At 38.1% G+C, this 144,179-nt stretch overlaps 4 protein-coding genes and 1 long non-coding RNA gene across 6 annotated transcripts; 2 read left to right on the top strand and 3 right to left on the bottom strand.

Moving 5' to 3' along the window:
- LOC102191009 lies at positions 11,996 to 19,830 on the bottom strand. Of its 2 annotated transcripts, XR_309899.3 has the most exons (5): positions 19,722 to 19,830; positions 18,094 to 18,252; positions 16,856 to 16,951; positions 13,179 to 13,257; positions 11,996 to 12,039 (listed from the first exon to the last, which is right to left on the bottom strand). It is a non-coding gene; the product is annotated as an uncharacterized LOC102191009 (long non-coding RNA). The 2 variants fall into 2 exon arrangements; XR_001295497.2 differs by lacking the exon at positions 18,094 to 18,252 and having other exon boundaries at positions 19,722 to 19,822.
- RPF1 (ribosome production factor 1 homolog) lies at positions 19,328 to 36,197 on the top strand. The gene is made up of 9 exons (XM_005678164.3): positions 19,328 to 19,950; positions 21,373 to 21,429; positions 23,451 to 23,531; positions 29,969 to 30,064; positions 30,638 to 30,791; positions 34,272 to 34,354; positions 34,788 to 34,969; positions 35,146 to 35,272; positions 35,846 to 36,197. The coding sequence occupies exons 1-9, from the start codon at positions 19,723 to 19,725 to the stop codon at positions 35,885 to 35,887; spliced, it is 1,050 nt and encodes a 349-aa protein (XP_005678221.1). The 5' UTR covers positions 19,328 to 19,722; the 3' UTR covers positions 35,888 to 36,197.
- On the bottom strand, positions 36,567 to 45,604 carry GNG5 (G protein subunit gamma 5). Its single transcript, XM_018045676.1, has 3 exons — positions 44,911 to 45,604; positions 40,674 to 40,818; positions 36,567 to 37,036 (listed from the first exon to the last, which is right to left on the bottom strand). The coding sequence occupies exons 1-2, from the start codon at positions 44,989 to 44,991 to the stop codon at positions 40,693 to 40,695; spliced, it is 207 nt and encodes a 68-aa protein (XP_017901165.1). The 5' UTR covers positions 44,992 to 45,604; the 3' UTR covers positions 36,567 to 37,036; positions 40,674 to 40,692.
- On the top strand, positions 51,064 to 104,983 carry SPATA1 (spermatogenesis associated 1; the record flags this gene model as incomplete). Its single annotated transcript, XM_018046502.1, is given in 13 exon segments — positions 51,064 to 51,150; positions 57,154 to 57,260; positions 60,167 to 60,284; positions 68,453 to 68,506; positions 68,599 to 68,830; positions 78,629 to 78,743; positions 79,593 to 79,653; positions 90,120 to 90,231; positions 91,411 to 91,536; positions 98,893 to 99,071; positions 102,396 to 102,494; positions 104,816 to 104,874; positions 104,876 to 104,983. Coding segments are annotated over 13 exon segments (1,377 nt in total), but the record flags the coding sequence as incomplete, so codon positions are not given.
- On the bottom strand, positions 106,135 to 118,064 carry CTBS (chitobiase). The gene is made up of 7 exons (XM_018046573.1): positions 117,850 to 118,064; positions 116,834 to 116,972; positions 116,141 to 116,349; positions 113,534 to 113,705; positions 111,176 to 111,273; positions 110,666 to 110,812; positions 106,135 to 106,811 (listed from the first exon to the last, which is right to left on the bottom strand). Exons 1-7 carry the CDS (start codon positions 118,024 to 118,026, stop codon positions 106,620 to 106,622), a joined length of 1,134 nt encoding a protein of 377 aa, XP_017902062.1. The 5' UTR covers positions 118,027 to 118,064; the 3' UTR covers positions 106,135 to 106,619.

Here is a 144,179-nt window from a genome sequence, read left to right on the forward strand (position 1 = left end):
CTTAAAAAAAAACCCAAAATATAAACATGAACAAGAATATAAAACAACTTGATGAGGTCCAGAGTACAAGCTGCTTCCATCCTGAGGAGAGAATTAAGAGGCAGTCTCAAATCCGGATTTGCTCTCTCGATCATCCTCTCAGGCGGAAGGACAACTTCATTACCAGTAATGATAAAGCAGTTAGAAGCAGTTCTTAATTAGAGGAACCCAAGTAATGATGAGCAGTAGATAAAATACATGTACTGAAAGAACATGTACAAAACCAGTATTATTTTTGTGAAGTATCTCGTATCAGAAAGACTTGGGGAGGGGGAGATAGATGCGGTGGGGGTGGGGGCAGGAAGCAGATGTAAATTGAGGAGAGGAAGCATAAGCAACACTTGTAAAAATGGTTAACTAATTCTAATCTTTTGCTTTTTAAAACTTTCAAAATATTTGGAGTATAGGTTCTCTTCTTCTCTTTCAAGTTCTCATTCTTTTTTCCAGTTTCCTTTAATGGCTTTTTCTCCCTTTGGGGCCTTTTCCTTTTTCTTTGTCTCCACCTCCTCCATACTGCTAAGCTCCGAGGTTCTGTGGTTAAGAAAGGGATGATATGAGAAGAGAGAATGAGAGTGTGACCAGAATTAGAGACTGAAGCATTTACCTCCCTTAAGCCCTAGTTCTACAAGGATGTCTATATATAACCTGGTAAACATGATCACAGAACATGGCAGAAATGAAGACTTAGGAAAGAAAGTCCACCATTATAAAGTCCAGTCATGAAACATGTTCAAACATGCACAGTCATCTGCTGCACTTCCATATATTCCACCATCTGGATTTGATATTACACAAAAGCATAATAGGAAGCGCTGACTGCCAGAAGGTGTGCATGAAAGAGATGACTAAGAACAACACCTCACCAGTGACCGAAGTCCAGTGTTTAAGATGGACAGGTTGTTGTCCATACATTCTTGGAAAGCCAAGAAGTGTGGCTTTCCAGAGCTGTTTCAGATGATTTCGTACGTCAAAATGCATGAAAATTGCTCATCTTGTGAAATAGGCATAATCATTGCTGGCATTACAGGGACTTAAAAGGGCCACTATGTACCCAGAAAAACAACCCAAATACATCTAATAATAAATGTATACCCTCCTTCCACGAGTAAAGTATAAAATGAAACAAAATACACAAACAGAAAAAATAAAGAATGCTAATGAAGGTATCTTGAAAGGTAACCACCAGGGGCTTCCCAGGTAGGGCTACTGGTAAAGAACCCATCTGCTAATGCAGGAGACATGAGACTCGGGTTCGATCCCTGGGTTGGGAAGATCCCCTGGAGGAGGGCATGGCAACTCACTCCAGTATTCTTGCTTGGAGAATCCCATGGAGAGGAGCCTGGTGGGCTACAGTCCATAGTGTCACAAAGAGTTGGACACAACTGAAGCGACATTATTTTTATTATTAAGCTACTGGAATATTTTGAAGTGTTAATTGCCTTTCTTTTCCTCCTCTGTGTCTTTTTATTTTTCTTCCACTTTCAACTTGCTTCCCAATTCAGGCACATAGAAATGATACATTTATTGCCTCCAAGTAGTTTTGAGACAAGACAGAAAGTGGAAAATGGCAGCAAATCATTTTCATCATTCTTCCAGGATCTTAAGAGAATACAGTGGTTTTGTGAAGGGGACATATGTTTCTTGCTGAAGATTGAAAAAGTGTCTTGGCTAAAAATAAAAAGGGAAGAAGACTGTCATAAATAGATTTCCTCTGATCTAGGTTGGCGGCTGAGGGGAGGAGAGAGAGAGGCAGAGGCTTGCAATTCTGAGAGCAAAGTAGACCTGAGCCCATGTCCTACCAGAATACTAGTGCACCAGCAAGACCCAGAGAGAAAAGGCTGCCTGCTGTGTCTGGGCTGGGAGAGCACAACAACCTAAGTACAAAATTTTCAGCTAAAGTCCGCAGATAAAGGTAAAGCAGATCATTCCCACAGGTGATGTATAAATTAGGGCTTTTAGCTTGGCAGCATATTGCACCTGGTTTGAGCAAGAAAAGAATGTATTACCTTAAAAGTGGGATTTATTGGAAGGTGATAAGGAAGTTCAGGCTTTCCAGATGGTGCTAGTGGTAAAGAACCTGCCTACCAATGCAGGAGAATGAGAGATGTGGGTTCAATTTCTGGTTTGGGAAGATCTGGAGGAGGGCATGGCAACCCACTCCAGTATTCTTGCCTGGAGAATCCCATGGACAGAGGAGTCTGGCAGGCCACAGTCCATAGGGTCACAAACAGTCTGACACAACTGAACTGACTTAGCACGCATGAATGCACAGAGGGAAGTTCAAGGAACCAAAGGCAATTTGGGAAGATCTAGCTTCAGAAGAGGAAGATTGAAGTAATTTTGATGACCTGAGTAACAGGAAGTACAGCCTTCCTTCAGGGTGCTGACACCAAGTTCATCAGCTACAATTTTTTCCCATCCTGAGTCACTCCTCACAAATTTTAAATTCCAGGAAGAGCTGGATGAAACTTACTTAGATCCCTTTTCAGCTAAGGAGGGTAGAATAATTTGTCTGATACTTGCAGGAGCTGGTAGGTATTGGAAGGGTTAACTCCTGAAAGGAAAATTTAACTGCTATTACAAAAAATGACAGAAAGAATGGATGCTGGGCAGGCATAAATAATATATGCCAACTATAGGTGCCAACTTTATATATACATAAATCTCATATGGTTGATCACTTTTTTTAAAAAAAGTATTTATTTATTTGATTGTACTGGGTCTTAGACTGGGCATGAAGGATCTAGTTCCCTGACCAGGGATGGAACCTGGGCCCCCTGTGTTGGGATTATGGAGTCTCAGCCACTGGACCACCAGTGAAGTCCCCATGTTGATTACTTTTTGATACACTGTTCATGTGTAATAATCAATTGGAAAAAGCTGAGGTTCAATTTTTTTGAGTATTCATCATGTCACTCTCCTGTTTACAACTATTTACTGATCCTTCATTCTCTTCAATTCCTTTATATTCTGCCAGTGCTTGCCTATCCCTCCAGCTTCATCCTCAGTCCCCCTCCTTAATACTAAGGGACATGCAGTTCCTTGAATACATTATCTTATTTCATATTCACAAGTTTTTACACATGCTACTGCCATTTCTTGGAATGATCATCCCTATTCCTTGTCTGCCTGCAGAATCCTCTCACCCAAATCAAACATTTCCTCTTTAGGGATATCTTTTTCTCCCTAATATTCTTTCTCCATCACTTCTCTTTATCATGTTATCCCCAAATAAAGTCATTTTTCTATTGCAATTATTTGCTCATATATTTGCCTCACCTATAGATACATGAGCTTTTAGGAGTAGTTTCTGAATAAATAGTTGTTGAATTGGGACTTCCTTGGTGGTCCAGTGGTTAAGACTTTGCCTTCCAATGCAGGGGACTTGGGTTCAATACCTGGCTAGGGAGCTAAGATCCTACATGCTTCAAGGTCAAAAAACCACAACACAAAACAGAAGCAATATTGTAACAAATTCAACAAAGGCTTAAAAAAAATGATCCACACACACACAAAAAAAAATCTTAAAAAAAAAACTTGTTGAATATATTAGTGAATTTGCAATCATATACCAATATTCACCCAGGGCTCACACTGCTTGGAGTTATATACAGGAGATATAGTAGGGATTCATACAGAATGTTTACTACCACATTAATTCCCTGTTAGGGGTATGCAGTGGGGAAGGAAAAGTGTTCTAGGCAAGACATAGGTTTTCATTAGAATCTCTGAATATTCACTATTCCTTAATTCCCATGTCTACTTGCAAGCACAATGCACCATTTCCTGCCTATTTTATTTGCTGATACTAATTTTGCAAATTTTATTTGTCTTCATTTCATTTCTGTAATGGTAAAGTTCATACTCAAATTATTTATAAATTACTAATGAAATACTGGTTTTACATTTCACTGCACAGCACTGTCCCCTAAGAGCAAGGCTGCAGGAGCCAGATTGCCTGGGTGTGCATCCTGGCACTGGTCAGGTGACTCTGGGCCAGAATATTTGAACTCTGTGCCTCAGGCACCTAATCGATAAAAAGTAAGGTCCGTAATAGTACCCAACCCATTGAATCATTGAGAGGGTTAAATAGGTCACAGATGTAAAGCACTTAGAACACTGGTTGACAGGTAAAAAGTGCTAAATGTTAGCCACCATTCTTATTGAAACAAAATGTATACCCTACCACAGTATCATTTTTCATCATTAAAATAATACAGTACATGAAAAGTATAATTACAGAAAGCATTCAGAAAACATGAATTTGTTTCTATCACAGTAGGATTCAGGTTCTTTGTAATAATCAGGATACAAGAAACAGTTCAAAACCACTGCAATTCAAAACCACCCTTAGTTCCTATTTGCAATTTTTTAAGGAATCTCCACACTGATCTCCATAGTGGCTGTACTAGTTTGCATTCCCACCAACAGTGTAAGAGGGTTCCCTTTTCTCCACACCCTCTCCAGCATTTATTGCTTGTAGTCTTTTGGATCGCAGCCATTCTGACTGGTGTGAAGTGGTACTTCATTGTGGTCTTGATTTGCATTTCTCTAATAATGAGTGATGTTGAGCATCTTTTCATGTGTTTGTTAGCCATCCGTATGTCTTCTTTGGAGAAATGTCTATTTAGTTCTTTGGCCCATTTTTTGATTGGGTCGTTTATTTTTCTGGAATTGAGCTGCATACGTTGCTTGTATATTTTTGAGATTAGTTGTTTGTCAGTTGCTTCATTTGCTATTATTTTCTCCCATTCAGAAGGCTGTCTTTTCACCTTGCTTATATTTTCCTTTGTTGTGCAGAAGCTTTTAATTTTAATTAGATCCCATTTGTTTATTTTTGCTTTTATTTCCAGAATTCTGGGAGGTGGGTCATAGAGGATCCTGCTGTGATTTATGTCAGAGAGTGTTTTGCCTATATTCTCCTCTAGGAGTTTTATAGTTTCTGGTCTTACATTTAGATCTTTAATCCATTTTGAGTTTATTTTTGTGTGGTGTTAGAAAGTGATCTAGTTTCATTCTTTTACAAGTGGTTGACCAGTTTTCCCAGCACCACTTGTTAAAGAGATTGTCTTTACTCCATTGTATATTCTTGCCTCCTTTGTCAAAGATAAGGTGTCCATATGTGTGTGGATTTATCTCTGGGCTTTCCGCCTTATGACCCAGCAGTCCCACTGCTGGGCATACACACCAAGGAAACCAGAATAGAAAGAGACACATGTACCCCAATGTTCATCGCAGCACTGTTTATAATAGCCAGGACATGGAAACAACCTCGATGTCCATCAGCAGATGAATGGATGAGAAAGCTGTGGTACATATACACAATGGAGTATCACTCAGCCATTAAAAAGAATACATTTGAATCAGTTCTAATGAGATGAATGAAACTGGAGCCGATTATACAGAGTGAAGTAAGCCAGAAAGAAAAACACCAATACAGTATACTAACACATATATATGGAATTTAGAAAGATGGTAATGATGACCCTGTATGCGAGACAGCAAAAGAGACACAGATGTGTAGAGCGGACTTTTGGACTCTGAGGGAGAGGGTGGGATGATTTGGGAGAATGGCATTGAAACATGTATACTATCATGTAAGAAAAGAATCGCCAGTCTATGTTTGATGCAGGATACAGGATGCTTGGGGTTGTTGCGCGGGGATGATCCAGAGAGATGATATGGGGTGGGAGGTGGGAGGGGGGTTGATGTTTGGGAACTCATGTACACCCGTGGTGGATTCATATCAATATATGGCAAAACCAATACAGTATTGTAAAGTAAAAGTAAAAAAACAAACAAACAAACAAACAAACAAAAAAAACCCACCCTTACGAGCTAATGAATGAATGGGGGAAATAGTGTAATATGTGGGTGTGCTAATTCACCTCAGCCGTGTCTGATTCTTTGTTGATCCCATGGGTTGTAGCCTGCCAGGCTCCTCTGTCCATGGGATTCTCCAGGCATGAATATTGAAGTGAATTACCATGCCCTCCTTCAGGGGATCTTCCCGACGCAGGAATTTAACCCGCGTCTCCTGTGGTTCTTAACATTGGCAGGCAGGTTCTTTACCACTAGCGCCATCTGGGAAGCCCAAAATAGAGTAAACAGAAATCCAAACCCACTCAGGGATGCTTCCTCACACAAGAACTTAGTGACTGGGAAATAACCAAATAGGAGTCCAATGAGATTACTTAATCTGAAGTGGCTAAGAGAGGAAGGGGATTGTCTCTAGTTGGGAGAATTGCCTCTAATGACCTTTGTTAAGGGAAATTTAAATAACTTATTTACTCACTTTAAGTCCAGTTGAAATGAAGTTGGTACCATATAAAACCGGCTTTCCTAGTTTTCTAAACATGTTGGTCACTCAGTAAGATTTATGTAATAAAATATGTTATCATCTTGTTCAGGAGTTTCCAAATTGTCACACTATTTATATGACAAGATGCTTGGAAAGCCAAACATTTCTGTAGTTTGTGCTTACTACATATTAAGGACACTGTATCTTTTCATAGTTATGAAAATAAGCATTGGCTCTAATGTCCTGGATTAAAAGCCAATTTATTTTTAAGGACAGTCAAGCTTTAAGACAACTTAAATCACTAAAATGCCTCCCCTCCTCCCTAATCTCTCAGAGTTTATCTTTTGATGGGATGTGTATTAATGAGTAAAATCAGATTACTGGCTAGGGAAAAATAACTGGCTATTTTGGCATGTCTGGAATAACATGTGAGGATGCCTTACTGGTGAGTAAGATACCTTACTCTGGAAAGTATAGTATAGAATGAATAGTATTCTCTAGTATATCTATAGTATTCTGTATTATTTATAGAATGAATGAATAAATGAGTACTAGAACAATCTTACTTAATAGTTTATATGGACTAAATGTGCTATATTCATTAAATACATTTCTAAGTTTAGGAAGACTTCCATTTTTAATAAAGATGCCTAAGAATCAATGCCATGACTCCTATTTAAGTGTTTGATATGACAATACAATCATCCTCTGGAAAAGATAACACACTGTATTTTCTTATCTAGAACATCAAATCTGAGCAATCTATGTTAGATGTTAGTTTCAAAACAATTGTAGCAATGTTTCTGTTAATTTGAAAGTGAAAGTGTGAAAGCATTAGTCGATCAGTCACGTCCAACTCTGCAATCCCGTGGATTGTAGCCTGCCAGGCTCCTCTGTCCATAGAATTCTCCAGGCAAGAATACTGGAGTGGGTTGCCATTTCCTCCTCCAGGGGATCTTCCTGACCCAGGGATTGAACTTGCGTCTCCTGCACTGGCAGACGGATTCTTTACCACCAGGAAAGCCATGTTAATTTGAAATACAATATTAAATAGATGACATCTTTTATTAGCTATGTACAGTACATTAGGTGCATCTTCATTTTGTACAATGCAAGAAGGCACTAAATCTCCCCATGAATGGTATGAAAGTAAAATCTTATTCAGGCATTTAAAAAAATAATTTTATTTATTTGTTTACTTTTGGCTACACTGAGTCTTCGATGCTGCACTTTTTTCTAGTTGCGAAGTGTGGGAGCTACTGTCTAGTTGTGGAACTCCATGGGTTTCTCTTTGTGGTGGCTTCTCTTGTTGTGCAGCACGGGCTCCAGGGCACGTGGGTTTCAGTAGGTGCTGCACGTTAACTCAGTAGTTGTGGCTCCCAGGTTCCATAGCTGTGGTGCGTGGGCTTAGTTGCTCTACTGCTACGTGGGATCTTCCCAGACCAGAAACCGAAACTGTGTCTCCTTCACTGGCAGGCAGGTTCCTCACCACTGAGCCACCAGAGAAGCCCCTTATTCAGGTCTTTGAAAACTATTTTGTTCCTGAGGAAGAAATCTGGAAGAGAAATTTTCCTGGCTTCTGACCAATAATTTTGTTATTATGTCACCCAAATAATTTTCAATTTATTATGCCAGGAAAGCATAAAGATAATTCTTTCCCACTTTTTACAACTGGGAACCCCTGAGGTTAAATCTCTTTTTAGTTACAAATATGGGAAAGTGAAAATGAAATGTGTCGGACTCTTTGAGACCCCATGGCCTGTAGCCTACCAGTCTTCTCAGTCTATGGAATTTTTCAGGCAAGAATACTGGAGTGGGTTGCCATTTCCTTCTCCAGGGGATCTTCCCGACCCAGGGATGGAACCCGGGTCTCCCGCATTGCAGGCAGACACTTTACCGTCTCAGCCATCAGGGAAGATATGGGAAACAATACATCAAATATATATAATATATATATATATGATATATATATATTTGATATATATATATGTAAAATCTTGCTCAAATTCATTTTGCCAAAATTCTATCAAGCTCTATCATCTCCACAAGAGAAAACATGGTTTGAAATAATTAAATGAAAAACAAATATTGCTTTCACATTCACTGTTTCAAACTTCATGCATCTGCCTCTATTACAGGATCCACATTTGACTTCATCAGGGGCTTTGTTCCTGAGAATTCACTGCAGAGTTAAGAAAAGAAAATGAGTTATTTGCAGCTGTATGGGGTTGTGTTCAGTTAATCATTTACTCTAAGTCATATGGACCGAAAGGCATGACCCATGGTAAATTAAAAGAGCAATGGACTAATAATTCATAGCTTAATCTGCATGCTGTTTTAAATCTCTTTGAATTTCCATTTTCCCACTGGAAAAATGGTGAAAATGCCTGCCTTGCATCTACTTATAGGAATTTTAGGAGGACTGAGATGCTCTATCAGAAATACTTTGAAACTATCTAAGGTTAGTTGTATCATAATTCCTAGTATTTTAAAACAGCTTTGGTTTTTTATTTTACATAGATACTAGTAAGGAAGACTGGGGAGGTAATGGTTCCTTCTATTACAAGCCTTTTTTAGAATTTCTTAACACATATCAACGACCAGAACAAGATATTTGTGATCCTTGATTACTTTAAAAAACAAAACACAATTTTCAAAAAGCACAAAAGTTAAGACTGATAACTTTCCGTTCAGCTCAAAATTTATTTTAGAAATGATAACTTCGCAACGAACTATTCACCTTCAGTCTTAAGCGTATTTCATAGGGATGATTTAAATTTCTGATATTCTGGTTCCTACTGATGAATTCTCCATTTTGACAAGTTTTGATGAAGTCTATTCACTCTAGACAATTTATGCAAACCTAACTTGAATAGCTGATTTTTACTTTATCCCCTTGAGTTCCTAGAACTGCCCTGATTAAATTTTAAAATATAATTACAGGTAGCACACTGAGTCAGTCAGTTAGTCAGAGAAATCTGAGCTCTGAAAGCCTACTTCCTGCACCACACTGCCTTAAGTGCTCTGGAGGAGGGCGGGGGTGGATGGGAACAGTCATCATGAAATGATTTAAGGATTATTATTAACACAACAGATCACCAAGTACTCAAGTGGAAACTCTATACACAGAAGTTCAAGAAATGGAGAATAAAAGAAGCACCTTTCCGGCTTTAACTGCCTGTCCTATATATTTAGTAAATGTGTTTTGTGGCTGCTAGTAGCTTTACTGGCATCCCAACAAAATAAATTAAACAACGTTGGTCTACTTAACAAATGGGCAGTCTGGGTTGGTAGAGAGCAGTTCTTTAATTTATTTTACCTGGTAATACTGCTACAGCTTTACTAAGTGAAGGGTCAGGGAGACATTTAAAAAAAAAAAAACTTTTTATTCTGGAATAATGTTAGATTTACAGAATGTTGCAAAAATAATACAGAGTGTTCCAATATAACATTACCCAGTTTCCCTAAATGTTAATATTTTACATTGCCATAGTACATTTTTCAAAACTAAGAACCAACATTGGAATATCACTATTGACTAAACTGTGGAATTTATTCTAATTTCATTTATTTACACTAATACCTTTTTATGTTTCAGGATTCAATCCTTATACCCTACATTGCATTTAATAGGAGTGTCTAATGTCTTACTGCTGAGATTTAAAAAATCAACTGTTTCTGGGCAATGAGGCTAGTCAGTCAAAATATTAATGTGGAGCAGTAATAAAAACAAATTGAGTGTTCAAGAGCCACCTGGGCACACCATAGTGTCAAATTCTTAACCTTAGCAAAATGTATGATTTTGTAGGTAGCCATTAACCTCTTTTATTTACCTAAAGATGACTGTATCAAGAAAAGCTCTACCATCATTTCTAGAGGGCTCTTGGTCATTGTTATTTGGTTTTTGTTTTGGGGTCTTTTTTTTCTTGTATATCCATGAGAACGTTTTGATAAGATTATTCTTTTGCTATCACTTAGTGTAGACACCTAGATTTTCCAAACGAAGACATGAGAAGGGGCTCACTTGGGTCCCAGTTAAGGAAACTTACCTTAGATACTGGAGAAATAAAACCTTAAGTAGTCTGCTAAACATGTATTGGGGGCTTCCCTGATGGCTCAGTGGTAAAGAATTCCCTTGCCAATGCAAGAGACATGGGTTTGATCCCTGGGTAGGGAAGATCCCCTAGAGGAGGATCCCTTGGAGGTGGTTGCCACCCACTCCAGTATTCTTGCCTGGGAGAATCCAATAGACAGAGGAGCCTAGCAGGCTACAGTCCAGGAAACCTCAAAGAGTTGTACACAACTTAGCAACTGAACAAAAACAGAACATGTATTAGAAGATAATTATGAGTCAAGACCAATGGGTCTCTAACTTGGGCATGCACAAGGATTACCAGAGGGCTTGTTAAAATACAGATTTCTGAGTTCCATCCCCAGAGCATCCAACTCAGAGGGTCTGGGCTAGCCCAGGTATTTGCATACTAACAAGTTCACAGGTGATGTGGATGCTGCTGGTCCTGGAAATATACTTTGGGAATTACTTTTGTTGATAGTTGCATGAAAGAAAAATAAAGCCATTTTGTTCTGATGAGGTAAGTATAATCATAGGTCCTTGGATTTATCTGCTGCCTACCAGTTCGATAAGGGATCTGTTAAATTTCATTTCATGTCTGTGCAAGGACTAAGTTAGAAAAATAACACAAAGATATGAGCTTTCCACAGCAGTTCTCACAAGTCTATCTTCCCTTCAATCAATTCAATCATTTTTAAAATATTTGTTGACAATAATAAATTATTATAAACCCACCATAAGTTTTTGACCTGAAACAAGGCCTCTGATTGATCAATGAAACTTAATAGGGTTGGGGGATGAAACACATCTTCAGCAGTGTTTCTGAAACTTTGCTGTGTTTATGGATCACCTAAGGATCTTTCAGGTGGTCTAGGTGTGGACCCTGAGATTCTGCATTTCTATCAAGCTTCCAGATGATGCATTGCTGCAGGGCCATGGATCATACTTCAGGTTAGGTATATGCCTTTTGATGATTTTAGCAAATACAAGAATCTTGGAACTTCCTAGCAATGCTCTGTCATAGAAATAGTTCTTTGGGTGCCTGATTCACTTTGCTGTACACCAGAAAGTAATACAACAATGTAAAGCACCTATCAGTTCAGTTCAGTTCAGTCACTCAGTCGACTCTTTGCAACCCCATGAACTGCAGCAAGCCAGACCTCCCTGTCCATCACCAACCCCCAGAGTACACTCAAACTCACGTCCATCGAGTCGGTGATGCCATCCAGCCATCTCATCCTCTGTCGTCCCCTTCTCCTCCTGCCCCCAATCCCTCCTAGCATCAGAGTCTTTTCCAATGAGTCAACTCTTTGCATCAGGTGGCCAAAGTACTGGAGTTTCAGCTTTAGCATCATTCCTTCCAAAGAACACCCAGAACTGATCTCCTTTGGAATGGACTGGTTGGATCTCCTTGCAGTCCAAGGGACTCTCAAGTCTTCTCCAACACCTCAGTTCAAAAGCATCAATTCTTCGGTGCTCAGCTTTCTTCACAGTCCAACTCTCACATCCATACATGACCACTGGAAAAACCATAGCCTTGACTAGACAGACCTTTGTTGGCAAAGTAATGTCTCTGCTTTTGAATATGCTGTCGAGGTTGGTCATAACTTTCCTTCCAAGGAGTACTCTAATTTAAAAAGAAAGAAAGAAAAAACAAACAAAAAAAGAAATAATGCCTTTGACTAAGGCACGTTTTGAAATACACAAATCTACATCCTGAACCCAAGTCTTTAGAATAAAGGGATAATTGTAGGGAAACTAAGTCAACAAAATCTCCCTGGAGTGCACTGGTACACGGTGGAAACTTCTTGAATCTGGTCACTTACTGAGGGGTCTTTTATCTTTAATCTATACTTTTTTACCCTAATCTAGTAAGTAGGAGTGACCTAGGGAAAAAATACAGAGGAGTATAATCCAGTTCTGCAGTTTCTGCCTAGGTCACTGCCATGAATGCTCATCTCATGAACATGTCTTCAGTTCCTGAGACCGTTCTTCCATCTCCTTAACTCTCAGTGTCTCAGAGGTCCTCCTGGCTCTTATGATGGAATTTCCAGGAAAACTACTGACTTTTGTTATTTCCCCTAAATGAAGTTTTAGCCAATGGCCAACAATATATAAGACCTTATCAGACCTTATCATCCCTTTTAGAATATAAAGGGATAAAGGATAAGAAGTCTTTTATATCTATTTCATCTGGTTGCTATAGAGAAAAAAAAAGGAAGCTTCAGAAAAATTGAAAGGTTTGCTGATTGCCTCAAGAAGAGGAGGACTGGCTAGGAGAACGTATTCTTTTCCATACTGGGTTGGAAGAGAAACCTTAGTCAGAATCAACTAATACTATAAACTGTGGCTCTCCCAAGATGCTGCCTGAGGCTCCATCACAGCTGGGATGGTAGCATGCCTCCTGAACAAGTGAATAGGGTAGAAGGACCCCTACAAAGCCCCCCTCAGACTGCATCTATAAGTAGACTCCCAGAATATATTCAGGTGAATGAAAAGGTGTCTCTAGCTAACTAACAGTGGCAGTGGTATAGTCAGGCAACCTTCAGGGGTCCACAGATGAAAAAAGGTAACAGTGAGGTGGCCTAGCCCTGGGTAGTATACATCAACAAAAGGCCCTCACTACTCACAAGTCTCCTAATTCAGTTTCTATCCCTGCATTGCATTATGGGCACTACCATCAGTAACCTGGAGCCAAAAGAAACCCCTATTCAACAAAAGCAGAACTTCAGAAAACTGTTCACTACTGTAAGCTTGACAACTTACTAGCACCAGAAGACTTCTCTGATGAGACCAGTAGTGATTTCAACATTGTGACTTTTTTGATACTGTGTAGTGTGTCAACCTATAGAAGAAATGCATAACTCAGTGAACCAATATTTTTCAGATGACCAATGAATGCATGATGTTACAAAATCATGCATCAGTAAAAGATCCATTCAAAATGCAAAACAGACCAATAGATTTTAAGGTAATAGAACATAAAGAGCTTGTTGACATGATTTTAGATTATACAGTACAATTAATCTTTAAAATTAAGGGTTTTCCTGATAGCTCAGTTGGTAAAGAATCCTCCTGCAATGCAGGAGACCCTGGTTCCATTCCTGGGTTGGGAAGACTGCTGGAGAAGGGATAGGCTACCCACACTGGTATTCTTGGGCTTCCCTGTGGCTCAGCTGGTACAGAATCCACCTGCAATGCGGGAGACCTGGGTTTGATCCTTGGGTTGGGAAGATCCTCTGGAGAAGGGAAAGGCTATCCGCTCTAGTACTCTGGCCTGGAAAATTTCATGGACTACACAGTCCATGGGGTTGCAAAGAGCTGGACACAACTGAGCGACTTTCATTTACTTTCAATCTTTAAAAAACTTACTAGTCAAATATTAATGTAATATCAAAAAGAACATTCTTGGTTATCTGCTAAAGTTCTTAAACAATCCTCCCTTTTCCAATCACAGACCTGTTTGAGGCCAGATTTTTCATTATATTCTTTAACCAAAATGGTATGTCACAATATGTTAAACACAGACATTAGATACAAATGTAGTACCTCCCATTAAGTCAGACATAAAAGAGATTTGCAAAGCATGTAAAATGTCACTTCTCATTGGCCTTTTTGTTTGGAAAAATATATTTATTTTCATAAAGTGTGTATATTACACATAATTGGTTTATTGTCATTACTTTTAAATAAATTTTTCCTAAGAAAACTAAAGAAATTAAAGTTTTCTACATGGTAAATATTGATAGATATAAAGCATATAAACAAATGTTCTTTGGAGTCCCCAATAGTTCTTTTTAAGCTTTTTATTTAAAAAAATTTTTCCCAATAATTTTTGAAGGATAAAAGCTTGAAAATTGCTACCCTAAGCTATGGGTTTCCTTTGTGGCTCAGCTGGTAAAGAATCCGCCCACAATGTGAGAGACCTGGGTTTGATTCCTGGGTTGGGAAGATCCCCTGGAGAAGGAAAAGGCTAACCACTTCAGTATTCTGGCCTGAAGAATTCCATGGACTATACAGGTAGCAAGGAGTCAGACATGACAGTGACTTTCACTCCATTTCACTTCAGCCTAAGCTAAGGGCTATGCTTCCATCAACTTTTTTTAATATTGTGTCTGATAATTATACAGAATGCTTGCTATATTTTGTTTGTGAAATGGTAACAGTAGAAAATATTTTACGTCACATTGTAATTCTATAATGGAAAATTAGAACATAAAGGTGGGGGAAAATGAACAGTATTGGTTGTAAACAACTGATATTTGTATCTCTGGTTTGGGTGATCTAATCACAACACATGGGTTAACATCTATGGAAAATATATTCTGAGCTACCACAAGTGACTTGCAAATACACCTAATCTGGTTCTTTGAAGAAGATGTGAGAAGAAATTTGGTCTTGATTATAAAACATGGTAATGGTCATAGAACCTCTCATACTCTGGGGATTTGATTCTGTACTTGGGCTCTCCCCACTGGAGTTCTTTGAGGACAAGGAGTTGCTTTTTGTTTTTTAATTCTACAAATACATATATTTTTAAAAAAGCCAGAGGATCTGGCATTAAGTATGACTTAATAAATATTTGTTGAATGAATCAATCAACAGAATACTAAATACTTAGATATACAAAAGTCATGCCAGGATGATTTTTAAATTATATTTATGCTTGCTCCACAGTCAGAAATATCATCCAGAGGCATTGAATGCATTACAAAAATATAAATAAAAGCTTTTGTGATGAACTCAAACAATAAGAAATCACTTTAGGAGATGATATTTTAGTGAAACTGGATTTTTATTGTGGTATTTTCCTGGTAAGGATCAGAAACATTTCTGATATGATGGAACTACATGTACTCTGCAAAATTAGCACGCAGAAAAAAGAAAAAAAAAACCCTGTTTACGCCAACAGCCCATCTTAATGCTAAGGATAAGACTACTCAGAAAATAAAGTGAGGACTGTCCTTCCATCCAACACTATCATGGCTGAGTTTAGTGTCTACTGAAAAAACGTTAAAAGTCTCAAGGAAATTATTACAACCTATAAAGACTTACTTCTGGAAGAAAACTGTTGGTTTTCTAATATATTTCTGGTTTCTGGAAAGGCCAGGATATGCATTATGCCTATTTCATAGTGTGGAGTACATAGAGATGACAGTATTAACCATACAATTAATCTCCAGGTTTTCAGTATTTCAGAAGTTCTCATATTTGAGTACTCTAATTCAGTTTTGGGTAGGAGTGTGTGTGGCTCTAATATCGCCTCACAAAGTTGTATTCATTCTACTCATTGACCTTTTTAACTTCTTTCAAAGGAGAGCTGACATCCTGAGAGTTGTACTGACACTGTGAATTCTTGTAATAACTTCTCTACCATCTTCATTAGTCACTAAGACAATTTAAGGTATACAATAAACAAAAAAGAGGCTTCTCAAACTTCTATGAGATAAGTAATTTAATTGCCAAAAACAGGTCTTGGATACCAGGGAAATATTCACAGATGAAAAACTAGCTCTGTAATAGTTCTATTGTCCTGTCAAAAGAAAATCTGGAGAGCTTTACTTGATATAAGCATTTTATTAAGCAAGAAACACTGCTCAAAACAGGGAAATTTTGAGCTGAAACGTGGTTAGAAGCTCAGCATGCAGCAGTGACAGCTGAGTTTAAAAAGCATGAATGAGGAAGCGTGTGTGTGTGTGTGCTGTGTGTGTGACTGGTTACTAGAAACTTAGTCTTTATATGGTAGCAGCACTGTGTAAGCTTAACTGTCTATAGCAATTTGCTGGGAAGCTTTAAGGTCATACTGACCTGAAAAAAGCTGTTTTAGTTTTAGGTCAGAGTTAGACTTTGGGCAAATCTGGACAGTTTAAAAGTTTTAGTTATATAATTATGAGTGTTTGGTCCAGCAGTATATTCAAAATGAGGCTTCTATTTTGGTTTTTCTTTAACCGATAACAAACTGAATGGCATAATTCAAGCTCAGAGAGCATTAATTTATTACTTTGTGTTTCTTAAAGAGTTATAGCACATTGTAAACAAAAAATTTTTTATCCCTAAACCTGGTATTTCTTTTTCTTCATGCAATAGACTAATATTTTGTACTTTTGGAATGGTTTATATTATGTAAAGAGCTTAAGTCATATTGTAAACATAGATCAAATTTTCTCAGCAGAATCTTAGGTTATATTTGTTTGGATCACTGAACTCATCTGGGTGTCCATGTGTTGTATTCCAGAATATCATGTATATTTTTATTCTCATATATCAAGTAAAAAAAGTTATTTACTATCAAAATTAAATGTGTTATTTTAAAATAATATATACTCTATTAGGAGTAGGCCTTGCAAATAATAAACAATAAAGCAGTTACTGAAAAGAAGTGCATGGAAGAAATGGACCTCAAACTAAGAAGCATTGAACATCGAACACTACTGAATACTTACACTAGAATTCTGTTTTATCTTCTTCCAAACTGTAAGCTACCTGAGGGCAAGCATGATGTCTTTTTTCCTCAACAATGTTTAGTTTAGCATCTAGATCTAGAAGTAATAAAAATAACTAGTTAGTATTTATTGCACATGTATGTTTCTTTAATGTACGTTATCCGAAGAAACTACTACTAAGTCACTTCAGTCGTGTCCAACTCTGTGCAACCCCATAGATGGCAGACCACCAGGCTCCCCCGTCCCTGGGGTTCTCCGAAGAAACTATGTGGTAATATTAGCCCAGTTAACAGATGAAGAAAATGAGGCTCAGAGAGATTATTGATTTAACTGAGATTTTATAGCACCTATGTGACTGAATCAAAATCTAAACACAGATCTGAACACAGAGCCCACTGTTTCCATCATACTTGCTGTCCCTATTCATTTGAGTAGTATTAAACACACTTTTGCTGAATTGGTCAACACTTCTGTGATTTCTTCCAGATAAGAATTCTATTCTGATCATATAAATCATTTTATTCAACTCATACAACTATCACTACCAACAAGCAAGGAAGGCAACAAACAATGAAGGCAGCCTCTATAAACAGCCCTTGTATGGCACCTCTAAATAAATAAAGACAGTTATTAACTTCAGGATTATTTTATTTTTACAAGGAAAGAATGTACTATATGTAGAGAGACAGAAAATATTAAGACTAGAAGAGACTTCCAAAATATTTCAGTCTGTTTTTTAGATAAAGGTTGGTCTATCTCCTCCTGCTGCCCCCCCCACCTCAATTACAATCTGATTATTCCTCTTTACATAAGCCAAGTAATATTTTTATGACTGCTTGAAGCCAAACCTGTAGGCTAGTGACTTTTTAGCTCCACACTATTTTTTCCTTTTTATTGTATTGTATAATTCAAATCCAGTTTTGGATCTAAGCAGACAGGTTTTGTTTTCTAATCACAATTCTGGACTTGTAGCTTGGTAGAAGGTTTTGGTGGGGTTTGTATTCTAAACTACAGTTTTGATATCTTTAACATCCAGTTGAAAAGAAATTGAAAAGGTGAAAATGAAGGATGGAAACCAAAATATTAGATTATCAAAACACCCAATGTCAATATTGAAACATATAACTTGAAATTAAGGTAATTTCTGGAAAATCAACTGCTGACAGTAAACCAAAAAGAACTGTTTGGAGGTCATTTTCCTAAAAATTAGAATGAGGAATAGAGCAAAATTTACTCACTGGGAAAACATGTTCGCTTTCATGACACTCTACTCTCTTGATTTTCCATTCTCATTCTCCTTTACTAGGTCCTCCTTTTCTTTCTAGCTCTTCATGTGAGACTGCTTCAGGGTTCAGTTCATCATTCTCTTCTCAATTTCAGTTCTTTATCTACACTCCCTATAATAGTTCGAATTACCATCCATTAGCTGATAACTCCCCAATTCTGATCTCCAGCCCATACCTCTCTCCAACCTTCCAGTCATTCAGTCAAAATCTTGGAGTCATCTGTGACTCTTCTCTTTCTCTTATGCCTTTCATTCAATTGTCAGGAATTCTACCTCCCAAAATAATCTGTTCACTTCTTACCACCTCCACTAGTACCACCGGTTCAAAACATTCATTTCTCCCCTCCTGTCACTTTCTCTCCCCTACAGTCTTCTCTTAGAAGAATCTGAGTGATGCTTTTAAAATATGTCATCACACCATTCCTTTACTCAAAATCTTCCAAGAAATCTGCATCTCACATAAAAGCCAAAGTCCTTACAAAATCTTACACAATCTGTCACCCTAACCTCCCACGCCCACTCCCACCACCTTGACTCTCCTCTCTCATTGACCTCTGGCTTCACTGAGGTTTTCTGAACAAGCCAGGCTCGCTACTGACTGAAGCCTTGGAGCTGAACGTTTCCTTGTCCTGAACAGCTTTTCTCCTAGATAAAAAGCTTTGCTTTTCTCATATTAACAGCTCTTCCCCCAGATAACTGCACTGTATGCTCCATTTGTTGTTACTGTTCAGTCACTAAGTGGTGTTCCACTCTTTTCCGATCGCATGGACTGTAACGCCCCAAGCTCCTCTGTCCATTTGAATTCTGGGGCAAGAATACTGGAGTGGGTTGCCATTTCCTTCTCCAGAGTATCTTCCGGACTCACGGATGGAACCCCGGTCTCCTGCATTGCAGCCAGGTTCGTTACCCCTGAACCACCAGGGAAACCCATATGCCCTTCAATCTCTGCTCAATAATTAAGACCACTCTCAGAATCCTATTTAAGAGCTGTAACCCATCCCTTTATTCCCTCTTCTTTTATCCTGTCCTATTTTTACAACACCATGCATATTTAATAGCTTACCACAGTAATTATTTGGGAGATCATTTTAGTTTCTAGTAGAATGTAAACTCTATATTGTTTTGTACTTAGGCCATAGTGGCCCAGAAGATTCCGCCTGCACTGCAGGAGACCCAGGTTCTATCCCTGGGTGGGGAAGATCGCCTGGAGAAGGAAATAATCCACTCAGGTATTCTTGCCTGGAGAATTCCATGAATAGGGGAGCCTGGCAGGCTACATACAGTCCATAAGGTCGCAAAGAGGCCGACAGGACTGAGCAACTAACACTTAGGTTTGAAGGGCTCTCGCATGGATAATAGTCAATAATGGATTTCAGCAACTCAATTCACAGTTCACACGGCTGGACAAGCTCCGTATACTCTTCTCAAGCCTAAATTTCAGCACCTCCTTAAACTGATAAAACTCAGCAAACATACACTTTCCTTTAAGACTTTCCCGACCCCGGAAATAAAAGCTTAAGGACGGGGGTGGGACGAGGAAGCTACTTCCGTTTCCGTACAGACCACAAGGAGCAAAAATACCATGGCGAAGGCCGGAGACAAGAGCGGCGGCAGCGGAAAGAAAGGCCTGAAACGCAAAGCCGCTACTGAAGAAGCTCAGGAGGCTGCAGTCGGTGAGGATGGGACGACGGAAAGCGGGGTACAACCCCCAAAGACGGCTGCCTTTCCTCCAGGATTCAGCATTTCGGAAATTAAGAACAAACAGCGGCGACACTTAATGTTCACGCGGTGGAAACAGCAGCAGCGGAAGGTATGAGGCGGCGGAGTCGCCAGGGCGCGTGCGCGGTGTCGCTCTAGAGCCAGTGGGGTGGGGCGGGCTGGACGATGCACATGCGCGGGCACCCCTGCCCGGGTCGCAGGTGGCGCTTATTAATCCGGAAGGGGTAGGGGCCAAGCAGCCCTGCCCTGGTTCCTGCACCGTCGTTTGTACCACACTCTCGGCTCAGCTTTCCGTCTGAGTAGCAAGGATTGCTTTCCTTGCCAGCTCTGTTGTCCTTGGTTGCGAAAGAAAGCAAGAACTCTTGCTCTCCTAATATTAAAAATTACTTTCCTACCCGGCTCCTCTGCCCCCTCCACCCCCGCCAGACTTAGAAGGCAAGAATTTTCGTCTCCTATTTCCCCAGTCAACCTAACGTTGGTTAATGCCTAAAATCTGCAATACAGGCAGTACAAATATCCAGAAGGATCCTTCTCTGATTACTGTAGCCGCTCTTACCGAAGTTAGACTGTAAAGTTTCTAGAAATTGGATTTACTCTTTCCCGCACTGTCCTTATACCAATCTAGGAGGTGTACACATAAAGCCCAAAGTCACGGTGCTCATTTGTGGTTAAATTACGCTTGCTTGGAACCAAGTTGCTTATTGCATATCGCGAAAATTCATACACAATATTCTTTTTACTTGCCTGCTGCCTCTTGCTAGACTTGTTAAGGCCCTACACGTCTTATTTGTCGTAGGTGACAAAAGTGCTATTGGAGTACCTGGAAGGGACAAAAAACCCATTTTGGTGCGCACGTATGGGGGAAGGGTGTCCTAGATTTCTTGGGTCTGTAATTTCTAATCGGAGACCTGGTGGATTGAGGATCAACAGGCGCTAGGGAAAAGAAATTTTTTTATTTTATACTGTGTGTCAAGCATCCTGTTCAGAAGTCCCCAGAAGTTACAGATTTACAGTACACCCTGCAGATTCTGAATAATAAAAGCATATTTTGATTATAAAATGTTTGAATAGTGATGGATTTATTGTAAACAATGTGAAAACTCATTATTTTTAGCGCTTTTCAAAAGAGGCCACCAGAATAGCCGTAAATTTTCTTTAGTTTGCAACTTGTTAGGAATGCAAAATAACAAAAGCTTGTTAACTTGTTTAGTATACATTTTGCACTTTCACTTTATTTGAGGCTTTAGAGTAAAAGATAAAGCTAATGAAATTTTAAATATTCAAACTTGTCAATTTAGATTATTTTGAGGGAGCAAGATCATCTGGTTTACAATAACTTGGGTGTGAAAATCTAAGTCTGGATGTTTATTTTATTTTATTTTTTGGATGTTTATTTTAATACAGTTCTAAGGCTGGTCAGTTTAAATATTCATAGCATTAGTAATTTCATTATGTGTTTGCTATGTAACTACTAGTTGCTCAATATTGTTCTTTTCTCTTTTAAATCCTTTAGGAAAAGTTGGCAGCTAAGAAAAAACTTAAAAAAGAGAGAGAGGCTCTTGGTGATAAGGTAAATAAAATTTTTAGTCCTCTGCTTTATATCTTGTATTAAGTAATGTTCCCTGATATTTAGATTGAATCACTTTATTTTAAAATTTATTTATGAAATATTTTGAATGTTTAAAATGATGTAAAAACAATACAGCACACCCCTTTCTATCCTTTACTCAAGAAATTATGCATTAGTAAATAGTGTTCAAGTGTCTTATGTGGGATTTTCTGATTGCTTGCCCCTCTTTGGGACTTCCCTGGCAGTCCAGTGGTTTCAGATTCCACACTTGCCCTGCAGGAGGCAAGGGTTTGATCCTTGATTGATTGGGGAACTAAGATCCCTTTTGTCTCGAAGCAGAGTCAAAAAAAAAAAAAGACAATAACTCATGAAATTGCTTTTTATGATTCCCATGCACTTCTTTGTTTCCTTTATTATGTTTGTGTGCATAAACAGTAAATACAGTAGTAGTGGTATTTTGCATGTTTTCAAAATTTCAAAATGGTATATATACTTCCAGCTTGCTTATTTTACTTAACTTCATGGGTTTGAGAGGCAGAGACACATTATCCCTGACTGGGAATGGAGAAGATCCCCACCATAGGCCTGTAACTGGAGTTCTTCAGACTTGAAGCAAAGGCATTTTGTTATGCTAGGCTGAAGAAAGGCATAATAGAGCCTCTTCTGTTGTAGGGTTGGGATGTGTGAGAATGAGAGCTGACACAGAGGGTATAAACCTGTGAAGAGTGAGAATGGGGAGTAGGAGGAAGGTGAAACGCCTGAGTGGACTGTGGCAAAGAAAAGAGCATCCACAAAGGATTTAGCTGTTTTTGTGATGCTGACAAAAAGTGAAATCTCTCTATTGAAAAATTTTAAAAGAACTATTGAATGCTTCAGGTTGCATTTTATACTTGAAAAATTTTAAAAAAGTTCAACTCCCCCTCCTCCCATCTCTTACTTAAGATGGAGTACCAAGTAATAATAAGCATTTTTGAGGAAGGGAAAAATACAGACTATATACATATACTGTATACAAACTAAATACTACTTTTTCATGAATTCTCTTGAATAGTGTTAGATTAAATCACAGGAAATTTCAATATTAAGACTGTTTTCACCTGCAAAATCCTATCAAGCAGTGTTAGTCTCTTTTTAACTCAATAATCAGTTATAGCAAATTAATATGGTGATCACCATTTGAAAATATCACCATTCTTGTTTTTGGATTGATAGATGATCTAGAACTGCCTCTTTTAAAAAAATTACTTAAAACTTAATATTCATTTCATAAAATAATAAAAAAGAACTCCTAAATAGTTTGTCAGGTCATATTCATCTCTGTTAGTGTACATATATTTTAAATTAGTTTTAATCAGTGTATGGTTATGGTTTTGTGTTCTTGCTCCTTAAAATTTCATTTACACAATTTCTTGATCTAAGCTGAGTGTATGTGATTGCTGATGCTAATGCTATTCCATTAAGTTGGCAATGCCATAGTCATTATCTTGTTGTTGGACATTTGCCCTATTTAGTGTTCATTTCCACTAACCATAGTGATTATACATATTTCTTTGTATAAATTGCTCCCCTTTTCATTCCTTACCATAAATTCTCTAAACTAGAATTACTAGTTCAGCAGAAAGATACGGATTTGTAGCCTTTGTTAGATATTTCTGAATAGTTTTCTGAAAGTATTTGAACCAAGCTACCTAAATATGTACCTTTGTGATTTTTCTGTTATGTTTGATATTTTTCATCTTTGTGAATAATTATTAATTCAGTTTTCTCTTTCTGCTACTTTTGCCTGGTTTTAAGCCATTTTATCCTGTCAGCAGTTCTTCCAGTAAGTGCATTTGTGTGCTTAAAGAGTTAAAAAGCCTCTTACTCAATATTGTTACTAGGACTGATGTAGCAGTGGGTTGAATGAGAAACAGATTGAGTTTTTGCATTATTTCCAGATTTTTGTTATTCTTCTCCGAGCATAATGCAAAATTATTAATGTGAAATGCTTCCCAGACTTAACATTTTTTTCTTTTATTTAGGCTCCACCAAAGCCTGTACCCAAGACTATTGACAACCAGCGAGTGTATGATGAAACCATAGTAGATCCTAATGATGAAGAGGTAAATGTTAGAAGTCTTAAATAAATTTGGATAATCACATTTGATAAATTATCTGTTCTTATGCCAGTGTTTAATTTAAAGTACTAGCTGGTGAAATTGTATAATGGATTGATTTAGCTATAATGCTGGCATATTATCTTATTTCATAATTGGGTTTTCCAACAATGCTGTAGAAGAAGGAAATAAATTATTCATTTTCTCAGAAGGTATTGTATTTTATGCTTAGATAAACTTATTTGTCATTCAATGAATAATTTTTCCAGTGTTTTTTAATGTCATTTGAAAAGCAGTCCTTGTTTTTTAAATTTTTACTATATATTTGTGTAGTATTTGTTAGACATTTTGACAACTAAGGTAATCTGATGCTATTTTTTCGTGTGTCCATATAAAACTCTTGGTTTCAGGATAATCTTTCACTTTTCCCTTTAGTTTGCAGCAGTACAGTGAAAGAGTCAAGGTACACATTCATGTACTTAATTATCAGAAATGGATTTCTCTTATTAGCATGAGAAAGGAAATCAATTTCTTTCTTCCAGTCTTCCCTCTTACATAACCAGTTTCCCAGCACCATTTTTGAAATAGTAGTCTTTCTCATAGTAAATTGTAGTGCTGTGATATATTAGTTGTCCATATGTGCTGAGTCTTTTTTTTTTTTTGGTAGCTTGTTACTGGATTGGTTCTTTAGTTTCTTGATTATTTAGCTTCATGGTAAGTTTTGATAGCTGTGAGGGAAAGATGCCCCTCGCCATTCCCATTCTCAAATCCCTCTCTTCAACAGTGTTATCTTCCTGGATCTTACATCTTCCGTATAAAAGTGTGACTCATACTAAATCAGATCAGTGTCAGAATCTAGGTAGTATTGGGTTGGCCAAAAAGTTCATGCGGGTTTTTTTGGGCCATCTTACAGACTGTTTTACGGAACAAACTTCTTGGCCAACCCTATATGTGTGTGTGTATATATATCCACTGTGTGTGTATATATATATATATATATATATATAGTATATATGCAGGTAGGTAGGTAGTGAAGTGGCTCAGTTGTGTCCAACTCTTTGAGACCCCATTGACTGTAGCCTATCAGGCTCCTCCATCCATGGGATTTTCCTGGCAAGAATCACTGAAGAGGGTTGCCATTTCCTTCTCCAGGGGATTTTCCCAACCCAGGAATTGAACCCCCGTCTCCCACATTGTAGGCAGATGTTTTACTGTCTGAACCACCAGGGAAGTCTTAGTATATATGTATGTATGTATATATATCTTGTTTCAGTTCAGTCACTCAGTCTTGTCCGACTCTTTGCGACCCCATGGACTGCAGCATGCCAGGCCTCTCTGTCCATCACCAACTCCCAGAGTTTACTCAACTCATGTCCATTAAGTCTGTGATGCCATCCAACCATCTCATCCTCTGTTGTCCCATTCTCCTCCCTCCTCCAGTCTTTCCCAGCATCAGGGTCTTTTCAGATGAGTCAGTTCTTCACATCAGGTGGCCAAAGTATTGGAGTTTCAGCTTCAGCATCAGTCCTTCCAATGAATATTCAGGACTTTCTTCCTTTGGATGGACTGGTTGAATCTCCTTTCTGTCCAAGGGACTCTCAAGAATCTTCTCCAACACCGCAGTTCAAAAGCATCAATTCTTCAGTGTTCAGCTTTCTTTATAGTCCAACTCTCAGATCCATACATGACTACTGGAAAAACCATAGCTTTGACTAGACGGACCTTTGTTGACAGTACTATAATGTCTCTGCTTTTTAATATGCTATCTAGGATGGTCATAGCTTTTCTTCCAAGGAGCAAGCATCTTTTAATTTCATGGCTGCAATCACCATCTGCAGTGATTTTGGAGCCCCCAAAAATAGAGTCTGCCACTGTTTCCATTGTTTCCCCATCTATTTGCCATGAAATGATGGGACCAGATGCCATGGTCTTAGTTGAATGTTGAGTTTTAAGCCAGCTTTTTCACTCTCCTCTTTCAGTTTCATCAAGAGGCTCTAATTCTTCTTCGTTTTCTGCCATAAGGGTGGTATCATCTGCATATCTGAGGTTATTGATACTTCTCCTGGCAATCTTGGTTCCAGCTTATGCTTCATCCACCCCAGCGTTTCTCATGATGTACTCTGCATAGAAGTTAAATAAGCAGGGTGACAATATACAGCCTTGATGGACTCCTTTTCCTATTTGGAACCAGTCTGTTGTTGCATGTCTAGTTCTAACTGTTGCTTCTTAACCTGCATACAGATTTCTCAAGAGGCAGGTCAGGTGGTCTGGTATTCCCATCTCTTTCAGAATTTTCCACATTTTGTTGTGATCCACACAGTCAAAGGCTTTGGCGTAGTCAATAAAGCAAAAGTAGATGTTTTTCTGGAACTCTCTTGCTTTTTCCATGATCCAGTGGATGTTGGCAGTTTGATCTCTGGTTCCTCTGTGTTTTCTAAATCCATCTTGAACATCTGGTAGTTCATGGTCTACAGACTGTTGAAGCCTGGCTTGGAGAATTTTGAGCATCACTTTGCTAGCGAATGAGATGAGTGGTAGTTTGAGCATTCTTTGGCATTGCCTTTCTTTGGGGTTGGAATGAAAACTGACCTTTTCCAGTTCTATGGCCACTGCTGAGTTTTCCAAATTTGCTGACATATTGAGTGCAGCACTTTCACAGCATCGTCTTTTAGGATTTGAAATAGCTCAACTGGAATTCCATCACCTTAAGTAGTTTTGTTCGTAGTGATGCTTCCTAACACCTACTTGATATGCATTCCAGGATGTCTGGTTGTAGGTGAGTGATCACACCATTGTGATTATCTGGGTCATGAAAATCTTTTTTGTATAGTTCTTGTGTGTATTCTTGCCACCTCTTCTTAATATCTTCGGCATCTGTTAGGTCCATACCATTTCTGTTCTTTATTGTGCCCATCTTGGCATGAAATGTTCCGTTGGTATCTCAAATTTTGCTTCACTGGGCCTTTAAATACTGAAAATGTATTTCAGTGAATATCATTGTTTTCTTCATACAAGTTATACACATAAATCTTGTTACAACTATTCCTGGGTATCTGGGTATTTTTTTCTTGATAGTATAAATCACATGTCTCTGAAAACTATCTGATTTGCTGATTTACAAAAATGAGATTGCTTTTTGAATCATGATCTTTTAATGAGTAGAATTTGCTTCTAATAATTTTTCTAAATGTTTTCATTTCATGTTTAGATAATCATTTCTACAAATATGTGTTTGTTTCTTTCAAACCATTAACAATTTCTTTTGTGCTTATTTGAATCGCACCATAATGTCAAATAAATTTTAAAAAGCAGCATTATCCTCTATGCCATGTTACTAATTTTAAAGAATACTTCCAGTTATGTGTCATTAATGGTAGATTTTCCTTATGAGTTATGGAAATTCCTTCCTGCAAATATTAAGATAATTTATATACTTTTCTGCAAATATTGAGATGAATATCCAGTTTTCTCCTTTATTGCAGTAATTTAATAAATGAAATGGACTTTCTAGTGTTAAACCTGTTCTATTCATGGGGTAAATCAAGTTTAGTTAAGGTGTTTTATCTTCTTAAAATATTGTTTTGGTTTGTTAAATGCATTGTTTAGATAGAATATGCTCATGACTGAAACTGAAGTAATACCCTGTTTTCATTCCTAATCTTGTTTATTTGAGCTTTCACCAGAGACATACCTGTTTTGTTATTCTTTTCAAGTTACTATTTTATTTGTCTATTAAATGTTTCCTAATTCACTTATATCTCCTCTTACCTTTATTATTTCTTTTATACTCTGAGTTTATTCTATTTTTTATGTGATTAATTCATTTTCATCTTTTTATGATGAGAAATTATGGTCATAAAATTCACATTTGCTATAGCCCACAAGTTTTAAGATGGATTCCTTTTATCATTTACATCTGAGTACCTCTTCTAATGAAAGATGATTTCTTCTTGCTTGTTGTATTTTTTTAGTTCATTAGTCCCCGCCTCATCCTTATTTTTTCTTTCTTTTTGCTTACTTGGGGTTTTAGTTGCTCTTCTTTTTCTAGCTTCCTAAGATGGAAGCTTAAGATTATTGATTTTATTTTTTCATTCTAATATAAGCATATAAAACTCTGGTGTTCACCCAAGCACTGCTTTAACCACCTTCCATACGTTTTGGTGTGTTTATGATGTTTTCATTTTCATTCTGTTGAAGATATTTTCTGATTTCTCTGGTGATTTCTTCTTTGGCTTACAATTTTCAAGAAGTATCTTAATTTCCAAATATTTGAGGATTTCCCTGATTTCTGCTGATTTCTGCTGTTGATTTTTAATTCAATTTTATTGTGGTCTGGGACATATTTTGTTTCATTTCAGTCCTTTTCAATTGGATAAATGTCCTAGCATAAGATCTGTTCTGGAGAATGATTTATCACAATCTACTTCTAGTAAATACTGACACAATTCTGGTAAAATACAGCAAGTTTGCACCAGTATAGCTTTGTGACCTCCACTGTTACTCATGCTGTTAATTGTCAGCACATGTTGTTATGTATCTGTCTATGTTATAAACCCAGTGTTGTAATTACTACTTTAAACGTCCTCGTGTTTTAAAAAAAAAATGATCACACACAAAACACCCACAAAGCCTTATGTTTACCCTCATCATTACCTGTTTACAGTCCTCTTCTTTCCTGCCTCTGGATCATCTAGTATTATTCTTTTTCAGCTTGCAGGATTTTCGTAAGCCTTTGTTTTGTAGCAGGTCTGAGATCTAATTATCTCAGTTTTTGTCTTTATAAAAGCGTTTATTTTGCCTTTATTTTTAAAAAAATTTTGTGGGACATAGAATCCTTGGTTGACCTGTTTTTTTTCTTTGAACTTGTTCCATTGAATTTTGACCTTCACTATTTCTTTTGAGAAACCAGTCATGACTTACTGGTTTTTTACTAAAGTTTTCTGGTTTTACTAAAACCAGATGATTTACTAAAGTTTTCTGGGTTTTTGGCTTTTACCAGTTTGACACTATTGTGTTTAGGTATTGTTCTTTTTTTAAATTCTACTTAATGTTTGTTGAGTTTGGACCTGTCAGTTAAGTTTTTAATCCATTATTTCTTGAAATATTTTTTTTTCCTGCCCTCTTCTCTCCTTGAGGGATTTCCTAACACACTGTTGAAATGGTTAACATTATCCTAAAAATTTCTGCAGCTTTGCTCTTTTTGCTATGATTATGTTCTCCATGCTCCAGATTGGATCGTTAGTAATCTGTTTTCAGGATTATTGATTCTTCTGCATCTTAGATCAGCTTTATAGTATTTTTACAGGCTAAAAAATAAAAAGCCTGTATTTTTCCTTAATTCCTTGGGTATATTTGTTATGATGGCTTTGAAATTGTCACTAAATTCACCATCTGGACCCATTCAGTCAGTTTTTATTGACTTCTCTTTTCCTGATTATACAGCATACTTTTCTGTTTCTTTGTATATCTAATAGGTTGAAAATTGGGACACTTTTAGAAAACATTGCAGTAACTCTGGATTATTTTTATTTATTTTTTTTTTACAGGTTATTGATTTTTTTGTTGTTTTAGTAACTTGTCTGGACTTAAACTGGAATCTCTCTGACAGTAGCATTACACTACTGCTGAGTTTGTGTTATTTTTAACCTTCCTTCCTAGAGATTTTTCCCTGTGTTTGACTCAGTGGCCAGCTAGTGATTTGGGTAGAGGTTGCATCGTGAAACCTTGGGCCCCTAAGACATACATTCCCCCTGCCACCTGAGGTGTGTGTGGATTGAGGAAGGCTTTCAAAGTTGCAGCCATTTCTCCAGTCTCCCTTGTCTTTCATGTGCACTGGATTCTCAGGTCTCTCTCATGTGGAGCTTAGTTGTCAGTCAAGGATTTGGGGAGAGATTATGTCAGTTCGTCTATGATTTTTTTTCACTTCCAGAGCTCTCATTTAAATTTTTGGCTGATCCATACCTACCCTGAACTAGGCCTGTAACCTTGGACTGGTAAAGCCAAGTCCAAGTCCAAGACCACCTGCCTGCCCATCCTCAAATCTGGTCTACCATCTCTGGATCCAGGATTGCTGGTTCTCGCTTACCATTAGTCCTGAAGTTGATACAGTTACTGTTTTCACCACCCAGGTTGACATGGGAAATGGAATAGCTCTAGGCAAGATTCTTGATGTTCTTGCCCACAAATGGATCCATTTTTCAATGAATGCATCTCAATTTCTTGAAATTATTTTTGACAGTTTTTTTTTTCCATTTCATATTAGTATTCTTCAGCTAGAAAATTATCCAACCTCTTCATGTTGCCATTAACCTGTCCCTCCTGGGCCCTCTTTAAATCACGAGTCAGCTAGATAACCCAGTGTTACAGAATCCTATTCGAATTGCTTTTAAAATGCTGGCCCAGTAGAGTGTTTGATGTAAAGCTGTCTCTCTTTCTGTTTTCAGGTTGCTTATGATGAAGCTACAGATGAATTTGCTTCTTACTTCAACAGACAGACTTCTCCCAAGATTCTCATCACTACGTCAGATAGACCTCATGGGGTAAACATATCAGTTACTATAGTTGTTGAATTCTTAATTTTCTTACATAGGTTATTTAAAATAACTTCGTTCAGAAGAGTTAAATTTTTAGTAATTGCCTTAGGTAATGTCTGTAAATAAACTAAATAAAATGTATCAGTGATGTGATGTAGGTTCACCAAGTGTGATTCTTCATGATAGGCTTTCTCAGCCTCAGCACTGTTTAAACGTTTTGGGCTGGATTTTTTTATTGTTCAGATTGTCCTGTTCATTATAAGATGTTTAGCAGCATTTTGGCCTCTATCCACTAGATACTGATAGCAGCCAACTTCTACCACTACCATCAGTCATGACCACCAAAAATGTTTCCAGATGTTTCCAAACATCCCTTGATGACAAAATTGTCCCTAGTTGAGAATGACTGCTTTACATAGATCAGCCTTTGATGGAGGATGAAACTGTTTGGATTTCATTCTTCCCTAGCCTTGCTCTCTGTTAGTAACACTATAATGATTACTTCTTTCCTTATAAATATATGCCACTTAGATTTTTATTCTTTTTGATTTTTGAGGATTTTGTTATTTTGTTTTATAGAGAACAGTACGACTCTGTGAACAGCTCTCTACAGTTATACCAAATTCGCATGTTTATTACAGAAGAGGACTGGCTCTGAAAAAAATTATTCCACAGTGCATCTCAAGAGATTTCACAGACCTGATTGTTATTAATGAAGATCGTAAAATACCAAGTATCCTTTGTTCTTTTTAAGGCGTTTTCTTGTCTCCCCTTCACCCCCTTTTAAGATATATTTAAAAGAATAAGAAAATGTTTCCTGTAACTTTTAGAACATAATTTGTTCAACCAGAGAATTAATATATCTCTATTCAAGACTCCAAACTGATTTTTCCTTTTCACTCTGCAAGCATTTGTTAAGCCCATGCTATAAGCAAGACATTATTTGTTAGTAAAAGATAAACAAGAGAAAGTCAGCTTCGGGGAATTCATAATCTAGTAGGATAAAATAGATATGTAAAGAAACAAAAATATTGTGTAGATAGTACAATTACAGAGCGAAATATAGTATACAGTACAAACTTTGGTAAAAATCTGCCCTGGGGACATTAGGGAAGTACTTGACAGAAGAAAGACGCCTAATCCCTGTCTAGGTGGATATGGGTGAATGAGGTAAGGCAGAGGAAGAATACCTATTGCAAAAACATAACCATTTGAAAAGATAGAGGCATGAAGGTCCTCTCCCAGTTGGGGATCTGCAGCTATTTTGATATGGCTAGATTTTGTGTTGCCAGGAAGTGGTGTCACAAGATTGCATTTTTGAAGTAGGTATTTGGGCCCATATTATGTATTGCAGATACCAAGAATAATCTATCCTTTTACTATGAGTCTCAGATCCAAGGCAAATGTGTTACCTCAACCCTAGATATTTCTCCCTATTTTGAGATAAGAGATCACATAAAGGATCCCTGGATTTGTTTTTGTCATTGATGTTGTTTTACTTACTCATTGCCTGTGAACTCAGTAACTTTAAAAGTGGCCAACTGAATGTCAAAATTATTAAAATTACCAAGGATTTATAAACAATGGGGATAGTACTTCCGTGCTGCCAGGATAACATATTTTTAAAAATCAGTGAACACTGCTTTTTAAAAAATAATGGTTTACAATCTATTTTTTTCCATCTAAATAACTTTTATGGCATTTAGTGTTTTCAGTATAAGTTAATTAAAGACATCCACTTGATCAGTCATGTCTGACTCTTTGCGACCCCATGGACTGTTCCATGAGAAGCCCCATCAGGCTTCTCTGTCCATGGGATTTCTCAGGCAAGAACACTGGAGTGGGTAGCCATTTCCTTCTCCAAGTATCCCCTTGCACCAGTTGTTTTTCAGAGACTTTTAAGACTAAACTAGCTTTGTATTGTTAGTCATTTTATAATTTGGCTGGATTGTGAGTTTAGAAAAAGTGTCTTGAGTACTTAATCTATTCCAGAAGAGATCTGCTTTGAAGGTACTAATCCCTGCCTTTTTAAAACATGTCGTCCCCACCTCCACCCCACCCCAAATGAGGTTTCAAGACCTTTGTTCCTCTGTTTGGGGCAGTACTTCCTTTCACTTTTTTCCTCTTCCTTATTTCTAAATGGAAATTTGATGTAGAGAGCAGCTTATATAGGGTGTTTTACATTCCTGGCCTTTTGAGTCGGTCATAACAAAGTAACTTTCACATCAGTGGTAACAAAATGCCTCTATATATTTCTGACTGCAAATTAACAGCTAAGGTCTAGGACTCAGGTTTAATCCCACCCCAGTTTAGATATGCCATGTAGTACTTGAATGAATCTACCTGACCCTTCTCAAACTCTTCATTGCTAAAATCATTACTAAAAATCGGGATGAGTTCTGTGTGGCATGGTTTGTGTTAGAGATTAGGAATAACATAAGTAACACCTATTGTACAGTGCAGGTACTTAGGAATTGATACATTTGGATTTTATACTTTTGTTTTGACACAAACCACAATTTAGTGGAAATTTCTAGAGAAGATTCAAGCCTTGATTTAGGTTAAATGACTTCTACTTCTCTTAATCCCCTTAAGATTTTGATTTTTTATTTTTTTTTTGGTAGTACAAATGATACAGAAATACTTATGGCTATACCTCATGAGTATAGCCAAACCTTGAAGAGAAGGGAAGAATTCAAACATTTACTGATAATCTGCTGTGTAATAGGCATAGTATCTGTCAGAAGTAGATTTTAGAGTTAATGGATTCATTGGGAAGAAAGGCATTTGTGTAACTAAAACTCAAATGACAAGTGCTATAGTAACAGTGAGAGCTGAGAATATTTAGTTTAATTTTGTCTGTAAAAAGAGATGGCATTTGAAGCAGGCCTTAATGGATGAGTAAAATATTGTAGATACTTGAAATAGCATAAGCAAAAAACACATGATAGGATTGTTTATGGTGTATTAGAGAGACTGTGTCTACCAGTTATAAAACAATATGTAGAGATAGGAGGTTATTAATAAAATGGTAGTGCGGAGCCACAGTATGAGTGCTATGCTGATGTTTTTAATCTATAGATGAGTCTGTGGTGAGAGTAGTTTCAAACTACCTATAGCTGGCAAAACCATCAAGGTATCTAGGTTTTCCCTTAGCACATAAGAAGCTATGAGAAACTACAATGGCACGGCTGAGTCCCATAGCTTATTACTTACAGAACCAAGGCCTAAATCCAACTTGATTAGTCTATATTAGGTGACAGATGTAGTTGAAGTGGTGAAAGAGAAGTCAGACCAAGCAGGATACTGTTCCTAATCTGGGTGGAAAAATCTCAAGGACCTCAAATAAGACAATAACACCTGGGGTAAGAGGCAGCTATTGAAGTGAGGAATTTATGAAGGTAAAAGCAATAAACAGGATCTGGTGGTGGGAGAGCAGGAAGTTGAAGATGATAACCACCATAGTTTCTAATTTAATAGATGAATGGGAGAATGTTGATGTCTTTTAAAGATGGCAACATCTGTTTTATAAAACTTATATTGTGTGCAGATACTTGTAAGTCTGGTTCTGACCTCCTTTTAAGGTTAAGTATTTGAAAGAATCGAGTTGTGCTACAAAGGCTTGAGCTGCATTCCAAACTTTTAAAGCCCTTGGTCGGCTAGCCTTGATTGTAGGTAGTTTTCTTATATTTCATTTATAGTTTATAGCCTAATTCTGTTTGTAGGGTCTGTAAGGGTTAATTAATTGGTTGATTTTAAACTGTAGTACAGTAATCCCAAGAATTAAGACCTTGTCTCTTGGGAACACTAATAACCTTGATTTCCAGATGTAGCTGGTCTTACGTGATATTGAAAACTGCATATCCTGGCCTTACAAATGTATGAAATGTATATACAGACTATATTCCATTTGTGGTGCTACAGTTATGCTAGAATCTTATCCTTATTCCTGTATTATAGTAGTGGATTTTAGCTCTTTTCACTTACTTCAATGCTTAACATAATCTTTGTGAAAGATTCGGGTTGATTTATGTCTTTTGAGTTTTGGGTATGGTGTGAAAATCAAGTCAAAGGAATACGTGCATCCACCTATTCACCTAATAGGTGAATTGCCTACAGATTTTAGGAGACTTTGGGTATACAAAGGACTACTTATTTAAACAACTTAAGGTTTAGATTACAGAGTTCAGTGTGTCCTTAGCTTTGTGAACAGATGGATTAATTCTGAGTCACCTGCCCAGCGGCCCAACCGCTCACTTTAAAATGAGCAGTGTTCGTCTGCGTAAAGAAATAAAGGTGAGTTTTATGCATTCCTTGACTGGCACTGGTCTCCTCACAGTGTCTGATTAGTAAATGCTATAACCTTTAGGTTTATGGATTTAATTTGGGGGCGGGGCTGGTTGGTTTTGTGATGCTGTTGGGTGAGTGGGGGCTTCTCTCTAGTTGTGGAGCACCAGCTTCTTGCAGTGGCTTATCTCCTTGTGGAGCATGGGCTCTAGGTACACAGGCTTCAGTAGTTGTGACTCAAGGGCTCTAGAGCACAGGCTCTGTAACTGCACGTGGGCTTAGCCACTACACGGCATGTAGGGTCTTCCCAGATCAGAGACATTATCTATAGTAATTTGTCATTAAGATAACTAAAATGTTTCAATGTCATGTAAACTCTAAAACTTGAAACTGCAATGAGATGTACTTTTGCCACTGTTGTGATTTTTCATCATTTTTCTAGAGAAGAGGCAAAGACCCAACAGAACACATACCAGAAATAATTTTGAACAATTTTACAACACGACTGGGTCACTCTATTGGACGTATGTTTGCATCTCTCTTTCCCCATAATCCTCAGTTTATTGGAAGGCAGGTTGCCACATTCCACAATCAACGGGATTATATCTTCTTCAGATTTCACAGGTAAGGAAAGTACTTTAACTCCTTGGACTTTGACTTCAATTATGAAACATGTTTTCTACATAAACCTGTTTCCCAATGTATTCTGACAAGTACTGTAGATGAGAAATTAAAACTGATATATTAAAGAACAGTTGGGTTCATTCAGACTGATTTCCTTAACTCTTTTTTTCTTTAAGATACATATTCAAGAGCGAAAAGAAAGTGGGAATTCAGGAACTGGGACCACGTTTTACCTTAAAATTAAGATCTCTTCAGAAAGGAACCTTTGATTCTAAATATGGAGAATACGAATGGGTCCATAAGGTATGTGCTTACTCTATGAAAAGCCAGTTAGGCAATTTTAAAAAGGATGGAATGAGAATAAAACCATGCACTTTAAGTTTTGAGTATTTATACCTTAAATTATGCTTGTGCATTTATTCCCATGAGTTAAAACTAATCTCTGATACAGCATTCTGGTCTAGAGATTAACCTTGGTTCACCTGAAACATCCCTAAAGATCAGTGGTTTGAAAGGTGGACCAGTAGCATCACCTAAGAACTTGTTACAAAGGCAAACTGTTGGGCCACAGACCTGCTCAATCACTAGCTTAGGGAGTGGGCAGCAGTCTGTTTATAAACCTGTTATGATGATTCTGCTGCATGCTTGAGAATTATTGCTACAGAGAAGTTTGGAGATCATTTTAAATCATAAATGAAAATGACACTTTAAAAATACATAGGCCTGACTTTAAAATTACACACACACACACACACACACACACACACACACACACACCCCACACACACACACCTGAAGACTTAAATTCGGTCTCAGAAACCAAGAGTGTTTTGCACTATTACCTACAGAATGTTAACTTTCTTTTCCCCCCCCCAGCCCCGGGAAATGGATACAAGTAGAAGAAAATTCCATTTATAAAGGACTGAGAGGATAGTATTAAACTGTGCTGAACACGCCTGTCTGGAGTTATGAAACAAGACTTTTCAAAATGGCAGTTACCGATTTCATAAACCTTCTTTCATCTCTGAACAAAGTATCAAGTGCCGTGAATTACCATTATTTATGTAGCAAATAAAAAGGTCATTTTGTTAAGAGTTTATAAGTTTCCTAAAATCTAATTCTCTTATTTTTAGGTAACTGAATAAACTGGAATCAAGATTCAAACTAACATTCCCATTTGTACTTTCATGGAACATGTGGGCTGCTGAGAAATAGAATGCTTGGTAGATACTGTGTAACCTACTGGTTTTCTATCAGACTAGTATTCATAGTTTCAATTCTGTTTCCTGAAAACACATATTTTGGACCAGGTTTCTAAGATGTTTTAACATTTCTTTAAGCCTTTCAAGAAGGATAAAAAGTTTTAAAGCAAGATGGTTTCCTAAGGACTTAGAACAAAAGTTATAAATTATTGATGCTTACTTTTTTGGTTCCTTTTTTCCTTGGTACTTCTTTACCTCATTACATTGTACTGTAGGGCTCCATTCAGGAATTAACTCAGGCTCTGAAATTTTTCTCACATCTTAAAATGGAATTATGTCTAGTCTTTACTATCCTTATTAGGAGAGCCACCTAGTATGAAGTAAATAATACAAAGTAACACCCAACAAAGGAGTTTATTAAAAAGTTAACCATGTAAGTAACTCATGAATAGAAACTGGTATTATTAGCAGCCTTCTCCTGACCTTAAAAAAAATAACTTTGCAGTCTTTAATTTTCTAGTAATCTTATAAATACATGGCATAAAGTTATGAGATGAGTTGTTAGAACACTGAAAATTTAACCACTTTAAAGTATGATGGGGAAATTTTCATTTTTTAAGTGTTCAAAACAAATTAATACATAAAATTTTTATACTAAGTATTTTATTGTATATTGCCATCAGTGTATATAAAATAATTGCCCTTGTGAAACAGAAAATTATGAATATTCAGAGAGGTAGACATTAAGGACTGACAAAAGTAGAAGTTTGTATAGTATGGCACGTTACAGAGAGGCTTTTGTACAGGCTTCAAATTTAGCTTTCCTTTGAATATTCACTGGTTTATGAAACGTGGTTTGGAAAACCTGAAATGGAAAAAGGGAAAAAGTGAATTAGGGTAAGGTATCATAAGAACAATAGCTTTTTTTATGAGTAGCAGTACATCTTACAATACATCACTTTTAGGGTATTTATTTGAATGTCAACTTATAAAGTGCTTTCAATTAAACTAAGCCTTTTTTTTTTTTTTTTTTTAAGACATCCCAGTTGGTTTTTTTGGGGGGGGTGGGTACGGGGGGTGGTGGATAAGAAATGAGAAACCAGATAGAACATGCCTGAATCAAAGGACCTAAAGAGTAACTTGCCAATATATCAAAAAAAAAAAAAAAAAAAAACCCACACACTGCGGATTCTAATTTTTAAAAAGGTTAATATAAAAATCTCTTACGATGGGAGATATCTGAACACCTCTAGAAAATGAGCAACAACTGAGAAGAGCAAGATGCAATCACTTCTATTTACCCACATAAATCTATACACAAAGAAAAATATACACACAGATATTGACTATAGTAGGAGAAGGAAATGGCAATCCACTCCAGTATTCTTGCCTGGAGAAATCCCAGGGACAGAGGAGCCTGGTGGGCTGCCATCTATGGGGTCACACAGAGTCGGACACGACTGAAGCAACTTAGCAGCAGCAGCAGCAGCACTGTTTTAATAGCAAAGAACTGCAAATAGCCTAAATGCAACTCAATAGGACAATGAATAAATAAACTAAGGTATATAAACATGAGGGAATACAACAATTTAAATGACTAAACAATCTATGGATTAACACGAATCTCAAAAATAATGCACTAATAGTTATTCCTTAAAAATAACAGCTGGATTTTAGAACTATAAAACAATAAATACATGGGCATAACAGCGCCAGAGTAAGTTATTTATATGGAAAGGTAGAAAAAGTATCTTATTTCTTTATAAAAATTAACAAGGTTGGGAATTCCCTTGTGGTCCAATAGTTAGGACTCTGGTCTAGGGACCAGGTTCACTCCCTGGCTGGGGAACTAAGATCCCATAAGCTGCACAGCTCAGAACTAACAAGGTAAACCATTTAATTCAGGGTAGTAAATAATTGGTTTTTTATACTGATTTAAAATTTTCTGTTACTTCATTATAAAAAGTTTTACAAGAAGCATAAACAGAATCTGGTGAAAATGTTTAGCCTCAAGTTTTGCAAAGTACAAAACTGAGATAGGCAGGAAATAGTAGCAAACAGTCTGTGATCTGTTTGGCAGGGGCTCAGCCAAAAGTACTCTTTAAACTCCAGGTGGAACAGCAAAGTTTAATTTGGCAATATTATCAAGGTTATTAAATTTTAAATGTCATTCCTTATAGAATAACTTTACCTCCAGAAGTTTATTTTAAAGAAATGGGTAGAGCATACTTATAGGTACCAAGATGTTCACCTCAGTGTAGCCTCAAATTTGGAAACCTCAATATTTGATAAAGTATAATTTAAGTTATAGTATAACCACAGAAAAATCTCATTTACAAAAACTATTAAATGAGAGCACCAAAGCCTAAGCACCAGACCACCAGGGAATTTACAGACTATTAAATGAAACACGAAAATTCAACTTCAAAAAAACAAAACTGCACACTATAATCACTTTTCAATAATTTGTATTTTTTTTTGTCTTTAAAGGAAACATCTGTTAACAGTGGTTATTTCTAGGTGTGCAAATCATGATAAATTCTATTTTAATACTCTGGACTATTTATTGCTAAAATATCTATGCTTTAAATTACACACATAGTTTTAAAAGTTATGAGTGTGAAGACAAATACAGATTTAAATATAGATGTTTTGCATCGATGCCACTCAGTGTGCCAAGGACAGCCAACATCAGTATAATATCCCAAACCTATTGTTTTAGAATCTCTGTTTTAACACCGTGATTTGTAGCTACATTCATGTTTGAGAAGAAATGCTTTTACATCCAAATACTTCTCCTAGCCAGAAGTACTTCAAATCATAATATTCATAAACCTGCAGGTTTTACTATACTGCCAGGATTAACAGCCATTATTTTACTTTGAAATCTGGATTCTTATCCCAACCAGAGCCAAGTTAATTAGGCACTGATCTGTATTCTATGAAATGAAACTATGAACAGCCAGTTAAGAAGCCACACTTACCAGTATTTTAAATGAAAATAAACTTATAAAGAAAATACAAGAAGAACCATAACAATTTTGGAATTTCTCAAAATTGCCAAAAGCAAAAAACTTTTTAATTATTAAATATGAAGGTGCTTGAATGTTGAAAAGAATTACTTCCTTAAACTCAAAGGTGGTTTCTTCCCCTCTGGGTTTGGAACCTTAACCAATTCAACTAATCATGGTATTTACTAGAGACATGCTTTTACTTATACAGACTTCCTGGACACTCCCAAGTCTACTAAATTTAATTAGGGAGGGCACAACTATGCAACATGTATTTTAGGAAGCAGCTTCCGGCACTGTGAGGAGTCAGAATATTTGCAGAGGGTGTGTAACATATACAGCGTTGTCTTTATAACAAGTAAATGCTCTGACTAAAGTCCTATGACTTCATGAAGGCAGTACAGTTAGATTCCATTTTCAATTATCCACACATCATGCTATCTGGCCAGATTACATTTTCAATTATCCACACATCATGTTGTCTTGCCACCTCTCTTGTGGACTAACATACATTTTTGTACACACTGACATCTGTTCTGCAAGGTACAGGTTAACATATAGAAGTATGCTTTAAACCCACCCAAATTTTATTTTCTTAATCCTCTGAAAACCAACCCACTGTCTCCCACCATAAACTTAAGATACTTCATTTCCCTCTCTTGTAATCTTTACCTAAAAAGAATAAAGTTAAAACCTTTTGTCTCCAACTCCAAATGCCTGCACTATGTAAGCTTATGCAGCTATCTCCTCCGTTTGCACTCACTACTTCTTTTCTATGCTTTGCTGCTGCTGCTGCTAAGTCGATTCAGTTGTGTCCGACTCTGTGCAACCCCATAGACAGCAGCCCACCACGCTCTGCTGTCCCTGGGATTCTCTAGGCAAGAACACTGGAGTGGGTTGCCATTTCCTTCTCCAATGCATGAAATTGAAGTCACTGAGTCATGTCCAACTCTCAGCAACCCCATGGACTACAGCCTACCAGGCTCCTCCGTCCGTGAGATTTTCCAGGCAAGAGTACTAGAGTGGGGTGCCATTGCCTTCTCCGTCTATGCTATTCTAGTAGATCATAATTAATCCAAATCCACTGACAGTATTTTAAAAGTCACCACCATGAACACAGCAGATTTCTTTAAATGTCTAAATATTTTCTAGGTACAAAAAAATTAGTATTTGGGGCACCAAAGTACACCATTAGGCAATACTATAAAGGATAACATGGCTTGCCACAATAGTGAAATTTTCTAGTAACCCCTATATCCTCTTATGGTTATTAAATCCTCTACTTAACCCTCTGATAAAACAGAAACAACTAGTCTTCGTGATTACTAAATCAGCAAATTTCATCAATCTTCACAAAACAAAAAAGACTTGAAAATCCAAGTGCAAAACAAAAGTATGCTAAGAGCTTGCTCAACTTATAAAGTGCTACAAAGAAAGAAACCTGACTAGTTATCCCTACTAATTTTGTTGTTTTAATTTAAGGAAACTTACCTTGTCAAGATCTGTCTTACTACAAAAACGAACAGACTTTCTGGGGCCTGAAGGGATTTGTACTTGAAGATACTCCAGTCAGCAGAGGGTCATGTTGAGCATTCTGCAGACAGAACTGTTTCAAATCTGCAGCTGCCTGGGAAACCTGTATATAACAAGCAGTGGGGGAAGGGGGCAGGAGGTGATGACAGTGTTTTAATGAAAGTTTTCTCAAATCTTAAATAAAAATATGTGCCAATAAACAACTCAAAAAATATATACACTAAGTGAAGGTCAACAGTCTTACTGTTGTTGTTTGGTGGCTAAATTGTGTCTGACTAAATCATGTCTGACTTTTGCGACCCCATCAACTGTAAACCCACCAGGCTCCTCTGTCCATGTCCAGGCAAGAATATTGGACTGGGTTGCCATTTCCTTCTCCAAGGGATCTTCCCGACCCAGGGATCAAACCTGCATCTCCTGCATGGCAGGTGGATTCGTTGCCACTGAGCCACCAGGAAGCTCATCAACAGTCATATACTGTCAACATATACATATGTTTGATATACAGTCATATACAGTCAAAACACTCCATGTAAATAAAACAAGCACAAACAGTACAACTCCATTTTATCTGCAAAGCATAGCACATCTTGCTAGTTTACTAATCAACAGGATGTTCTAGTGTAACCATGAAGGTACTCAAATTTTTTTTTATTAAAAGCAGTACACAGGATATTATAGGGTAAAGATAAATTAAAATGCTAGTAAACTATCACTCTGTCTTGAAAACAGTATACTGAGAAAATGCTGTGAGTGTCTTGGTATTACATACCATCAGCTGTTCTATGTTACAAAATTGGACAATGAGTTTCTGCTCAGTGACATGTGACTCAAAGGCTGATTATTAGCAAACTTCAGTTAAAGAACTTTACTGAGCAGCCTGCCTTTAAGAAACTGCCTTAAATGTGACTTAATAATTTTCATATATATATATACAAAGCCATTCAAACAGGACTTACAGAACTTCTGTGGTTTCACAGATAAAACAACTTTATACCAACTTCAACATCTACTATTTATATATATTCTGTTAAGGCGTGGTGCAGGACACCAAAACAATAAACTGAATAGTTCAGATATATAATATGAATGACTAAAGGATGCCTCAAATATAGTATCCTAACTCTTGAATTGTGGTTTAGGAAGATGGGGAAGGCAATCATTTATTGTATTCTGTTTTAACTATCCACAAGAAGGATAAGAACAGGTGTCCAATCTGGCTGGGTAATATTTAGCCTCTGAAAGGGAGCTAAGGGCATCACAAGTGCTCTCTATACAAAGAATTTCTGCAGATGACAGCTTCTGATAAACGGATCCATCACCGTGAGATGAATCTAAACTCTTCTTGGAATCTGCTTATCTGTTTGGTTTATACACCAGCCCAGGATAAAGAGTTTCATGAATTTATTAGCAACTGTGTAAGTAGTTTTGGGTTCCAAGTACAAGAAATGGGCACCCTGCTCCCCCTCAAAGGTGTAGCTACAGTGGGGGAAGAGTGGTATCATTTTTCACTATCTTATAACATGGTTTCATTCATTCACATTAACCAGCAGTAAAGAATCTACTGCGCTTCCCCTGTGGCTCAGTGGTAAAGAACTCACATGTCAATGCAGGAGATATATAAGAGATGTGGGTTTGATCCCTAAGTCTGGAAAGATCCCTTGGAGAAGGGCATGGCAACCCACTCAGTATTCTTGCTGGGAAAATCCCATGGACAGAGGAGCCTTGTGGGCTATAGTCCATACGGTCACAAAGAGTTGTGACTTTATGCTTAGGACATGACTGAGCATAAACATGAGAAAGAATCTGTTAATTTTCTGCCAAAAATGTAGGCAGACTCCCAACTTAAACTCCCTTTCACAAACTTCTCATCACCACTATGTGCCAAATATAATTCTAGGCCCTGAGAATATGTAAGAACAACCAGGTCCCTGTTAGAGCTAACAGTTCAGATGAAAAGAGACAAGATGATCTGCAGAAAAAAACAGAATAGTTTGTTAGATCAGGACCTGTGGCTAAGTGTTTTCAAGGAGGTGACATTTAAATTGGGATCTCAGTGACAAGAGATCCAGCCAAGGAACTATCAGTGAGAAAATAACCAGTGAGAATTCCAATCAATGGGGAGAGTGGAGACAAAGGCTTAAAATTCAAACAAGCTGCCAGCCCCTAAGACACTATAATAATAACCATCAGAGAGGTTGAAACCCTATAATCCTGGCATAATTATCAGTGCCCTCTTTCACTCTCAAAAGTGCCCTGGGTTGGGAACAAAGTGTATGGTCACCAACACTGGGGAAGTTTGTCAAGCATTTGTGGTAATTTCTATTAACTACTCAAACAAAGGCTTTTAAAAAATAAACTCGTGCTAATTCAAAAGTAAAATGTCACTACAAAAGCTTCTGTAAAAGTCATGGGTAAAACAGAAACACAAAATGAAATCTAACTCACCACATTTTGCAACATGTCCAAAGTAAAGCTCATTTAAATTCCCCCAAGGTGAGGTGCTTTCCTCCTTGCTAAACACAGCCCTGGCATTTAGACTTGAGATTTCCATAACCAAACCCTGGTGAAGGCTTTAATGATTCCAACCAAAACCTTTAGTACTGGAGGAAGGCACCTCGCTGGAGAGTTATTGCAGGGGCTAGGGTTTTTAAGGTAAAGAGATCCCCTGGAGAAGGAAATGGCAACCCACTCCAGTATCCTTGCCTGGAGAATCCCATGGACGAGGAGCCTGGTGGGCTACAGTCCACGGGGTCGCAAAGAGTCGGACACGACTGAACGACTTCACTTTCACCTCAGAGTACACTCATTTTCTTTTAAGACTGGAACTAAATACCCCTACTTAACACTTCTGCTTTCAATCAGCCTTTTTTTTTTTTTTTTGCCCCCCCCTTCTCATTTTTTTCTTTCCTGGGCCACTCCAACCTAAGATGAAGGCACACCTGAATAATAACAATGATTTCAGAGTTAAATCCAGGCAAGGCTAACCATTAATCACTGGATGAGGTAAGAATCTGGAAATTAGAGAAATGGATTCAACACAGCAAAGGCGTTTATAGCACTTTAAGGACAGGAAAGGAGGGGAATCCCATCCCAAGATTGACGGGAATTTCCCTTCCCTCCGGAGATGACCACAACTGAGTAAACTAGGTTCCTGGCATTTCTACATAAGGAAATAGGTAAAGGGAGAGACTCTTACAACATAAAACACTGCAAGGGGAAGTAAAAACTAGTGTGATGAGTAAAGAATCAAATCATATATTCTTCCCTGTTTCTTTTCTAATTACAGTGTTTCACATGTAAACCGAGTGCACCAGAAAGAAGCCAGTCCACGAAGGATTTAAAAAATCAAGAACCTTGAATAGCACTTAACGTCAGCTTGTCATATCCACACACACACACACACACACACACACACACACGACTTTTTCCCCAAAGTAAATACCCCAGGACAAGGTCAATGCTACTAACCAGACGCCAAAATAAATAACACTGGTCCACCCTAATTACTTTTTCGGGTATGCAGACCAGGAGATATGCCCAAGGTCAGATCACAGCAAAGTGCAAAACAGATATGAAATGCACGCTTTGTCCGAGGTTGCGCAGGGCACCGGTGGTAATCTTAGACACAGTAAACGTTTCCAAAACAGGCTTCTTTAACCTACAATTAAAGTTATGCAAGAATTCGTTTTCAAGTGTATGTTCGGTGAATAAGTGGAGCTGGAAGTTAAGACTCGACTACTAAAGGGAGTGGATTTGGGAAAGTTCTGACATGAAAAAATACTTCTGTTCTGAATCAAAAGGCGGATAAAACTCCGTCCGGTGACAAGAAACGGGGAAACGGTAGCGAGGGCCGGGAAAGGCGCGGGCGGAGGCGCAGCTCTTGGGGAGCCCAGCCGCGGAGTCAATGCCGAGGGAGGGAGAGACAGGGACGAGGGCCGGAATGCGGAAAGCGGCCGTTTAACCCGGGGCCAGCCCGCCTTGAACCGTCTTGGGGCGTAAGGGTGCACTAACCGGCCCCCCAAACCACAGCGCCGACCCGTGCCGCTACTTCTTTAAAGCTGGCCGAGATCGCGGCCGCCGCGCCGGCGTCCTCCCCAGGGGCGAGTCGCGGGCGCCGCGTCAGCTCGCCTGCAGTATCCCACCCGCCACCTCCCCGCCTTCCCCTCCCCCTCGGCCACCCGCCCCCGCTCACCTTCACCCGATTGAGCCCGGCCTCCAGCCGGAGCTGTTGAACAACTTTTTTCATGGCCGCGACGCTGGATGAACCAGACATGGCGCAGTCGAAAGGATGGCAGATCCACGGGCCGTCGGCAGCTCTGCGGTGGGTCCGCTGGGCCAGTCGGCGGGGCTGGGGGTGAGGCTCGGAACTTTGTCTCTTGAGTTTCCGGTCCTTTACCCAGCGGCTCCACCCTCAACGCGCATGCGCGCTCTCCTCCGCCCGCCGTTTTGGCTCCACACCCGAAAGGGAGCGCGAGCCTCCGAGGGCGAGGGGAGAGTTGGGAGCGAGAAGGGGCGGAGCGGCCGGTGGGCGCGGCAGCTACGCGACGCCGACTGGAACGGACGCCCCTCCTCTCCGTCCTCCCCCTCCCTAGAGGCAGAGTTGGGAGAGGTAAGGAAAGAGGTCGTAGTTATCCTGCGAGCCCCGAAAGGGATTCCGAAGAGGAGCGGTGAGGGAAGTCAATTGTTGAGAGACTTTGTAACAGTCATGGTGGCGGGACAACGAGGCGGTTCCAGTGTCCTGGCGGAGTTGGCGGCAGAGATGGAGGAAAGGGAAGGGAGAGCCCCACTGAGGCGTAGGAGCTAGAAGTATGGGCTTGAGTCGCTGGCACCTTGTCCCCTTAGGGACGCGTCCCTAAATGACCCGTTTTTGTCCAACGGGCGGCCCTTCCGCAGATGGCTTCCCACCGACAGACCCCCGAGGCCGAAGGAGGGCGCGAGGTCTCTGTAACCGACCGAGAGGAGCCGGGCGGCGGGCGGCGAGGGCGCTGGTTCGCCAGAGAAAAGGGGATCTTCACAAGGTTTGGCTTCTGGCGCCTCTTACCTCTAGTTTTTCTAGAAACGATTGTGAAGAAGCCAAGGTGCTGACTAAAAATTATATTTATCTCTTCTTGTCCATTTCATTTGGTGGATAAACGTTTATTTTACTTGAAGAAATAAAAACTTTCTGTTTTGAGAAAGTTTGCTCTAAGTGTAGCTTATTACCTGATGCTTGAAATTGACCTTCAGAGGAGCTTTCAGGAGAAATAGTAGGATGGGACTAAGCAAAAGAGGCTCAGCCACTGCATGTTTCACCCATGGGAACGTATGTCACGCACTTAGGACAGATGTTTCTTGTTCTATGGTATAATCCGTCAATGAATACACTAATATTTTCTAGAAACGTGGATAATTTCGTCATTAATGCATTTCAGTTGTTTTGTATAGTGAGAAAATCTGTATGTCGTGTGCTCTATCTCAACAAAACCTAACTTGTAAAACAGTTTAAATCACTTCACAGCAATGTACAGTTTGTTTGGAACTATAAACCAGAGTTTGAATTCTGTCTCTGTCTCTTACCTTGGTTTCCCTGGGCAGGCCACTTTGCTGAGCTTCTGTTTTCTCATTTCAAAATGAAATAATAAAGCTTACTCTGCAGAATTGTCTTTCTGAATGAAATTTTATATGTAAAGAGTATGACAAGTATCTCAGTAAATGTCTCTTTTCCCTCTTCCCTAGTAGTATTTCAAATTATCTGACCTTTGTGCCTTGTTAATTAATCTCATTCATGCTTTATAGGTTTGTACAGTTAAACAAATATATTTACTCAAAGAAGGTTCCATGTTCACAGTAGTTATAGAATACACTTCTAAACTCATAAGAGCCATGAACTGTCAGTGCCAGAAGGGATTTCAGGGAGTATGTAGTCCAATCCTTTCTTCTTAGTTTTTATCTAGTGTCTATCTAATAAACAATTTAATTCAGTATAGGAGAGAAGGAAAAAAAGTTCATTTTAAGTTCATTACCATCTGAAGTGATTACCCATAAATGCAGCTTATGAGTCAAAAATCTCTCCTGAACAAGCCATGTTCTTTGAATTTCCACAACAGTTTAAAGTACTTCAAAGACCTTATCAACCTTATAGACATAAAAGTTCATTTTTCAGGTAGTTAAAGACAGGCTTGTTGTAAAAACAGTTTGATTAACCAAGAGAATCCTAAGGCAATGGCACCCCACTCCGGTACTCTTGCCTGGAAAATCCCATGGATGGAGGAGCCTGGTGGGCTGCAGTCCATGGGGTCACTGAGAGTTGGACACGACTCAGTGACTTCACTTTCACTTTTCAGTTTCATGCATTGGAGAAGGAAATGGCAACCCACTCCAGTGTGCTTGCCTGGAGAATCCCAGGGACGGCGGAGCGTGGTGGGCTGCCATCTCTGGGGTCGCACAGAGTCGGACACGCACAACCAAGAAGTCTCAAAGCCACAGTTCACTAGGTACTCTTTCCTACTGAGGCCCATTGTGACCTTGAGATCCTTTTCAGTAATTCACTGTTGTGCACCCAAAACCTGTTGACAGGATTTAATATGTAAGATAAAGCAAATTTTCCGTTCCTGGTGGGGGTGGGGAGGGATCATAAAGCAAAAGGATGCAATAAATGAAAGATTAGTATACTATTATCATTTGGTTATCCACTGTCTTTTTTAAGTTGGATTGCCATTATTTTGTTCATTAGCTAATTAATAATAGGTAAATAATTTGAAAACCCCAGAGACTATGTTAGGAGTTAACTATGTGAAATGTGATTTGGTTAAGATCAACTGCAAATTCTAAGCATATCTAAAGAAGCTAATGAAGCCTTTGATAGAAAACATTTACTCAAGTTACCTCAAGCAATGAAGAGATAATTGTAAAGATCAACACAGAGTAGTGGAGTAGTGGACACAGTTATCCCATAGAAATTAAAAAAAAAACAAAAACGGACTGTTACATTGATAGGCCAAACTGGGAGCAGATACAAGTTAGGGACCTCAAAGGCAAAAAAAATTATGACTCCTCTAGAGCTTAGCTATAAACATGAATCACCTATGTGTCTCTTCATTGGCATCTCACTTACCAGTTCAATTAGTCATTGTCTCTAGACTTGATCTCTTTTTCTATTGTGCTTTACAAATAATTACAGCTTTCTCATAACATAGGCTTGCCTCATGAATATGATACTACTTCAGGACTTCCCTTTCTACATTGGTTTTGCTTCAGTATCTACTAATTATATACTTGAATCTTGAGCTCTTCTCCCAGTTCTAATTCCTAAAGGATTCATCGTTTCATATCAGGTCACTTTGTCTCCAGCAGCCAAGATTTGTCTTTAGTATTGATCCAGTCAGAAATGACAGAGGAAATTGTAGCTCAACACATGACTTGTTTGCTGTTCCTTTAGAAGGGCTATTATAGTAGGACAGATTACCTTAGGATAATATTAATAGTAAAGCAGGTCTTGATTGCTCTGTCTTGAGTTCAATTGATCAAAAATTAGTTCTGAATTAAAATATCAAATTTTTAATGCATCCACTAAAAATGAAAGTTGTAGTCTCCCAATTGGCATACTAGTTAATGAATACCCATGTGCTGTATTTATTATAGATTATTACCATTAATTCTTAACTGATAAATTGCCACGTGTGTGTGTGTATATATATATATATATATAGTTTAGTCACTAAGTTGTGACCCACTCTTTTGCAGTCCTATAGACTGTAACCCGCCAGGCTCCTCTGTCCATCCAATTTCCCAGGCAAGGATACTGGAGTACTGGGTTGCCATTTCCTTCTTTAGGGGATCTTCCCAACCCAGAGATTGAACCTGTGTCTCCTGCATTGCAGGTGGATTCTTTATTGCTGAGCCATAGGGCAAGCCTCATACACCTATAAATGGTATGGACCTAACAGAAGCAGAAGATACTAAGAAAAGGTGGCAACAATACACAGAAGGACCATACAAAAAAGATCTTAATGACCCAGATAATCACGGTGGTGTGATCACTCACCGAGAGCCAGACATCCTGGAATGTGATGTTAAGTGGACCTTAGGAAGCATCACTACAAAGTTAGTGGAGGTGATGGAATTCCAGTTGAGCTATTTCAAATCCTAAAAGATGATACTGTGAAACTGCTGCACTCAATATGCCAGCAAATTTGGAAAATTCAGCAGTGGCCACAGGACTGGAAATGGTCAGTTTTCATTCCAATCTCAAAGAAAGGCAATGCCAAAGAATGTTCAAACTACCACACAGTTGCACTCATCTCACACACTAGCAAAGTCATGCTCAAAATGCTAAATGCTCCAAGTTAAGCTTCAACAGTACGTGAACTGTGACATTCCAGATGTTCAAGCTGGTTTTGGAAAAGGCAGAGGAACCAGAGATCAAATTGCCAACATCCTTTGGATCATTGAAAAAGCAAGAGAGTTCCAGAAAAACATCTACTTATGCTTTATTGACTACACGAAAGCCTTTGACTGTGTGGGTCACAACAAAGTATGGAAAATTCTTAAAGAGATGACAATACCGGACCACCTTACCTGCCTCCTGAGAAATTTGTATGCAGGTAAGAAGCAACAGTTAGAACCATACATGGAACAACAGACTGGTTCCAGATTGGGACAGGAATACGTCAAGGCTGTATATTGCTACCCTGCTTATTTAACTTATATGCAGAGTGAAAGTGAAAGTTGCTCAGTTGCTCAGTCCTTTGTGACCCCAAGGACTATGCAATTCATTTAATTCTCCAGGCCAAAATACTGGAATGGGTAGCCTTTTCCTTCTCCAGGGGATCTTCCCAACCCAGGGATCACACACCCAGGTCTCCCGCACTGCAGGCGGATTCTTTACTAGCTGAGCCACAAGGGAAGCCCCTATATGGAGAGTACATCATTTGAAATGCTGGGCTTGATGAAGCAAAAGCTGGAATCAAGATTGCCCAGAGAAATATTAATAACCTCAGATATGCAAGTGTCACCACCCTTATGGCAGAAAGTGAAGAGGAACTAAATAGCATATTGATGAAAGTGAAAGAGGAGAGTGAAAAATCTGGCTTAGGGAAAACAAACAAACAGAGATCATGGCATTCAGTCCCATCACTTCATGGCAAATAGATGGGGAAACAATGGAAACAGTGACAGACTTTATTTTGGGGGGCTCCAAAATCATTGCAGATAGTGACTGCAGCCATGAAATTAAAAGACACTTGCTCCTTGGAAGAAAAGCTATGACAGACCTAGACAGCATATTAAAAAGCAGAAACATTACTTTGCCAACAAAGGTCCATATAGTCAAAGCTTTGTTTTTTCCAGCAGTCATGTATGGATGTGAGAGTTGGACCATGAAGAAAGCTGAGGACCAAAGAATTGATGCTTTTGAACTTTGGTGTTAGAGAAGACTTTTCAGAGTCCCTTGGACTGAAAGGAAATCAAACCAGTTAATCCTCAAGGAAATCAGTCCTAACATTCATTGGAAGGACTGATGCTGAAGCTGAAGCTCCAGTACTTTGGCCACCTGACGCAAAGAACTGACTCATTAGAAAAGACCCTGACACTGGGAAAGATTGAAGGCAGGAGGAGAAGGGGATGACAAAGGATGAGATGGTTACATGTCGTCACCGACTCAATGGACATGAGTTTGAGAAAGCTCTGGGAGTTGGTGTTGGACATGAAAGCCTAGTGTGCTGCAGTCCATGGGGTTGCAAAGAGTCAGACACGACTGAGCGACTGAACAGCTGCTGCTACTGCTGCTAAGTTGCATCAGTCGTGTCTGACTCTGCGACCCCATAGACGGCAGCACACCAGGCTCTGCTGTCCCTGGGATTCTCCAGGCAAAACACTGGAGTGGGTTGCCATTTCCTTCTTCAATGCACGAAAGTGAAAGTGAAATCTCTCAGTCGTGTCCGACTCTTCACGGCAGCCATTTTTATAGTTTTAGTCCTTCTACTTCCAAAAGTGTATTTCTACTTTATGTAAAAAGCTATATATATTAACCTTAATTTTTGACCGAGAGAAATGAATTATTTAGTAAAAAGAATTCTAGTCACAAGTCTACTATATTAATAATTTACCATTTTGTTGTATGGGATATATGATTTTCTTTGCATTTACCAGCCCTACTTATCAGTAGTATGTCATTTTAGATTATTATTATAAGATTGCATTCTTATCTAAGTTTTCATTTTGACTCTATTTTAAAGCCTTTTTTTTTTCTGTTTACTTTTTGAATGAATCAAAGACCAGAAATGAGTGGAATGATATAACTTAAGCAAGCCAAACCAAAAATCTGTTATAACCTTTATTAAATATTAAATGAAGAAAAAAATTTTAAAAACGCTACAAAATTCCAACTGATAATTACCCTATTCAGACATTGGTGAATATGTCCCTCAGTCCAACTCGACCTTCTTCATCAGAGGTAAGAGAATCTTTTTGTACTAAAATATAAGAAACACCTACCTACCATTGGTTTTTAAAAGTTTTGATAAAGCAAAAATATGGATTATATAAAGTATTATATACTAACTCCACTGTGAACCCAATTTTCTGTATCCCATTATCTGACTACAGATCTTGTATCTCTAAGGACCCCAATTATACTGGTACCTCCAGTGCATTGACCTTATAATCTTTTTTTGTTTGTTTGTTTCTCTTCTCAGGATACCCTCTCTGGCTGTCTTAAATATCATGGAGCATTCTTGATCATTCTTGCACATAATTTTGACTCATTACCCCCTCTCATTTCATTGTACTCCTTGATAAAACAAAAACCCTGGTTAATCTTCATCTGTTCCTCATGTATACCGACACTGGCACATGGCTGGAGAAAAATATACCAGCATAAGGACTATTCTCACTTCAATGAACGTGAATCTCAAGTGGAACTTTTTGCTAGGAGGCAACAAGACTACCTCCTACTTATTCTCTGTTCCACTGTTTTAGACAACTATTTCATACCTCCTCAAACTCCAGTACCTTCTTACCATTTTTTCTTTAAATTAACTCCAAACAAGTTTTCACTCCTCTACTCCACCAATACCGACTGCCTTGTTCACCTTTACATTAGTAAAGCTATTGTTTAATTCTTATCTCACATACGCTTGATCTGTATGTGCACAATAGTTGACACCATTGATCACTGTCTTCCTTGACATAATTCCTTGTTATTCATTCTCAGTCTCCTTTTAAAAAATATTTATATATTTGGCTGCATCAAGTCTTAGTTGCAGCACATGGGATCTGTACTTTAGGCATGCAGGATCTTCAGTTGCAGCATATGGGATCTGTTTCCCCGACTAGAGATCGAACCTGGGTCCCCTGCATTGGTAGAGTAGAGTCTTAGTACTAGACTACCAAGGAAGTCCCTGTTCTGTCTTCTTCTCTTTTAGGTGTTTTTCTTCTTCCTGATCTCTTGATACTGGGGAATTTCAGGGGTCAGCTCTTTGTTCTCTTCTCTGTTTGCACTCATTGTGATCTTTATCCAATCTAGTAGTTTTAAATACCAACTTATGCTACGTATTCACAAATTTATATCCCCATCCCAACCCTCTTTCCCAAATTCCAGATGTTGTCAGCTGCCTACTTGAAATCTCCACTTGGATGACCAATAGACAACAGAAACTCAACATGTTTGAAACAACTATACTTCTCCCTGCAACCCAAACCTGTACTAACCATGACCTTACTCATTTCAGTTTATGGCAAATTCATCCTTTTAATATCTGAGGCCAAACACCTTGGAGTCATACTTAATGCCTTACCAAACTTCACTTCTTGGACACTCAGTTCAGTTCAGTCACTCAGTAATGTCTGACTCTTTGCGACTCCATGGACTGCAGCGTGCCAGGCCTCCCTGTCCATCACCGACTCCTGGAGTTTACTCAAACTCATGTCCATTGTCAGTGATGCCATCCAACCATCTCATCCTCTGTCACCCCCTTCTCCTCCTGCCTTCAATCTTTCCCAGCAAATGAGTCAGCTCTTCACATCAGGTGGCCAAAATATTGGAGTTTCATCTTCAACATCAGTCCTTCCAGTGAATATTCAGGACTGATTTCCTTAGGATGGACTGGTTGGATCTCCTTGCAGTCCAAAGGACTCTGAAGAGTCTTCTCCAACACTGAAGTTCAGCTTTGATTAGACAGACCCTTGTTGGTAAAGTAATGTCTCTGCTTTTTAATATGCTGTCTAGTTTGGTTGTAGCTTTTCTTCCAAGGAGCAAGTGTCTTTTAATTTCATGGCTGCTGTCACCATCTGCAGTGATTTTGGAGCCCCCCAAAATAAACTCTCTCACTGTTTCCATTGTTTCCCCATCTATTTGCCATGAAGTGATGGGACCAGATGCCATGATCTTTGTTTTCTGAATGTTGAGTTTTAAGCCAACTTCTTCACTCTCCTCTTTGACTTTCATCAAGAGGCTCTTTAGTTCTTCGCTTGCTGCCATAGAGTGGTGTCATCTGCATATCTGAGGTTATTGATATTTCTCCCAGTTTGTGATTTCAGCTTGTGCTTCTTCAAGCCCAGCATTTCTCATGATGTACTCTGCATATAAGTTAAATTAGCAGGGTGACAATATACAGCCTTGACTGTACACCTTTCCCGATTTGGAACCAGTCTGTTGTTCCATGTTCAGTTCTAACTGTTGTTTCTTGACCTGCATACAGATTTCTCGAGAGGCAGGTTAGATGGTCTGGTATTCCCATCTCTTTCAGAATTTTCCAGTTTATTGTGATCCACACAAAGGCTTTGGCATAGTCAATAAAGCAGAAGTAGATGTTTTTCTGGAATTCTCTTACTTTTTCTATGATCCAGCGGATGTTGGCAATTTGATCTCTGGTTCCTCTGCCTTTTCTAAATCCAGCTTGAACATCTGGAAGTTCACAATTCACGTACTGTTGAAGCCTGGCTTGGAGAACTTTGAGCATTACTTTGCTAGCATGTGAGATGAATTTAATCTGAAAGAAAATAGCTGAATCACTTTGCTGTATACCTGAAACACAAAATTATAAATCAACTGTACTTCAATTAAAATAAAAAAGATATGAGAACCAAATGCATATGTTATCCTTGATTGGATTCTAGATTGAAAGAACATTCTAAGGACAGTTGGACAATAGGGGAAATTTGAATATGGACTTGATATCAGTTGACATTAAGGAATTGTTAGTTTTCTTAGATGTGTATTTGAATTATTCCATTAAAAACTGAAAATTACTCCCTCTTTTATCCCCCCCTTTTTTTGCCCTGTTCTACTAATTATTTTTGACCAGGGATGTTCACTTTCTAATTTTCTATATCACTTACCAGTGTTTTATATCTAATGTTTATTGTCTGTGTCCCTCACAAGGTGAGACTAGTCTAAGGCAAAGTAGTCAGTTGTCTTTGGTGCAAAACTTAAAGAGGCACCAAAAAAATTAAGTTATTAAAATAAATAATAAAAGATTTCTAAAATGAAAAGTTAATGGAAAAACCAATGATGAACAGGATATCAACATTTTAAATAGAAACAGGATCCAATAATGCTATGCCTCACCATTTTGGAGCCAGAGGCAAAAGGCAAAATATATATCCCTCTGTATATCTTTTAATGTATTTTTACTTTGTGTATTTATTTATTGTAGAAGAGTTATTTTATTTTCATTTATTTAAAAAAATTTTTAATCATAGTTGATTTACAATATAGTGTAAGTTTAAGATGGGCTTCCCAGGTGGCTCAGTGTTGAAGAATCTGCCTGACCGTGCAGGAGATGCATGTTTGATCCCTGGGTCAGGAAGAAACCCTGGAGTAGGAAATGGCAAATCACTCCAGTATTCTTGCCTGAGAAATTTTGTAGACAGAGAAACCTGACAGGCCACACAGTCCATGGGGTCCCAAAGAGTTGGACACGACTGAGCAACGGAGCACTCCACAGGTATGTTTTGGGTATGAAAGTGAAAGTCACTCAGCTGTGTCCAACTGTTTTCAACCCCATATACTATACAGTCCATGGAATTCTCCAGGCCAGAATACTGGAGTGGTTAGCCATTCCTCTCTCCAGGGCATCTTCTGAACCCAGGGATGGAACCTAGGTCTCTCGCATTGCAGGCAGATTCTTTACCCTCTGAGTCATCAGGGAAGCCACAGCACAGCAATTCAGTTATACATGTGTGTATATATATATTCTTTTTCAGATTCTTTTCCCTTAGAAGTTATTACATAATATTCAGTATAGTTTCCTGTGCTATTTAATGTATTTTTAAATAGTTTTAACGAGAATATTATTGATGAATTTACTTCCATTAAAGCCAGGAAAGTAAAATTACAATAAAGTTGAGTTTTGATGTAAATAGAATGTTTAACCTTTAAGTAATGTCCTGAGTTTTAATACAGGCTTGCAAAATTTTCAATATTTTTTCAAATACGTTCTGGAAAAAGCCATTAAGAAACGTATTTTTAAAAAAGCCTGTATATAGCAGTTTGCTTTTTTCTTTTTTTTCTATTCAGGCTGTAATAGTACCATTCTATCTTTAAATTTATGATATTTTGTTCATCATGAATTTTTTGCATTGAATAGGTCTTTAAATATTATTTACCTCAATGATTGAGGCTTTGGTGCCACGTTAAATTTTGTACCTGAGGTGAGTGCTTCACTTTCCTCGCCCTTCTTGTCCTGATACCTCATTAGAATATCAGCTTGTATATTTTTGAGATTAATTCTTTGTTGCTTCGTTTGCTGAGAGTAATCTTTAAATGCCCTGAAATTCAAAATACAGCATATAAGAAACTTCACTATTCAATCTATGCAGACATCTTAAACTGTTAGTTAATATTCTGACATCAAAATATACAGATAATATGCTTGGTCTATCGGAGAAGGCAATGGCACCCCACTCCAGTACTCTTGCCTGGAAAATCCCATAGATGGAGGAGCCTGGTAGGCTGCAGTCCATGGGGTCGCTGAGGGTCGGACACGACTGAGCGACTTCATTTTCACTTTTCGCTTTCATGCATTGGAGAAGGAAATGGCAACCCTCTCCAGTGTTCTTGCCTGGAGAATCCCAGGGATGGCGGAGCCTGGTGGGCTGCCATCTATGGGGTCGCACAGAGTCAGACACGACTGAAGCGACTTAGCAGCAGCAGCAGCATGCTTGGTCTATAAAAACAACTTGAGCAAATTACTCATTCAACAGCCATTTTCATTTCCTATAAGAATTACTAATATTAGTAAAAATAAAATTTTTTTTAAATTAAAAAAATAAATAAATAAAATAAAATGCTCAAAAAAAAAGAAAAGAAAATGTATAATTAAAGAAAAAAAAAGAATTACTAATATTAATGTGAGGTCATATTTACTTCAAATTTAAAAAACATTTTTCAGATACAGACTTCCCTGGTGGTTCAGACGGTAAAGTGTCTGTCTACAATGTGAGAGACCTGGGTTCGATCCCTGGGTTGGGAAGATTCCCTGGAGAAGGAAATGGCAACCCACTCCAGTACTCTTGCCTTGAAAATCTCATGGACAGAGGAGCTTGGTGCAGGCTACTATCCATGGGATCGCAGAGTCAGGCACGACTGAGCGACTTCACTTTTCACTATACTGTAGTGTATAATCATTTAAATGCTTTTGACTTTTAATATGGATGAGTAGCAAACTTCCATTGAAGTAAAAGTCTTTATTTGCTATAACTGTTTTGTAGAAATCTAAATATTCTTCTCAGTGGATGAATTCTAATTGAGGTCATAAAACAATAGAAAAGATGATAGTACATATAAGCACAGACAACATATAAACACAAACAGTCTAAGCTTACAGACCTGCCCTATGTGGAAACAACAATTCCTTTTCCATCACTAGTCAGGAATAGGTTCTTCCTCAGATTCTGGTAAACAAAAATATTCCCCAAACCCCTGTATTCCAACTTCAGCAGGTTAGAACTAGCAATCATCACAGCTGTGTTATATATATATAAGGATTTTTTATATATATAGAATAAGGAATATATATATATATATAAAATAAGGAATATATATATATATATATACATATATATAAAGAATAAGGATTCCGTAAAATCACACAAATTAAACTGTGTAGGTAGAAGTCAGGGAAAGGGGCAATGGTTGGTAATAGGAAATCTGATCTTGGCAATCTAGTGTCCTTATTGCAAGCCACAAATGTTTTGTGTGTCATATATATGTTAAGGAAATCTAGCACCACATCTAGGACATTGTTTCCAAGGGAAAATATGCTCCAGTGCCTAGTAGCCAACTTAGCGTATTTCAGGCTCTTTGTTTTGTTTTTTTTGTATGTGTTTGTTCAAAAGGATACATATATACCTTGTTTATTTCAATGATGTTTATTAAACTCAAATTCTAGAGGATATTAATTGATTTTTCTCACTTAAAAATGATTTTAACTGGCTTTATTCTTAATTTATTCAGTTGGTGGAACTTCATGTTTTTTATGTCCCTGAAGGATCATGGAATTATAAGTTAAATACCATTTCAATAGAAGTTGTTAACGAATTCATTTCAGCTGGATTTATAAGGCAAGTATTTTGTAATCACATTACTATGTGTCTGAAAAAGCAATCTTTTTTTTCTGCAGAGAAAAATGCTTTGTGGAAATTCAGAAATTGTAAGTGAAAAATATCTTGTTCATGTGGTGGATCCAGTCCCTGTCTTGATGAATACTATCAATAAATAGTACTATGTAACTGTTAAAAAGTGCCATAGGAACAGATGTCACTTAGCCATAGCACTGCCACCTAGAAAACAGAGTATAACTAACCTGTGTAGTAACCAGGCTATACACAAAGAGAATAAGACCGTATTTACCTGAAATTAGAAACCTACTGAAAAGCTGTGAATAGTGGCTAAACCAGTATATCTACAATGACTTTTTCACTGAACTATTTAAAAATAGAAACACAATATATATATATACATATAACATATATATGGGCTTCCCAGGTGGCGCTAGTGGTAAAGAACTCGCCTGCCAATGCAGGAGACGTGAGGCACACGGATTTGATTCCTCAGTCGGGAAGATCCCCTGGAGGAAAGCCGGGCAACCCACTCCAGTATTCATGCCTGGAGAATCACATGGACAGAAGAGCCTGATGGGCCGTTGTCAACTGGGATGTAAAGAGTTGGATACGACTGAAGCGACTGAGCACGCACATAACATATATATTATTTCACCTTCACAGAAACACACATGATACTATGTGTTCTAATTGCCTGTTGTTATTTCTCTCCAGGACACCTCAGTCTTCCTAATCTTCCCCATCATTTTTTTCAAGCACATGAACTTCCTTTGTGTTCTGAAACACATTAGACATAGCCCTACCTCAGAACTCTTGTACTTGCTGTTTCTTTTGTCTAAAATGCTCTTTGTGCCTTTACATATGCTATCTCATCTCCTTCATTCATGTCTTTTCTCCAATAGTACTTTTTTGTTTATATTTTCTCTCATCAGAATACTCATCCTTGCCTGCTTTATGTTTCTCTATAGTACTGGGCTTCCTTGGTAGCTCAGCGATAAGGAATCTGCCTGCCAATGCAGGAGACGTGGGTTTGATCCCTGCATTGGAAAGATTCCCTGGAGAAATAAATGGCAACCCACTCTAGTGTTCTTGCCCGGAGAATCCCATGGACAGAGGAGCCTGGCAGACTATAGCCCATGCTGTCACAAAGAATCGGATAGGACTGAGTGACTAAACAGCAACAAATAGTACTTAGCAGTGTCTTACGAATTAAATTTTTTCTTACTTACTTTGTTAATTTTTCACTTCCACCATTAGATTGTAAGGTCTATAAGGGCCAAAATATTTGTTTTGTTGATTGCCTTATTCTCAACCCTACAACAATATCTGACACAAACAGGAGCTCAATATATATTTGTTAATTGAATGAGTTAATTATATAATATTCCCCTAAAAGTCTAGAAAAATAAGGACTCAGAACAAGAGCTTTAAATTTTAGATGTTGAGGAATGAAGTGTTCCCAATAAGCAAAGATGTATAGTCTGATGACATTTGATCATCAAAGAAGGTCTTAAGCACTAGCTAACACTGTCAAATTTCCAAAATAAATATCTGTGGCTAAGTCCTTCTTTAAGATACATATAATATTATATAAATATCATTGCATGGTTTTATTTTAATAAAAAAACTGAAGGTAGATGAGAAAAGTGAAATTGAAGGTAGATGAGAAAAGAAAATGTCTTTTTTAGTACAGAAAAGACTTTTATAAACTGTACATTTGGATAATTTAAAATTTTAATGATTTTATTAATTAAGTGACTTTTAACCATTTTGTAAAAAAAAAATTTACAGCCTTCAAGCCTACAAAGTTCCAAGCAATGTAGAAACACAATATATTAAGCTATATGCTACTGGTAAGTCACTTCAGTCGTGTCTGACTCTGTGTGACCCCATAGACGGCAGCCCACCAGGCTCCCCCATCCCTGGGATTCTCTAGGCAAGAACACTGGAGTGGGTTGCCATTTCCTTCTCCAATACATGAAAGTGAAAAGTGAAAGTGAAGTCGCTCAGTCATGCCCGACTCTTAGCGACCCCATGGACTGCAGCCTACCAGGTTCCTCCATCCATCAGATTTTCCAGGCAAGAGTACTGGAGTGGGGTGCCATTGCCTTCTCCGATTAAGCTATATATGATCTATTAAATTGGGCTTCCTTGGTGGCTCAATGGTAAAGAATCCGCCTACTATTGCAGGAGACATGGGTTTGATCCCTGGTCTGGGAAGATCCCATATGCCGTAGAGCAACTAAGCCTGTGCTCTAGTGGCTGGGAACTGCAACCACTGAAGCCAGGGCACCCTAGAACCCATGACCCTTAACAAGAGAAGCCACCACAATGAAAAGCCCTAGCACCACAACTACAGAGTAGCTCCTACTCATCACAACTAGAAAAAAAGCCCTGTATAGCAACAAAGACCCCAATAAGCAAAGATGTATAGTCTGATGACATTCAATCATCAAAGAAAGTCTTAAGCACTAGCTAACACTGTCAAACTTCCAAAATAAATATCTGTGGCTAAATCCTTCTTTAAGATACATATAATATTATATAAATATCATTGCATGGTTTTATTTTAATAAAAAAACTGAAGGTAGATGAGAAAAGTAAAATTGAAGGTAGATGAGAAAAGAAAATAAGTCTTTTAGTACAGAAAGGACTTTTATAAGCTGTACATTTGGATAATTTAAAATTTTAATGATTTTATTAAGTGACTTTTAACCATTTTGTAAAAAAAATTTACAGCCTTTAAGCCTACAAAGTTCCAAGCAATGTAGAAACACAATATATTGTTATATGTGATCTATTAAATTAGTATTTAGACTTGAGATAAAAGACTAAAGCTATTAAATCTTTATTATAGCTGAAACCTATTTTATTTTACATTATAAGGCAATGTCATGATATTTCAGAGTATCTCCTCACCTAACTTTACAAGACCTGAGGGAGCATCTCAGTGAGTTCCTTGGTGAAGAAGCTGTTGCAGAGAAATTTTTATTTCTCAAATGCATTGGAAATAATCTAACTGTAGTAAGTTTTATTAATTTTTCCTTTTGATTATAGAAAAGCATACCTTAACAAATTTTCTTTCTTAAATGCTTATCAACTCAACTCCTTAATATACTATGCAATATGTAATTTCAATCATAACAAAATGGAAATATCATTTAGCACACAGGTCATCAAGAAAGGATGGGCCTTTCTGGTATATTACTGTGCACTAAAATATAGCGGGGCGGTGGGGGGGGTGGGTTGGTGTGTAAATTTCCCTGGGGAGAAAAGAAACACAAATTTTAAATGTGATCATATATTTTAAAATTTAATAGCATTAGAAGCTTTATAAATGAGCATTTGTGGGGAAAAAAATGGATTCTCATTTGTTAGGCCACAACTAGCCTTGTTTGATGTGGAATGGCTCCAATATACTGTGTTTGATGGGGCAGGAATCAACTATTCTCAACTGAACACTCCTATTTGTAGCTTCAGTAGCAGGATTTTCTAAACAGAGAGTTTTCCTAGCTGAAATCTCAGTCCAGCAAACCATTAGATCTCAAAGTTTCTGGTTTCTCTTATTTATATAAGGTTTATTTCTCTAATCAAGATTTTCCCTACTTAAACTCTAAGTAGGCAAGAATCCCTTAGAAGAAATGGAGTAGGCCTCACAGTCAACAAAAGAGTCAGAAATGCAGTAATGCAGTACTTGGGTGCAATCTCAAAAACAGAAGAATGACCTCTTTGTTTTCAAAGAAAACCAATATCACAGCAATCCAAGTCTATTCCCCAACCACTAATGCTGAAGGAGCTGAAGTTGGATGGTTCTATGATGACCTAAAAACGCTGTTGAACTAACACCCTCCAAAAGATGTCTTTTTCATCATAGGCAACTGGAGTGAAAAAGTAGGAAGTCAAGAGGTACGTAGAGTAACAGGCAAGTTTGGCTTTGGAGTACAAAATGAAGCAGAGCAAAGGCTGACAGAGTTTTGCCAAGAGAACGCACAAGTTATAGCAAACACTGTCTTCCAGCAACACATGAGATGATACTACACATGGACATCCCTAGACAGTCAATACCGAAATCAGATTGATTATGTTCTTTGCAGCCAAAGATGGAGAAGCTCTATACAGTCAGCAAAAACAAGACCGGGAGCTGACTATGGTTCAGATCATGAACTCCTTATTACCAAATTCAGACTGAAATTGAAGAAAGTAGGGAAAACCACTAGAACATTCAGGTATGACCTAAATCAAATCCCTTAGATGGAAGTGACAAATGGATTAAAGGGATTAGATCTGAGAGAGTGCCTGAAGAACTATGGGCAGAGGTTCGTAATATTGTAAGAAGGTGGTGATCAAAACCATCCCCAAGAAAAAGAAATACAAAAAGGTAAGTGTTGTCTGAGGAGGCCTTAAAAATAGCTGAGAAAAGAAGAGAAAGGAAAGAAAAAGATAAAAGGAAAGATATACCCATCTGAATTCAGAATTCCAAAGAATAGCAAGGATAAGATATGATAAGAAAGACCTCCTAAGTGATCAATGTAAAAAAATAGAGGAAAACAATAGGATGGGAAAGACTAGAGCTCTCTTCAAGAAAATTAGAGATACCAAGGGAATATTTCATGCAAAAATGGGCACAATAAAGGACAGAAATTTTATGGACCTAACAGAAGCAGAAGATATTAAAAAGAGGTGGCAAGATTACACAAAATAACTATACAAAAAAAGATCTTAATGACGCAGATAACCATGATGGTGTGATCACTTGCCCAGCGCCAGACATCCTGGAATGTGAAGTCAAGTGGGCCTTAAGAAGAATTACTACAAAGTTAATGGAGGTGATGGAATTTCAGCTGAGTTATTTCAAATCCTAAAAGATGATGCCATGAAAGTGCTGCATTCAATATACTGGCAAATTTGGAAAATTCAGCACTGGTCACATGACTGGAAAAGGTCAGTTTTCATTTAAATCCCAAAGAAAGGCAATGCCACAGAATGTTAAAACTACCACATAGTTGCATTCATCTCACATATTAGCAAAGTAATGCTCAAAATGCTCCAAGCTAGGCTTCAACAGTACATGAACCAAGAACTCCCAGATGTTCAAGCTGGATTTAGGAAAGGCAGAGGAACCAGAGGTCAAATTGGCAACATACATTGAATAATAGAAAAAGCAAGAGAATTCCAGAAAAACATCTACTTCTGTTTCACTGACTACGCTAAAGCCTTTGACTGTGTGGATCACAACAAAGTGTGGAAAATTCTGAAAGAGATGGGAATACCAGACCACCTGACCTGCCTCTTAAGAAATCTGTGTGCAGATCAAGAAGCAACAGTTAGAACTGGACATGGAACAACAGACTGGTTCCAAATTGGAAAAGGAGTATGTTAAGGCTGTATGTTGTCACCCTGCTTATTTAACTTATATGGTAAGTACTTCATGTGAAATGCAGGGCTGGATGAAGCACAAGTGGGAATCAAGTTTGCCCAGAGAAATAGCAATAATCTCAGCTATACATATAACACCACCCTTATGGCAGAAAACAAAGAGGAATTAAAGAGCCTCTGATGAAGGTGAAAGAGGAGACCAAAAAAGCTGGCCTAAAACTCAGCATTCAAAAAACGAAGACCATGGCATCCAGTCCATCACTTCATGTCAAGTAGATGGGGAAACAATACAAATAGTGACGGAATTTATTTTCTTGGACTCCAAAATCATTGCAGATGGTGACTGCAGCCTTGACATTAAAAGTAGTTTGCTCCTTGGAAGAAAAGTTATGACCAACCTAAACTGCATATTTAAAAGCAGAGACATTACTTTGCCAACAAAGGTCCATCTAGTCAAAGCTATGGTTTTTCCAGTAGTCATGTATGGATGTGAGAGTTGGACTATAAAGAAAACTGAGCACCAAAGAATTGATACTTTTGAACTGTGTTGTTGGAGAAGACTCTTGAGAGTCCCTTGGGCTGCAAGGAGATCAAACCAGTCAATCCTAAAGGAAATCAGTCCTGAATATTCATTGGAAGGACTGATGATGAAGCTTAAGCTCTAATACTTTGGCCACCTGATGTGAAGAACTGACTCTTTAGAAAAGACTCGAATGCTGGGAAGAGATTGAAGGCAGTAGGAGAAGGGGATGACAGAGGATGAGATGGTTGGATGGATCACCAACGTGATGGACATGAGTTTGAACAAGCTCTGGGAGTTGGTGATGGACATGGAAGCCTGATGTACTGCAGTCCGTGGGGTCGCAAAGAGTTGGACAGGACTGAATGACTAAACTGAACTGAAACTGTAAAATGCAGTTTATTTCTATTCTACTCTAGTTTAAACATATTATTATTATGTATTTGCTTATTGGTTATTTGTTTAACTCTGCCTAGACTGTAGCTCCCTGTGAGCAAAGACCTTATTTTATTCACTATTTTATTTACAAATGCCTGACAAGGCTTTTAGCACTTAGGCATTTAAATGTTTATTGAAAAAAATTAATAATGAGTAATAATGAAAAAAATAAACATCCCCCCCAAAGTAGTACTGTAGAGGAATTTGCTATTGGAATTCTTGGGCTTATCTACTAGATTTGAACATTTTGGCATAGAGTTCTGTTCCATACACAGAACATTAATTTACTGATCATAAGATTATTTCCCTTAATCTTGGAAGAAAAAGAATTACTCCCATAAATTTTTGTTCTTTTTCATGATATGTGAAATTACTAAATATCAGCCACAGAATTCTGAATTGGAAATGATCTGACAATAATTAAAATCAAATTCTAAACTGTTTCTAATAACTGTTGTTTATTTTCGACAAATAGTTATTGATGTTTTTCTCTATACAAAATGAGAGAAAGAAAAGAATTGGACATAGATTTTTCCCTTAAAGAATATTCAGGATGCTTGGGGCTGGTGCACTGGGATGACTCAGAGGGATGGTATGGGGAGGGTGGTGGGAGGGGCGTTCAGGAGTGGGAACACATGTACACCCATGGTGGATTCATGTTGATGTATGGCAAAACCAATACAATATTGTAAAGTAAAAAAAAATAATAATAAAAAGAATATTCAGTGTAGTGGTGAAGACAAAATACACAAATAATTAAAACAGCATATTCTGTATATTTCGATGATCACAATTTGTTGACAATTTGATCTCTGGTTCCTCTGCCTTTTCTAAATCCAGCTTGAGCATCTGGAAGTTCACGGTTCACATACTATTGAGGCCTGGCTTGGAGAATTTTGAGCATTATTTTGCTAGTGTCTCAGATGAATGCAATTGTGAGGTAGTTTGAGCAACCTGTGGCATTGCCTTTCTTTGGGATTGGAATGAATCTGACCTTTCCCAGTCCTGTGGCCACTGCTGAGTTTTCCAAATTTGCTGGCATATTGAGTGCAGCACTTTCACAGCATCATCTTTTAGGATTTGAAATAGCTCAACTGGAATTCCATCACCTCCACTTGCTTTGTTCATAGTGATGCTTCCTAAGGCCCACTTGACTTTGCATTCCAGGATGTCTGGCTCTAGGTGAGTGATCACACCATTGTGATTATCTGGGCCGTGAAGATCTTTTTTGTTTAGTTCTTCTGTATATTCTTGCCACCTCTTTGTAATATCCTCTGCTTCTGTTGGGTCCATACCATTTCTGCCCTTTATTGTGCTCATCTTTGCATGAAATTTTCCCTTGGTGTCTCTAATTTTCTTGAAGAGATCTCTAGTCTTTCCCATTCTTTTTTCCTCTATTTGCATTGATCACTGAAGAAGGCTTTCTTATCTCTCCTTGCTGTTCTTTGGAACTCTGCATCCAGATGTGTATATCTTTTCTTTTCTCCTTTGCCTTAACTTTTCTTCTTTTCTCGGCTATTTGTAAGGCCTCCTCAGACAACCATTTTGCCTTTTTGCATTTCTTTTTCTTGGGGATGATCTTGATCCCTGCCTCCTGTATAATGTCATGAACCTTCATCCATAGTTCTTCAGGCTCTCTATCAGATCTAATCCCTTGAATCTATTTCTCACTTCCACTGTATAATTATAAGGAATTTGATTTAGGTCATACTTGAATGGTCTAGTGGTTTTCCCTACTTTCTTCAATTTCAATCTGAATTTGGCAATAAGGAGTTCATGATCTGAGCCACAATCAGCTCCCAGTCTTGTTTTTGCTGACTGTATAGAGAGCTTCTCCATCTTTGGTTGCAAAGAATATAATCAATCTGATTTCAGTGTTGACCATCTGGTGATGTCCATGTGTAGAGTCTTCTCTTGTGTTGTTGGAAGAGGGTGTTTGTTATGACCAGTGTGTTCTCTTGGCAAAACTCTAGAAGCAAGAGAGTTCCAGAAAAATATCTACTTCTGTTTTATTGACTATGCCAAAGCCTTTGACTGTGTAGATCACAACAAAGTGTGGAAAATTCTTAAAGAGATGGGAATACCAGACCACCTGACTTGCCCCTTGAGAAATCCATATGCAGGTGGAAGTAACAGTTAGAACTGAGCATGGAACAATTAACTGGTTCCAAATCGGGAAAGGAGTATGTCAAGGCTGTATATTGTCACCCTGCTTATTTAACTTATATGCAAACTACATCCGGAGAAGGCAATGGCACAGCACTCTAGTACTCTTGCCTGGAAAATCCCATGGACAGAGGAGCCTAGTAGGCTGCCGTCTATGGGGTCGCATAGAGTTGGACATGACTGAAGCGACTTAGCAGCAGCAGCAGCAGCAGGGTACATCGTGAGAAATGCTGGGCTAGATGAAGCACAAGCTGAAATCACAAGCTGGGAGAAATATCAATAACCTCAGATATACAGATGACACCACCGTTATGGCTGAAAGCAAAGAGGAACTAAAGAGCCTCTTGATGAAAGTGAAAGAGGAGAGTAAAAAAGTTTGCATAAAACTCAATACTCAGGAAACTAAGATCATGGCATCTGGTCCCATCACTTCATGGCAAATAGATGGTGAAACAGTGAAAACAGTGACAGGCTTTATGTGTGGGGGTTCCAAAATAACTGCAGATGGTGACTGCAGCCATGAAATTAAAGGACACTTGCTCCTTGAAAGAAAAGTTGTGACCTACCTAGACAGCATATTAAAAAGCAGAGACGTTACTTTGCCAACAAAGGTCCATCTAGTCAAAGCTGTGGTTTTTCCAGTAGACATATATGGATGTGAGAGTTGGACCATAAAGAAAGCTGAGTGCCAAAGAACTGATGCTTTTGAACTGTGGTGTTGGAGAAGATTCTTGAGAGTCCCTTGGACTGCAAAGAGGTCCAACCAGTCCATCCTAAAGGAAAAAAGAAAGAAAGAAAAAGAAAGTGAAGTTGCTCAATTGTGTCCCACTCTTTGTGACCCCATGACTGTAGCCCACCAGGGTCCTCTGTCCATGTAATTCTTCAGGCAAGAATACTGGAGTGGGTTGTCATTTCCTTATCCAGGGGATCTTCCTAACCCAGGGTTCGAACATGGGCCTCTCCCGCATTGCAGGCAGATGCTGTAACATCTGAGCCACCATGAAAGCCCCAGATCAGTCCTGAATATTCAGTGGAAGAACTGATGCTGTAGCTGACACTCCAATACTTTGGTCACCTGATGCAAAGTGACTCATCTGAAAAGACCCTGAAGCTGGGAAAGATTGAAGGTTGGAGTATAAGGGGACAACAGAGGATGAGATGGTTGGATGGCATCACCGACTCAATGGACATGAGTTTCAGTAAACTCTGGGAGTTGGTGATGGGCAGGGAGGTCTGGCATGCTGCAGTCCATGGGGTCACAAAGAGTGGGACACGACTGAGCGACTGAACTGAACTGAACTGATTCTCTATATTTAGAAGAAAAAGAGACTGCTTCCAGAAAGAGAAGAGGTGAAATGGAAAACTTTAGGAAAGAGGTGATCATCAGCTTGGATTTTGACAGATAAATATTTAATCTTGCAAAAATCTTGGGTGGGAGAAGCTTTCTGAGTAGAGAAAGCAGAATGAGCATGGAAGTGGCTAAGCAAGCAACTACAGAAAAGTGACTGGTTCAGTTTTTACTGGAGCATTGATTGTGTGAAAGGGAATAGTAGACATTTGTAAATGTAGGTTGTTGAAGGTCTTGAATGCCAGATTAAGGCATTTGGATTTTTTTTTTTCCTGAAACTTTGTAGTTTTTGAGCAGAAGATAACATGATGAAAGCCTTAGGAAACCAGAGACAGGAATTGTAACCAGGAGTCTTACAGTGGCTATGCAAAGATAAGAAGAGTCTCAGGAACAGGCTGGCTCTCAGATTTCATCTACTACTATTTTCTTCTTGGTTCTACATTTTAGCCACAAAAGTCTTCCTGTGGTCCTCACATGAAGCCAAACTCACATCTATTTCATCATTTTTGTACCTGCCTGGAAATCACTTCCCCCAATTTTCAAATAGATTGCTTCTTTTTTTCATAATTCAGTTCTCAGTTCAATTATTGTCTTTTTTTTTTTAAAGTCCTTCCCTGACCACCTAATTTTTAGATATTCTTTCTCTGAATTACTCTCTATTACATCACTCCATTTTATTTTCATGAATCACATATCACTACCTTAAATCATGTTTATTTTAACATCTGCTCTCCAAGTAGAATATAAGCTACCTGAGAGCAGGGACTTCACATTGTTTACCATCCCCTATAGAACACTCCCTGATACATAGTATGCCCTCCATAATTGTTGAATGAATAAACAAGTAACAAATTAACTCTGTGGGTCTAACATTTAGGAAGTAAAGTTTACAAAGTTGGATTCTGGAACTAGATTACCTGGTTTTGCGTCCCAATTTGGAAACTTCCTATTTCTACAATCTTAGGCAAAATACTTAACCTCTCTTTGCCTCATTCTCATCTGTGCCTCATATAGACAATATGTATGCCTATCACGTGGAACTGTGAGGATTAACTGAGCTTTATATGTAAGTGTAAAGCATTTAGAATAGGCCCTGGCACATAGTAAGTCCATGCAAGTGAGAGCCATAATTACTGTTGTTAAATGACATAGAGTTTCAATTATGTTTAGCACACTGACTAGAAGTAGGATATATTCTAACCTTTTCTAGAATCTAGCTTAGTTACCAGCTTTAGTACCAACTGTTTGATGTGATTTTTATATCACAGATATATGCCTTCTGCAAAACAGTGAGATTAAAGAAAATGCTACAAAAGCTTTAATTATTTTTTCATTTGTTTGTAGGTGAAGACAAAGCAAGAATCAGAACTGAAACTCAAATCATTTGTTCCTCCATATGTGTGTAATTTGACATTTTAAATTTATGCTAATTTTTTATCTTATTGCTTTTTAAACTATAAACTAATTTTTAAATTTCCTGTATGTTTTAGGCTCTTCAACCAGAATTATACTTGCTTCCTATAATGGATCATTTAGGAAATATTTATTCAGCATCAGCAGCAGTTTCTTTAGATGAACAGCAGACTAACAATGGTGTTGCTGAGCCTGACGGAATAATACACAGACCACTTAGTATAACTCCATCAAAGGAAGAACCTGGAACAGATCCTAGTTTTTTAGAAAATGCTTTGAAAGAACTTCTTGACAAGAATCAGGAAGAAGGTGATTTCAACTGGAATGAAGTTGTTATAGTACATTTTAATAGTCAAGTCTGGGCAAACTCTGGGCAAATCTAGCCTTACAAATACAGGCAATATAATAGGAAAGCTCCAATTCAATTTGGGAATTTTTAAAAATAGTTGTACGAGTTGGGAGGAAAAAGAAAGACTAATCTAAATACTATGCTAAAATAAAATCAAAATACAACACAAAGTCTACCACCTTTTATAATAGTTTCAGATAAAGTTAAGGCTAAAGGAGAAGGAAAGTGATTGTTACATAAAACTTTATTGTTTTAAGTTCAGGAGTATCTTATCCAGGCAAACAATATCAGGCCAAAGCAAAATAACTTTAATATTGGGAGACATTTGTATTTCAGACTAAAAATTTTTGTATGATTACACATACCAACTTACTGGTAATTTAGTTCTCAAAAAGTGGTAGGTTTTTTAAAAAATCAAAATTAAACCTATATAAATTAAGCTGGTACTGCTGCTAAGTCGCTTCAGTCGTGTCCGACTCTGTGCGATCCTGTAGACAGCAGCCCACCAGGCTTTCCCGTCCCTGGGATTCTCAAGGCAAGAACACTTGAGTGGATTGCCATTTCCTTCTCCAGTGCATGAAAGTGAAAAGTGAAAGTGAAATCGCTCAGTTGTGTCTGACTCCTAGCGACCCCATGGACTGCAGCCTACCAGGCTCCTCCATCCATGGGATTTTCCAGGCAAGAGTACTGGAGTGGTGCCATTGCCTTCTCCCAAGCTGGTACTACACTCTAAGAATATATTGAAATAAGTCAGTTGGATTTTTTTTACCTGGTTGCATACAGCAAATAAATTGTGATAGAAAACCAAATATACTAAAAATTTATGAATTAAATGAATCCCCCCTCAATTAATGACAACAGTCTTTACAGCTTCAAAATACACTTATTCTTAATTAGTTGCATTTTTATTCATCTTCAGTTATAACAATTATTGCATTCTGCATTCTAAGTTTATACTATGCCTAGTGATATTCCAAACTTAGCCCCTTCTTGTGTGTGTGTGTGTGTGTTTGTGTGTGTGTGTGTTTGTGCTTAACCTTAGGTACATTTAACATGGGCTTCCCAAGTGGCACAGTGATAATGAATCGCCTGCCAATTCAGGAGACACAAGCAACACGGGTTCTATCCCTGGATTGGGAAGGCCCCTGGAGGAGGAAATGGCAACCCCGCTCTAGTATTCTCGCCTGGAAAATCCCAAGGACAGAGGAGCCTGAGGCTACAGTCCATGGGGTCTCAAAAGAATCCGAAAAGACTGAGCATACACACATTTAATGTGATCATTGAGAGGCTTTACCTTATTTTTTTTTATCTAGGTATATCCCTGCAGTTATATATATGGCTTTCAGTCATGGTATCAATTAGAGGTTAAATGAAAAAACACCTGGGAAAAAAGTTAATTGTGGAATTCCAGTAGTCTTGAAAAGTACAAGATCAAGTAACTAATGAAGTAGGCAATTACCCTACATAAAGTTATGAGTAGTATCATATTTTATACCCTAGGCTACTGGCCAAGTCCCTGAACTATGCTACTTGTACAAAACCCAAAAAAAGTATTTTATTAAGAATATTTAATCATGAATTTTGTGTAATTGTAATTTTTAAATAGTGTTAATTTCTTGGTGCTTCACATCAAAAAAATTAACTGTAATTTAACTGAGAGCCTAGTGTATGCCCGTTTTAAAAAGTTCTAGAAACGTCAACAACTATTAAGAAGAAAATAAGGATTAACAGTAGTTTCACCATCCAGAGATAGCTGTTGTAAAATGAAAGTGAAAATTGCTCAGTTGTGTTTGACTCTTTGCAACCCATGGACTATATATAGTGCATGGAATTCTCCAAGCCAGAATACTGGAGTGGGTAGCTTTTCCCTTCTCCAGGGGATCTTCCCACCCAGGGATCAAACCCAGGTCTCCCACACTGCAGGCAGTTTCTTTACAAGCTGAGCCACAAGGGAAGCCCATAGCTATTAGTATCTGTTAGTATTTTGGTGTATATTCTTGCAATTTTTTTTTAGTTCATATAAATATTTTTTAACTTTTGAAAAATGAGGACACATACAAACTCTTAAATCCTCTTTTAGAAAATGTCACAGACATGTCATGCCAATAAATATAGATCTACATCATTATAGAATTCTCTTGTGGTATGTTTGTTTATATAACCTTGATTTAATATTCTTACTATTATGAATGGTGCTATAAGCAACATTTTTCTAAATACAATGCTTTTATTCTAAATAAATTCTAAATTTATGCATTCTAACTACATGCATTTATCCTATTATCTTTTTAGAAGTTTAATGGCTGTTTCTCAGGGAATGTGTTTTGTTTGTTATTCTTATATTCATCTGTTTACTTTTTTAGATTCTATGTATAGTGAGTGAAGTGAAGTTGCTCAGTCGTGTCCGACTCTTTGCGACCCCATGGACTGTAGCCTACCAGGCTCTGAAGAGCCTCTCAGTCCATGGAATTTTCCAGGCAAGAGTACTGGAGTGGGTTGCCATTTCCTTCTCCAGGGGATCTTCCCAACCCAGAGATCGAACCCAGGTCTCCCGCACTGCAGGCAGACGCTTTACCGTCTGAGCCACCAGGGATGTATAAATGATAACATATAGTATTTGTCTTTCTCTGACTGGCATATTTCACTATGCTTCTTAAAAGAGCTTTCCAACCTTGTGTGCCTCTTTCTGGTGAATCTTCCTCCTTCCCCAATAAAAAGAGTACTCTGATTTTTTTTTTAATTATATATTTTTTACAGTGCTGAGTCTGTTGCTGTGTGCGGGCTTTCTCTAGTTGCAGTCAGCAGGGATTACTCTCTAGTCACAGTGCACGGTCTTCTTATTGTGGTGGCTTCTCTTGTTGTAGAGCACTGGCTCTAGGGTGTGTGGGCTTCAGTAGTTGTGGCGCACAGGCTTGGATGCCTCGTGGAATGTGAATCTTCCCAGACCAGGGATCGAGCCCATGTCCCCTGCATTGGCTGGTGGATTCCAAACCAGTGACCACCAGGGAAGTCCTACTTGATTTTTTGAGATAATTATTTTCTTATTTTTTTTATAGTTCTATTACAACCTCAATATGTATTCCTTAATAATAATTTAGTTTTGTTCTTTTTGAATTTTATTTATAATCATATTGAAACTTTTTTCTTTTACTTGACATTATAACTGAAAGATTCAACAATGTTGTAATGTATAATACTATTTCATTTCTTTTTACTGTTGTATAATATTTTCTTATATGATCATATCATGATTTCTTTACCTATTCTGCTGACAGACAATTGGTTTCCAATTTGGGGCTATTACAAATATGCTATTTTGTACATTCTTGTACATGAGTCCTAAATGCATATGTGCAAAAGGATCTCAAAAAAGTATAACTACAATTAGCATTGTATGTACACATTCAACTTTACTAAATAATTTCCATGTGTTTTCCAAAGTGACTGTACCCAATAGCAAAAAGTTGTTTCTAAAAGTTGTATCAAAAAGTTCCCGTTGAACCATAATCTTACTGTCAGACTACATTCTGGATAATTTATTCACCTCTTTCTTCCAAATCTACCTTACCAATTCTCTTTTTCAGTTCAGTTCAGTCACTCAGTCGTGTCTGACTCTTTGCGACCCCATGAATCGCAGCACACCAGGCCTCCCTGTCCATCACTAACTCCCGGAGTTCACTCAGATTCACGTCCATCGAGTCTATGATGCCATCCAGCCATCTCAACTTCTGTCATCCCCTTCTTCTCCTGCCCCCAATCCCTCCCAGCATCAAAGTCTTTTCCAATGAGTCAACTCTTCGCATGAGGTGGCTAAAGTACTGGAGTTTCAGCTTTAGATTCCTTCCAAAGAAATCCCAGGGCTGATCTCCTTCACAATGGACTGGTTGGATCTCCTTGCAGTCCAAAGGACTCTCAAGAGTCTTCTCCAACACCACAGTTCAAAAGCATCAATTCTTCAGCACTCAGCCTTCTTCACAGTCCAACTCTCATATCCATACATGACCAATGGAAAAACCATAGCCTTGACTAGACGAACCTTATTTGGCAAAGTAATGTCTCTGCTTTTGAATATGCTATCTAGATTGGTCATAACTTTTCTTCCAAGGAGTAAGCATCTTTTAATTTCAAGGCTGCACTCACCATCTGCAGTGATTTTGGAGCCCGAAAAAATAAAGTCTGACACTGTTTCCATTGTTTCCCCATCTATTTCCCATGAAGTGATGGGACCGGATGCCATGATCTTCGTTTTCTGAATGTTGAGCTTTAAGCCAACTTTTTCACTCTCCTCTTTCACTTTATCTGCTATTAAACCCTTACACTGAATTTATAATTCCAAATTATTTATTTCTCTTTTCTAGTCATTCTCTGCTTAAACATTTCTTCATATTTTTCATGGCCATTTGGATTTGTCTTCATTCAAGCGTTTTGCCTATTTTATGTTCTCTTAAATATTGACTCATTTTGTCATTGTTGTTCAGTCAGTCACTCAGTCATATCTGGCTCTTTGCAACTCCATGGACTGCAGAATATCAGGCCTCTCTGTCCTTCACCATCACCCACAGCCTACTCAAACTCATGTCCATTAAGTCAGAGATGCCATCCAACCATCTTATCCTCTGTCATCCCCTTCTCCTGCCTTCAATCTTTCCCGGCATCAGCGTCTTTTCTAATGAGTCAGTTCTTCGCATCAGGCAACCAAAGTATTGGAGTTTTTCGGCTTCAGCATCAGTCCTTCCAATGAATATTCAGGACTGATTTCCTTTAGGATTGACTGGTTTGATCTCCTTGCAGTGTAAGGGACTCTCAAGAGTCTTCTTCAGCATCACAGTTCAAAAGCATCAATTCTTTAGCACTCAGTTTTCTTTATGGTCCAACTCTCACATCCATATATGACTACTAGAAAAACCATAGCTTTGACTAGATGGACCTTTGTTGGCAAAGTAATGTCTGTGCTTTTTAATATGCTCTCTAGATTGGTCATAGCTTTTCTTCCAAGGAGCAAGCATCTTTTAATTTCAAGGCTGCAGTCACCATCTGCAGTGATTTTGCAGCCCCCCCAAAATAAAATGTGTCACTGTTTCCATTGTTTCCCCATCTATTTGCCATGAAGTGATGGGACCAGATGCCATGATCTTAGTTTTCTGAATGTTGAGTTTTAAGCCAGCTTTTTCACTCTCCTCTTTCACTTTCATCAAGAGGCTCTTTAGTTCTTCTTTGCTTTCAGCCATAAAGGTGGTATGAGGTTATTGATATTTCCCCTGGCAGTCTTGGTTCCAGCTTGTGCTTCATCCAGCCCAGCATTTTCTCATGATGTACTTTGCATGTAAGTTATTATAAGCAGGGTGACAATATGTACAGATATTTTTCCAGCATTTGTATGTGTGTATGTGTATGCATGTGTGTATATTTCTATGTAATTCACTCTAGATTTTAGTTTGTGGCTTGTCTTTTTATTCTCTTTATATTCTTTTGAGGAAAGGAATTCTTAAATTTTGTCAGCTGTTTTAACAATTATAGAGATGAGTGTTGACATTTTCAGCTTTGTTTTGTTTTGTGCATTTTGAAGCTCTGTTATGAGATGTGTGCACAATTTAAGATTGTTATGTTTTCTTGAAAAAAATTGACTTCTATGTTATATGTAATGTTTCTCTTTATGTCTGGTAATGGTCTTCAATTTGAAATTCACTTAGTCAGATATTAATATAATCATCCTAGCTTTCTTTTGATTAATTTTTTGATGGTATATCTTTTTCTATTTCACTTTTATCTGACTTTATATTCAAAATGGGTTTCCTGTAAACAACATATATTTATACCTTACTTTTTAATCCAGTTTGACCATCTATACCTTTTATTAATATTAGGCATGTTTAGACCATTTACATTTAATGTAATTACTGATGTGGTTGGTTTTAAATGTACCATTTTATTATTTATTTTCTATTTGTCTCATCTGTTTTCTGTTTCTTCCTTGGTTTTTTTTTTTTTTTTCAATTGAGTAGTTTTTTTTTTTTTATTCAATTTTATCTCCACCATTGGCTCATTAGTTATTCCTCATTTTAAAAAGCATTTAGTGGTTACTGTAGGTTGATGGTCAGAAAACACCTTTCTTTTTTCAATTTAAAGCCATGCCCTATGGCTTATTTTTTTAATAAATAAACTTTTACTTGAACACAGCCATGTCCTTTCATTTACATATTGTCAATGACTGTTTTTGCACTGCAATGATAGAGTTGAACAGCTGTGACAAAGACCATGGTCTACTAGCCTGAAATATTTGCTGTCTGCATCTTTAAGAAGTGTCTCTAGCATATACATTATATACACTTAATTTGAAGTATACTTTCAGTTATATACAACTTCATATATAGTATAAGAAGCTTACAGTAATATACTTCTATTCCCCCCCTCAAATCTTTTGTGCTATTGTTGTTGTACATCTTACCCCTATGTATGTTACAAACTCCATAATACATTTTTATTGTTTTTGCTCTTACTGTGCATTATCTTTTAAAGAAATTTTTAAAGGGGGGAAATGACTTTGTTAAATTTAGCAGAGAATTTCTTTCCCCTAACCTAGTAGTAGTAGTAAACCAATGCTTCGTATGTTTGTGATCCTGGGCTCAAGATGGCCCTGGCCAGCTTTTGCTTCCAATCTTCCTTTAGGCTTTATCTAAGACTAGGAGTGGGAAGATTTCCTATACCCTCCTCAGTAATAAAAATTTACAAGGCTGAAATTGGTGGAAGAGGAGTTACCTATTTTTTCCTCTAGGGTATATGGCTTTTGCAAGTATTCTTCCTCCAGAGCCAGTGGATTTTTGTCCAGTCCCTGTGATGGGAGAGTTTTGTGCTCCTTTCCCATTGGCTTAAGGCTCTTGCTTTTTGTGAGAAAAGAGTGTTAAGAAAGATAGGGTTTCTTATTCACACACATTCATACCTGTGTGTCACAGATGACTCTTTTGGGTCTCCTGCCCTACCCCCAGTCTTTCTTATGAGTGTGTGATACAGGTACGTGGAAAGGACCTTGCTATGAATATTGACTACCTTTTGTGTCTGGGGATCCTAGAAATTCCTATCTTAGTAGCCCATATTAGCCTTTAGAATTCCTTAAAATTTTATCTCTTTTGTTTTTTACTTCTTCCTTTATTTTTTTCTTAATATTTATTTATTTTTGGCCATGCTAGGTCTTCATTGCTCTGTGGACTTTTCTCCAGTTATGGCAAGCAGGGGCTACTCTCTAGTGGTGTGTGGGTTTCTCATTGCGGTGGCTTCTCTTGTTGTGGAGCACAGGCTGTAGAGCACAGACAGGTTCAATAGCTGTGATGCATAGGCTTAGTTGCACCATGGTATGAGGGATCCTCCTGGATCAGGGATTAAACTCATGTCTCCTGCATTGGCAGATGGATTCTTTACCACTGGGCCATCAAGGAAGCCTCCTTTTTACTTCTTCAAACAATGACAATTACTTCCTCCAATGCTCTGCCAAAAATGAAAGATCTTATTTTCTCCTTGGAGGAAATTAGAATCTAATTTCTTATAAACTTAACTCTGATGAGTCCAGTTATTATTTTATAGATTGCGTTTTTCTCCTTGTTGGGCTGGGAGCAGTTTTGTCTTTCTATATCCTCAGCAAAAGTGGATCTGCAGTTCTTTAGTCAAGTTTGTCAGCATTTTCTTTCATGGTTAGTGCTTGCTCTGTATTAAGATGTCTCCTTTAAAAAATCCCTTTTCTACCCTGAGAGCATTGAGATATGGTCCTGTATTATATTACAAATATTTTATGGTTAGCTTTTCGCATTTAGTTCATTCATATACCAGGAATTTATTTTTATGTGTGATGTGAGAAGAAGTTCCTTAATTTTTATCATATGTGCACTATCATTTATTGATGATAGTTGTAGTGTCTTAAAATTGTCAGATTGCTCTTTAGTGGTGCTTGAGAATACAAAATATCTGAGCTCTAACATTGTGATATTATCAAAATATAACTGATAAAAATATGCACAGTATATTTCATTGGTTCTTTAATGAAGGAGAAAAGATGTATTTCTTATTTTTTCATATTAAAATGGATAGTCGTTTCTATTAGTTATCTTTTATTCTTTTACAGCACTACACATCTCTATATTTTTTGACATGCCTCAACTTTATCATGTTTAATCTTTGATTGTTGTTGCCCCCAAGCCAGTACACTTTCTTATTTCTTTCGTTCCATCATTCTTCCAGTTGTTCAGACTTAAAGCCTTGAAAATTTCATTATTGTAAAATGATAGATTCTTAGTTTAAAGGAAACTTAAAAACCATCTTGAGTGGCCTTCTGCTTATATCTCCTTTCTAGTCTATCTTCTAGACTGCCATCAGCATCATTCTTCTTGTTACAAGTTGGATTATTTATCTTCCTATTTAAAAACCCTTGAAAGAGTCACTGATTAAGCCCCCTTAAAAAGGCATAGAGAACTATTCATACTCTTGACTTCAGATCCGGGTTACAAATGTTGGGCCATGCAGCCCAATTCCAGAAGGCTTTCTTCACATAGATTATGATATGAATGGAGCTTTCAGGCTTTGTTTAATGTGGTAGTTGATCGGTAAAGCATCTGCCTGCAATGCAGGAGACCCAGGTTTGATTCCTGGGTCAGGAAGATCCCCTGGAGAAGGAAATGGCAATCCGCTCCAGCACTCTTGCCTGGAAAATCCCATGGATGGAGGAGCCTGGTAGGCTACAGTCCACGGGGTCACAAAGAGTCAGACACAACTGAGTGAGTTCACTTTCACTTTCATTAGTAATAGTACTATTATTATTGCCTGGAAAATTCCATGGACAGAGGAGCCTGGCAGACTATATATAGTCCATGGGGTGGCCAAGAGTTGAATACAACTAAGCAACTGAGTACACACACACACACACTATTATTATTATAGTTTGGTGGTAGGAAAGGGAGGAAGAAACACCATGTTGTACAACTGGAGGTACATAGGGATTTAGCTGCAAAATCCTTGTTGGCAAAGCTAAAAAGTTTTGCAGGTAATGGGAAGCCATTTGAAGTTTTTAACAGGAATGGTGTTATTGGATTTCAGTTCCAGAAAAACAATGTGGGAGACAATATGGAAAATAGACTGAGGTGATAAAGACATGAACTAGGAAATGCTATGGAATGGAAATCAGAACTTGAAGTCTTAAGACTTCTAATGATTGCATACTGTGCAGAAAGTGTTTTCTATGCACTATTGCCGTTTTAGAGCTAAGGAAACTGAAATGAGAAATAACTTACCTGAGGTCACACATGCTGTGATAATGCCTAGACGGGAACACTTATATGTTTGTGTATGTAAAATAACAAATGACATATGCTCTGTATTTATACCCCATGCTTCCCAGAGGAGGATCCTCAGAATACTATTTTAAAACATACTTTTGGCAAAAGCTTTTTAGAGATAACTAGATTTGAATAAAACTCACCTCACCTTGTATATATTGTACATAAAAAAAGAGAAATCCTACAATAGGTGTGTGTCTTTATGGGATTTGTGTTCCTGTTACGATTGCTTTAATCCAATTTTCCCCAAACTGAATTTACCAAAGAATTCTCCTTTTGTATAAACTAAAGGTTTCATGAAATTCAGTTTGGAAATAATAAAGTTCATGGAGATATTGAAACATGGATAAGAATATATAGTATGTACATATAAAAATTTATTATTTTAGTATTTTCTTAATATTGTAAACTTTCTTTGCTATGGGTGGATATCAGCATCAGCTGGGGGAAAATCTACTCCAAATGAGAATCAGTTCGGAAATAATCAAACTGGAAATCCTGAATTGCCAGGATCACAGGAAGATACAGATAATGATTATTTTAGCGACAGTAAAAGGTAATTAGTATGAATGTTGATTCTACATGTCATAATCTATAAGAGTGAGATAGCCAGGGTACTATCTTAGATTCTTCTAATTAAAACAAGGACCAAGTGAAGTTCATGACATTTTTAACTAAAACCCCCTTGATTCTGATGTTTACTGTTGTATGCTAGTATTTCCCTCCAATATAATGGGGGATAATGTATTGCTTAAATTTATTCTATTGTAATTATTTTGTCATCAGGAGCAACCTAAATGGCAGAAAAGTTTCTGTCCTCATTTTTGTTTCCTAGAATTAATTTTTCTGGCTCTTTTACATTCCTGGTTATGGTAAACTAATCATTATGCTTGTGTTTCACATTGGTATAATTTCAGTCAAAATTATAGTAGTTAAACCACAGCTTTGCATACAGCCTTTTGAAATTAAAGTAAGGAATTTTATAAATAATTATTCTCAAAATAACTATAAACAAAGTATGTTTATTAAATTTCCAGTTAGTTACCTTGCTATCAACATTGGACTGTAATTTGATTTTAACTATAATGGACGAGTTTGAGCAAACTCTGAAAGATGAGAAGACAGGGAAACCTGGTGCACTGCAGTCCATGGGGTCACAAGGAATCAGACACAACTTAGCAACTGAACAACAACATAATGAAATATTATCTTATAATTCATGCTAAACATAGTTTATGTTAATCATTAATGAGTTTGAAAGATAACGTAATAGTTTTGAGATGACTTTAAAATTTTTTAATGTTATATTTGTGTTTATAGAATGTTAAACAATTAAAAACATGAAAAGCTAATATTCATGGAATCATTTTTAATATGACTTTCAATTTTATCATTCCCTTTTAAGTCAGTTTCTTTGGAAAAATGAAGATGATAGAGCTAATATCATTAGAAGAGAGGATAATCAGGTATGATTTCTAAATTTTTCTTAAATGTGATATTGTACCATATTTATACTGAAATTGAAATGAAACTGCAGATTAAAATGCCTAAGTTTTCTACCTAATACATTAGAGACGGGGGAGATAAACTTCAAGAAAATTCAGGAGCCTACCAATTCAGTGAAATTTCTGGGAGTTTTATGGTCTGGGAGATATGTTGAGATATGCCCTTTAAAGTAAAAAACCAGGTATTTGAACCTTGCCCCAGCTACACCCGATGTAGAGTCATTTGACCTCTTTCGAATTTGGAGATTTATTGCATTCAGATGTGTGGCTCCAATCTTTCCTTTTTTTTTTAAAATTAAGTAATCTAAAAGACTACCAACTTTGGGCAGAAACAGCTCACAAAGTGATCCAAGAGACACAGCAAGCAGTGCTGCCAGTTGTGTGTTAACATTCATCTAGTCCAATGATACCTGATATGTAATAGGTTGGAATGCTGAATGGAGTCTGAGACAAGTCCTGGTAGAAGAATCACAGCTCAGAGCCTTTGCGTTTTGGCATAAAGGCATGCCATCTGCAGCAAATAATTATTTTGTTGTTGCTGCTGCTGCTGCTGCTAAGTCGCTTCAGTCGTGTCCGACTCTATGCGACCCCATAGATGGCCTCCTACCAGGCTCCTCTGTCCCTGGGATTCTCCAGGCAAGAACACTGGAGTGGGTTGCCATTTCCTTCTCCAATGCATGAAAGTGAAAAGTAAAAGTGAAGTCGCTCAGTTGTGTCTGACTCTTAAAACATACTATCTTTACACTTAAAAATAAAAATTTTTCCACCTGGTGGGTACTGAATACTATTTCACTGTGGCCTGAATTTTAATTTCCCAAGTTACCCATACAGTTGGTTTGATCCTGTTTATATATTTTATGGGCTCCATTTTAATAACTTTTTTGAAAAACTACATTTTCAAGTATTTGAAGTATATTTCTCTTATTGCAAATCAAGATACTAACTTCTCATTTCTTCTTATTTACACTTATTTGGTATACCTCATCTTCCTCCTCTACTTTTTTCCCCAACTTTTCTGGATTGCATTGTTTTAGGTACCTCTTTATAGACATCATAAAGTTGGGTTTCATTTTGTAAACAGTCTGAAAGTCATTTTCATTTAGTAGATGAATTATCTCCTTTTATGTTATGATGGGATTGATATATTTGACCTCAAATTTGTCATTTTACTTTGCTATAGTTACTATGTGGCTTATTTATACTTTCCCCCTTCCTCGTATGTAGGAAGGTTGAATCTTATTCTAGTGTTTACCTTCATACTAATATAAATTTTTGTTAGTATTCCTCACCCTCCTTTTTCCTTTTTTAAAATTTATGCTTCTTCAAAAATTTCAAATTTTTGATTCGTTACCTCTTAAATTATCCTCTGATTCCTACCTTACATTCAAGGTGATTAAAAAGTCATCCCTCTCTCTTTTCTTCCCTCACATACTTTTAGTTGTATCATTTCTACTTTGTCAAAGAACAGAGCATTTATGGGCTGTGCTTCTTGTCTTCTCCTCACCCTTGTTTTAGTCTCAGATCTATAATTAAATACGTTCAACACTTACTGCCAGTTCTTTTGCACAAGATTTTTCAATCATTTCCTGGCTGGGTTAAGTTCCACTTATTTAAAAACAGCTCCTACATACAATATTCCCTTATTTCTTCCATATTTAAATCTGTCTAGAGCAGGAATAGACAAACAAGGCTCAAAGCCAGTTTAGTGAAGCATGGGACCGAAAAAAAATTTTTTTAAGTTGGAAAAAGAAGAATTATGACAGATACCATTTGTGGCCTGCAAAACCTAAATTATTTATTCTGAGGCCTTTTACAGAAGAAGTTTGCTCATCCCTGCTTTGAGCCTTGATACTTGAGGGATAGCTCAATTGTCTGTAACATCCTCGGCTTATGCAATTTTTCCTTGAATTTATTTAAATGTTCCCCTATTGATGTCTTATTCTATTTATTACTATTAAGAAGTGTGATGCCAAATTGATTTTATTTTCCTTGTAAATTGGTTTGGGTATTTTCTTCTGGAAGGCCAGAGTATTCTTTTAATGTGTAGTAGTTTTATCAGGCTGTACTTCAGTTGAAAGTTCTAGGTCTGGTTTTTATGAGTATCTAATGGCTACATTGGAGAAGGCAATGACAACCCACTCCAGTACTCTTGCCTGAAAAATCCCATGGATGGAGGAGGCTGGTAGGCTGCAGTCCATGGGGTTGCTAGGAGTTGGACACGACTGAATGACTTCACTTTCACTTTTCACTTTCATGCATTGGAGAAGGAAATGGCAACTCACTCCAGTATTCTTGCCTGGAGAGTCCCAGGGATGGGGAAGCCTGGTGGGCTGCCATCTATGGGGTTGCACAGAGCCGGACACGACTGAAGCGACTCAGCAGCAGCAGCAGCAGAGGCTCCTTTTAGGGCTTCCCTGGTGACTCAGCTGGTAAAGAATTCACCTGCAATGTGGGAGACCTGGGTTAAATCTTGGGTTGGGAAGATCCTCTGAAGAAGGGAACAGCTACCCACTCCAGTATTCTGATCTGGAGAATTCCATGGACTGGGGAATCCAGTCCGGGGGGTCGCAAAAAGTCGGACATGACTGAGCAACTTTCACTAGTGGGCCCTTTCAGTATGAAAATCAAGACTTCTTTTATTTCAACAAATTATAGTTCTAGAAAACAATATAAATAGCAGATCAATTCCATGTTTTTTGTTTTTTGTTTTTCAGGGACCCCAGTTTGTCTTTTTTGGTTCTTCTTTACCTTCTATTCCTGTTACTTTCTCTCTGATCAAGTTTACCATTTCTTTTTTTTTTTTTAATTGGAGGCTAATTACTTTACAATATTGTAGTGTTGTTTTATTTTTTTACCAAACATTGACATAAATCAGCCACGGGCACACATGTTTTCCCATCCAGAACTCCCCTCCCACCTCCCTCCCCACCCCATCCCCCAGGGTCATCCCAGTGCACCAGCACTGAGCACCCTGTTTCATGCATCAAACCTGGACCAGCGATCCACTTCATATATAATATACACATATCAGTGCTACCCTCTCAAATCATCCCACCCTCACCTTCTCCCACAGAGTCCAGAAGACTGTTCTTTACATCTGTATCTCTTTTGCTATCTCGCGTATAGGGTCATTGTTACCATATTTCTAAATTCCATATATATGCGTTAGTATACTGTATTGGTGTTTTTCTTTCTGACTTACTTCACTCTGTATAATAGGCTCCAGTTTCATCCACCTCATTAGAACTGATTCAAATGCATTCTTTTTCATGGCTGAGTAATATTCCATTGTGTATATGTACCATGGCTTTCTTATCCATTTGTCTGCCATTGGACATCTAGGTTGCTTCCATGTCCTGGCTATTATAAACAGTGCTGTAATGAATACTGGAGTACACGTGTCTCTTTCAATTCTGGTTTCCTTGGTGTGTGTGCCCAGCAGTGGGATTGCTGAGTAGTATGAAAGTTCTATTTCCAGTTTTTTAAAGAATCTCCACACTGTTCTCTATAGTGGCTGTACTAGTTTGCATTCCCACCAACAATTTAAGAAGGTTCCTTTTTCTCCACACCCTCTCCAGCATTTATTGTTTGTAGACTTTTTAATAGCAGCCATTCTGACTGGTGTGAGATGGTACCTCACTGTGGTTTTGATTTGCATTTCTCTGATAATAAGTGATGGTGTGTGTGCCCAGCAGTGGGATTGCTGAGTAGTATGAAAGTTCTATTTCCAGTTTTTTAAAGAATCTCCACACTGTTCTCTATAGTGGCTGTACTAGTTTGCATTCCCACCAACAATTTAAGAAGGTTCCTTTTTCTCCACACCCTCTCCAGCATTTATTGTTTGTAGACTTTTTAATAGCAGCCATTCTGACTGGTGTGAGATGGTACCTCACTGTGGTTTTGATTTGCATTTCTCTGATAATAAGTGATGTTGAGCATCTTTTCATGTGTTTGTTAGCCATCTGTATGTCTTCCTTGGAGAAATGTCTGTTTAGTTCTTTGACCCATTTTTTGATTGGGTCATTTATTTTTCTGGAATTGAGCTTCATGAGCTGCATGTATATTTTTGAGATTAATTCTTTGTCAGTTGTTTCGTTTGCTATTATTTTCTCCCATTCTGAAGGCTGTCTTTTCACCTTGCTTATAGTTTCCTTCGTTGTGCAAATGCTTTTAAGTTTAATTAGGTCCCATTGTTTATTTTTGCTTTTATTTTCATTACTCTGGGAGCTGGGTCATAGAGGATCCTGCTGTGATTTATGTTAGAGAATGTTTTGCCTATATTTTCCTCTAGGAGTTTTATAGTTTCTGGTCTTACATTTAGATCTTTAATCCATTTTGAGTTTATTTTTGTATATGGTGTTAGAAAGTGTTCTAGTTTCATTCTTTTACAGGTGGTTGACCAGTTTTCCCAGCACCACTTGTTGAAGAGATTGTCTTTTCTCCATTGTATATTCTTGCCTCCTTTGTCAAAGATAGGTGCCGATAGGTGCATGGATTTATCTCTGGGCTTTTTATTTTGTTCCATTGATCTATATATCTGTTTTTTTTTTGCCAGTACCATACTGTCTTGCTGACTGTAGCTTTGCAATATCATCTGAAGCCAGGCAGGTTGATTCCTCCAATTCCATTCTTCTTTCTCAAGATTGCTTTGGCTATTCGAGGTTTTTTTGTATTTCCATACAAATTGTGAAATTATTTGTGCTAGTTCTCTGAAAAATACTGTTGGTAGCTTGATAGGGATTGCATTAAATCTATAGATTGCTCTGGGTACTATACTCATTTTCACTATATTGATTCTTCTGATCCATGAACATAGTATATTTCTCCATCTACTTGTGTTATCTTTGATTTCTTTCACCAGTGTTTTACAGTTTTCTATATATAGGTCTTTTGTGTTTTTTTTAGGTAGATTTATTCCTAAGTATTTTATTCTTTTCACTGCAATGATGAATGGAATTGTTTCCTTAATTTCTCTTTCTGTTTTCTCATTGCTAGTGTATAGGAATGCAAGGGATTTCTGTGTGTTGATTTTATATCCTGCAACTTTACTATATTCATTGATTACCTCTAGTAATGTTCTGGTGGAGTCTTTAGGGTTTTCTATGTAGAGGATCATGTCATCTGCAAACAGTGAGAGTTTTACTTCTTATTTTCTAATCTGGATTCCTTTTTTTCTTTTTCTTCTCTGATTGCTGTGGCTAAAACTTCCAAAGCTATGTTGAATCATAGTGGTGAGAATGGGCACCCTTGTCTTATTCCTGAATTTAGGGGAAATGTTTTCAATTTTTCACCATTGAGGATAATGTTTGCTGTGGGTTTATCATACATGGCTTTTATGTTGAGGTATGTTCCTTCTATTTCTGCTTTCTGGAGGATTTTTATCATAAATGGATGTTGAATTTTGTCAAAGGCTTTCTTTGCATTTATTGAGATAATCATATGGTTTTTATCTTTCAATTTGTTAATGTGGTATATCACATTGATTGATTTGCAGATATTAAAGAATCCTTGCATCCCTGGTATAAAGCCCATTTGGTCATGATGTATGATGTATGATAATATGTTGTTGGATTCTGTTTGCTAGAGTTTTGTTAAGGATTTTTGCATCTATGTTCATCAGTGATATTGGCCTGTAGTTTTCTCTTTTTTGGGGGGGGGCATCTTTGTCTGGTTTTGGTATTAGGGTGATGGTGGCCTCATAGAATGAAGTTTACCTTCCTCTGCAATTTTCTGGAAGAGTTTGAGTAGGATAGGTGTTAGTTCTTCTCTAAATTTTTGGTAGAATTCACCTGTGAAGCCGTCTGATCCTGGGCTTTTGTTTGCTGGAAGATTTCTGATTACAGTTTTGATTTCCATGCTTGTGATGGGTCTGTTAAGATTTTCTATTTCTTCCTGGTTCCGTTTTGGAAGGTTATACTTTTCTAAGAATCTGTCCATTTCTTCCAAGTTACCGATTTTATTGTCATATAGTTGCTGATAGTAGTCTCTTATGATCCTTTGTATTTCTGTGTTGTCTGTTGTGATTTCTCCATTTTCATTTCTAATTTTGCTGATTTGATTCTTCTCCCTTTCTTTCTTGATGAGTCTGGCTAATGGTTTGTCTATTTTATTTATCTTCTCAAAGAACCAACTTTTAGCTTAGTTGATTTTTGCTCTGGTCTCCTTTGTTTCTTTTTCATTTATTTCTGCCCTAATTTTTATGATTTCTTTCCTACTAACCCTGGGGCTCTTCATTTCTTCCTTTTCTAGTTGCTTTAGGTGTAGAGTTAGGTTATTTATTTGACTTTTCTCTTGTTTCTTGAGGTAAGCGTGTATTGCTATGAACCTTCCCCTCAGCACTGCTTTTACTGAGTTCCATAGGTTTACGGTTGTGTGTTTTCATTTTCATTATTTCTATGCATATTTTTATTTCTTCTGTGATTTGTTGGTTATTCAGAAGCGTGTTGTTTAGCCTCCATATGTTTGTATTTTTAATTTTTTTTTTCCTATAGTTGACGTCTAATCTTACCAGACTGTGATCAGAAAAGATGCTTGGAATGATTTCATTTTTTTAAATTTACCAAGGCTAGATTTATGGCCCAGGATGTGATCTATTCTGGAGAAGTTTCCGTGTGCACTTGAGAAAAGGGTGAAATTCATTGTTTTGGGGTGAAATGTCATAGATATCGATTAGGTCTAACTGGTCCATTGTATTATTTAAAGTTTGTGTTTCCTTGATAATTTTCTGTTTAGTTGATCTATCCATAGGTGTCAGTAGAGTATTAAAGTCTCCCACTATTATTGTGTTACTGTTAATTTCCCCTTTTATACTTGTTAGCATTTGCTTTACATATTGTGGTGCTCCTATGTTGGATGCATATTTATTTATAATTGTTATATCTTCTTCTAGATCAAAGGCTTGACCCTTTGATCATTATGTAGTATCCTTCTTTGTCTCTTTTCATGGCCTTTATGTCAAAGTCTATTTTATCTGATATGAGTATTGCTACTCCTGCTTTCTTTTGGTCTCCATTTGCATGAAATATCTTTTTTCCAGCCCTTCACTTTCAGTCTGTATGTGTCCCTTGTTTTGAGGTGGGTCTCTTGTAGACAGCATATATAGGGGTCTTGTTTTTATAACCATTCAGCCAGTCTTTGTCTTTTGGTTGGGGCATTCAACCCATTTACATTTAAGGTAATTATTGATAAGTATGATCCCATGCCACTTACTTTGTTGTTTTAGGTTTGAGTTTATACACCTTTTCTGTGTTTCCTATCTTGAGAAGATCCTTTAGCATTTGTTGAAGAGCTGGTTTGGTGGTGCTGAATTCTCTCAGCTTTTGCTTGTTTGTAAAGCTTTTGATTTCTCCTTCATATTTGAATGAGATCCTTGCTGGGTACCGCTACTGCTACTGCTAAGTCACTTCAGTCATGTCCGACTCTATGTGACCCCATAGACAGCAGCCCACCAGGCTCCCTCATCCCTGGGATTCTCCAGGCAAGAAGACTGGAGTGGGTTGCCATTTCCTTCTCCAATGTATGAAAGTAAAAAGTGAAAGTGAAATCGCTCAGTTGTGTCCGACCCTTAGCAACCCCATGGACTGCAGCCCACCAGGCTCCTCCATCCATGGGATTTTCCAGGCAAGAGTACTGGAGTGGGGTGCCATTGCCTTCTCCATTGCTGGGTACAGTAATCTGGATTGTAGGTTTTTCTCTTTCATCACTTTAAGTATGTCCTACCAGTCCTTTCTGGCCTGAAGAGTTTCTATTGAAAGATCAGCTGTTATCCTTATGGGAATCCTCTTGTGTGTTATTTGTTGTTTTTCCCTTGCTGCTTTTAACATCTGTTCTTTGTGTTTGATCTTCATTAATTTGATTAATATGTGTCTTGGGTGTTTCATCTTGGGTTTATCCTGTTTGGGACTCTCTGGGCTTCTTAGACTTGGGTGGCTATTTCCTTCCCCATTTTAGGGAATTTTTCACTATTATCTCCTCAAGTATTTTCTCATGGCCTTTCTTTTTGTTTTCTTCTTCTGAGACTCCTATGATTTGAATGTTGGGGCATTTGACATTGTCCCAGAGGTCTCTGAGGTTGTCCTCATTTATTTTAAGTCTTTTTCCTTTTTTCCTTTCTGCTTCATTTATTTGCACCATTCTATCTTCCACCTCACTCATCCTATCTTCTGCCTCAGTTATTTTACTGTTGTTTCCCTCCAGAGTGTTTTTGATCTCAGTTATCACATTATTCATTATTGATTAACTCCTTTTTATTTCTTCTAGGTCAAGTTTACCATTTCTTTATGTTTAATTTTCTTTGCTCCTTTTATTTCTGTTCTCTATTATGCTTACTCTATTTTTTTGGTCATATCTGTTCCTGTTTGGATACCTGTTATTCATTTCCAAGACATTTTGTTTTCTTCTTTAATTTCTTTCTTCAATTTGGTCAATTTCCATTTTACATCTTCCTGGAGTTTTATTTTTCCATTTTTATTCTGGATGTCTAAATTTGTGATTTATGGTGTTCATTAATACCTAAAATGCTTTGAATTCATTTAATACAGTCTATGTTGGGATAGTGTTAATTTTTTCTGCCTCTTGGCTGCTGGTTTTGTTTTGTTTTAATTCTCAGTTTTGAGGGTTTTCAAAAAGTAACTTAGCATGAATGTTAGATTATTTTGTAGATGTTGTCTTTGCTAATTTGTGTTGGATTTTTCTGAATCAGTAGCAGGTGTTCTTACAGAGGAACAGGGAGTAGTGTTCTGGTGGTTTAGTTTAGCTTGTAGATTAGGAGTGCCCTCTTCTGTTGTTATAATAAAATGCAGTTGTTTATTTTTAAATAAATGGGGCATTTGGGGGAAATGGTCTTTTTTCTTTGTATACTTTCTTACTGATTTAATTCAGCAGAGCTCTTAACTAACTTGACCACCTTTCTTTCTCTTACTACCTTGCTTAACAGAACATCTCTTGCTTCTGAAGCATTTTCCTCTCACCCAGTAACTATGCTGCTGCTGCTGCTAAGTCGCTTCAGTTGTGTCCAACTCTGTACGACCCCATAGACGGCAGCCCACCAGGCTCCCCCGTCCCTGGGATTCTCCAGGCAAGAACACTGGAGTGGGTTGCCATTTCCTTCTCCAATGCATGAAAGTGAAAACTGAAAGTGAAATCGCTCAGTCGTGTCCAACCCTCAGTGACCCCATGGACAGCAGCCTTCCAGGCTCCTCTGTCCATGGGATTTTCCAGGCAAGAGTACTGGAGTGGGTTGCCATTGCCTTTTCCTCCTAGTAACTATGTTTTCCCATAATTACCACCTCTGGTCCTCTACATTTTAAAAGCCCCTTTCTTTTAGATTCCTCATAGAAAGAGCTCTGATTTACCAGTTCATATCCTATCTCTCAATATTTCTCCACCACATGTAGGACCCTTTCCTTTAAGACTGAATTGTGGTTAATGTTCACTCTGTTATCTGTGTATTGTCTCTCTAATGCATAGTCCCCATCTGACTCTGCTTAGATGTGAGCTCCTAAGCACACACTGCTGGCCTAGGGTGTTTATTTCTCCACTTACATGTAAATTAAAGTATATGTAAATTAGAAGATTCTGTGTCCTAGTTACACTGCAGACATAAGTTATGGGTGATTATATTTGCTTTCTTTTTATAGTAGTTGAAAGCATGTGTGAAGAGATTCTAATTTAGGTGGTTGCCATTATCCTGTGGGAATCTGACCTTATAAGTTAACAAAATAAAATGCAATAAAAATAATAAAACAATAAAAAAAGAAAAAATAATAAAACAAAGTAGGGATAAGGGTTTCTTAATGAAGATAGAAGTAGAAACTATTAAGTTACAGAAGTAAACAGCCTAGTAGAATTGAAAAGAGATCAAGATCTATAAGGTGGTAGTGGCAGAAACATCAACATTGGTAAGGCTTGAGGTGGTTTATCAAAAAAGGGTAGAAACACAAAAATTAGGCGAAATGAAGGCAATGTAACACAAATATAGAGGTGATAAAATTTATGAGAATATAATGTATGCTAAAATTTGAAAATGTGCTAGGATGTCCAATTTTCTAAGCAAATATAAATGGTCAAAATTGGCTTAAGAAAAAAAAATTCAATAGCCATCTGAGAAACATTTAAAAGATGTCATAACAAATAATTGAAATCAGAAATCTTGAAAGGAAATCATGCTTAGAAAGGAATATGAATTCCTTTTTTTTTCTTCTTTGTAAATTTTTAGTTTGACGCTCCTGTGGTATAATGTCCAAGTAATAGTGGAATGGAGAAAATGGAGCACTAGAGAGGGTCTATAGTTACAAAGATAGATTTTGGAGTTCATCACCTTATAAGTAAAAAAATGCATTACTGTTGGCATTATCAGATGCTTACAAATAGATGAAAAATAATGTGTCATCCTACCAGATCTTACTGATTTTCATGTTTGCTTACAGCTAGGTAAAACAGAATACATCCCCATACCAGATCTTATTGATTTTCCTTCACTTCCTTGTCAACCTGCTCTTTCTCCAGGAATAACTGATATACCTTTATCACAGATTGAGAGTAAGTATGATGATACTATAAGTACAGATGATTCTGTGAGGTAAAGTTAAATACTGTTAATGAGGAGTTAATTGTTTAATGTGAACAGTTTTAGTTTGGAAAGATAAAGTTTTGGAGATGAAGGGGTGGGGTGGTGATGCTTGCAAAATAGTTTGAATGCACATAGTGCCATTAAACTGTACATTTAAATATGATTAAAATGGTAAATTATGTATATTTTACCACAAAAAGTTAAATTATTTTAAAGTATATGATTGTTATGTTGATTACTGCGTATGTGTGTCACTAGTATTATTTCTACTTTTAAAAAATATATTCAAAAATATACATTTTTCTATGTAAGATTTACAGAGAAGGCAATGGCACCCTACTCCAGTACTCTTGCCTGGAAAATCCCATGGATGGAGGAGCCTGGTGGGCTGCAGTCCATGGGGTCGCTAAGGGTCGGACACGACTGAACGACTTCACTTTCACTTTTCACTTTCATGCATTGGAGAAGGAAATGGCAACCCACTCCAGGGTTCTTGCCTGAAGAGTCCCAGGGACGGCGGAGCCTAGTGGGCTGCTGTCTATGGGGTTGCACAGAGTCGGACACGACTGAAGTGACTTGGCATGGCATGTAAGATTTAAGTACAATAACTTTGGACCCAAGTTAAATTTACTTAGAGAATTAAATCAAGAGATATAACTACACAAGCTTTACCTAGTTTCTATGTGAAGTTGCTCAGTCGTGTCCGACTCTTTGCAACCCCATGGACTGTAGCCTACCAGGCTTCTCTGTCCACGGGATTTTGCAGGCAAGAGTACTGGAGTGGGTTACATTTCCTTCTCCAGGGGATCTTCCTGACCCAGAGATCGAACCCAGGTCTCCTGCATTGTAGGCAGACGCTTTACCCTCTGAGCCACCAGGGAGCCTACCTAGTTTTTATACATATATGTATAAATGCAAAAGAAACATACTGTATTGTTTATATATATACAAATCTCCTATAAATACTGAAATGACTCCTTAGTGTTTTCCACAGAGGCAAATCACTATACTACAGGTAGGAAAACAGAGTTTGGGTTAAAATTTATACTTGCTGTTTTAAGCATTTTTTAGTTTTATATTCTATATTTTAGGACTTTACCCATCTTTTAGCTTTTAGGTATTTATGAGTATGGCTTATAATCTATTAGGGGAGAAGATTATTGAACAAATGAAACAAGTAGAGGAAGAAAGAAGATATCTGGAAAGAATTAGAGAAGAACTAATCAAAAAAGCTGAAAGGCTATTGGAACAAGGCAAATTAAAGTGCTATCATGGTAAAATTTATTACATATCTGTTATCTCTGTAAAGGAAACTCAAGGTTTACAGAATTTATGCCTGTAAATTATGTGCCTATGATTTATTTTACAGAATAAATCACAAGATGATATTTACTGTTTTACTGTTATAGTTTAAATGGTATACTATTGATATAGATTCACTATAGGAAAGATGAAATCATTGTTTGACTATTTTATACACTAAATGCAACATGCTTTTTATTAATATTCAATTATTTTTTATTTTAATTTATTTTTTTATTGAAGGATAACTGCTTTATCTAACTTCATTGTTTTCTGTCAGATCTCAACATCAGTCAGCCATAGGTATACATATATCACCTCCCTTCCCTCCCATCTCCCTCCCCATTTCCCCACCCCCATAGGTTGAGAGCCCCTACTTGAGTTTCCTGAGACCATCCAGGAGTCCAAAGTCAAGTGGACCTTAGAAAGTATCGCTCCAAACAAAGCTAGTGGAGGAGGTGATGGAATTCCAGCTAAGCTATTTCAAATCCTAAAAGATGAGGCTGTGAAAGTGCTGCACTCAATATGCCAGCAAATGTGGAAAACTCAGCAGTGGCCACAGGACTGGAAAAGGTCAGTTTTCATTCCAATCCCTAAGAAAGGAAATGCCAAAGAATGCTCAAACTACCTTACAATTGCACTCATCTCCCACACTAGCAAAGTAATGCTCAAAATTCTCCAAGCTAAACTTCAACAGTGCGTGAACTGTGAACTTCCAGATGTTCAAGCTGGATTTAGAAAAGGCAGAGAAACCAGAGATCAAATTGCCAACATCCATTGGATCATAGAAAAGGCAAGAGAATTCCAGAAAAATATCTACTTCTGCTTCATTGACTGTGGCAAAGCCTTTGACTGTGTGGATCACAACAAACTGTGGAAAATTCTTAGAGATGGGAATACCACCTGACCTGCCTCCTGAGAAATCTGTGTGCAGGTCAATAGTTAGAACTGTACATGGAACAGTGGATTGGTTCCAGATTGGGAAAAGAGTAAGTCAAGGCTGTATATTGACACCCTGCTAATTTAACTTACACACAGAGTATATCATGCAAAATGCTGGGCTGGATGAAGAACAAGCTGGAATCAAGATTGCAGGGAGAAATATCAATAATATTATATATGCAGATGATACCACCCTTATGGCAGAAAGCAAAGAGGAATAAATAGCCGCTTGATGAAAGTGAAAGAGGAAAGTGAAAAAACTGTCTTAAAACTCAACATTCGGAAAACTAAGTTCATGGCATCCAGTCCCGTCACTTCATGGCAAATAGATGGGGAAACAATGGAAACAGTGACAGACTATTTGGGGGGGCTCTAAAATCACTGCAGCAGCATTGGCTCAGAGGTTAAAGCATTTGGCTGGAATGCTGGAGACCCAGGTTCGATCCCTGGGTCAGGAAGATCCCCTAGAAAAGGAAATGGCAACCCACTCCAGTACTCTTGCCTGGAGAATCCCATGGAGGGAGGAGCCTGGTAGGCTACAGTCCATGGGGTCACAAAGAGTGGGACATGACTGAGCGACTTCACTTCACTTCACTTCAAAATCACTGCAGGTAATGACTGCGACCATGAAATTAAACGACACTTGCTCCTTGGAAGAAAATCTATGTCCAACCTAGACAGCATATTGAAAAGCAGAGACATTACTTTGCCAACAAAGGTCCATCTAGCCAAAGCTATGGTTTTTTCAGTAGTCATGTATGGATGTGAGAGTTGGACTATAAAGAAAGCTGAGCACCAAAGAATTGATGTTTTTGCACTATGGTGTTGGAGAAGATTCTTGAGAGTCCCTTGGACTGCAAGGAGATCAAACCAGTTAATGCTAAAGGAAGTCAATCCTGAACATTCATTGGAAGGACTGATGCTAAAGCTGAAGCTCCAATACTTTGGCCACCTGATGGGAAGAACTGACTCATTGGAAAAGACCCTGATGCTCGGAAAGATTGAACGCAAAAGGAGAAGGGGACAACAGAGGATGAGATGGTTGGATGGCATCACCAATTCGATGGACATGAGTTTGAGCAAGCTCCAGGAGTTGGTGATGGACAAGGAAGCTTGGCATGCTGCAGTCCATGGCGTGGCAAATGTTTGGACATGACTGAGTGACTGAACTGAACAGAAAGGCAGTTAATTCCATATATACCTTTTACCCTTTTTATCTTCTAATACAACCCAAAATGTAAGCCTCTCAAATTATTTAACATCTCTCAAATCATCCTATGCTTCCTCCACCCTTTCTCATTTTTTCATTTCTACAAGTTCTAACAAATCTGTTTCTAATTATTGCAAGGGAACTATTTTTCTTACCTCATTTCTCTCATTGATTCACCCATTCATTCAATTTAGCAAAGCAGACAGACAGACATACCAAAAAAATTGAGCATCTAGGGGAGACTAAGGGACTCAAAGAAGGCTTTGAGAGTGATATCTAAGCTGGGATTGAATGATTAGTAGGAAATAACCAGGAACTCTGAAGAAAGGAATAGAAGGAGAAAATAAGATTTAGATGGCAGAGGGAAAAGACTGAAGGCATGGTGCCAAGAGGAGGCACACTTCAGATTCTAGTATGGTGGGTGGTAGTTTAGCCGCTAAGTCGTGTCTGACTCTTGTGACCTCATAAACTGTAGCCTGGCAGGCTCCATTGTCCATGGGACTGTTCCAGCAACAATACTGGAGTGGGTTGCCATTTCCTTCTCCAGGGGATCTTCCTGACCCAAGGATCAAACGGCAAATTCTTTACTGACTGAGCCACCAGGAAAGCTCAGATTCCAGTACATCTACCACTTTTCCTGGAGGCCTTTCTTGATCTCTTCCATTTAATATAGGTGTTTTTCATCTGTACTCCCATGCATAGAATCTGTAATTCCTTTATCATAGCAGTTATCAGGATGTATCACTACTGCTTAACTTGATCATCATTCCTCCACTGGACCATAAACACTTTGAGGGCAGGGACAAGACTTTGTTGGCTTATTACTATCTCCCCAGCCCCTAGAACAGTGACTACGTTCAGTAGGCACTTAATAAACACTTATTTAATACATGACTGTTAAAATTAATAAATAAATGTCAGTTTTAAAAAATAATTGAATTTTTAATGCTCTTGCGCTGTTGGTGGGAATATAGATCGATACAGCCACTGTGGAAGATGGTATGGAGATTCCTTTAAAAACTAGAAATAAAACCACCATATGACCCAGCAATCCCACTCCTAGGCATATGCCCTGAGGAAACCCGGGTTGAAAAATACATGTATCCCATTGTTCATTGCAGCACTATTTACAATAGCTAGAACACCAAAGCAACCTTGATGCCCATCAACAGATGACTGGATAAAGAAGTTGTGGTACATATACACAATGGAATATTACTCAGTCATAGAAAGGAACACATTTGAGTCAGTTCTGACGAGGTAGATGAACTTAGAACCTATTATACAGAGTGAAATGAGTCAGAAAGAGAAAGATAAATATTATATTCTAATGCACACATATGAAATCTATAAAAACGGTTCTGAAGAATTTATTTGCAGGGCAGCAATGGAGAAACAGACATAGAGAATAGACTTATGGACATGGGGAGAGGGGAGAAGAGGATGAGATGTATGGAAAGAGTAACATGGAAACTTATATTACCATATGTAAAATAAGTAGCCAACAGGAATTTGGGGTATGGCTCTCAGTGAGTGATCACACCATCATGGTTATCTGGGTCATTAAGATCTTTTTTGTATAGTTCTTCTATGTATTCTTGCCACCTCTTCTTAATATCTTCTGCTTCCATTAGGTCCATATTGTTTCTGTCCCTTATTGTGCCCATCTTTGCATGAAATGTTCCCTTGGTGTCTCTAATTTTCTTGAAGAGATTGCTACTCTTTCCCATTCTGTTGTTTTCTTCTATTTCTTTGCGTTGATCACTTAGGAAGGCTTTCTTATCTCTCCTTGCTATTCTTTGGAACTCTGCATTCAGATGGATATATCTTTCCTTTTCTCCATTGCCTTTCCCTTCTCTTCTTTTCTCAATTTGTAAGACCTCCTCAGACAAACATTTTACCTTTCTTTTTCTTGGGAATGGTTTTGATCACTGCCTCCTGTACAATGTTAACAAACCTCTGTTCATAGTTCTTCAGGTGCTTTGTGTATCAGATCTAATCCCTTGAATCTCTCAGTTTACAGCAAAATTACTGCTCTAGTACTAGATCTGACATGTCAGGAGGTATTTCTGAATGTTTTACCTCATAATATTAAAGTGTTACCCCAGAAGAGGTGGCAATTATTTGGCCATGTTATAGTGAAAAAAAGAGCAATTTTATCAGACAGATTTGAGCAATGAATTAGAAATCACAGGACCAGGACCTGATACCAGAATAATCACTTACTTATACAAGTTATTTCTCCTCTTTGTGCCTCACTCTATCTATTTATAAAATGGGAATTATCACTTACTTTCTATTTCAACAGGAATGTTTCAAGATAAAATCTTTCTATCAGCCATCAAATATTTTGATTGAGCCTACTATGCACCTCAGTTCTCAGCACTGTTTTAAATGCTGAGGATACAGCAATAAACAAGACAAACATGGCCCTGCCTTCAAGGGGTTGGCTCTAATTGGAGGATACAGACAATAAACAAATAGCTGGTGGTCTCATCAGCTACTGATGAGAGCTAAAAGTAAATTCAAAGAGTAAAGAGTGGTGGGGCAGGAGAGATGGTTTAGCTAGACTTTTCAAGGAAGGCTTCTCTGAGGAGATATCATTAAGGTTTGATTAATAAAATGATAAACATGTGAAGGAGCTTCCCTGGTGGCTCAGTGGTAAAGAATCCACCTGCCAATGCAGGAGACACAGGTTCAATTCTTGGGTTGGGAAGATCTCCTGAAGAAGGTTCAATTCTTGAGTTGGGAAGATCTCCTGGAGAAGAAAATGGCAACCCAACCCCCTCCAGCATTCTTGCCTGGGAAATCCCATGGACAGAGGATCATGGTGGCCTACAGTCCATGGGATCGCAAAAAGAGTTGGACATGACTTGGCAGCTAAACAACAACAAGCATGTAAAAAGATAGGGGGAAAAGAGTCCAAACAGGAGAAATACTAAAAGTCAAGATATAGAGATAGAAATAAGCTTTCAGAATTAAGGACCTGAACCAAGACCAGTGTGGCTGGAGTGTCATCAGTAAGAAAGAATGTAGAGGGAGAAAATCAAAAGGTCAGGAAGGAACAGGCCAGTTGCAGAAGTAGGATTTTGTTACAAGTAATACAGGAAGACATCATCAGAGGATTTTTAACCTTTGGATATAGGTGATTTTTAAAGTATTTTAAAGATGTTTTTGGAGAAGGCAATGGCAACCCAGTACTCTTGGCTGGAAAATCCCATGGAAGGAGGAGCCTGGAAGGCTGCATTCTGTAGGGTCGCTAAGAGTTGGGCATGACTGAACGACTTCACTTTCACGCATTGGAGAAGGAAATGGAAACCCACTCCAGTGTTCTTGCCTGGAGAATCCTAGGGACAGAGAAGCCTAGTGGGCTGCCATCTATGAGGTCGCACAGAGTCAGACACGACTGAAGCAACTTAGCAACAGCAGTAGCAGCAAAGATGTTTTAGAAAGATGGAATAGCCTGTAGAGGGGCAAGAATGGAAGAAGAGAGGCCATTAGAACATCACTCATTATCAGAGAAATGCAAATCAAAACCACAATGATGTACCATTTCATACCAGTCAGAAGGGCTGTGATCCAAAAGTCTACAAGCAATAAATGATGGAGGGGGTGTGGAGAAAAGGGAACCCTCTTACACTGTTTGTGGGAATGCAAACTAGTATAGCCACTATGGAGATTCCTTAAAAAACTGCAGGGCATACACATCAAGGAAACCAGAATGGAAAGAGATACGTGCACCCCAATGTTCATCGCAGCACTGTTTATAATAGCCAGGACACGGAAGCAACCTAGATGTCCATCAGCAGATGAATGGATAAGAAAGCTGTGGTACATATACACAATGGAATATTACTCAGCCATGAAAAAGAATACGTTTAAATCATTCTAATGAGATGGATGAAACTGGAGCCTATTATACAGAGTAAAGTAAGCCAGAAAGAAAAACACCAATACAGTATACTAAAACATATATATGGAATTTAGAAAGATGGTAACAATAACCCTATATGCGAGAGAGCAAAAGAGACACAGATGTATAGAACAGTCTTTTGGACTCTGTGGGAGAGGGAAAGGGTGGGATGATTTGGGAGAATGGCATTGAAACATGTATAATATCATATAAGAAGCAAATCACCAGTCTAGGTTCAATACAGGATACAGGATGCTTGGGGCTGGTGCACTGGGATGACCCAGAGAGATGGTATGGGGAGGGAGGTGGGAGGGGGGTTCAGGATTGGGAACACGTGTACACCCGTGGCAGATTCATGTTGATATATGGCAAAATCAATATAGTATTGTAAAGTTAAAAAAAAAAGAAATGAAAAAAATAAAATTACATCTTTCAAAAGATGATAGCAGATTGCCTAGGAATGCAGCACTGAAGAAGGGAGAATGTGGGAGATGCGCAAAGGATTTTGGGAGTGGTACCAGTAGAACTTGCTGTAGAGTTAGATATAGGGCTGAGATAAATTGTTAAAATCTTGAGTTAAAGGTCCATGTAGTTTTTTATTTTTATTTAAATCACATTATAATATAGACTTTAAAGGTGTTTTCATGATAATCTTAAAAAAGGAAATATAAGCATTTTCTGATTTACTAGCATGCAGTTTGTGTTCCAATTAAGTTTATATTTTGAATCTCATTAGTGTCAAAGTGATTCCTTAAACTGACAGAGTTTAATTTCTAATTTTCTCAACTAGAAGTCATGTTTAAGAAATTCTGCCCTACAGAAGTTTGGGGATATATTGGGAATAATTTTGATAAATGATGAATTAGAATCAACTGATTCCACAAAACAAGTCATTTTGGGGCTGAAAAATAAGGAAAATCTGAAAATATATATTTTGCCTTTTTGTTTGAATTCAAATCAGATTATGGACAAAAGTAGTCAAAAATATACACATTTTGTTATAGTTAGTATTTTGAAGAAAGATTTTCTAAAAAAAAGTACAAGCTTGAAGAACTTGATTTTGGTTCCTGGATTTAAGAGTATTTTACTATATTTGTAGGCCTTTTAATTCAATAAACATTTTGCTCTTAACTCTAATTTCCTCAGCATATGAGAGAGGAATGATTTGAATTAACTCCAGGGTCCTTTCCAGATTGGAAAGTTGAATCAAACTATAGCATTTGTGTTTTTTTATTGTTGGTAGTTTTTTTTTTTTTTTTAAAGCCTGTGGTGTTTGGAAAAAACGGTGCTTTGAAACAAAGAAAGTTACAGCATCATTGGAAGAAGTTTTAACAAAACTTCGAGAAGATTTGGAACTTTACTATAAAAAATTGCTCATGCAACTTGAAGTCAGGGAGATCAAGATGAGACCAAAGAATCTTGCAAACATCACAGACTCTAAGGTACTATTAAATATGTTCCGTTTCTGTTGTGTGTGACTGCTAAGTCACTTCAGTCATGCCTGACTCTTTGCAACCCTATGGACTGTAGCCTGCCAGGCTCCTCTGTCCGTGGGGATTCTCCAGGCAAGAATACTAGAGTGGGTGGCTATTCCCTTCTCCCGGGGATCTTCCCAACCCAGAGATCAAACCCAGGTCTCTTGCATTGCAGGCAGATTCTATACTGTCTGAGCCTCCAGGAAAGCCCCTGTGCTGTATATTACCTCCCTAAAACTTGTAGATCTTATATCCTGCTTCCACCAACCACCAAGCTACTCTATGAGTAAAAGTTTAGCATTTTAGGTCAATTTAATGTAAAATCCAAATAGTTTTAAATAAAGTTTTCTCCATATTAGCTGATACTTTTTTAAAGCATCACAGAAACTTTTTATTTTACTGTTTTCTCAAGTTGAATATATGATAATGGCCTTTTCATGAAAGCAGCTTAAATTATTTCTTTCCAGATAGTTACACCTCACAAAGAATATTGCAAGGAGAGATAAGAAAGCCTTCCTCAGTGGTCAGTGCAGAGAAATAAGAGGAAAACAATAGAATGGGAAAGACTAGGGATCTCTTCAAGAAAATTAGAGATACCAAGGGAACAATTCATGCAAAGATGAGTACAATAAAGGACAAAAATGGTATGGACCCAACAGAAGCAGAATATATTAAGAAGAGGTGGCAAGAATACACAAAAGAACTATACAAAAAAGATCTTAATGACCAAGATTACCACGATGGTGTGATCAGTCACCTAGAGCCAGACATCCTGGAGTGAGAAGTCAAGTGGCCCTTAAGAAGCATCACTATGAACAAAGCTGGTGGAGGAGGTGATGGAATTCCAGCTGAGCTATTTCAAATCCTAAAAGATGATGCTGTAAAAGTGCTGCACTCAATATGCCAGCAAAGTTGGAAAACTCAGCAGTGACCACAGGACTGGAAAAGGTCAGTTTTCATTCCAATCCCAAAGAAAGGCAATTCCAAAGAATCCTCAAACTGCTGCACAATTGCACTCATCTCACACACTAGCAAAGTAATGGCCAAAATTCTCCAAGGTAGGCTTCAACAGTATGTGAACTGAGAATTTCCAGAAAATCCAGTTTGAAAATCCAGTTCAAGCTGGATTTAGAAAAGGCAGAGGAACCAGAGATCAAATTGCCAATATCCGCTGGATCATTGAAAAAGCAAGAGAGTTCCAGAAAAACATCTACTTCTGCTTTATTGACTATACTGTGTGGATCACAACAAAGTGGAAAATTCTTAAAGAGAAGGGAATACCAGACCACCTTACCTGCCTCCTGAGAAATCTGTATGCAGGTCAAGAAGCAAGTTAGAACCAAAGGACTGGTTCCAAATTGGGAAAGGGTACGTCAAGGCTGTATACGGTCACCCCGCTTATTTAACTTATATACAGATAACATGCAAAATGCCGGGTTGGATGAGTACAAGCTGGAATCAAGATTGCTGGGAGAAATATCAATAACCTCAGATATGCAGATGATACCACCCTTATGGCGGAAAGCAAAGAGGAACTAAAGAGACTTTTGATGAAGGTGAAAAATGAGAGTGAAAAAGCTGGATTAAAACTCAACATTCAGAAAATTAGGTTCATGGCATCCAGTCCCATCACTTCATGGCAAATAGATGGAGAAACAATGGAAACAGTGACAGCCTTTATTTTCTTGGGCTCCAAAATCACTGCAGACTGTGATTGCAGCCATGAAGTTAAAAAACACTTGCTCCTTGGAAGAAAAGCTATGACAAACGTATAGAGCATATTTAAAGCAGAGACATTACTTTGCCAACAAAGGTCTGTATAATCAGAGATATGGTTTTCCTCTCATAGCTCAGTTCGTAAAGAATCTACCTGCGATGCAGGAGACCTGGGTTTGATTCCTGGGTCAGGAAGATTCCCTGCAGAAGGAAATGGCAACCCACTCCAGTACTGCCTGGAGAATCCCATGGACAGAGGAGCCTGGCAGGCTACATTCCATGGGGTTGCAAGACTTGGACATGTCTTAGTGACTAAACTATCTCATGGTTTTTCCAATAGTCATGTATGGATGTGAGAGTTGGACCATGGAGAAGGCTGAGCGCTGAAGAATTGATGCTTCTGAACTGTCATGTTGGTGAAGATTCTTGAGAGTCCCTTGGACTGCAAGGAGATCCAACCAGTGCATCCTAAAGGAAATCAATACTGAATATTCATTGGAAGGACCGATGATGAAGCTGAAGCTCCAATGCTTTGGCCACCTGATGGGAAGAACCGACTCGTTGGAAAAGACCCTTATGCTGGGAAAGAGTGACAGCAGGAGAAGAGGATGACAAGGACTAGATGGTTGAATGGCATCACCAACTTAACAGACATGAGTTTAAACAAGCTCCAGGAGATGGTGAAGGACAGGGAAGCCTGGCGTGCTACAGCCCATGGGGTCATAAAGTATCAGACACAACTAACAACTGAACAATGAACAATAACAACTCACAAACTTTTCTGAACAAAAGTAACCAAAAGGTTACTTAAGTAACCTTTTCTTAACTAAAACAGGTTTTCTCATATTAACAGATTTTCTTATACAATATTTCATTATTAAATATTTTAATGTGATTCTATTATGATTCCACTGATAAACCATGATGCCAATTTCTGAAGTCTTGCTAAGTATCTTAAACCTAGTATATTCATCTTATAGTAATAGTTGTTGGATTCTATGGTGCTAATTTAATGGTAAATTTTACAAATACCTCTTTATTTTTATAATACATGAAAATGGTAGTAGAACATAAAGGAAAGTGGTCCCTAAAGCATAAGAAATTAACAACTCAATAATTTAAACAGCTCTGGAGAAGGCAATGGCATCCCACTCCAGTACTCTTGCCTGGAAAATACCATGGATGGGGGAGCCTGGTAGGCTGCAGTCTATGGGGTTGCTAGGAGTCGGACACGACTGAGCAACTTCACTTTCACTTTTCACTTTCATGCATTGGAGAAGGAAATGGCAACCCACTCCAGTGTTCTTGCCTGGAGAATCCCAGGGACGGGGGAGCCTGGTGGGCTGCTGTCTCTGGGGTCACACAGAGTTGGACACAACTGAAGCAACTTAGCAGCAGCAATTTAAACAACTCAATAATTTACTGCAAAGCAACAAGCTTATTTTATGGAATAGGTTATTCTCATGATATGCTCTTTTGATATTTGATCATTTTGCTGTCTATACTGACAAAGAATTAAAAATTTAAAAGGTAGATGTTATACTAAACAAAGACATCTTTATATGTCCCATACAGAATTACCTTATCATCCAGATCACTGAAGTACAACATGCTATTGATCAACTTAAAAGAAAACTGGATACTGACAAAATGAAACTCATAATAGAAATTAAGGTACTTTGAATTTCCCCTAATAAGATTATAACATTTTTCTTGAAATAAACTACTTTGGTGTTTTAACTTTGCTTATCAATAGGGTAAAAGCAGTAAGGGCTGTCTTAAAATTGTTACCTTAACAAAAAAGCATGAATGAAAAAAGTACAAGAATAGTAATGAAATCCAGTGAAAAGATTCCTAACAAGGCCAAAGCAAAACTTAGTAAAATTTCACTAAGAAATAAAGTAAAAGAACCCTGTGAATCAGTACCCCATCCACCCATCATGTGCTCAGTCCTGTCCGACTCTTTGTGATCCCATGGACTGTAGCTCGCCAGGCTCCTCTGTCCATGGGATTTTCCAGGCAAGGCTACTGGAGTGGGTTGCCATTTCCTTCTCCAGCTGATCTTCATGACCCAGGGATCAGACCCATGTCTCCTGTCAGAACCAGGAGACATTGCAGGCAGATTCTTTACCTCTTGAGCCATCAGGGAAGCCCATGAATCAGTACAGAGTTTCCATAAAATATTTTTAAAGAAGTAAATTTCATACATTAGCGTCATTCATACCTAAGTCTGACAAACCACTGAGCTCTCTGAGCTCCCATTTAATTTTAATGTTTTCTCCTCTCTTGGGTAATTATCTCATTTACTCTGGTTATTTTCATAGATATATATACAATGTTATATGAGTGCTCTCAATTCACCTCTTTATCAGAAATAGATTTATAACAGAGAATAATGACCCCTGTCAAGAATTAGCACTGTCCAATACAACTTTCTGTGGTGGTGGAAATGTTTAAGACCTGCACTGTCTGATAAGGTAGCCACTGGCCACATAAGGATGTTGAACACTTGATATATAGATTGTTGTGTGACTGAGAAATTGAATTTTAGATTTAATTTTAGTTACTTTCAGGTTAAATAGTTACATGTGGCAAGTGGCTACTCTACTAGACAGCACTGTTCTAGATTCTTCTCACTAGCAGCATTCTCTAGACTAAACTCTGGCTCAGCACTGAGAAGTTTAAAACTATAGGAGAGGAAAAAGGTAAAGGACAATTTTAAACAACAAAAAAAAGGAGTTATTTGACATCTTTATACAGCATACACTAAAAAAAATTCATTCAATGAATGAAAACTCCTGTGTGTTCAGAAAAAGGAGAGAAATTAAGCGTAAAACTTGTCCACTTAAGGATAGTTGGATGGGTAGAAGACCCGCCAAGGCCTTCAATTACAACTTCTTCAATGCCCTTTTCTTCTGGAAAGCATACACATTAGTTCTTACCATTTTTTGTATATTTTAGCCTAATAATATTACATATAAATGGTTTGAACCCAAATTAGAATTATAGTGAAAAAACAGGAAAGACATGTAAAAAAGAGAACCATGTTTTCAGCTTACAGGCTGCAGGTGAAAAAAATTCTGTATTAACCATAGGGCTTAACTGTCACATAGCAGACATTATAAGATACATTGTAAGAATTTATGTATCTACACATAAGATTCAGATCTAAGGAACAGAAAGCCTTTTTGACTGTTGCAATCATATTCAAATAATATAGCACAATCTGCTTCTCAGAGTTCAATGTTATATCACCTGGAGATCCTGTTAAAACTAGCAGGATCTGATTCAACAGATCTCCGGGGGAAGCCTGAAAATCTTCAGCACTAACAGACTCCCAGGTGATGCTGATGCTGCTGGTCCACAGACAATACTCAGAATGGCAAGTTCTGGTAGCAGATGGTCTAAGTTTGAATTCTGGCTGTGCCACTTTCTGGTTTTATACCTTAGCAATTTACTTAACTTCTAGGCATTTCAGTTCCTTTAGCTGTAAAATGAGGAGAAATAACAGTAGCTGCTGCAATTAAATTTCTGGAAGAATCTAAGGGGTTAATGCATTTAAAAGAGTGCTTACCACACTATTATATTTCTTAAGTACTTGCTCGGTTTCTAAGGTCAGGAAATTAAGGTTTTTTTGTAATTTCTTTAGGAGTCAGAGGTTTTTTGCTTTTACCATTTTCTTTACACATTGAGAAGATATTGAAATAAATGAAAGATAAAATTCTTTCTCACTCTTTTTTAGAACCATTTATTTTTATCATGCTTATATACTAATAAGTGAAATTATTTGGTAGCATAACTAGCAGTAGATAAGCATGCTTACTCAAAAGGACTTATGAACTATACATTTACCATAGTAATCCAGTGCAAGCAAAGGCACTGAAAGCAAATGAGAGAAGACATGAAAGCTATTTCAAAAACCCTTATTTATATGACAATTATATAATTTTAGAAAAGATGGAAGTTCAGTTTTGAAAGACAATTCTTTTTTATAGATGAGAAAACAAGCAATTTCAGACTTACGCACATTGAAAGCTGAACTGGCACAGAAGAAACTTAATACAACTTTTCAATCTCAATTAGGTATGTTAATTTAAAACTTTTATTGGTCAAAATCCAGTGATTAAGACTCCATATTTCCATTACAAGGAGTGCAGGTTCAATCTCTGGTCTAGGAATTAAGATCCCACATGCATTGTGGTATGGCCAAAAAAAAATGTTTATTTACTTACTTGAACATATTTATTTAACCATTGTTCTCCTTGTTTCATATAAATTATAAGTGTTACATCTATTTGCTTTTCTTGTGGCTATTATACAGTGTTTCAGGAAATATAGGTGTAAAAAAGCAAAATGGTGGGTATGGCTATTTTTTTAAGGTTTCAAATGTATTACATTTTATTTTACAGTACTATATTTTATCACTTTCACTTTTAAATAGTCTTAAAATATAATACCTAGTATGACTGTAAAATGAAAAATTATTTATTTTAATAAATATGAGTCTAACTTGCATTCACAGCTATGACAGAGATTAGTACTGAGAATTTAAATCTTTTAAATTTATTTTGAAAATACAAAGACAATAGTAATCAGAAAATACTATGGAAAATGATTGGTTTTACTTTGCCATAAATAATCATGCAAGTAGGAAATGAATTATTCTCATAACAGAAGACTCAACCGTCATTTATCCTAATTTGAAGAGAGCAGAATGCACAGGGAAGGCAGGATTTATGTAAATCCAGAGTTTAAGAGTGCAGATTTTTAATCTAAGAATTTATAGGAATTAATATAAATGCAACACAATATTCTAAATTGGCTTGAGAAAGGAAACATAGACCCCTGTACATTTCTTTGCACAAAATTTCTCTTTTAGGAAGAAAACAACAGTTAAGAAACAAATGTCTTTAGATAGTCAAAACACAGATATAGAAACTGAAAAAATTTAACTATGCAAACAAAACTAACCAGGATATATAGATGTCCATCAGTGAAGGAATATTAATAACTTGGAAGGGTAAATGACAATGAACAGAACTGGGTTCAACATCAAGTTTTTTGTAAACATTTCAGATTAACCTCAAAAAAATTTAGTTGGTAAATATTAGATATACCTAACCTACTAATTCAAAAATTACTGTTAAGTTGCCTTCTTGTATTTTCTAAGTATTTTGATCTTTTATATTCATTTCTCCCCCCTTTGGAGACTTAAGTGAGTTTCATTCAAGTGACTCAGAGAACATGAGTGTTATAAGGAATCAGGAAGCAGAAAAATTATTTGCATCAATTTGATGAACCTAAAGACACAAAATTGCAGGTTTAAAATTTATTGAAAAAAGTATAAAACAGATTCCCAGACTAAATTTTTAAAAATCTATCCCTAAGCAATTTCCACTTCAAATTATACATATTTTAAAAACTGTCACTGATTTGTGAGTATATATTTTAATATCATTTATTATCATTCAAAATTTTAGTATAATAAAATTCTGAAAGCAATTGTTCCCAGCTATAGTATTAAACTTCTTACAGGGGAATATTTGACATGGTAAGTTGACTTGCTTCTTATCTTTACCTTTATGTTGTTGTACACAGAAGATATACATAGGTATTTTTCAATTTCAAACAATCAAAGTATTTCTTTGTTCTTTATCTGTTTTTGAGAATACTAATAACTAAAATATATAAGAACATGAAAAAAGGTCTAAATTTTTTAATCTCTTCCAGAAACTAGATAGATTTAAACAGATCATTTTTCTAAATCTTCATAGTTTAACAAAAGATGTTCATCTCTGGTCACAGGTTTGGTTTTAAGGCTTTCCACATTTCTTTAGTTTGCTGTTTTGCTATAGCATCTCCAGAGTAGTCAAGGCAGTTTGCATGCCACATGCCAATGCCGAGTAAGCCATGTTTTTGTACATATGATGCCTTTAGAGAAATGCTCTGAGCGTCATCATACCACACTTGATGGAAATGGCCAGCCTGATCCTGTACAGATAAATTAAAATGTAACTTGAAAATAGTCCGCACAATAAGAGGAAAAAGTGTTTCTTAAATCCAATGATTCAAATAGGATACAAGTGAAATAATAAAACTTTCAGGACACGCATAATACAGGCCATCATTCTATATGTGATACTTTCTAGATATCATTGCCTGTAGCATTTTTATAACAATAGAGATTACACAAATGAGCCTCCCAATATATCCTATTTAAAATCCTCCTCATGTCCTAAGATTCCTTCCTTGCTCTGATTTGGTGATTATCAACCAAGATGTGCTGTTCACATCTGAATCATTTGTGAGGACTTTTAAAAACAGATTCCTAGGACCCACACCACATGAAAACCATTGAGTCAAAATCTTCCAGGCCTGGTGCTGTAACATATATTTGTTTGTTTGTGTTATGTTTTAATGTTCCATTAGGTGATTCTGATACACAGTCAAGATTAAGAAGGATCACTGCTTTTGCCCTCTAAAACCAACTTATACACTGTTTTTTTTTTTTTTTGCATTCACTTACAGTTCCTGGGAATGTACCTAGTTAGAAGCTCAACAGGTGTCTTTGTTTATGATGAAACAGATCAAAAGGTAATGGCAATGGATGAAGAAAATATATCCTTTTCTAGGTCTTACAGAATTGAGTCTAAGAGCCTGTGGGTCTGGACCCCTTGGGTGACTTAGGCACACACCTGATTAAGAACTACAAACTAGAAATTGGTCTTGTGTTTACTTTCCACCCTTAAAAGTCCTTTTCCCCACTACCACTTGCCTCTATCTAGCACTAACCATAGTCTCTTTTAGAAGGTATATAGCTATGGATAAAGGATATAAGAAAGAGGAAAGGAGCAGAATTAAGCAAAAGCGTAAAGGAGGGGGAAAAGATAGGAAGTAAAAAATAGAATGATCTGCGATTTAAAATAATTTACTAATTTTCATATACATCTGGGGAACTCTTTAAAGGCAATTCTCAGTGAATATCAGTAATATTGTTATTTATGCTAGCACCATGAGAATTAGAATCATCTCCTAAGATGACTGCTTCAAAGGATAGTAGTCACTTGGTAAATGAATAAGCCATGAACATATAAGTATAGCAGATTCATTACATATAAGTGTATCTCATTCTATATCTTATACCCCATTATTTAAAATGTTTAGAAAAAGGCATACATGCTCTAGTATCAATTGTGATTCAAAATTAAAAGGTAACTTGCAAACCTTGTCCCTAAATATAAAAAGATTTATTTTTTTAGTGGCAAAGGCAAAGACATATTGCCCCAAAGACATATCCCTTTGAATTTTGTCATCATTCTATTGGGTTGGCCAAAAAGTTCAGTTAGCTTTTTTCCATGCTAGGTTACAAAATCAGAATGAAATTTCTGGCCAACCCAATAGTACTTTGAGTCTTTTTGATATATTAAAAATTTCAAATACCTCAAATAGTGAAGGATCAAAGGATGAAAACTGGGTATATGTAAGTTTGACATATGCCTGGTTAAAGAATATATGCCTCCAAGAATACTGACTGCAAGAGGAAGCTGCTATTGCTGAGACAGCATTAGAAAGCACAGTGATTCTCTTCAATTAAAACGGAAACTTGATTTGGGTTTCTATGGAATTTTACAAAGAATGAAGGAGAACAAATTGGTTATAGCTAGATGGTTGTCTGAAGTGCCATTAAATGAATGGTTTTTAAGGCTCATCAAGAGGTTTCCTCAGTTCTAAAATCTTAAGAATATGTCTTATAATGCATTAAGGAAAAAAATAAGGAATTACGAAAAAACAGTACATCATAGGGTAAACTATTTATTTTAAAATATGTATTTCCAAACTATATATAATTAGTTAAATAAGCCATTTACCAAACTGATGTCCATGAAAAACTGTTCCCCTGCAAGTTTCTAAGAGTGTTGGGAAACAAGGTTCTATGTTAAACAATTAAATGAGTTTATGTACTATGCTGCTGCGGCCAAGTCGCTTCAGTCGTGTCCGACTCTGTGCAACCCCATAGATGGCAGCCCACCAGGCTCCCCCATCCCTGGGATTCTCCAGGCAAGAACACTGGAGTGGGTTGCCATTTCCTTCTCCAATGCATGAAAGTGAAAACTGAAAGCGAAGTCGCTCAGTCATGTCCGACTCTTAGCAATCCCATGGACTACAGCCCACCAGGCTCCTCCGTCCATGGGATTTTCCAGGCAAGAGTATTGGAGTGGGGTGCCATTGCCTTCTCCGTTATGTACTATAGTACATCTCAAACCCTTGAATATTATGTTATACATTATAAATTTTCAAGAGAGACTTCAGTATGTAGTGTTTTCCAGATATATTTGGCTATGGCGTGTGTGTGTATTTGTGTGTGTGTGTGAGGGGGGGGTTTAGTAAATTCTTTTAGAATTTAATTTGACCTTTAAAATTTAAAATTACACAATTTTGAAGGTTACTTTCCAATATTGGCTATATTCCTTGTGCTGTACAATACATCCTTGAGTCTCTTATACCCAACAATTTGTTCCTCCCACTTCCCCACCTCCTATATTGCCCTCTCCCTGCTCTTCCCACTAGTAACCACTCGAGTGTATGTATGCGTGTATGTGTGTGTGTGTGTGTGTGTGTCTATGTATAATTAACAGTTCCTGGAACAAAATCTATAAATACTGTTTGGTAAAGACAGGATCACAATATTCAGTTCAGTTCATTTCAGTCACTCAGTCGTGTCCAACTCTGCAACCCCATGAACCTCAGCACGCCAGGCCTCCCTGTCCATCACCAATTCCCGGAGTCTACCCAAACCCATGTCCATCGAGTTGGTGATGCCATCAAACCATCTCATCCTTCTCCTTAAGGAGGAGAAGGATCACAATATACCCAAGTTTTATTAATAAGTTTATACTTTAGAGTCTAGATTCTAAAGTTTAAAAAGCTCTACACTAAAACTTTCTACATAAATGATATACAGGCAATACATGTACATCAATCATAATTTATTAAATATGTATATATGTAGTCATTTTTTGTAAATGGGTATCAGACTATCAGAAAATATATATATACATTCTTGCTGGAATTAACATTCATCATATCATTTTAGGGTTCCTTTAATAACATAATCTAAGGCAAATTCAAAGATGGTTTGTATTTAAAAATTTTTGAGGTGTGGAAAAATTTTTATTATGTTAAAAGTAAACTATGGATAATATAACTTTTTTTATCCCTTCAGTATGGCAATTCCATCAAAAACTACCTGACAGAATTATTAGTCATTTACTGTTTCTTCAAGTTTCTGTCTGTAATATTTTTCAGCCTCTAATTTTTAATATTGTTTATAGTTTATTTAATATCACAGTTTGAACTGTGCGATAAGTTTGGTATGATGCAATTTTCCATTGTAAAGTGCATGATGATGCGTCTCCTAGTCTCAGTCTCATTTCTTCCAATATTACAGCCTCATAAGAATCATGAGGCTGCTTTGAACTGGAGATTTTCAGAGCAAGTAACCTATTTTGGTCCAAAGTCCTTTCAAAAGCCACAGACATCATTTACAATTGTCAACTCCTAAGAAAATTGTTTGTGATATACATGTTTTTATTATATTATCTAAAATGACAAGTGGCCCATGCAGATCTATCTGTTCCACTATTAGCATAACTTGAATTGCTCACAAGGGAAGTCAAGTTCCTGATTACACAGATTCAAACACAAGTCTACTCATGTAAACAGCAGTCTGTATGTTGTATCCTGTAAGAAAACTGATAGAAGAAAATCTTACTATCAAATATGTAATTATGAAAACATGCAATTATGAAAACTAATAAAGATTTGTAACTTGTGGATAGTCTTACTTTATAGTGATAATAAGGAGACTGCTGATTTTTATCCCACAGTCTTCCAGAAGTAGAACTATTTACTTGCTTCATAATTGTTTGATAGGTCACTTGACGATGTACAGCATCTCTACAAGCGTATTTTGCAGTGGTACAAACATGATCCTATAAACACAAAAATGTTCATGTTATAGATTATCAATTAAGCAAATCTTCAGAGTCAAATCCAAAATTATAAAAAATTATTATACATGAAATATAAACTATAAATAGATAATCTGACTATACAAATTAAAGTTAAATTTTAATATTAAATAGAAATATAGAAATATTCCCACACTTGTATGGGATTTAATTATTTATTTAGTCTCAAACTATATTAAAGAAGTTCTCCATAAAGTATATGTATTCTATAGAGAGAAGTTTCTAAACTCTAAATAAAGTAAAGTTTTATAAAGGAAACAAACCAAGCTCTAAAAAATATAATAGAAAGAGAAAAAAATTACATAAGAAATGATCTGTTCTTACCACTGATAGATTTTGGCAGGTATAATCATAACCATACCAGGGAATACCCATTACAAGTTTCTTAGGGTTAATTCCAATCTTGATGAAGTCATCATATCCTGATCAAATAGAAACAGAACAAGCATATTATTTTTCTCTTCATATATCTACTAATGTGTTCATACAAACTATGTAACCACTCAGAATTCAAGTTTATAAAAACAGGTACATTTATTCAAGACACTACAGTGTTTCTCTAATGTACTATGAAAGTCATCCCTTAAAATCTATAAATTTTGTATCACTTTCTAAGTCATTTGTTTTATAAAATATTTATTTATTTGGCTGCACTGAGTCTTCATTGTGATATGCAGGATCGTTAGCTGTGGCATGTTACAGAATCTTTTATTTTCGGCATGCAGCTCTTTTAATTGCAGCATGCAAGTTAATAGAAAACATTCGAAATAATCAAAATCAAATTGAAGCAAAAAATTCACAAAGTTTATTTTAAGAACACTGGCACATTTCAGGAAAGCATGTTAATTGTGTCTATTAACTACTAAGGCACAGATTTGATATCTTAGATTCTAAAGCTTTAAAAAAGTTGTATAAGTCGAACTTTCTGGCAGGGGTCTCAAAACTGCTTCTTGAATGCACAAGTGTTTCACATTTTATCAGCATCCTAAAGGAGATCAGTCCTGGGTGTTCATTGAAAGGACTGATATTGAAGCTGAAACTCCAATACTTTGGCCACCTGATGCGAAGAGCTGACTGATTTGAAAAGACCCTGATGCTGGGAAAGAGGAGATGGCAAGAGGAGAAGGGGACGACAGAGGATGAGATGGCTGGATGGCATCATCAACTCAATGGACATGGGTTTGGGTAGATTCCAGCAGTTGGTGATGGACAGGGAGGCCTGGTGTGCTGCGGTTCATGGGGTCACAAAGAGTTAGACACGACTGAGAGACTGAACTATAAACATGAATTACAGCTACCCTATCTTACTCGGTAGCAGATAATCTATAGATAGGAAACAGAGAAAAATTAATAAATCCATGGTCCTATCAATTCCTTTCTTACCCATGCTGCAAAATATGTTTTTCCACAAAGACATGTTCCAAGATTAGCTAGGATGAGTTGAGTAATTTGCCGTTTTTCAGAGTCTATTTAAAGTTACCATGTACTGTTCAATATCCAAGAGAGGGATGGAGTATGCATCATTTCCCAAACATACTTGATAATGAATCTTTTATTGATATACATAATTATCATATCTTTCATAAATGCAGCTTGCAAACACTGGATTAAATAATTATTTTGTATTATAACACATTTTTTTTCAAATTTTAAATAGGATATGCTTATGGTCAAACTAGTCTATTCAGAAAAATTGTTGTTTAGTCACTAAGTCATGTCTAACTCTCTGTGACCCCACTGACTATAGCCCTCCTGGCTCCTCTGTCCATGAGATTTCCCAGGAAAGAATACTGTAGTGGGTTGCCATTTCCTTCTCCAGGGGATCTTCCTGACCCAGGGACTGACCTAGGGTCTCCTGCATTGGCAGGTGGATTCTTTAACACTGAGCCACTTGGGAAACCCATCCAGACAATTAGGACATGATAAAATGAGGCCAGGTCCTATGATTTTACCTCTATATGAAATATAAAGGAATTTTTATTTATTATTTAATAGTTAAATTGGTGCCAACTATGCCAGAAAATCTCACTTAAGTCTGAAAGTTAACAAGCAATCTTTTATTCAATTGGTTGATGGTATACAAGTCAACGCAAACTCCAGAAAGGATAATGCAAAGTCCATGTCATATGAATGACATACCAGAAGTACTCTTAATAGGAATGTAACTATCAATGTAACATGGGTACTAAAAGTAAATGCCAAATAAGGTAAAACCCAATCCTATCAATCATGTACAATAGTTACATTATAGCTACCTTTGCTATTAAATTATTTAACATTGGTTATTTCAACAAAAAAGTTCTGTCAAATTCTAAATAAGCAAACATCTTCTTTGAGTAACTTTCTGAAAAGAGCTGTGACTTGAAGTTAGAACACCTGCTTGAATCCCAACCATACACTACCTAACAGTCATGCAATCATGAGATCTTAACACCCTTCGTCTCATCTATAATGGGGGGTTAATTTATTACACCTATCTGAAAAGACTTTTAGAAGAAGTAATTGAAAATGTTAAAACTTTTTATAAAATTTAAAGCTCTCAAATTAAGAGGTTTTTATGTTTTAAGAAAGTGTTACAAATGGAAAACATATACAAATGACTTAGAAATACTAAAACATATCTTAATGTTTGAGGTTATAGAATTACTATTACTGATAAATGATCACTTTGTGATTTCTTACCAGTTAGTGTCTGAATATAGGGAGAATTGGCTCCTGCAATACATTGTGAACAGGCCAGACATCGTTCGTCATAAGACATCACAAAGAGAAAGTCACAGGCATCTGCAATTCCGGTATAGTTATAGCACCTTGCACCTACGCAGTTTGGACCCCAAGGTACATCAAAGGTTACCTGTAGAAAAACCATTTTATGTAACATGATCAAATATGCATATTACAGCAGATGTTTTGTTGATTATATATTTTCTTGCTTCATATTATCCCCAAAAAGAACCACTTAGGTGTATGAACATAGAGTTTGACATGTATAGAATGAGAACAATTCTAAGAAATGTGTTTTTTGCCTGCATGAACTGACCCAGACATGTGTTTTGGACAATATTTTGGACGTATATATGTATAGATAGATAGATAGATAGATAGATAATGAACATATATTTGGACCGGGAAATATTTGGACTTGTACCATGACCAGGAGCAGGCACACTGTAGAAGAGGAGTTTCAAACTCAAATGCCTACAGACTGGCAACTCAACTGATTAAAGAAAATTTATGTAATCACAATAGGGTCATGATAGGATCCATAAGCAACTAGAGAGTAAAAAACACACTGAAAGAATTCAAATTTAAAAATTCTTTAAAATATCATGCAAGTTCATTTTTTCACTCTCTCCTCTTACAAAATGGAAGTATAATAAGGTGATAGAGAAAGTGACTGCCTCTAAGCAGGTAAATTTTAAATTCATTTTGCAAGTCCTTGCCTCTCTTCTGAGCAGTGAGAATATTTTCACTGGGTTTCCTGTCATGGTTAGTCTCATACTGTTTTTAGCAGGTAGTGTTAGTGTATTAGAAAAGAAATCAAAGACTGATTCTTATGTTGGCTCTCATATAACTAGATTATTTCATTTTAAATATGTGATCTGTTTTCCAACTATAACAGTGAAAGGGTAGAAAGAATTCTTCAAGAGCCCTTCTAGTTCTTTAATTCTGTGAGGACAAATTCTACAATCCTAAATTATCATCTTTTCCCCAAAATTCATTTCTCCTTCCAGGGGCTCTTTTTTTTTTTTTTTCCTGCTCATTGGTTTAAGGACTTTGGGGTTTCTTCTGACTCTCTTTCTCTCTCATCCTATAACTAATCTCACATTTTCTTTTGGGTAGCCTTTCACAATTGTTCTGCCCCTTCCTTTTCATTTATCCACCAATTCAATGAACACTTTCTGAGCATTAGGCTTATGCTGCTACTGCTGCTAAGTCGCTTCAGTCATGTCTGACTCTGTGTGACCCCAGAGACGGAGGCCCACCAGGCTCCCCTGTCCCTGTGATTCTCCAGGCAAGAACACTGGAGTGGGTTGCCATTTCCTTCTCCAATACATGAAAGTGAAAAGTGAAAGTGAAGTCACTCAGTCGTGTCTGACTCTTAGTGATCCCATGGAGTACAGCCTACCAGGCTCCGCCATCCATGGGATTTTCCAGGCAAGGCTATTGGAGTGGGTTGCCATTGCCTTCTCTGGTTAGGGTTATGCCATCATCCCTATTCAAACCATAAATTCTAAGTTGTTGGATTACTGGGTTAGTCCTTATAAGTCTCCTCTAGACAATTTTACATACTACCATAAATAATCTTCCCTAGATACCTTCTACATACTTTACCCATTACATATAGAATCAAATGCATACTCTTCAGTGTGACATCCTGGATGTTCAGTGTGACAATCTGGCTCAGCTTGACAACCGTACTTCCCACTGACTTACCTAATATGAACTTGACATAGTAGCCCAAATTGTTCTACTTGCCCATGGAAAGAGACATTCATACTGCCAAGTCTTTGCTCAGTCTCTTCCTCTTCGTTCTTTCACTATAGTTTAATCAGGACTAGCAAATAAGTTCCCACACATTGATTCTACCCTATTAACAAAGCAATCTAGAGAATGAAGGAAAAATTTCTGAGGCCAAAATTTGTGAGAAGAGTATGGTGACCTGCATACCAGGTATTTGCTATTCTTGATCTAAAGTGTACTTGTCTGGAAAACTGAATTCCACACTGACAAACCTTCTTGACTTGCATACAGTCACAGAGATATCAATTTTTATGTTGTCTATTATCTTTCTAGTGCTTCTCAAATTCATGTTGACCAACTAGACCAGAATCACCCACCTATCACTCTTGATAAAAATACAGTTCCTAGAATTAGAGTTTGAGTCTCACTTGGCCATGGGTGCTTCGCAAAGTAATTCAGAGTCTATGGAGCAAGTGAGACACTTCTCCAGAACTATCTCTACTCTTAGGCAAAAGCCGTTTCTGTCCTGAACTGATGAAAGCAGGGCCTGGCCAGCTGAGTCCTTCCTCTGCCTTTCTGTTGTATCTAACCATGCTGCAAGGCAAGCGGGTGGGGCGGTTCCAGTGTTGTAGCTTTATGTGAATAAAGAATAGGTTTGGCACCTTAAAATTTTATAAAACTCTTTTAGTTAAGAACCTCAAAAGTTCCACAAAATTTTTTAGGATGTGCTGAAACTCTTTCTACTCAGTAAAACTGAGATTCTACCTTAATGAATTTTGAGAGGAAAAACAAGGGGTTTCCAAAAAACAGCAAATGAATTTTCACCTGTGATCCTTCAATTTCACGATGGAAAGAGTCTGTGGTTTCTTTGACTAAAGCAGTTAATGCATAATATTCAGGTGATGAATGAGCAACATCTTGTTCTATGTCTAGATTAATTCCATCCAGATATTGTGTTTTGGCCAGCTTAACTTGTTGAGCTATCCAGGATGCTCTGAAAGTAGCATTAATGATATCCTTTACAGATACATCTCCTATGGAAGAAATATACATCTTTTGTACATACATGCTTTCTGCATTTTAATAAAATATATTTCACAAACCCATTCCAAAGAGATCCAAATGTCTTTAAAACATCTCATAATTTTTGAATACTCAGCCTCAAATTTAAGTTTTCCAAATGAAGAAATAATACATCAAAATCACAGAAAATCATGTCACTGATCTTTAAATAACCATTATGAATAATTAGTAATATTTTCAGATTAAAAACAGAGATTGTGGGCTATGGCTAGCTAAGGGTCATCATGCTAATTAGGACTCAATATTTTGCCCAAATCGTATGATGGTTTACTTGATGCTTTAAAAATATCTCTACCTGAAAAATGAATTAAGCAATAAGATTAATTTTAGGATGCTAAACATACAAACATGAACATTTCTGGAAACTGGAGATGGCAGATGACGCGACTAAACCTACCGGTTGGCCAGACACACCTGGTTAGAGCTGTAACTCACCTCTCAGCACTGCTCTGGCTCCTTTTGCATGAGCATGGCACATGAGTTCTGGGTCATAATTTGAAAAAAGTACCACAGTTGTAATCTGTGACCAGTCATAATGTTTCCAAGTTTTATGTCCAACATCAAATACAAAGACCTGCCAAAACAACAGGAATAAGCACCCTCACTTAAACCAGGAAGAATACCATTCTGACCAGCCAAAGAAACATTAATTAATCATCGATCATATGCAAGGCACTGGCAGACACTGAGAGTACAAGAGTGAATTAGATGTACGGGTCCCAATTAATTGGTGGCAGAAGAAATTAGCAGGGTCTGGAAAGCAGGGGAGGGTAAGCTAGGAAGAAACAGTGGCAAGCGCCTGGAGGCACAGAGCGCCTGGTGTTCTGTTTAGCTGACACCTAGAATTTGGAGAAAGATAACAATGAAGAACCAGAGAGAGGTAGTCAGGGTTAAATCATGAAAGGACTTGAAGCCCTTTTGAGAAATTATCCCGAGGGAAAGGATTTTAAGAAAAGAATATACATATTTTAGGTATGCATTTGGAAAATTAAAGACCTATTTTTATCCCCCTTCTTGGGTGTCAGGTATAGAAAAGCAGAGTAAGGAGCACCGTTCAGTCTTTCACTGGACCGCGGCAGTGCTGATTCTTTCAAACTCATCCTCATTCTCTTGGAAACCAATGAGTCTTGCTACTTAGGGAGTTATTTCCTTACAAGCCTCCTTGTTTGGCTAGAGTACCTCAGGAGAGACACGGCAGGCTGATGCAAGGGGCTTGGATTCAGACCTGGGTTGGAATACTTAACTGTGAGACTTGGGAGGAGTTACTCAACCCCTTTGAGCCCAAATTTCCTCAAGGAAATCCGTGAACAGAAAGGTCCTGCGCGAGCAAAGTTAGTTCCGCCCCCCTACCCCCAACACCTCTTTTTCCGGCTCCTTTTTTCCACTGTAAGTCTTTCTGGGGCCCTCTGAGGACCAGACCCGGAGGGTCAGGGGAGAGGGATGCCACTGACCTCGAAGTCGGGGCGGTGGGTGATGGGACGGCACAGCGCTGGGACCTTGCACGGGCAGTCCGCCCTCGCCCCGTCGGGCAGCGCCAGCAGCAGCGGCAGCAGCAGCGGAGCGAGTCTGGGCGCCCGGCGGGGCAAGGGAACGAGGCGCCGGCTCCCCGCTAGCTGCAGCCGTGCCATCCTAGCGGCTCACCAGGCAACGGTACCTTCGGGTTCCCAGCTGGGGCCTGCTTTATGGAGGGGACGGGGGAGGCGGGGCGGGGCGGGGTGGGGAGGCTGCGGTCTCCAAGCCCTGGAGATCTGGGCTGTCGGAAGGAGGCACTGAAGTTTTCAAGCCTCGGGCGCCCTGCAGACCAACTTGGGCAAACTCTGGGAGATGTTGAGCGTGAGGAACAGGGAGGCCTGACGTACTGCAGTCCATGGGGTCGCAGAGTCGGGCACGACTGGGCGACTGAACAACAACAAGCGCCTCGTGAAGGCAGGCTTTAGAAGCAGGAGAGGTTTCCGACTGCCTTCTAACCCCGCCTGGGCTAGGTGTTTGTCTCAAACACACGAATTCCTATCAGCCAGTCAAGCGACCGCGCTTTAGATAAGAGAGGGAGTCTGGAGACCTCGTCAGACCCCCGGTATCTGGAAAATCTTATGACTTAAAAGGTGGATTTTAGGTACAACGATCCAGTTCAGTTTCTCAAAGCCTAGCTGCTATTGCCACAGTATAGGATCTCTTCCTATTAGAATGCTACTGCATTGAAAGGTTGCAGCTTCCTAGAGTTCTTTTTAAGAACAAACTATGATTATTTTTAAGTTGTTGCTTTGAGAGAACCGAAGAACCTAAAATAGCCCCTGGCCAGTATTGTTCCGAGGTCTCAAGTGCTATTTCTCTGGGAAACTTTGTACATGGTACGGGAGTTTAAGAGTAGCATTGTCTTCTTGCCTTAATTTCTGTACTGGGAATTTCAGCAAATAAACTATGATATGAGGAATTAAAAAACAAACAAACCAAAAAAAGGTGAAAAAAAAAAAACAGCATTGCAAACATTAAAGTAAAACCAGAGCTGTATTTTTTGAGTGTAAGCAGGAGTCCCTAAAACTACAATCTGAAGTCTCATCCATGGGGTAGACCCACTGCCCAGGACTTTTTCCCCATTGGGACTCCAGATTGTTGTTAATAAGGGATTTCCTAGCACTGTTTAATCTGGAAGTTGGACAGCCCAATTTGGTGATGGATGTACTGTTGTTTTAGTTGCTAGTTTGTGTCCAACTCTTTCCGACACCATAGACCGTAGCCCACCAGGCTTTTCTGTCCATGAGATTTCCCAGAGAATGTGCTGTTACTTTTTCTGTTTCTCTTTTTTAATGACTGTATATTGAAATCGCATTGAATATTCTTCTATTAAATATGGAAAGTGTTTATTGTGTGTGATGAGTGGTTTCTTTTGTTAATGAATCCTTCAAAACTTACACGTACATAAAACTATGGCAAAACACACACCGAGCCCAGGCAGCCAGGGCCTTGGTGCTCGGCAGAGCATTGGCTCAAATGTATATCACCTACCATTTTTGTGCCTTTCTTTGGGTCTATGTCATAGTTGTATGTACCTTCCTTGTGGAGTCTAAAACTGTTGGGAACCCTCGAAATGGAGAAGTAGGGTGCCTTGGAAGGGATGACTGTAGTACCTGGTGGGAATGGCCCAAAGATTTTAAAGATATGGGTATCTGTTGAATTAAGATGGTGGTTTGAATGTGGACTCTAATTTGACTTCCTTCCATGCTTAAACTCCAGTAAAAACCTGAATCCAAAAGGGCAGGGAGATAACAGCAACATTTTGGAAGCTTGAAAGCACAAATATGAGGCCTAAGTACCCCAACTCCCGACAGTGCAGACACCTGAGAAACAACCTAATTCACAGAATCTTCAAAAGTTCTCAGGGAAACAATTTGGGTGTTGCTTCTGGGGCTCCAAAGAGCTCTGGTACCGTAGCTCTTTATTCTCAGTGCAGAAAAGAATTCGTCGAGAGGCAAAGTAATAGATAAGAAGTGATTTATTAGAATAAGATGCTGTGATGTTTTCAAGTGGGTGGGCAAGGGGGTGCTACACTCCCAAGAACTTACCGGACTACAGTTTTATAATCAAAGGAAAAGTAGGGAGGAGAAGATTTTCTTTGTCTTTCCTGAGTAGATGTCCTGCTTCCATCAGCTCCTCTTCCAGGTTGACCAGGGGAGTTTTCTCATCCCTAAATAGTCAAGCTGCTGCTGCTGCTGCTGCGTCACTTCAGTCGTATCCGACTCTGCGACCCCAGAGACAACAGCCCACCAGGCTCTCCCTTCCCTGGGATTCTCCAGGCAAGAACACTGGAGTGAGTTGCCATTTCCTTCTCCAATGCATGAAAGTGAAAAGGGAAAGTGAAGTCGCTCAGTCGTGGCCAACTCTCAGCGACCCCATGGACTGCAGCCTACCAGGCTCCTCCGTCCATGGGATTTTCCAGGCAAGAGTACTGGAGTGGGTTGCCATTGTGGTCCCCAAATTATCATTTGTGTGTATGTGTGCAGAGAACATGTGCAGGGATCATTAATTTACTGAGCTCACTGCGCAGGTCTCATGCCCCCATTGTTTTATTGTTTTGGGGCATGTCTCATGTGTCTGTTGCATGGTTTTGTTGCTAAGCAAGACTGCTTGGTTTTGTGGTTAAGCAAACCTGCTCTCTTGAGTAATCATTAACTTAACAAGGGTCTCCCATATTTTTTCTACTTACAATCCCCTAGTGGCATTAACTGTTGAATCATCTACTTTCTCCTTTCACTCTGTCCCTATCACTGGAACTGCAAGAGTGCCTCAGAAATTAGAGATGAAGGGGGGATGGAGGTTAGGATGTCAGAAAATGCAGGGAATTAAGTGAGAGTCTCTTGAGAAGCAGTTAGATCTATAGATCCTTTCTCTAGCCTTATGTCTGAGCAACTGCCCTTCTCCCACCCAGGATGAAGTTTGGAGGTTTAATTCTCTGGGAGGGTGAATTCTTTGGTAGGTGCTTGGGTACCACTAACCCTAAGCCTAATCTAAAAGGGATATAACTAACTTTGTGCCTGACTGAAGATATTAGAAATACCCTGAGATCATCCTTTTGAAATTCAAAGTCAAAAATATCAGTCACCCACTCAGAGCTCCCTCTCTTTTTACTTCTTATCTCTTACTTTTAATCACTGAGAACAAATAAAACAATTAAATAATATAAAACAAACAATAGAAAAAGGAATATGGAGGAAACAAGCATTGTCTGGGGGATACTAAAAAAAAAAAAAAAAAAAAAAGACACCTCTCAGTAATATCCCCGGAAAGGTAACAGAAGATGAAAACTGCAAAAGGATGCAAATTTTTTTTAAGGGGCATGGGAATAGAGTTCATGAAAATTAGAAAAATCACAGAAATTAGGAAAATATCAGAATGTCTGAGCAAAGTACAAAAATACTCTTCAAAAAAAAACCAAAAAAGAATATTGAAAGAGTAGTCCAGATGTGAAGAAATCATCAACTCCAAGAATGAAGGACAGGAGTTTTCAGAAGGGCAAGATATAGATCCTATGAGCTTCCAGAGAGAGAGAAAGTCACAAAGTATCAAGAATCAGAAGCTCCTCAGACTTCTCAATAGCAACACAAAGCTCAAAGACAGTGAAACATTGCATTTGAAATTCTGAAGGAAGAGGATTTCTGCTTAAAATTCTGCCAAATTATCAATCAAATGGAAAAGTCATGTAACATTTCAAAATATTGACATATCATATATTTCAAATGGAGTATCCTAGGCCCTGCACTCAGAATTTCTGCTTCACTGAGTCTGTATGGAGGCCATGAACATGAATTTTGAAACAACAGCCCCACGTGATTATAATGTAGGTTGTAGCAAGTAATTTGAGAGTCACTACCATGATTAGTGATTTTATAGACTAAAATAAACCTTTTTTATTTTACATCTCACCCCTATTTCAGAAACCATCTCCATTTAGTAGGAAGATGATATTAATAAGAAATACTTATTATGAGAGTATTTCTTATTATGGGAGTTCACAGTTCTGTTTTGGTTTTGAGGATCTGTGAATAGCTATGAACTCTCTCTCCAGAAAAGAGCATATACATGTTCATACAAATCATGTGAACCTTTTTTAGTTTATCTGTGGACCACTAGGTTGCTCTCGGGTATAAGGCTCAGAAGTGATTATTCATATTTACATTCCTGGAATGGCATTTGTAATATCTCTTTCCCTGCCACTGTTCACTCAAGCCCATTTTCCAAAACCTCCTCAGTTCAGTTCCTTCCCATTCTCCTTATGCTGCTATCTAGTCACTCTCATTGCTAACTATGCATGTGACAATATTTCATTTTCCTGAACCAAAACTCAAGAGGGATTTCATATGAGTCATGTCACTTGATACCAAGGACAGAAAACTCGACCTCAGCACAAAGTAGGAATTTATTATGTCAAGGAACTAAATGTTTCCGGGGAGATTTTCAGGACCCAGAGATGTTAATCATATCAATAGTTCTCAGTCTCATTCTCCCTTTCTTGGCTCTGCTTTTCTCTGAGTTTGTTCTGTTATCAGGTAGTGCTGGTGGTGGTTTAGTCACTAAGTCGACTAAGTCCGACTCTTGCGACACCAAGGACTGCATCCCGCCAGGCTCCTCTGTCCATGGGATTCTCCAGGCAAGAGTACAGGAGTGGGTTGCTATTTCCTTCTCCAGTTAAAAGGTAGATTTTCTCCTTATCGTGGAAAGATAGTTTCCAACTCCACAGGCCTCCTGACATCTCCAGAGCCTCCCCTGACATTTGCAGGCCCCAGGGCAAGGGCACAAATGGAAATCCACGCACATGAAGTCTGATTTCCTTTTCTAGAAATTTTATTTTCTAACAGGAAGTCAAATGAAATGAGGGCAAAACTAAAAGACTGGAATTCTCAATATAGATTTTCTACAGATCAGGATCTCATTTTTTCCCTACAAAATTAAGGACACTAAATTTTAATTCACAAGTTGCTAGGAGGATACAATCTGACAGTTCATATCAATATCTTTTGGTAGTGTTAGTAAATGCTTGGCATTCTTGTTATTAGTAATACAATATTTTTGCATTCTTATTAGTAACACATTTGTCATAGAATATTATGGAGTTAACATTCTGAGAAGATCAAAGAATATTCAAATTTTTATGATGTGCTTGGTGAAAAATTAAAGAAAACATTGCTTAATGTTATCCATAATTTTTGAGAGGGGGCCTATGCCTTAAATTAACAACTTCCATATCAGAATTCACATTATCTCAGTTCAGGTCAGTCACTCAGTCATGTTCGACTCTTTGCGACACGATGGACTGCAGCACACCAGGCCTCCCTGTCCATCACCAACTTCCAGAGTTTACTCAAACGCATGTCCATTGAGTTTGAGTAAACTCATGCCCATTGAGTTTGAATAAACTCATGTCCATCGGTGATGCCATCCAACCATCTCATCCTCTGATGTCCCTTTCTCTTCCCACTTTCAATCTTCCCCAACATCAGAGTCTCTTCCAGTGAGTCAGTTCTTCATCAGGTGGCCAAAGTATTGGAGTTTCAGCTTCAGCATCAGTCCTTCCAATGAATATTCAGGACCGATTTCCTTTAGGATGGACTGGTTGGATCTCCTTGCAGTCCAAGGGACTCTCAAGAGTCTTCTCCAATATCACAGTTCAAAAGCATCAATTCTTCAGTACTCAGCTTTCTTTATAGTTCAACTCTCACATCCATATATGACTACTGGAAAAACCATAGCTTTGACTGGATGGACCTTTGTTGGCAAAGTAATGTCTCTGCTTTCTAATATGCTGTCTACGTTGGTCATAACTTTCCTTCCAAGGAGCAAGCGTCTTTTAATTTCATGGCTGCAGTCACCATCTGCAGTGATTTTGGAGCCTCCCCAAAAATAAAGTCTGCCACTATTTCCATTGTCTCCCTATCTACTTGCCGTGAAGTGATGGGACCAGATGCCATGATCGTAGTTTTCTGAATGTTGAATTTTAAGCCAACTTTTTCACTCTCCTCTTTCACTTTCATCAAGAGGCTCTTTAGTTCTTCTTCACTTTCTGCCATAAGGGTGGTGTCATCTGCATATCTGAGGTTATTGATATTTCTCCCAGCAATCTTGATTCCAACTTGTGCTTCATTCAGCCCAGCATTTCTCATGATGTACTCTGCATATAAGTTAAATTAGTAGGGTGACAATATACAGCCTTGACATACTCCTTTCCCTATTTGGAACCAATCTGTTGTTCCATGTCCAGCTCTAACTGCTGCTTCCTGACCTGCATACAGATTTCTCAGGAGGCAGGTCAGGTGGTCTGGTATTCCCATCTCTTTAAGAATTTTCCACAGTTTGTTGTGATCCACACAGTCAAAGGCTTTGGCATAGTCAATAAAGCAGAAGTAGATGTTTTTCTGGAACTCTTGTTCAGGTTATTTTGGCACACAGAATTTTTTGTTTGCTTGTTTTTAACCACAGTAATTGTGGCTCCCAAACTGATCACAAGAGACTTCATTTACTCTTGTGTTGTCATGACGTGAAGATGTATGAAGCCCCAACTTTGTATGTTAGGGTGACTGCAGTTTTGAATAGTATGAAATGACTAAATTTCTCAGTCATTTGGCTTGAAAACAATACAATTCAAATATTGTAAGAATGAAACTCCTCAGTGAACCCTCCAAGTAAGGAAAATAGTTTCTGTATTTCTAAATGGAAATTGCCTATCGTCAGACCACATCAATGATCTGACATATAATTTGACTTCTATTACACTACTGAGCTGAAATGTCCTTTAGAGCCAGGTGTCTGGGTAAAGAAGTTTAGCTCAGTGGCTTGTGAAACAAAAATGCCCCAATCTAGAGCACTGTTGTAATGTTGCTAGAAATAGCTTTCTTGAAATAGCAGATGGGAAGAAAAAAATGGAAAATTTAAAGCTCAAAGTCTTTTGCCTAAGCAGATTTTGTAACGTTTCTGCCCATATTTCATTTAAAAGCTGGTTAAAGAAACAGGGGTGGGAATAGAACCACACCATCTGCTTTCACAGGAGGTGCATCCTAGAGTCACACACACACACAATTCATTTGGCCTGCATTTTAAAACTTTGGGAAATGCCATATTAGAGAGAAAATCCAGATTTCTGGCTTCTCTTACGAAGTGGAACCTTTGGCTACAGTGGGCCTATATTCAACTGGGGGAAAAGCAGGCTGGATTTGAGAATCTGCTCAAGTTGTCTCTTTACACGTTCCCTATGATCTCCCATTCCTTCCCATACTGAACGTCTTACCTGTTCACTTTGCCTGCCTCATACCACAGGCATGAGATTCCTGCAGTTTATGAAATGAATGCAACAGATCTTTTTTTTTTTTTTAATGGGCAAATCTGTTAAAGGAAGGGGGAGGGGGGAACCAGTGGCTAGTTTTGCCTCCTAGCAGTCCTAAATCTGCTGTTTTTCAACGATCTGACTCCAACTTACTTTTTCCAAATGGCCTAAAGTATGAAACTAAATGTCAGTATTATTTCAAAGGATGGGCCCTGATGCAGCTCTATAGCAAGCCAGCCATGTGTGACTTTGAGTGAACTCGTTAAGCTCTCTTGGCCAAGAGTGATGGAAGGTCACTAAAAGGACTTAATACCTCTTCTGAATAATTCAGAGCTGATACACAGCATAGATTTTAAAAGTACTCCTAATTGTTTATAAAGCGCAAAACGCCCCCTAGCACAAGCTCCTGTTACAGAGTGCCACACCCCAATTTTTCAAGTTGGGTTCCTGGAATCAGCTTTAGCTCCGCACTATCCCACCTCCCACACGAGCCCAAGAAGTTTCTCAGGGGAGAAGCTCTGGAAAACCTGCCAAGAAATGCAGCGGAAATGCCCTTAGCTGAAGGGAGGGGAAGGAAGATGCTGGCAGCATTTTTAAGCCCACAGAATGGTATACCAACTCCTAGCTGAAATGACAGTCCCTGCTGCACAGCCAGCACAAAACCCTGTCACCAGCCTCCATCCAGCTCCAAGCCAAGACCCCAGAAGCCACACCTGAACCTTCCTGTCCACCTCAGACCTGGATTCTGGGCCTCACCCTCCTCCAAGTCTACATATTCTAAGGCTAAACTTCCAAGGCTAGAATATTCTAAACTTCTAGCCAAGTTGACAAGCTGTTCTCTACCTTGAAAAATACATTTCAGAGTGACTAAATAAATGTACCTATGTACATGAGTATGTGTGTGTGTGTGTGTGAGGTTGTAGTTTTTAATGACTGAATATCAAGAAACTGTTGAGATGATTGCACTTAATTATTATTACAAAGATACTAATGATTTGTTTGGATTTTCTGTTTTTTTATTATTCCATTAAATTTATCTTATATTTATTTCAGCAGAGTCATGCTATTATAATGAAGATTTTTCACGTAATTTCTGTTCTGTTGAGAATAATAATCTTAAAGATTCAAAAATAAATGCAGTAAGTCATACTCAGAACTGATGAAATATATATACATATATATGTGCACACACACACACATATATCCCTGGAGGAAGAAATGGTAACCCACTCCAGTATTCTTGCCTGCAGAATTCCATGAACAGAGGAGCCTGGTGGGCTACAGTGCATACAGTCTCATAGTCAGACACAACTGAAGCAATTTAGCACATATACATACAAACGTGTATATGTAGAGAGAGGTTGTGCTAGTGGTAAAGAACCTGCCCTCCCATATAGGAGACATGGATTTGATCCCTCGGTCAGGAAGATCCCCTGGAGGAGGCCATGGCAACCCACTCCAATATTTTTGCCTGGAGAATCCCATGGACAGAGGAGCCTAGTGGGCTACCATCCATAAGATCACAAAGAGTAAGACACAATTGAAGTGACATAGCATGCATGACTATATTTTTCAGTTCAGTTCAATTCAGACTCTCAGTCATGTCCAACTCTTTGCAACACCATGGACTGCAGCACACCAGGCCTCCCTGTCCATCACCAACTCCTGGAGTTTACTCAAACTCATGTCCATTGAATCGGTGATACCATCCAACCATCTTATCCTCTGTTGTCCCCTTCTCCTCTTACGTTCAATCTTTCCCAGCATCAGGGTCTTTTCAAATGAGTCAGTTCTTAGCATCAGGTGGCCAAACTATTAGAGCATCAGTCCTTCCAATGAATATTCAGGACTGATTTCCTTTAGGGTGGACTGGTTGGATCTCCTTGCAGTCCAAGGGACCCTCAAGAGTCTTCTCCAATACCATGGTTCAAAAGCATCAATTCTGGAAAAAAAAAAAAAAAAGCATCAATTCTTTGGTGCTCAGCTTTCTTTATAGTCCAACTCTCACATCCATACATGGCTACTGGAAAAACCATAGCTTTGACTAGATGGACATTTGCTGTCAATGTCTCTGCTTTTTAATATACTGTCTACATTGGTCATAACTTTTCTTCCCAGGAGCAAGCGTCTTTTAATTTCATGGCTGTAGTCACCATCTGCAGTGATTTTGGAGCCCAAGAAAATAAAGTCTGTCACTGTTTTCCCCATCTATTTTCCATGAAGTGATGGGAACAGATGCCATGATCTTAGTTTTCTGAATGTTGAGTTTTAAGCCAATTTTTTCACTCTCCTCTTTCACTTTCATTAAGAGATTCTTTAGTTCTTCTTCAAAATTCTCCAACCCAGGCTTCAACAGTACGTGAACCATGAACTTCCATATGTTCAAACTGGATTTAGAAAAGGCAGAGGAATCAGAGATCAAATTGCCAACATCCATTGGGTCATCGAAAAAACAAAAGAGTCCAGAAAAAAATCTGCTTCTGCTTTATTGACTATGCCAAAGCCTTTCATTATGTAGATCACAACAAACTGTGGAAAATTCTCAAAGAGATGGGAATAGCAGACCACCTGACCTGCCTCTTGAGAAATCTGTATGGGAGATCAGGAAGCAACAGTTAGAACTGGACATGGAACAACAGACTGGTTCCAAATAGGGAAAGGAGTCCATCAAGGCTATATATTGTCACCCTGCTAATATAACTTATATGCAGAGTACATCATGAGAAATGCTGGGCTGAATGAAGCACAAGCTGGAATCAAGATTGCCAGGAGAAACATCAATAACCTCAGATATGCAGATGATACCACCCTTATGGCAGAAAGTGAAGAAGAACTAAAGAGCCTATATTTTTAAAGGTAGATTAAAGCCATTGTTAAATTTTTTAATTATTATTTTTGTTTCTAAACGTTTTATTCTAAAATACTCATTTTATATTAAAAAATAAAAGCAAAATACAAACATTTAAAGAATATAACACTTCTAGAGCAGGTTTATGTTCACAGAAAATTTGAGCAGAAAGTACTGAGGTCTGCATAACCTCCTTCCCCTACACAAATATCAACATCCTATACCAGAGATACCAGACTGGTACATTTGTTACAATCACTGAACCTAAGGAACATTAACACATCATTATCACCCAACTTGCATTAGGGTTTATTCTTGGTGCTATACATTCTATGGGTTTTGGCAATTATAATGACCCATGTCTCCTGCATTGGCAGAAGGATTGTTTACCACTGAGCCACCAGGGCCTTCCCTCAGACTCAGGTTTGATTCCTGGGTCAGGAAGATCCCCTGGAGAAGGAAATGGCAACACACTTCAGTATCCTTCCCTGGGAAATCCCATAGACAGAGAAGCCTGATGGGGTACTGTTGCCAAAGAGTCAGATACGGCTTAGTGACTAAACAACAGCAAGTAAAAAATGAAGTAAGTTTAAAGTCAGTGGTCCAATCATCTGAACTTGGAGGTTAGAGATTCATGTAGAGCACTGCATTCTACTACAGAAACATGATGTGTAAGGATCAATAGTTTCCACCAGATCCTCACCCTTGTGGTCTAGATTACTTTATATAAGTACCTTATGCTATAAGTATAAGAAGAAAAGAACATTCTTAATAATATTTTGTGTCTTAGGGATTCTCCTTTTTAAACATCAATAGACATACAAATTCTCTTTATGACTATGAAGAAAATCAAATACTACAAAGCTCATAATAACAATTAAAAAACACTAATTAAAGCATATGAATTTAAACTTATTTCAAACTCCCTGGATGCCAGTAAAATTGAAAATCATGCAAATTCCTTTTCCATAAACAAAATATTATCAAAAAGATTATCTCAATCCAGCTCTCTCAAAACAGGACAATACTCTAGCTAATTAGAAACAAATATAAATTATTATAGGTCTACTTTGCATCAATTTGGAAAGCTTAGTTTGAAATATTTTTTCTGAAAGGAAATCAGATTTATTTTCCTCATCTTGAAGTCCCTTTGTGATTCTTGGTACTGTGAAATCATTCTTTCTTGTGGACTCAAAGCTATGAGAGAAGTTTATCTGTCTGTTTCACATTTCCTCTCTATTATGTGTTATCAAGCTATTTCAAATCCTCACTCTTAGATCATAGTAATGGTCAAGTAAGACAGGGGTGATTCTCAGCCCTATTTTACAGATGATAAAACTAAGATGTATAGATTGACTTGCCCAAAAAACAATTTATTGTAAGAAATAAAGGCAGGGTTCAGTTCCTGGCTATCTGGCCATCTGATTGCAGTAAGCTCTAATAGCTACATCATTCTACCTTCAAACTTACCAGCTGCAACCTCCATTCCAGGCTTTTCTTCCTTAAATTCGCCTAGACTCACCTTTCTAATACTGTAGACTGAAAGAAAAATGCAGAACATAGAGATGTGAATTTAAGTTTTGTTCAGAGTCTTACCAAGGACAATATCCCAGATGACAACCAAAGCTCTGAAAAAATTTCCCCAAAGGCATAGGGGCAAAGCTACTATATACGTAATTTTTTGGCTTGGGGGGACATACAGTCAAGCTTACATGATAAAAGATTACTGCCAGTCACAGGGAACAGATATCTCAGTTACTGATTTCAGGGTTTTTGCATGTATATATGGGAAAGTGCAAAAAACCTGGGCCTATCAAAATTCTTCCTGAAATATATATCTAATTATGGAAGAGGTCTGTCTTGGTTCTTAATTCTTAGGATCAGCAAGTGCAGTGGCTAGGGATAATCACTGTAGAACTGGATGTGGGTTAACATTTTTTGTTTTATAATACCCTGAAGCCATTTGTCCTTTTCCTGCTTAAGAGACAGCATGGACTCCTGAATTAAGTCCAGATTTCTCTGCCTAACTACCAAATTTCTCCATGATCTTACTAATCCGGACTAGCTGATATTTCCCTTTTATCTGCCCTTCTTTCTGGCCAGGTGGTCACCACTTGTTCCACATGTGAGCCTCTGCTTACAAGACTCTCCATTCGGCCTCCTGGCTTCACTGCATTGCATGCATTCACTTCAATTGTCTGCATCTTTGCGTTCTTTTCTCTTGCTCCACTCAATCAGCAGCACACAATTTGGGAGACATAAGTGATCTGTAATTATTTCATGTGTCAGTCTCAGGTCTTCCAAAAGGGAACCAGAGCTTAGAGAGCAATGGTTTCCAAAGTGTGGTTGATGCATCAGCATCACCTGGGAACCAGTTAGAAATGCACATTCTTGGGCCTCATCTTAGATCTACTGAATTGAAACTCAAACTTTAGTGGGCATCGAATCACGTGTAGGACTTGTTAACAAGATCACTGGACCCACACTTAGAATCTCTGATTATATAGGTCCAAGGTGGGGCCAGCAAATTTGCTTTTCTAAAAGGTTCCCAGGTGCAATGAACTGAAAGTTTGTGTCTTTCCAAAAGCGTGTGTTAGTCACTCAGTCATGTCTGAGTCTTTGTGACTCCATGGACTGTGGCCCACCAGGATCCTCGTCCATGGAATTCTCCAGGCAAGAATACTGGAGTGGGTTGCCATTTCCTTCTCCATCTCTCTCCAGAAAGTCATAAGTTGAATCTTAACCCACAATGTGATATCAGGACTTTTAGGAAGCAATTAGGTCATGAGGGTAGAGCCCTCATGAATGGAATTAGTGCCCTTATAGAAAGGACTACAGAAAACTCTCATTTTCCTTCTGCCATATGAGGACATAATGAGAAGATGGCTCTCTATGAACCAAGAAGTGGGTCCTCAAGACTGCATCTACCAGTGCCTTGATCTTGGATTTTCCAGTCTCCAGAACCATAAGAAATAAATGTTGTTTAAGCAATCCAGGGAGAAGGAAATGGCAACCCACTCCAAAATTCTTGCCTGGAGAGTCCCATGGACAGAGGAACCTGATTGGCTACAGTCTGTCGGGTTGCACAGAGTAGACATGACTGAAGCAGCTTAGCATGCATGCAAGTCATCCAGTCCGTGTAGTTTTTGTGACAGCACACCAAATGGACTTAGGCGCCAGAAGATGCTAATGCAGCTAATCTAGGGACCACACTTTGAGAACTACAACTATAGAGCTTAGCTTTTAGCTTGCCTCAGTAGACACTTTTAATTGGAACTTGAGCACTCAGGTGGTTTTTCATCTAAAATCTGATTTATTTTTCAAGGATCAATTATAGTTTGGTGAGATGACACCTCAGGTTTGAATATAGTTGGCATTTCCATGTTTTAAAATCATTTCAGAGACTAGTTGGAGTAAACATCTTAATACAGATGTCAGCCTGGGGGCAGATAGGTTAAAATTGAAATATAAAATAGATAGCAGTGGACCCTGTTCAAAATATGTAACATCTCTTTGCTTATTTAATTTCCAAAACAATTTATGAGATAGATTCAACTACTGTCATCTGTAGTTTATAGACAAAGGGGCATCAGGGATTAACTAATAGATTCATACAGCTGGTAAGGCATGGAGCTAGGATTTGAACTTAGTGTAGCTCCAATATCCACAATATCTGACAATGATGTTGTGCAGTCTCCATCTTACAACTGGGAAGAACAAGGCACAGGTTGATGAGGTGTCTGGGAGCCCCATCCCTCACTACCTTTGAGCAAGATCCATCAGTTTAGATATAGAAACTCAGCATACTGGGGTCATTTTCAGCAACCACCAGCAACACTATTTTGGTCAACGGTTATTTACATTAGCAATTTTGGAGGTGGTTTTGGGGGAATGGAGAAGACAGTCACCATTAGGGTGGCATAGCCTAGGACACCACCTGAAGAGTTAGCAGCCTGGGCCAGATGGTTTCCTGAATTTCCACCCACAGGCCATCCTGACCACATCCTTGAATAGCAGGTCTCAAAGTCCCACATTGCATCCATCTTCCCTCCTATAGGAAGTGGTGCTCAGCCTTTTCTTGTATGTTCCAGTAAAACAAGCTTATCAGTCCCCTAAATAGCCCATCCTATCTTAAGGACATAATTACACATGGTTTCTCAATCTTGAGCTGAAAATTGTCTACCATTACCCTAATTGGTACCGGTTCTTTCTCTTGGGAAACTCCAGAACAACTGATTCTTTTTTCATATGGTACCCTTTATGTATTTGAAGATTGACAACAAATATTTCCTCCTCCTCTGCATCTCCAAATTTCCTTTTCTACATTAAATTAACCAAGTTCCATCAACTATTCATATAACATCTCTTTTTTACCACCCCACCCACAGTTTGTTTTTTTTAAATGAGATTTAAGGATGTGATACAAAGCTAATCTGTATATTCCAGTTCAGGCAGAATCTGGCCAGTTTTGCATAGAGCAGAAATATTTCCTCCTATGAGCTGGAATGACAAGGCTTTCTGGATGTTAGTGATTTCTTAACTTTCTGGACAGTAGTATCCCTCTTGGCTCACAATATATTCATGGTCAATTAAAACCCCTTGCTATGTCTGTTTGACAAAAAGCATTTTCAACCAGGTGTCCTTTGTCTTTACCCATGCAGTCAATTTGTTCAACTGAGAAAGGACTTCATATTCATCCCTCGAAATTGTATCTTATTTGAGACAGTCCATCCTGAATACAAAGACTCAGAGGCAATGTGTCCTGATGTTCTCCAGTTCAGGAGATTTAGAAAACAAATTGATAATCTGTAAACATAGCTTTTGTCTGCATGCATGGACAACCACTGAAAATGTGTTCACTTCCCAGCTACCAGGTATGGAGACCAACAGAGGCTGAGTGTCCTTGTGTCAACACACCAGAGGTTGCACTGAGAAGCAAGGCGAGGCCGTCTTTGCATGGTCTGTGGATATCTCAGCTTTATGAATTTTTGCTGCAGCCCACGTATTGGAGAGACACACACAATATTTCACTTGGCGTCTGTACTCATTTGTTAAGGCTGCCAAAACAAAATACCACAAACCAAGTGGCTTAAACAGCAGAAATTACTTTTCTCATAGTTGTAGAGGCCAGGAGTCTGAAATCAAGGTATTGGCAGGACGGTTCCTGCTGAGGGGCTGTGAGAAAAATATCTCTTCCTGGCCTCTCCTCTTGGCTTACAAGTGGTCATCTTTATATTCTAATAGGGTTCTCCCTGGGTGCCAGTCTGTCTCCAAGTGTCCCCATTTTATGAGGACATCAATCACATTGGATTAGAACCAAGGCTAATGATTTCATTTTAACCTGATAAGGACTGTCCAAATAAGGTCCCTTTCTGAGGTCTTCAAACTCTGAATATCAAGGAAACACAGTTCAACAATTCAACTCATAACTATACTGATGCACCTTACAATGGCCATTTCTACTATGGAGCTCCAGATACAGAATGGGACTCTGCTATACTGTGGTTGGTTTTTAAATATTAGAAATTTTCTTTAATGGTCATACAGACTGTAATGATGGTGATGGTGACCACGGTGGGACTGGTAGTGGTGGTGGCAATTTTACTAAGAAAAACTGCATTTCGGTACTCTGCACACAATAGTATAATGGTGGCCAAAAAAACTGTGATGCTTCAATACGCTCCACATATTTCTATAGCCAGAAACATCTGTTCCCATAAATCAGGACCAGACAAACGACACTTCATTTTGTAGGGGATTACTGCATCCTTCCTTAGCGTATTGAACCTGGCCACCACTATGATTCCACTGGTATCAATGCTGGCTTTTCAGAGCTTTTTATTTCAGACAGCATCAAAAGCCCTAGCTTCTATTCCCAGGCCTGTCTTTACCAGTTATGCAGCTCTGGGGGCTTCACTTACCCTCACTGCTAGAGAAAGGTAGACAGAAAGAAAAAGTGCATACTGTAGGTTATGCCTTAGTCATTCCTGGATTTGCTTTGCAGGAGTTGGCCCCTCTGAAGCTGTTACTTTGGGTAGCTCAAGAAGTCAGGCTGAGGCATCAGCAAGGCCAAGGCCAGGGTTGGGGCAGTAGCCACTTGCCTGCCAACTCTGCCTCTCCATGAGAGTAAGTAGAGGTCCCTTGCTAGTACTGACCCCAAGTGTCCAGGGAGATTTTTAAAGATCATAAGACTTGAGGCAGCCTACTGTACCCATCTCACTACAAGGATGCTTGATCTCTCTCTCAGTGTGTGTTTTCTGTAAATTGATGGTGCCCCCATCAATTATGCTGGATACATCCTGTCAGTGTGTGAGACAGTTTTCATGAGTTCATAGTAATAAATAAAGGGCCTTGTTATATTAGCTAAACTAATGTTACTCAGGAAAGTTGATTTTTCTCTTAGTATAAAAGTTGGTTTGGGGAATACTGGCAACTAAAGGTTGAAAACATTCATGCTAACATTTATGACTGAGCAAAACTCTGCATCTTTAGCTATTGTGGATTTGGAATATGATTTTTCTTTTCAGCATCAGAATTTACACATACTATGAATTTTTCCAGTCATTCAAAAAGATAGTTAGATCTTTGTTTTTAATAAAAGACAAAGGAAAGAATACGATTCTGCATTTTTAACAAGCAGTTGTAATAATGATAAGACTTAATCATATTGGTAATGGTAATAGACTTGGCATGTTCTTCCACAATGAAAAAGTTCAGTGACATAATCATGGGCTGTTAGAATGAGACTATTTTTCTCATGTTTTCAACCAGTACATTGGGCTCTATAATAAAAATAGTTTAACTAGAAAAATTGGATTCTAATATTCCCTGTTATGTCTTTATTATGTTAAGAAACAGCAGATATTTTGGGGAGGAGGGTTCAGGATTGGGAACTCATGTATACATGTGGTGGATTCATGTTGATGTATGGCAAAACCAATACAGTATTGTAAAGTAAAATTTTAAAAAAAGTAAAAATAAAAGTAAACTTTAAAAAATAAAATAAAATGCTTTCAGTGCTTAAAAAATAAAATTTGAAAGCTACCGGGCAACTTAACCTTGAAAAACCATCTTTTATTTTTAAAACCAATTGACATGTTATATTTTATAAACTGAAGGTGTGACCATGTTATTTTGATACATATGTATTGTAATATGATTGTCATTGAAGCAGTATTTATGACATTACATCATAATAGCACAATACTGTTATCTATATTCAGTATACTCTGCATTATATCTCAATTGCTTATTACTCAGTAAGAGTTTGTATACTTATGTTGATAGGAATGTAAATTTGACAAACCACCTTTTTAACCCTTGCTACTGTTAAAGGGTCTTTCACTCAAATGCCACCTGCCTATCTTTGTTGGACAAAGGTACACTCTCAGCTTCCCCTACCATGCTGCCCTGGAGGATACGCTTCCACTGCTTGCTTGGCTGCTGCTGTGGTGGGTGCGCGTGCTTGGCTGTGGGGGCTGCTGTCAGGGTGGCCACTGCTGCTCCTGTCAGAGCCTGAGATATCACTGCAGCTGCTGCTGCTTTAGCTACTGTTGCAACTACTGCTTTTGCCTCTCTCCTTGCTTTCCAGGGCTTTCATTTTTGAATCCTGAAGCAAACAGGGTAAATTTGAAAAAGACGATAGGACACAAAATCATTTACAAAAATTCTTCTGACGGTCTGCAAATATTTCTCTGACACAGTTTATGTATACATATGGGAGTTGTTATTTAGTTGCTCAGTCGTGTCTGACTCTCTGCAACCGCATGGACTGCAGCACGCCAGGCTTCCATGTCCTCCACTATCTTCTGGAGTTTGCTCAGATTCATGTCCATTGAGTCATTGATGCCATCTAACCACCTCGCCCTTTGTCGCCTCCTTCTCTTTTTGCCTTTGATCTTTCCCAGGATTAGTTCCGGTGGCTCAGACGGTAAAGCGTCTGTCTACAATGCTGGAGACCCGGGTTCTATCCCTGGGTCAGGAAGATCTCCTGGAGAAGAAAATGGCAATCCACTCCAGTACTCTTGCCTAGAGAACCCCATGGACAGAGGACCCTGGTAGGCTACAGTCCATGGGGTCGCAAAGAGTCGGACATGACTGGGCGACTTCACTTTCACTTTTCCCAGCATCAAAGTCTTTTCTAATAAGTCGGCTGTTCCCATCAGGTGAGTCTTCCCTGGTGGCTCAAATGGTAAAGCATCTGCCCGCAATGCGGGAGACCCGGGTTCGATCCCTGGGTTGGGAAGATCTTCTGGAGAAGGAAATGGCAACCCACTCCAGTACTCTTGCCTGGAGAATCCCACGGACAAAGGAGCCTGGTAGGCTACAGTCCATGGGGGTCACAAAGAATCGGACACGACTGAGCGACTTCACTTCCACTTCCCATCAGGTGGCCAAAGTATTGGCGCTTCAGCATCAGTTCTTCCAATGAGTATGCAGGATGATTTCCTTCAGAACTTACTGGTTTGATCTCCTTGCTGCCCAAGGGACTCTCAAGAGTCTTCTCCACAGTTCAAAAGCATCAATTTTTCAGCGCTCAGCCTTCTTTATGGTGCAGCTCTTACATCTGTACATGACTACTGAAAAAACCGTAGCTGTGACTATATAAACCTTTGTTGGCAAAGTAATGTCTCTGCTTTTTAATATGCTGTCTAGGTTTGTCATAGCTTTTCTTCTAAGGAGCAAGCATCTTTTAATTTCATGGCTGTAGTCACCATCTGCAGTGACAAGCCCAAGAAAATAAAATCTTGTCACTGTTTGCACTTTTCCCCATATTTGCCATGAAGTGATGGGACTAGATGTTATGATCTTAGTTTTCTGAATGTTAAGTTTTGAGCCAGCCTTTCACTGTCCTCTTTCACCCTCATCAAGAGACTCTTTAGTTTGTCTTCACTTTCTGCCGTTAGAGTACATATCTGCATATCTGAAATTGCTGACATTTCTCCCAGCAATCTTGATTCCAGCTTGTGATTCATCCAGAAACATTTTCCATGATGTACTCTGCAGAGAAGTTAAAAAAACAGGTTGACAATATACAGCCTTGACATACATGTTGGGGAAGTGGTTATTTTTAAAACTTTGAGTGTGTAATCCCTTATTTTGAATGAAGACTTACTCCTTGAAAATAATTTACCTGCTATAAGATCAAACCTTAAGAAAACAGCTTATAATTCATGGTTGACCTTTGTTGTTGTTTAGTTGCTAAGTTGTGTCTGACTCTTTTGTGATCCCCTGGACTGTAGCCCACCAGGCTCCTCTGTCCATGGGATTTCCCAGGCAAGAATACTGGAGTGGTTGCCATTTCCTTCTCCAGGGGATCTTCCCGACCCAGGGATTGAGCCTTCATCTCCTGCACTGGCAGGCAGATTTCTCACCACCAAGTCACCAGGGAAGCCCAGTTGCCCTTTACTAGGCAATAAAAATATTTTCTAATGTTATATCGTACTGGTTTTGTTTCAAAACCAATTTTAAGGTTATTTTTACTACTTGAAAATTCAGAATAAAATAATTTATCCAATTCTGACTTGCAGCTGTTTTTTTTTCCTCTTCATATTCCTTTCCAGCATAAGGAAAAAGTTCCATGTGCTCTTCTGGCACGAACAAGAACGAGACAGCAATGGCATTAATTTACATTCCTTCAATCTCATGTCTATTCCCAGCCACAGTTTGCTTTCTTCATCAGGGGAAAATGTGTTCCTTTCAGAATTAGAATTCACTTGAGGAATAAGACCTGTCTTATATTTGAGGGGACAATGTGAATTTTAATTGGTAGGTCTCTGGTAGAATCTTGGAACTAAGGCAAATAAACAAGAAATATAATATGTTTGGATAAAATAGAAGTCTACACTGCTGTAATTTTAAGCGGAAAAACAGAGACCAACACATCACAGATCAAGTAAAATTTTAAAATAGCGTCCTGTTGATAATCAAAAGTGAAGCCTCATTAAATACCATCTAACAAAAACTAACAGAAGCAGAAGATATTAAGAAGAGGTAGCAAGAATACACAGAAGAACTATACAAAAAAGACTTTCATGACCCAGATAATCACGATGGTGTGATCACTCACACTCACCTAGAGCCAGGCATCCAGGAATGTGAAGTCAAGTGGGCCTTAGGAAGTATCACTATGAACAAAGCTAGTGGAGGTGATGGAATTCCAGTTGAGCTCCTTCAAATCCTAAAAGATGATGCTGTGAAAGTGCTGCACTCAATATGCCAGCAAATTTGGAAAACTCAGCAGTGGCCACAGGACTGGAAAAGGTCAGTTTTAATTCCAATCTCAAAGAAAGGCAATGCCAAAGAATGCTCAGACTCCCACACAATTGCACTCATCTCACACGCTAGGAAAGTAATGCTCAAAATTCTCCAAGCCAGGCTTCAACAGTATGTGAACTGTGAACTTCCAGATGTTCAAGCTGGATTTAGAAAAGGCAGAGGAACCAGAGATCCAAATTGCCAACATCCGCTGGATCATGGAAAAAGCAAGAGAGTTCCAGAAAAACATCTACTTCTGCTTTATTGACTATGGCAAAGCCTTTGACTGGGTGGATCACAATAAACTGTGGAAAATTCTGAAAGAGATGGGAATACCAGACAACCTGACCTGCCTCTTGGGAAACCTGTATGCAGGTCAGGAAGCAACAGTTAGAACTGGACATGGAACAACAGACTGGTTCCAAACAGGAAAAGGAGTATGTCAAGGCTGTATATTGTCACCCTGCTAATTTAACTTATATGCAGAGTACATCATGAGAAACACTGGATTGGAAGAAACACAAGCTGGAATCAAGATTGCCGGGAGAAATATCAATAACCTCAGATATGCAGATGACACCACCTTTATGGCAGAAAGTGAAGAAAAACTAAAGAGCCTCTCAATGAAAGTCAAAGAGGAGAGTGGAAAAGCTGGCTTAAAGCTTAACAGTCAGAAAACAAAGATCATGGCATCTGGTCCCATCACTTCATGGCAAATACATTGAGAAACAATGGAATCAGTGGCAGACTTTATTTTTGGGGGGGCTCCAAAATCACTGCAGATGGTGACTGCAGCCATGAAATAAAGACACTTACTCCTTGGAAGAAAAGTTATGACCAACCTAGACATTCAGAGAGGGCAATGGCAACCCACTCCAGTACTCTTGCCTGGAAAATCCCATGGACGGAGGAGCCTGGTAGGCTGCAGTCCCTGGGGTCGCTGCGAGTTGAACACGACTAAGCGGCTTTGCTTTCACTTTTCACTTCTATGCACTGGAGTAGGAAATGGCAACCCACTCCAGTATTCTTGGCTGGAGAATCCCAGGGACGCAGGAGCCTGGTGGGCTGCCATCTATGGGGTCGTACAGAGTCGGACACGACTGAAGTAATTTAGCAGCAGCAGCAACAGCAGACATCATATTGGAAAGCAGAGACATTACTTTGCCAACAAAGGTCCATCTAGTCAAGGCTATGGTTTTTCCAGTGGACATGTATGGATGTGAGAGTTGGACTATAAAGAAAGCTGAGCACCGATGAATTGATGCTTTTGAACTGTGGTGTTGGAGAAGACTCTTCAAGGTCCCGTGGACTGGAAGGAGATCCAAGCAGTCCATCCTAAAGGAAATCAGTCCTGAATGTACATTGAAGGACTGATGTTGAAGCTGAATCTCCAATACGATTGCCACTTGATGGGAAGAACTGACTCACTGGAAAAGACCCTGATGCTGGGAAAGATTGAAGGCAGGAGGAGAAGGGGACAACAGAGGATGAGAGGGTTCAATGGCATCACTGACTCGATGGACATGGGTTTGGGTGGACTCTGGGAGTTGGTGATGGATAAGGAGGCCTGGCGTGCTGCAGTCCACGGGGTCTCAAAGAGTCGGACACGACTGAGCGACTGAACTGAACTGAACGAAGACTAAAATAGAATGTGCATGCAAAGTCACTTCTGTTGTGTCTGACTCTTTACGACCTCATGGACTGTAGCCCGCCAGGCTCCTCTGTCCATAGGATTTCCAAGGTATGAATACTGGGGTGGGTTGCATGCCCTTCTCCAGGGGATCTTCCCAACCCAGAGATTGAACCTGCCCCTCTTGCATCTCCTGCATTGTCAGGCGGGTTCTTTACTACTAGTGGCACCAGGAAATAGAATATAAAGGGAAGCAATTTAAAGAATTCTAAAGGCAAGCAGAGTCATTCTGGAAAGCATTGGAATGGGGAAATCACTGAAATGGGGTAAAACAAAGCAATGTAATCATATGCAGAATGATTAGCGTCATTTAGCCCAGATTTATTTGATAGAGTCATTGATTATAAGGTTTATCTTACCATGATGATTATTAGCAGAATTATAGGGTAGGAAATAAGGCCCATTTAAATTATCTAGCAAGTGAATAATAGCCAGATACCCCAAAGCCTCTTTAATATGGATTATTAAAAATGACACTTTCAATTATTATTTTTTATCATATTTATATTAATAAGATATAATGATCATTAATAGCAACAGTATAAATAATTATTATGCTATGTTACTATTTATAAAACACTTTAATATAGGTAGATTATATATATTGTATTTATTGTTGTCACTGTTTGGTTGCTAAGTCATGTTCAAATTTTTGTGACCCCATATACTATCGCCAGCCAGGCTCCTCCAGCCATGGGATTTCTCAGGCAAGAATCCTGGAGTGGGTTGCCATTTCCTTCTCCAGGGGATCTTCTGGATGAAGGGACTGAACCGATGTCTCCTGTATTTGCAGGTGGATTCTTTACCACCGAACTACCAAGGTAGCCAATATAATATATATATGAGATAATAAACATATACATATATACCTCCTTTTGTTCTTATTCCCTCTAAAGCAGGCAAAATTATCTTTCAAAATTGTAAATCAGATCTTATAATCCATTCCAAGTTAAATCCAAAGTCCTTATCAGGGCCTCTAATGCCCTAGAACTCTGCCTTCTGTCTGTCATTGACCTTCAGTCTTCATTTGCTAACTCAGGTGGCCTTCTTTCTAGTCTTTGACATCTCAACCTTGTTCTTGCTTCAGAACATCTGAGTTTGCTGTCTGGAACACTCTTATGCAAGCTTCTCATGGCTTTTTCCATCACATGTGTCAAGTCGCTGCTCATCTATCACCTCCCCAAATCTCTCCTGACCAGCTTCTCTAAACTATTCTTCCTCACTTTCTTACATAGTTTTGTTTTTCTTCAAAGAACTCATCAATCCTAATATTGTATGTTTATTTCTTTACTGCTTCATCTTTCCTATCAAAATATAAAATCCATGAGAGCAGAGACAATGCTTCTTATTCATCTCTGAATTTCTAGTATTTAGGAATTGTAAGTTCCTCAGGCGTGTCCGACTTTGCTACCCCATGGACTATACAGACCATGGAATTCTCTAGGGCAGAATATTGGAGTGGATGGCCGTGTCCTTCTCTAGAGTCTCTTCCCAACCTAGGAATTGAACCCAGGTCTCCCACATTGCAGGCAGATTCTTCACCAGCTTTCTTTCCCCACAAGGGAAGCCCAGGAATACTGGATTGGGGAGCCCATCCCTTCTCCAGCAGATCTTCCCAAGCCAGAAATCGAATCGGGGTCTCCTACATTGCAGGTGGATTCTTTACCAACTGAGCTATCAGGGAAGGCCCATGTCTAAAACATAAAAGGCACTGATATTAATACATAAATACTGTCTGTACTTCCTTTTCACCTGAGGAATATGGTAGACTAAAGTTCAGTTCCTTGACTTTTTGACAACATTTACTGAGCACTTATGTTCCAGGCACAAAGCTGGATGGTTTATTTTGTTTTTCTTTTTTTTATGTTCATTATCTTATTTAATCTGTAAACCCTACAATGTAAGTATTCTTATTGTCATTATTATCTCCTATTTTATAGATGAGGAAACTGAACTCAACACAGTTTAATAATTTGAGCAACACAACTAGCAAGAGATAGATAGTGTTGGGAAAGGCAGTCATGCACAGTTTGCGACACTTGTGGACACTCGCACAGCTGCCGAAGAGTGTGCCTTGGACCTAAAACATTCCCTTATGTGGGAATGAGGAGCCCTTACAGACTGTGGTGGACGTATAACCCTGTTTGGGAAACACAAAATCTCCGTTCTGAATTTGATGTGGACTTCATTCTGCTTCAAGTGTGTGTGTGTGTGTGTGCGCGCGCGCATGTGCGCGCGCGCTCAGTCACTCAGTCATGTCTGACTGGAGGAGGACTTGAATCACTAATCCATCCCTCAGTTCATACCCTAAACACTGACTTGGTTTCTATCCTTTAGAATTAACTAACAGCTAGTGTTATCAGAAAAGCCATATTTAGTAGAGTGCATATTGGGGCTAGCAGGAAGCTTACAACATATATTTTAGGTAAACTCTGATCCGTGTCTTACTTATGGGTATTTGGGGGATCTTTTAGAGAATTCTAATGTGCGATAATAAGAGCCTCCATAGCTGCAGAATTCTGTTAATTTATCTCATCATGGCCCATTACAAGAATCCTTGATCAGGTTTTAATAATATAACCTAAATCTAGTTTTACCTGCATTTAATCTTACCGGAAAATTGTTTCTAAATATTATCTAAGGTCTCTCAGGTAGGTCTTTGAGTCAGAAGGACAAATTCTAGGTAACTATGTAAAACATCTTTATGGATTCCTGCCTGTTATTCTCATCTATATGTTGTAAAGTCTTCATCATCTATTTTTTAATAGAGAAAAGTAATTAAATTTCTTTATTGCTCTGGTATCACATGATGACTTTCCATTATCAAAGTAAACAAAGATCTTACATAGCCCAAACTTGTATTTAAATATGTTTATTAATTTCATTGACATCCGGCCACGTTCTCTATAGACAGAAAGCTGAAGGGTATGCCTTCTACCCTATATATGGAAATCAGATGTGGTTGGCTCATCAATTATTTCTGCCATATTTCATATTAAGTGATTTCCTCATGGGAAGAGAGGATCAAAGAGAATAAGGTCAACTGTTTAACTGAAGGAGAAGAAAATAAAAATGAATATTTGTTAATCCTACTATGTGATAAACAACCCATCTTCTTTCGTTATCTCTTTACTATACACTGCAAAAAAAGTGAACCTAGGCTTATTTTACAGATAAGGGCAAGTAACTTGTGCAGGACCATGCATCATTCATTTAATCATTTATTCATTCAACAAGTACAGAGTGCTTACCATGAGCTAGGTGTTTGATAAACAGCAGGTGCTGATTTGGGTGAACAACAGCAGGAAGACATGGGCTGACTGCAGGTTCTTTTCAGTTTTGCTGCAGTGAGTCACAGGAATGGAAACTCAGTCTTGAACATTTCAATTTGGAAATGAAGTTTAAAGAAGGCAGTGCCTCTTCAGTTGAATGAGTGTGTGTTAAATGCCTATAGGAAGGAATCAGGGTTCCTTGTTGGAAAAATCATAACCCTAATCTTTGGCCTCATGAGCTATCATTGTTATTTGAAGAATGGAGAATTACCAATAGTGTTAGTGGTAAAGAACCTGCCTGCCAATGCATGAGACATAAGAGACGTGGGTTAGATCCTTGGGTTAGGAAGATCCCCTGGATGAGGACATGGCAACCCATTCCAGTAGTCTTGCTTGGAGAATCCCCATGGACAGAGGATCCTGGTGGGCTACAGTCCATAGGATTGCACAGAGTCTGACACAGCTGAAATGACTTAGCATGCAGAAGAGTAGAAACCTAACGTACAATATCAATTTAAAAACAAAAAGTAGGGCTGTTCAATTTAGAAGAGGGGATGTTTGATTTTTTGCTGACACTTCATCCCTCCCATGGTTCCTGAGCAGAACATCTCAGACTGTGTAGAACACAGTTTGAAAACCACTGATTAAAACAATATGACATTGATTAAGGAGAGTGCATACTGAGTGCCATGCCCCCTGGGGTACGGATCTGGGGAAGGGACCTGAGAACTCTCATCCTGGGACCCAACCCCCAACCCCCACCCCCGAGTGTAGGCTAGGAGATGACTCGTGTTCACAGTCCTGCTGTCTTTACAACCTTCTCTGGGCAAGGACTGAGTTCCTTGGTCTTGTTTACAGTTGCCCAGTGCACTATCCAATTTGGTCTTTCTGGATGGCGTTTCTGA

This window comes from Capra hircus, chromosome 3, assembly GCF_001704415.2.
Source record: "Capra hircus breed San Clemente chromosome 3, ASM170441v1, whole genome shotgun sequence".
NCBI classification, from domain to species: Eukaryota; Metazoa; Chordata; class Mammalia; order Artiodactyla; family Bovidae; genus Capra; species Capra hircus.

What these genes read in the sequence shown, in the direction of transcription:
- GNG5 (XM_018045676.1), bottom strand. Translation starts at nt 44,991, where the DNA reads ATGTCTGGTTCATCCAGCGTCGCGGCCATGAAAAAAGTTGTTCAACAG. An exon ending in CCGGGCTCAATCGGGTGAAG is followed by an intron (nt 40,819 to 44,910) that starts GTGAGCGGGGGC and finishes TGTTATATACAG; the next exon opens with GTTTCCCAGGCAGCTGCAGA.
- RPF1 (XM_005678164.3), top strand. Translation starts at nt 19,723, where the DNA reads ATGGCGAAGGCCGGAGACAAGAGCGGCGGCAGCGGAAAGAAAGGCCTG. An exon ending in GAGAGGCTCTTGGTGATAAG is followed by an intron (nt 21,430 to 23,450) that starts GTAAATAAAATT and finishes TCTTTTATTTAG; the next exon opens with GCTCCACCAAAGCCTGTACC. An exon ending in TAGATCCTAATGATGAAGAG is followed by an intron (nt 23,532 to 29,968) that starts GTAAATGTTAGA and finishes TTCTGTTTTCAG; the next exon opens with GTTGCTTATGATGAAGCTAC.
- CTBS (XM_018046573.1), bottom strand. Translation starts at nt 118,026, where the DNA reads ATGGCACGGCTGCAGCTAGCGGGGAGCCGGCGCCTCGTTCCCTTGCCC. An exon ending in CCCACCGCCCCGACTTCGAG is followed by an intron (nt 116,973 to 117,849) that starts GTCAGTGGCATC and finishes TTGTTTTGGCAG; the next exon opens with GTCTTTGTATTTGATGTTGG. An exon ending in CCTGCCAAAATCTATCAGTG is followed by an intron (nt 110,813 to 111,175) that starts GTAAGAACAGAT and finishes TTGTGTTTATAG; the next exon opens with GATCATGTTTGTACCACTGC.